The sequence below is a fragment of the Gallinula chloropus genome (assembly GCF_964237585.1).
Source record: "Gallinula chloropus genome assembly, chromosome: 3".
Lineage (NCBI taxonomy): Eukaryota > Metazoa > Chordata > Aves > Gruiformes > Rallidae > Gallinula > Gallinula chloropus.
The window spans coordinates 23,742,049-23,886,227 of record NC_140087.1 but is presented as its reverse complement, the minus strand read 5'-3'; the positions used below and the strand labels follow the sequence as shown (position 1 = coordinate 23,886,227).

General features: G+C 38.4%; 1 protein-coding gene across 1 annotated transcript; it reads left to right on the top strand.

Annotated features, from left to right (window-relative positions):
• Positions 1–47,108: 47,108 nt before the first annotated feature.
• AHI1 (Abelson helper integration site 1) lies at positions 47,109–133,033 on the top strand (the record flags this gene model as incomplete). The annotated part of the gene is made up of 25 exons (XM_084262392.1): positions 47,109–47,179; positions 51,786–51,857; positions 52,700–52,821; positions 57,986–58,593; positions 59,127–59,284; positions 60,309–60,483; positions 60,975–61,167; positions 62,717–62,812; positions 64,243–64,428; positions 65,870–66,019; positions 66,604–66,736; positions 68,018–68,141; positions 70,332–70,561; positions 71,613–71,716; positions 72,301–72,419; positions 75,439–75,569; positions 76,844–76,984; positions 78,967–79,169; positions 90,367–90,484; positions 110,855–110,913; positions 115,728–115,793; positions 118,002–118,164; positions 119,549–119,637; positions 129,660–129,739; positions 132,802–133,033. Exons 2-25 carry the CDS (start codon positions 51,848–51,850, stop codon positions 133,031–133,033), a joined length of 3,690 nt encoding a protein of 1,229 aa, XP_084118518.1. The 5' UTR covers positions 47,109–47,179; positions 51,786–51,847.
• Between the last annotated feature and the right edge of the window lie 11,146 nt (positions 133,034–144,179).

Genomic DNA, 144,179 nt, shown 5'->3' with positions numbered 1-144,179 from the left:
GCAAAGGAGTTTTGATCAATGCCCCAGGCAACCTAAGGAGCGGTGTCAGATGCATTTCACCATAGAAGTGGCAAGACAGTAAGATGTGCGTGTTACATAAGGTTTGCTCAGTGATACAGCAATTGCAAAAGGATTAAAAGTGTATCTCTACCGTGTGATAGGGCCCTGTCAGTGCTGGTGCTAACCTGATGTAAATCAGCCACATGACAGAACCAGGTGGAGCTGAGGTCCTGAAACAATCTGCTAGTGGTAAATTACTTACCAGAAATAGTACATTCATGAGGCAGTAGAGGCATCTCAGTGCTATGTTCCACCGTGCTACGTAGATGCACTCCTAAACCTGACAAGCCCTCAGAATTAAATTGTCTTACTTAATAATCGGTGCGGATGAAATTCAACTACTGCAGAGGTCAAAGTTCCATTCATCTTTAAAACGACCTATTCTGAGGCCTCTGTCCCCAAAGTTATTTACCTTGGTAATTTACAAACCAAAATGTTCTTTATTAACTAAAGAATCTCTGCATCCCACACAGCAAGTTCAGAAGAATGTTTTGCGTCTAGCCCTAGAATTGAATAGATCAAAGCTCACTTAGATAAACCTGAAGATGACAGTGATAAGTAAATTGCTGATGTGAAGACAGGGAATTTAGAAAGCCCTTCTGTTAAATCAGAGTATATTTAAATACTTCAGTTTATTATAATTACTACCTTGTACTCCAGGGGAAAGGATGGTCTCTGAAGTTGACAGAAGCTAAGCCACTTAAACTTTATTTGGGCAAAAGTGTTTGAAATATAAACATATCAAAAATGTTAGAAGTTAATGTTAATAGGGGCACAGATTTAAGACAATAATTAGATGAGTAAAGAAAAATGTTTCCATCAATGTGAAAGCATAATTATTAAGTGAACCTATTCTTAAATTACGGTAATCTCTTATTTACTACGGAATGGGTGAAGTCATATGCTGCGGTTGTATGCAGCTGCTATTGATAAAACAAACCACATTTATTGTATGACTTAGCAAGCCAACCATCACACTGCATCAGTAAAATTTCTGCTTCGTCTTCAGATATAATACAACCCTTGACGTTGCAGGGAGGATCACGGTAAACTGGGAAAAAGCCTGTGTCTAAAATGACGGACTGCAACATCTAGCCTATGAACAGACTACAAAAGAAAACAATAAAAGCTATCAAATAAATATCATTATTAATCACTACTTGCAGATGGCTACTTGAAAGCAGGAGGAAGTCCAAGGTGACCTCTTAATTGCAAACAATGTAATGGATGTAAATTGTAACCTCCATTATATCTCTGGATACTTCCCACAGGTTGTAAACATTGTTGCTTTCCTCCCAGGGAGAGAACTGAAGAGCAATTTTCTTATACCCCAGGAAATACAGGCATGTAAACAAATCTAAAAACATAAGCATAAAGTTGATTTACAAGAAAAAGAGACTCCTCCTTATTCTGGGGCAGACTATGGTCACTTGGGCTTTGAGTCATCCTTCTGTGCTGATCCTCAAGCACAAAGCGTTGCCAGGGGTTAGACAACAATACAGTGGTTCATTAGGTGTTGTTCCTGTCTGGCATGACAGTGTTCCTGCAGACTGATGTCTTGTGGAAACACAGGTGTCCTTAGAAGAAAACATAGTTGTGGCAATCACAAGACTTCACACCCTTGTGACATTAGACACCCGGAGCACTTGTGCGTGAACAGACTTTCCCTGACTCACACAGTGCTCGTGGGACACTGAATTTTATTATATTAATGGAAATTAATATAATGTAGGGAAGAGTAAGTTCTAGCTTCAATAAATGATACATCTGATCTTTCTTCCATCACACTGTCACAGTTAGAGATGCTGCTGTCGATTCCAGCTAATGCAAATACTTAAATAATGAGGCACTGCTCTTTTTTTTTCCACTCTAGACCTGAAAAGCCCTATGTTCTCTTCACATATCACAGACAATTGTGGTGGAGATCCTAAGAATTAAATTATTCTGGGTTAAAGTCTTGTCTGTAGCAATGAATTTAATATATGCTAAGCTCAGACGTAGCATTAGTTCCTAACAAAGAGTATTCCTTACAAAAAGCTGAGGTTACGAAATGCAATCAAAGCATTTATTTGTGAAACCATTTAAGGAAAAAAACAAACTAAAAAAGCAAGGCCAAAATTATTTACACATTTCCACAGAGACTACTCATTAACATGATGTTTTGGTGCTTAAATGTTACTCTGATGAGTGTTTAGAAGAAACCCCACATCTAAAAACCCCTGTGCTTGTTAATTTTTTCCACATAAAAGCTATTTTACGTTGTATGACTTGAAGTACTTTTAGGAAAGATAGCACGTTTTGCTTGGTTTTATATTAGCATGGGCAGAGTTGCTAAAAGCAATTAGCAAGAAGGTACTAAGACTTCCTGGGTAACACAAAGGTTTATTGCTTCAGAGATTAAGATTCTGTTTTTCTCTTTCACTGACTTCTTTTGAGATGCTGAAACTCAATTATTAACCTTTCAAACTTTTCACACAGTTTCATTTCCTGAACAATTGCATACTCATTATATATAAAGAAAATACATAAAATTAAATAGAGCTTTTGTCCTCGGGACTTCACCTTTAAGTTCAAATTCAGATTCTGCTAATTTTAATGCACTTTTCTTTTGGTATTAACCTTAACAGGACTTCAGCTGTGGGATTTTTTCACAGTTCTCATTATCTGCTGACTTCAGCCTCCAGAAGATGTCCTTTTGAAACTGACAGTTTACCAAAGCATGACATTTACATGGAGTGGTAGAAACCCATGTTTTGGATGCAAGATCAAGGACTAATCCTTGCCCTACTATTTGTATGACATCATTACAGACACATTGCTTTTCTCTACAACCATTCCTACTCCATACTAATTACACTTTAAATCCTATTATAAGAGTGAATAAACTAAATCCTATTGTAAAGATGAGTTTAATCTCACCTTAAGACATCAATTTACCTACTCAATACTCAGAACACTAAAAAAATTTCAGAAGGACTTATGGAGAAAATGATTTTCAAGGACAAGTACAGCAGGAGTTTTAAGAATTTAAAAGCATCTGAGAACAGTTCAAGACTCAACTTTCCATCAATTAGGGAATGGAAGGTTTAAAAAAAGGGATCATTGCTTGTTTCTTTACCTCCTTTCTGTGTTGATAGATCTCTTGAATCAATGAATATATTTTTCCTAGTATGGTATTATTGAATCTAAGGCCTGTACATGCTGGAAGAATTTGAACCTGAAACTCAAACCAATGAATTTTTGCAGAAATGCCATCTTTAACGTTGCAGGAAGTCCTGACAGTTAAAGACAAATAAGCTCTGACTATAATTACAGGATCCGTAATTTCAGTTTCAAAATTAGTTTAAAAATCAGATTTAATTGAAAGAAAAAAATAGTCTGATTCAGAAAAACATGCGTAATGGTTTTTATTAACTTACCTGTGAAAAATAAGCAAACGGTAGCCAAAACTACAACTTTAAGATCTGACGTCTCTGTTTCAAAGTAGGTGTGCTTTATACAAAGGAAGACAGATATTTCCATGGATTTGTATCATTTATTTTACTAATTTAGATCTCAATTTATTATTCAGGTATTTGATATTGTAACTGTGTTATATGTAACTTCTGATCGTTAACAGAAAGGAAATGACGTAGTGTATTTTAACAACCAGGTTGTTAGCGACTAGGTTTAACATAGGTTTTAACAAACAGGTTTGAAGATGATCAAGTGTTTATGACTTTGTATGGGACTACACCGAGACAGATAAAAGCAATTAGAAATACACTCTGCTTTATACAGTATAGAATGTGGATTAAAAAATGGAAAGCAAAATGGGTTAAAACAAGACAGCAAAAGAAAAACAAAACAAAACAAAAATAATCCTGTGCAGTGAAACAGAAGAGAGTTCAATTTCATGGTATCTCCCAAGATTTATTGATTAGAATTTTTTTTGTTTTACTTTTACAAAGAATCTGCCGAACATTCAAAGTGATCTATTTTCTAGTAGTGCAGCCTACAGCTAGACATCCAAGACTTAAGCTGATGAAACACAAAGGAATCATAACGCATTGTTAGTTTTGCTGGTCACGGGAAATACTTTTCAGCGGGAGGAGAGAACTGATACTCTCCAAGCCTCCCTCTCCAAGCTCAATTATTCATCTTCTAAAGATTTCCCACTCACATCTTCCCTCTCTTGTCCTGAGGTGCTTTTCTGCAAGAGGATTGAGGAACATATTTGGGATCCCAGCTCAAATTCCCCAATGGACCCAACCTCAGATTCTCCATAGCAAATAAGCCAACCTCTTGGAATCGCTTCTAAAAACGTTTTCAAAAATTCATTACGTAAGTTATCATCTATCTCACATTACTCTAACCCCGTGATACAAATGTCAGCATGCTGATGAATAGGTCACGTCCAACCCTTTCCTTCATCATATGGCTGTACAAGAAGGGCCTTACACAATCATGCACTGTAAAGGTTTCTGCTACAGCTGAAGAAACCAGAAGACTAACTTGTGTACTCTATTTATAGCATTTCTAATTATATGTGTATTAAGTAGCAGTGGCACTTAAGATGTGCTTTAGAATAACTTCCTTTTCCACTGACAGCGTTTTTTTCCAAGCTGGCCCCAATTATCTCAAGAAGCTGGGCTTGCATACTAACATACCACTCAGACACCCACTTAGGGCAGACTTGGGGTGGTAATGCCACTCTGCCTGGAGACTAGCAACTTTAGAAGAGATGTTCGGATAGCAGTTCAGGTAACGTAGAGAAGTCATGACCATATGCAGTGTAAATTCAAAGTGGCTGTGGTCTTCTCTTTTTCCCTAGCAGTTCCACTGTAGGTTAGCTGTAGTGCTTTGCTCACTATCACTACCACTGCTAGTAGTCTGTCCTGCAAAATACAACTTTGACACTGACTTGTGTGGTTCCATTCCAACTTGTTGCCACAAAATCCTGTGAATCATTACAGTTCTTGCTTTCTCAAACATCTTCTTACAGAACAATATGAAAAGGCTTCGACATAAATATTGAAATCCAGGCTGAATTTTGGTACAGGATTAAGGGAACAAAAGCAGTTTAAAAATTATGGAGGCAGGAGATGAAAAACAAACAAAAAAAATCTTTGGTAGAGGCCTGATATATTATTTCTTATTTAAATTTAGTATCAGAAATTACGTAGCCGGAATAAGCAAGTAATTGCACAGAGTGTGCTGAATTCTTTTATGTTACGTAATGATTATATCCATTGATTGAAATGGGATTGCAAAATCCCACTTGAATAATAATTCAAGATTTAATCCTCTGAATCCACTATTCTTTCATCTGTTTTGAAATTCTTTCAGTACCAATAGCAGCACTGGTGTTGCCATGTTACTTCTTCCAGAAAGAAATCATGAGAAGCTAATTTTGCTTTGAAAAACTGGGGATGGAAAGGAAAGAAAGCAGGGAAGAAAAGTCCAACCTTGTCTTTCATAGTCAGCAACAGCAAAGATAATTTAGTTCATATTTAACTATCTGGTAACTGCACTTTTAAACATTACAGAGACCTTGTTGAACAGAGGGTTCCTTTCACAGCACTGAAGTGGAAAAATGTGTATTTAAGTTTTGAACCCTAAGGAAGAGTCTCAGTGTTTTCATAAGGAAACACTTTTTGATGGCATCATTCTTCATGTGGCTTCATTATTTCAGACAGACTTGCTCCCACTGTACAAAAGATTCATCAGCATCTGGTAAAGTTATTTTGCTATTTTTGTGGAAACAGGCCAAGATGTGCAATAACAGCTAGTAACTCTGTAGTAATGAAGTAACTGTTTCCTGGAAATTTACAAGTTTAAAAATATTTTAAAATAAATATCTAAAATGCAATGTTACAAAGTGGAAAACAAAGTTCACCCCGTTAATCCTTTAAAATAAAATATTAGAAATGTGCATACTGAAGGAAATGCTTTTATGCAGCATATTATTATTATTATTATTTAGTAGATACAGAGCCAGGCTGCCTCCTTGCCCTTGCTTTGCTAGCCCATATGGCAACATATAAGCTGCACTGCACATAAAGATCTGTGTCCATGGTCATTCACAGGCCTGTCTTGGACAATTTCTAGAATGAACTGCTGAGAAAACTTGGTGCACCCCAAAGTAGGGAAATCAGGCTTATGCCACCCATTCATGCGGACACTGGCACACAATTGGAGGCCTGGATTGGGAGGATGTGACATGGCACACCCATGTCCTGCTGCCTCTCTGGATTTCATCTGTGCTGCAGAGATGCCATGTTGTTGGGGAGCCTCTCCTCAAAGGGACACAAGGTCATCTGCTTCAGGTGGTGAATGGAACCATCGGGGAACCTGACACAAGGCTGCTTCTGGGGTCACATGTGTACCTGCAGCTGAGCCGTGTCAGGGCAAGCTCACATACTTGCTGATCACTGTAACAGGAGGGTGGATATAGTTTTTATTAGTTTGAACTGGGCACAAGATAAAATAACTAGACATGGCAAAAACATAAGCAAGGAAACTGGGAAAATGTTTTTATTTCTTACTTATTATTGTCAACAAAAAGCTAATGAGAGAGATGGGAACAAAAACCAGATCTCTCTCTGCCCCATGTCAGATTCCAGCCCCTCCTCCTCTTTCCTTTTTTTTTTTTTTGTCTTCTTGTGGATGGACTTGTTGATTCTGAAACATCTTCAGTGCTGCTGCAGAGCAAGCTGAGGCGAACAGACTACGCTGAAGTATTTTGCTTGAACTCTAGCCCTTACTCTGGCACACCTTCCTCTTATTGTATTAACGTCTCCTTGCTTACCAAAAAAAGGAAAATGTATACTCACCTTTTGAATTGGCTTATGGGGCTCATGATGACTTCGACAACTGATGCATATTTGATAACTACATGGCAGTCATTTATTAATGTTTTAGTCAACGTTTCTCCACATTTCATTCCAGGAAATCCTTCTATTCATTCCCAGTCTCCAGAGGTGGATGAGCTGGGTGTGGGTACAGCTTGCTGATTTTACCAAGGTTTGCCTTATGCTGCAAACTGATGATCTGGGATAAAACTCATAGGAGAATACTAAAAATATCACTCATCCTGTGCTTTCTAGTTTCACCAGTGACTTGATACTCTTGCTTCTGTCTGTACATTGGTCTTTTTCTCTCTTACCCCCTCTCTACTTATACACATAAACACACAAACACCACTTCCCACACTTGGAGCATTCCCTCATCTCATCCTTCCTTACTCCTGCCTTCAGAACTCCTGTATGTACCTCCAGAAATCATGCTTGACTTCACTCTGTCCATGAAGGCCAGCCTCTGTCTCTGGATGTCTACACAGTGTATTGGTGAAAAGCTGATGACATAAAATGCAAAGCCTTCCACTTTCAGGTAGTTGATGCAGTCCTGACAGACATTGTAGTCTTTCCCATCATAGGCATCCCCACATTCAGATGGAAGGACACCAGGGGATCCTTTCAGGGGACCATTGTGAGATTTCTTCTTGTAAAACTGGTAGTAAGGAGTACTACAAGGGAAGGGTTAATCTATCTGTACATATATTCCAGTGTATATAACGCTGAATCACTCACTCCCTTTAGGAGAGAATTCTTGATCAGGAGTGAAAAAACTTTCAGACAAAACAAGATCTTGTAAAAGTCTTCACCTTGAATTTAATATTGATACTGTTTTACAAATTTCAAGCCAAAAAATGAAACTATACTGTTTGATTTGCTTCTTTCTTTTCACCCTCCTGCACTTACAGTTCTAGCCGGGAGCAGAAAATAAGGCATTATATAGGATCAGAAAGAATAAAATAAAATAGAAAGTTTTCATTTTCCCACAGCTTATGGTATATTTTCTGATCACAGAAGATCCTTATTTCTCTTCAATTTATGGAAATCACTGATTTACAAACATGCACCATGGGATTGGTGGGAACACGGACTGCAGGAAGTTATATTTCCATTTAAAAAGCAGACACCTTTTTGGACTCTGTACTTAGTAAGTAGTTTTCTGCCTACACAGCAAAACAAATGAACTACCTAACCTCCTGCCACGCTCTACACTGGCTAAAATTCTTCCAAGGTTCATGTCTGTGTAATTCTTAGAGCTGTTTAAAAACTGTTGATGTTTTCTTTGATTAAAAAGTCCCAAGCACAGCTACAAGCTGGGGGGAGAATAGATTAAGAGCTGACCTGAGGAGAAGGACTTGGGGATGTTGGTTGATAAGACATTCAACATGAGCCAGCAATGTGCACCTGCAGCCCAGAAAACCAACCGTATCCTGGGGCTGCAGCAAAAGAAGTGTGACCAGCAGGTCAAGAGAGGGGATTTTGCCCCTCTGCTCTCATGAGACTCCACCTGGAGTACTGTGTCCAGCTCTGGGACCCTATCATAAGAAGGACATGGAGCTGTTGGAGTGAGTCCAGAGGAGGCACTCAGAAATGATCTCTTCTGTGAGGACAGGCTGAGAGAGTTGGGCTTGTTCAGCCTGGAGAAGAGAAGGTTCTGAGGAGACCTTACTGCAGCCTTCCAGTACATGAAGGGGGGATACCGGAAAGATGGAGAGGGACTGTTTGTAAGGATATGGAGTGATAACACAAGGGGTAATGGCCTGAAGATGAAGAGGGTAGATTTAAGTTAGATATTAGGAAGTAATTCTCCCCTGTGAGAGTGGTGAGGCCCTGGCACAGGCTGCCCAGAGAAGCTGTGGCTGGCCCCTCCCTGGCAGTGTTCAAGGCCAGGTTGGATGGGGCTTTGGGCAAGCTGGTCTAGTGGAGGGTGTCCCTGCCCATGGCAGGGGGATTTGAGCTAGGTGATCTTTAAGGTCCCTTCCAACCTGGACTATTCTATGATTCTATATTATGCAGAATAAAGAAGCCACCAAATACAGGGTTACTGAGGTTAGACCTAAGAGTCTGCAAAGGATTAGCAGGTAACCAGCAAAGTATTATCTGCTTTACAGCAGCTGGATTCACATGAGAAAGCTTACAGAAAAGTAAATTTTAGTTTGATTAGATACCTTATGGTTTCATATGGCTCAAACCTTTTGAGAATTCCTTCTTTATAAGTGTCACATTCTTGTATTGCAACAAATGAAACCATCCTAAAATCACTAAGAATCAAAGTGCTGTTCATTGGTGCACTCAAGATATGTTGAATTTAACCTATAGCACAATTATTCTAACTAATAAATTTAAAGTGATGAAGTAAAATTAACACAATGTTGAGACCTAGTTCTGCAGGGCCAGAGAGACATCTTTGGTTTCAAAGAGTTACTTAACATGTGTGCACAGATCTAAGGATTTTCCTAAATGGAAAGAGCAGAGGTGGAACAAAACACAATGAAGAAAAAAAGCAAAGCAACCAGTCAAAGTGGCTTTGTGGGCCAGATGCAACAGACAACGTAGGCCCTTAGTATGCACCTAAGATTTAGATGGTGGTTATATATTTAAATCTGATTCTCAAACCCAGACACACTCCACTCTTCATGCTTTCCATTAGAGTCCTCTGTGGTCTTCTGAGGATGATGGCAATTTTCCAAGTTTCAATGAACTGGACAATTCAATGCCTGGATCAATTCCAGGATTCAGAAGACATATGTTTCTGCTAAAAGATGTGAGATGACCAGTCTGATAGGTATTCTTAAACCATTCATAAAACACACTTGGATCCTTACAAATGTGCTAGCATAGCTGAATTCTATTCAAAGAGGGGACCTGGAGATGAGCTCCAGCCCATGATCCCTACATTATACTCTATTAGATAGGACACTCCCCATATTGCCTTCTGCTCAGGAATGCTTTAACTACCAGCTAGGACTGCTTTGGTATTTTATTAAATAATTCTTCCATGTGAAACACAAGAGTGATGCTCAGAAGAGGCCTTAGAGACCACGTTTTTGTTCCTAGAGAAGTGCAATAAGTAGTAAGCTACAACAGATTCCTGATTCCTCAAAGATTTTCTTCCTGATTGAGTGATTTTTGATTTTTTTCCTGCCTGCTTTCAATAAATGCAATGAAAAATATTCTTCTTTACTGTTCTTTACTCTCTGATTAGGATTTTATTACTGGTGGTGAAAGTTGTTGGTGTGAAAGCATTTAAGCAGAGAAAAATCACTGACCCAAACCTTGTACTTCCTGTGTAAGTGCTCTAAATAGTAACCTATAGCTATAACCTAAAGATGAGCACCAACAGCTGTGCCTCTGGCCATGTCATAAAAGAATTATCCCTGCCCAGGTGATTTTTAAAGCAAGAGTTTAGAGCTGCGCTCTGAGCTCTCCAGCTCTACAGAATAAAGGTATCCTCTGTAAAGCCCAGGGCAGATCAGGGGTTCCGGGCAGGGGAAACATTCACTACGGCTGTTTACCCTCAGCAGTTTCTTTTCTAGCATTCCTAGCATTTTGTTAGTCTTAGGCAGCTGCCTGTTGATTTTAGGCAGATGCATTCTCAAAGTACTGCAAGTTTTGAACCTCATTTTGATGCACTCCATTGCCAGAAGCTCTGCAGAAGGGACCGTGACACTAATTCAGTGTTCTGAATTCACCAAGATTAATAGACTGAAAAAAGATCAGATAACTGATGAATCTAACCTGGGCCAGGGCAGATTCTATATTCAGCAGAGAAGCAGCTTAAAGTGATGCTGGTACCACCTCCAGATGGTGAAGTACCTTCAACTGCTCCAGATTCACCAGTCATTCCCCATAAACTTACTGCATTGAATTAGCTTCTTTGAGCCAAATAAATTTTACCATTGAGGCAACCAAGAGCAGCTTTGCTCATTATGGCAAATTTTTGCTGGCTGACGAGAGAACTGTGATTAGGAAGTATCTGTTTCACCCAGATCTTCCCAGTACAATTCACAGAATCACAGAACATTAGGGATTGGAAGAGACCTTGAAGGATCATCTAGTCCAACCCCCCTGCCAGAGCAGGATCACCTAGACCAAATCACACAGGAACGCATCCAGACGGGTTTTGAATGTCTCCAGAGAAGGAGACTCCACAGCCTCTCTGGGCAGTAAGAGGAAGAAAAAAAATATTCCAATCTTGTAGAACTAATGAAAAAAAAAATCAGCAATTTGAGAACATGTATGTATCACTTAGGTTTTCTTTAGGAAAAGATCTTGAGTGGAGTTTCTAAAATTTCTCAAATTAGTGGTAGCGGTGACAGTTTGCTTCTGTTACTGATTTATTCACAGGAAATGGCTTCAGAGCACACCACAGATAGGATAATTAGGTACTGTGTTTGGGGCACTCACAGTAGGTTTTCCTCTAATATACCGAAAGTGGAATATTTTAAACAAAACATTTCAGAAGCCTTCTACATCTCTTAACATCCGGAATAATAAACTGTCGTGCTACCTTTGCATAATCTGCAGCTCCGCAGTAGCTGCAGGAAATCCACAAGAAAAACCTCACTTACGCACATATTCACCACAGCAAAATCACGTGGATGCCTAGGTGAAAATAACAGCCAAAGCCTGATGCAGCTGAAATACATCTGAAATCTAAAGGACTAAACCACCTACTCCTCAGCATTATTTTATATAAATAGAGTTATATTTTATTGTATTGCTCTCAGTGCTAATAAAATGCGCACACAGATAGATACCACTAAAACACACAAGTACTAAAAAATACATAAAAAGATTACAGATATTTTGATGTGATCTTTTTTTTTTAATTGTTAAAATGTAAAATGTGGACTGGAAGGAAACAAGCAGACACTTAGGCACTCTGTGTTACTATAATCCTCTAAGTCAATAGAAATCTTCTGCGCTGGTTCTAACTTGCCTACTTTGGAACTGCACGAAGTTGAAGTTTGACCTTTTGGGTTTAAAATCTGCATATATATCAACTTATATCCACAGCTGCACATTTTATAAAAGAGATGACTAGATAACTTTCAGGAAAATCAATGAGACCCTATTTTAATTCAATGCATATCTCATTAAGAGACGTATTTTTAGTCCTACAAGGAAGTGTTACATTTTGATTTGTTTGTTGAGTGACACTGTACAATGCCTCTGTCTTTACAATGTAAAATATTTATGTCAGAGCTTTACAGCAGACAGATTTACAAAAAAGCTTGTAGTTACCTTCAACAAATGGCATATTAGCCCTTAATTCTGAGCGAAAATATATCACAAGACTAGGGAGGGGTGAACCGCTGCTGTCCAAACACAAGCCCAACACGAACCTCTTCTGGGTTTGGAAAAGGTTACACTAAATTTGCTTGTTTGTTTTCTTTCAGTTTTATGCACTGTAGCACTTCCTAGATTCAGGCAGAAGCTCAAATATCACACAGTGAGGAGAGAAAGGCTCTTCCTCTGCTACTGTATTTCTGGTCTGATGAGAAACAGGAAATACCAGGAGTCTCACGAGAGCCCCTGTTCTCTGAAGAGCTCCAGTTCAAATGGGGATCATTACACAAACCCATCTGAGGCTGGAAACTTTTTGAAATTGGACTGTTTCTATGTGGAACATAAGAAATCTTAGCAGAATTCAGTAGCTTCATCACTTGAAGACCAAGTGAAACAATGCTGCTACAATGGCAACTACAATCATTAACTACTGATAAACAATTAATGGAAACCTTCACAAGTCTATAGAGATGTGTACATATAAAACATGCTTTAAAAAGCAAATAAAAGCAAGCTTTCAAACAGGGGGCCACATCTTTACTTTGCGGTAGCTTAAAAGGACTGGATTTCTGAGAAGCCTTCAAGTTTTATCATTAAGTACACAAAACCTCAGCCACTCTGATCTGTAGTTTTTAAATCCTTGATTAAAAGTTTTAAAACTCAAAAGGTGTTTAATTTTGATTAATAGCAAGAGAATATATAAGCAGAGTGGCTACACTGGTGCTAAAAGTATTGCTCCCAACAGCAGATGCACAGAGTACAAGTCAGAGCGATCCCTTCTCTAGGAAGGATTTTGCCATCAAGGTAAGGGACCTTCTGCAACAGAAGGTATATTTTGGCCATTATGTTTTCTGGCAACATGAGTCTATCCTATGTATGTTTTTAAATTTAATTTTGAAAACAATTATATTTTTGTCCTCAAGATCTTGGGGGCAATGACTCCAACAACTTAATTATGCACTGTGTGAAATAGTTGCTTCCTTTGTTTTGCTTTAGAGTTCCTGTGCATAATCAAAGTGCATAATCATTGCTCACCGTCTCCATGATTTTACTATACTTTTTCCTCTCAGCCCACCTCTTTTTCCACACCAGAGGGGTCTCTCCTAATCTATTAACTCCCTCAGTTCCATGCTTCTCACCAGTATTTTTGTATGAGGTACCCAGAACTGCCCTTAATGTTCAAGATGTGAGCATATCCTGGATTTATTCAGTGGTGTAATGACTCCGTTTATTTTGCTCTCTGTTCCTTTCCTTGTTCTTTTCATGGTAATATGTGAACTGATGTTTTCAGAGGCCTGCCCAGGAAGTCCAAGATGTCCTTCCCTAGAAATAACAGCTCATTTAAAGTCCATTGCTTTGCCGATATAATTCAGGCTGTTGCGTCCCTCCCATGTCCATTATTGATATTAAGACTCAAGCACCATATTTTTACCCACTTACTAAGTATTACAAAGTCCTTTGGCAACTAGCCCTAGTTTGGCCATCCTGGAAGATTTTTGATTATTGGAAAATTTCTTCATATCCGTGTTCCACCACTTTTTCAGTCTCTTTATGAATAGCTGAACGTATTTCCCAGCACATACCCTCGTGAGACTCCAATGGAAACTTCCTAGCATCATGAAAACTCACTCATTTTTAATCAGTAATTTATCCTTGAAAGGATTTTCTTTTTTTTTCTTCTGCAGAAGTCTGGCCTCTTCACAAACCATTGTGAACGACTTTGTGAAAAGGTTTTGGAAATCAAAGTATGCTTGACTTACTAGACCACCGTTATCCACATGCTGTTGCCTCTTTCTGAGAACCACAACGCATGAGTGAGAGTGGCTTCCCTCTTCACAAAAGCCATGTTAACTTTTAATCTATGTTTTTGGCTATTAGTTCTATTAATTGTTATTACCTATAAAGATTTGGCTGGTAATGAACTCGCTGTAGGTCTGTAGGTTGGCAGAGCACCCACAGACTTCTAAAGTTTGATGTCACATTTATCTCCTTCACCTCGTCAGATACTGTGAGTGCTTTACAGGACACATGCTACACACATTTCTTAGTTCACTATTTTCATAGCTGAGCTCTTGTAAAACTCCAGGGTGGCTCTGGTAATCTGATTATTTGTATTTGTCATACTACAAAACATTTTAATTCATTTTAAAATAAAGTGACAGCTTGGTATAAGAAAAAATGAAGGGATATATCCTTCAGCTTTGCTCTGTAAGCCTACAGATACATGTACTATTCTCTCTCAGCACTGCATCTTCCCGTGGCTTCTTGATGGCAGCTGTGCTATGGACTGGACTTGGTAGGGGTATTTTAGTAAAGTTGTTTCCTAGGACTGTAAAATGTGAACATGAAATCTCTCAGAAAAGCATCTGGGCTAGGTCTTAAGAGAACTATGAAGCTTTAAAAAAAGAAAGACTAAGCTGAGCTTGAATCACAAGCAAAGCAAAGACAGGCTGTGGAAAACTGCTGAGCACCACCAGAATGATAAGTTCTAAAGGCAGTTCTTCAAAATTCTCCAGAGCTTTGATATTGTGGCTAATGTTCAAACAATTTGATACAATTTTTTTTCAGCAATAAAGAGGTTTTGGAGGAGGAGTGTAGAACACAGGAACTGACATAGCAGTCAGAGAAGTCAGTCTAGGACCTGTGATTACTATCCTATTAGCAATAGTGCTCAGTAGATCTGCTACAGATTCAGAGTTAAAGAGTACAGCAAAATGCAAAAATCCTATCTCTTAACTCTCTAAATCTCATATAGCTTTGGGGTTTTTATATTCTCATGTTATACTGTCTTGAATCCTTTTTATTTCTGGACTCTTTTGCCCTGTGAAAATCTATTCCACATGTTAAGTATCAATCTGTGATTGTTTGTAATCTATTTTCAATGAACTACCTTAAAATTCCATTAGCATATCCTGGGGTTTGCATTGGGAGAGAAGAAATACAAATACATAGTTATCTCACTTTTAATCTAAAATGTTTTAAATCTAATGAGTTTGTACCCTAAATTCCACTCTACATATGTTTCATATGATTCTAGTTTACCTCCACTCATATTTTTTTTTTTTTAGTTCAGGTCAGAACAAGACATGTCAATACAGCAGAAATGTTCTACAGCAACCTGTATTCTCCAGAAATACTAATGAGTGTGGATTAGTACAGACTACTAGAAAACCTCTGAACACTTTCCCCTCAAGGTTTTAGGGTCCACAGTTTCAGATATTTTTGACCAGATTTAGAAAAATATGAGATCTGGATGGTGATATTCTGGTGAGATTTCTCAGCTCTTCACATATTTCCATGTAATGCCTTTCCCCTTCTCTCTACTCTCACCCGGCCCATTTCCTTCATTTCCCTCTTGTTCCCTCCACAAGCAGAAATCCAGATTTTCACAATGTACATTTTTTTTCTGTTGCTTTATAAAAGTCTTAGACAAAAATACAATTGTTAAGGCTTTTTCTTAAATGACCAAACCTACTGTCTTGAGGGAAATTGGCAAAAGGCAGTGCAGATAAAACCTTTGAGCCTCCCCTCCACCCATCTACTGGAGCTTGCCAGTGGAGAAGTTTTTAAGACTCAGCATTACACTGTTATTTCTTTGTCTTCCTTTCTGGGGGATTTCCACATTCAAACCACCATCCCCAGCAGAGCTGTTGGAGAAGACAGACTTCATGAAGGATGTGGCTATCTCATTGTTATAAGTGAGGACAACTCAAGCTTTTTCATCGCTGTAGGCAAAACCGAACATCGAGGAGGCAGCACAACCACCCTTAGGCTCCATACCCCACCCCATCACCACTCTGCTAGCCCGCTAGCAGCACAACCCCTCCTTTCAGCTGCAAGGAGTGGAGATGGAGACCGTGCAGAATGGAGCTGAGCATGCATGCAGCAGGGGTACCAGCACCCATTAATGTGGATTTTGCTTGAGCTGCTCTTGTCTAGGAAAACTGCTCTGCTGCTACTACCACTTACAAGTAACACTTCTTCAGAGTGGAACAGCAACTGCTGCCCCAGAAGATAAGAATTCCTCTTGCCCTTTTATTTCAGGACATGATTTGGCCAATCCTCTTAGTTTATCTCTGCAGACACCAACTTTAGTTTGACCATGCTTATACCCAGCCAGAATTTCAACATCCTCCTGTTTGCACCTGAGGGATTGGAGCCCGATGGTCTTGCACTGTCTGTGCCTGGCACAGGAGCCTGACAGCATCTGGCTGACTCCACACACATGGAAACGTTCCCTTGCACAGTGATTCACAAACTGTACTTCCTCAAATTGCAACAGCATTTCTTACAACAGATAAATTGTAAGATGCAGAGCTAAAAGCAACAAGGCAGTGAGGATGATGTTGTTTATTATTTTATACAGTACATATACGGTACTTTATTGTGCCTTATTAACACTGCAATGCACTGTAGGCACAGTATGTGCTTAGGGAGAAAAAAAATGTTGGCCTTGGAAATTAAATACATGATCTTTAAATATGAATTTAAATCCCAGGAACCTTTTCCTAAACCTGAACAGAGCTAAAGCACAGTAGTGCCAGGTTTTAGGGTTTTGTGTTTGGTTTTTTAAGTTAATAATAATAAACCAGTAAAAGTTGGGTGGCAAAGAAAAAAATATCGAGTCTCACTCTTCAAACCCTCTCAAGCTCCACATGTTTCCTCTAAAAATACCTATATTATCATCTTCTAAATTACATTGAGAACAAGGGATGATAATGACAAAAGACTAGGAAAATGTAGGCAATATTATCTGTAATTTGTTTGGTGGATAAAAGATTATCAGAAAAAAGACATATGAACTGCAGGTTCCTTATCTTTGGTGTATCAAGCGACTTTCTGTCAGAAGTCTAAATTTTGTGGAAAGTGCATTAAAACCAAATTTACAAAAGGTCATAATTGCAACAAGAGCTAGAATTTCCTAACTAACCTTGGGGACTCTTCAGTAAATTATAATACCCAGTAGATGAAATTTCTCTATTAATAGATACAAAAAATGTCCTGTTCTTCATAACACATGTGTATGTCACATATGGAAGTAATTTCCTGTTACAGTATTATCTGGACTATGAAAAATAAGACATTCACTTCCAGGAGGCCTGATTGACAGCTTTTCTTGTATTTTCCAGCAGGCCTGAATACATGATATGAAAGCTCTGAGAAGCAGAATGTTTACATCCTATTTACTATCCCTTTACTAGGAACAGTTTTGTAGCATGATGATTTGTATTAGCCTGGTCATATATGCATATCCCTGGCAGGAGACAGACATTATTTTCCACTTCATATTTAACAGCCAACATTTTTATTCTTCAAAAGAATTTTTGTTAATAAATGTTAGCTACTTGATAGATCTACAGTCTTTAATGTTTGTAAATACAATGATTCTAGCTTGAGAAACAAAGGTTGATCAATTAAACTTGAGATCATTTAAGGCAGACTGTCAGTCAGAAATAGATTGGTGAGTCTCGATATATCAAGGCTTGCTGTAACTTTAAATACTGCAGCATCAAGAAGCGTCTGGACGATGCACTCAGTCACATGCTCTGACTTGGCTGACCCTCTGTGGAGCCAGGAGTTGAACTCGATGGTCCTTGTGGGTCCTCTCCAACTGAGGATAATCTGGTTCTATGATTCTGAGATTTAGGATCAGGTTGTACCTGCTGTTTTCCATGTGCCCTACTCCCTCCAAAACCTGGTGATGAATAAAATTAAGTTAGTTCAGAATATTGAGCTTTCAGACATAAATATGTGGAAGAAAAACCACAGTCTTGCAGGAGGGAACTGAGCACAAGTGGTAAGCTAGTTGGAAACAGTGTTATAAGCACATTTAATAAGGATTTATTTATACAGAACAACACACTTGAACGACTTTCTAGAAACATGCAACAGAATAAACAGTAACTATTCAGAGAAAAGAGAGGAGGTGAATAGTTCTGACCAGTCCCTGATGCACTCCTGCCTGCCCAGCTGTATCTGTCAAGCCGGTGCTTTGCACCGCTACAGCCGCACCAGGCAACAGCCTCCCTGAAGAGGCTGATACACCCACAAACCTGGGCCTGGACTGGAAGGCCTCACCTACCTGGGAGGAGGAGGAAAGCACAACAGGGGGCCACGTGAAATGAAGTGTTTCTGCCACTCTGAGCTGCCTTCACACTTAGCACTACTCACAGAATATGTAGCTGAAGCAAATACTGGTGTAAATCCAGAGGAGGCAATGCCTGGGTTTAGGAGGCTGAACAGCACCAATAAAGTACTGCATATGCTCTTAAAAGGACACAGTTGGGAAAGATCAAAACTGACTTTCTTTTCTAATCATAAAGAAAATCGTTATATGCATTTAATCACATGGAAAAAGAGAGATGAAGAAAAAAAATTAGAGGACTTCAATAAAGCACTGTGGTCTCTTCTGGGAGTATTCTTATGGATTATTAAATGGCCCATAAATAGAAAAAGAGGTCATCAGGGTACTTTTGAAAATCAATAGACACGTCAAGTCTAGGACACACAGTCTGTCTATAAAACTAATTACAAGCAGTCTGTATCACATTTTCTCTCATAAACTTGCACGTTACAGAGCCAAATTTGGGTTAGTTGTGAAGTTGGAGGCAAATGCAAAAGCATTTCAGTTGCTGAGAAATGTTTCCCTTTATAAAAAAAAAATAGAAAAAAGAAGAAGAAGAGAAAAAAAAAAAAAGAAAAGCAGCAGCATCTCCGGAGGTTCAGTGCTAGCTTAGTTTCTGGTTTGTGTCAACTTGTTTATATCAGCTGCTGATTTGCGTCACTGGCTTGGCTTTGTGGTTGTATCTGGGGCCTGATGGACACCCTGGTGCATTAAGAAATTCACCACAACAGTACGGCATGTTAAGATCAGATAGCACAACCTAATGTTGTTTTCTTAAGCGCACACACACACCACACAGCCCTACTGAAAAATTACTGGAGGCAGCTAAGAGAGGCAGACTATCAGTTTGATGCAAACCAGGTTTAAATTCAGACAGTAAGGAAAACATCCATGCAGCACCAAAAAAGTGCACATCAAATATTTTTAAGGGTACAAAAAAGTTGTGCATACATTTTTAAAAGTTATTTTATTTCTAGGAATCAAGATACATTATATCTCTTCTGGTTCCTCTAAGTTTTGAATATAAGCATCTTGAACCACTGAATATTCACTTTGTCGAGCAGGGAAAATTTTCACTTTGAGATGTAAAACATTAACTATGGCTTTAATTAGCTTCTTGGAAATTTAAAAAATATAACAAAAAAAAAGCTCAAACATCTGATCTGATCATCTAGAATACGGAGCACAACATGACTTAGATGCTCCACTGAAAACACATGTATTTCATAACACATTTGCAGTAGATAGGGTGCCCATACAGAAACCAACACTGCTTTTTAAGCTTTGTGCCCACAATTAGGCGACATACGCTCCCACAACCAGAACTGCCCAATGAAAGTGCCTATCTAGCTGAGCACATCTAGCTGAAAAGTCCAAGCAGGGACAAGAGACATCAATAAAACTAACAACCTATTACTTCAGCTGACATCCTTCTTCATTTTTTTCTGTCCGAGCCTTCCACAACCACAGCTTACGATTCTTTCTAGTTTTGTAATAGCTCATAGGAGGTCTAGTCAATAAACACAGAGATTGCACGTCTGTAATCTTAGCAGAAATATTTCATAGGAGAAGATAAAATGCTTTCAAAACTGTGCTTGCTTTATGCAAACTTCCTTTAGGAAACCCTGAAAGTAATTCTAAAGCCTCAAAATATTCCATGAAAAAGTTCCTGAAATAAAACATGGATTTTTCTGCTTAAAAAGTACAAAATTGAGGAAATCTTTAGTTATTAAATCTTTCAAGATAACCATTACAGTTGAAATGTTTTGATCAATCTGTTTTACTTCTCTTTTTCTGAGAATTTCAAAATATTTGGCTGTTGCCCAATTTGAAATGAAGTAAGATTCGGAAATCTCAAATTTTTCAGTAAAGTAGAATAATTATCCCCTAGGTTGTTCTGATAATATACTACATTTTAGATGGAGGAGCTGAAGTTCTAGAGGTTAAACAGAGTCCAGGAAGGCCCATCAGAGCAAAAAATCTTACAAAGAACAATAACCCAATTTTTAAGCAATGGGTCCAGAAATAATTCAGGAAAAATTAGGTCCCAGGCTGTATAGTCTAGAGCTTGTTTTCAGAAATATGTGGTTTCATCCAGCAGAACATGGACCTGAAAGCTTACTTTCATCTTCTTTTGCATGTCTTGGTCCTCACTAGGAGAAACAGTAAGGTGCTGTTGCCTGCAGAGGAAATGTAAATGAAGGTCACAAGAGCTGCTATAGCAGCTTTACACTTCCCAAAAGATTCTAGAGTACAGGAGCAACTCCTTTAGTAGTGAATAAAATTTCATGGGGGTGAGTGCAGTGTTGCTCTCTGAAGTAGAAAAGCTGACTTCTCTATCCATCCAAACAGGCAATGATCATTCTCATCCTAAGGATCTTCCATCTTTTTCCCCTCTCCTGTGTGTTAATATTAAAACAAAGCATCACTGCAACATTCTGATTGGAAGGTATTCACCTACAGTCATCACTCTTGATGGATACCAAGAGCTTCAATAGGAGCTGGAACATGTGGTGCCAAAGAGAAACTTACCACCTGGCAGCTTGGTTTGCTGTGTGTCACCTGCATTTTCAAGTAAACAGCAGATTCTGAGCAGGGTTGTTATAATTCGCTCTCTCAGGAGTATAATAAAAAAAGGAAATATTAGAGACAATTTTATTTCTTTTTTCTCTCTTTTTTTTTAATTTTTTAATTAGTAATCCCTGCTAAAGCACAGTTGAGAGAGGCAAAGGATTTCTGATTTCACTCAGCACCCTTTATAAACATTTCCACATCTCTGTCTATACCAGGACTCAGGTCTTGAACTGGGAGCTTCCAAAAACATTGTGAAGTGCTAACACAGCTGGTGGAGTCTGCCACACCAGCTGGAAGAGGCACCCTGAGGATCTGGTGAGTACCAGTGAGCCAGAACACTGGGCTGGAGTAGCTCTGTGGTTTCAGGGTTGTGGCACAAACCTTGGGCTTTAAGGTATTCTGGCCCTGAAGGCTCCACGAAGGCGGCACGGACCCAGCTACAAAGGAACCATGGGGGACAGTTTGCCCATAGCTCCCAGCATGAAGACACTACTGAGGAGACAATCACTCCCTGGATGCCTGACTCCAGCACAGGGAGGCTGGGAAGAAGAGCACAGAACGACTTAGTACTCTCCAGTGCCAGTCTCACTAGAGGTACTGAAGAGCACCATCACCTCCTAGTTCACAGGGGAGCTGCTTCCCTTGGGGGCTCCTCTGCTCTCCACCACAACAGTGAGTCAGGAGTCTTGCCTTCCCCATGTTCTCAGGTCTCTTGCTCCTCATTCAGCCATCTCAAAGAGTTTTTCCCTGGTTCTCACTTCTATCCTTCCAGGCCTCCTTAAAAATTGTGGAAGGGCCCTGAAGTATGCTATTATGACAGTCAGAGAACTTGGAAAGGAGAGTTTGCAAAAATATTTACTATGTGAACTCCCTTCTGCCTGTCTTCATAGGAACTGAACTAAGTGACCAAGGGGGAAATTTGAAACCAAAGCTTCTAACTGAACCCACAATTAAATAGAAAATCAACATGCCCTGAAATGACAACTGAAAAGCTCTGTCAAAAGCACAAGTCTTCACTGCCTTTATAGCTTTACAATAGCTTTTTTCCAATTTGTTTAAGTATGTACTAATTGGATAAGAAACACAGGAAGATGACTTGCTGGTGCTTTGCTGACAGCTTGAACTACTTCTGTTTAGTTCAGAGGTTTGACTAACTGCTTATTGTCAATTCTGACTGTTAGTCACTTACTTTGATGTAGCAAAGTGAGAAAATAAGAAGTTAAGTCAGTCCTTTAGTCCAACAATCCTCTCTAGCTGAGATCATAATGTGCAATTTTGGCTGCAATACTTATATTTTATTTCTTCAGCCATTTCAGTATTGAGAGATAATTGTTTTGTTGGTAGGAAGAAGGTGTATATGATTTTAAAAACAAAAAAGACAAGCCACCTCTTCTGAAATAAACAACCGTGAATTGAAAAGTGTACATAATGCTGCTCAAGTATTTTCACTTAGTTTTTCACACTCCTACTTCCTTTTATGTAACTGACATGATAATGATACCATGGGTGAGGCAGAGTTAGTACAGTTAGATAATGTGATAGACGTGGTATCAAATTGAAACTATTCCTCTTAAAAATCCTTAGTTACAGTTTTATACACCAATACATGAACACATTTGTTCCCAAGGTCTTTTTTTTCTCTCAACACTGCTCATAAGGTGTGCAGACAGCCTGACCTTCCCAGCATGCTGCACCAGCTGGTCTAAGAAGAAGAGATGCATCCCACGCCTGCTGTGCTTCTCAGCCTCAGAACTACAAAACTTCCAAATAATCTGAGGGAAAGGGCTAGAAGGGGGGTTGCGAGTGTATGTATAGACAAAGTACCTTAAGGAAGAGCCATAGCTGTCCATCTTTCTACCACAAATACTTGTTTTTAAATATTTTCACATCATGTGACTCTATGAAAGACACCCAAACAAATTATTGACCTCAAGAATGATCCTGGACTTTGAAGCCGTTAGAATGTCTTCTGAAGGCAAACCTCAGGGATTGAGATACTTTGCAGAGTGGTCAGTGATAGTCACTTCAAGTCTAGCAGGAAAGGCCTTGACAGGTACAGGCATACTAACCCACAATTAACTTCTTTATGTTGACATACCTACACCATTTTTCTGCCACTACTGTGGAGAGATACTTTTTCAACATCTTTTCCTATCAACATAAAAAGTTGAAAGCTTGCCCATCAACAGAGTTATATAGAGGAAGCTTGGTGATGACAGGCTGTAGCTTAAAAAATAACCACAAATTAATCTGTCATTAATCTTCGGACTCAATTGAAATTGGAGACGATCTCAGGGAGAAATTAAGAATGGGCCTGAATTGTGCCTTTGTCCTGTAAAGTACATCAATAGAGATCTGTGTGAAGGACATTTCTTATTGAGGCCTTGGGAAGCTGTCTTCATCAATAGATGAAAGAAGGATTAAGTAATTTCCTTCAAAGTGAGGTCTCTCCCCTGTTATTGAAGCCTCATGATACCTCACTGAGCTTGTCCAAGGGTTGAAGCCAAGAGACACTTCCAAACACCACTTCAAATAGCAGGACATGTACTGCAGTGTTTGATGATGAAGTCTGAAGTGTTTAGGAGGACAGCCTCTGCCAACAGTAAAATAACATCTTAATGAAATTTGTGCAACTGCATCCCAATAAACAATGCCAGATGATAAAACACTTTATGCCAGATCTGGCAAAAAGGGCCAAGTCTTTCAATATGTGTAACTACACCAATGCCAACAAGAAGAATCAAGAATATTAGACTGATGCCAATGTGAGCGCTGCCAATCCTGACTCCTTTGGAGATGTTTCTGTATTGTAAATCATGCTCAAGAGTAATTCAGGCTCAGCAAGTACGGCCTCGGTGGAGCTTTGCCCTACCATGATACAGACAGTCACAGCAACACAGGAGAAAGTAATTCTTGGTGCAAGAGTCACTGCTTGGCAGCAGTGAAAGTTGCTCTGATGATAACTCAAAGGCCACTTCAGTGGTTAGAGGCATGTGGATGAGAGGGATCATTCAGAACAGAGTCCTGAAGCCAAGCACTAGAAGGAGGATCAGGTAACTTTCAAGAGGACTGAAAAATCTTTCACCCCAAACGATGAATGATACAGAATTAAAAGGTCAGATTTAAAAAATTGAGGAGAGTACAAAATATGGAGTATTTACCTTATCAAACAAAAAGTTCTCCCTTGGCAAGTATCTGGCCATATGTACAAGGGTAGTGCGAATGTAAATGACAGATGGAGAGTATGCAGGAAAATATGGTTTTGCTAAATGGCCTGCCAAAGGCCTGGCTTTCTCCAGGGGTATTTGTCCAAAATTTCATGGTTTTTAAGATGTTGCAAATCAGAGAGAACAGAGTTGTGTGAGAAGTATGTAAACAGATCAGTAAGACACTCATCATATGAATGGATAACTGATTTTAAGACAGAGTCAAAAGTTGTAATAGAGTTATTGCTCAACTTGGGTGTTTAACTGGTGCCAGTATCACAAAAAGGAAAACAGTTTAATATGTTACAATATCCGACTACTGGCTTGGTGACCACTTAAGCTTTCTCCCTGTAGTTTAACAGAACACACATTTTTGTTTGGGTTTTTTTTTTTTCCTCAGCCTGCCAAGTGACCTACAACAAATCATATCAGTGAGCCACAATTTCCTTACAAATTAAATAAAGCCCAATACTTGTGACTCTAAGCAAAGTTCTTTCAAAGTAACTGATCAAAGTTCTATAAATTGTTCAAGTGCCATTACTTAACACATGTTAATTTGAATGTACTGCTTGGAATGTTAGTATTATTAAGCCCATTATTTTTGCGTAAACACATATATGCTTTCACCCAATTTCTTAATTTAATGAATACATTCATGTAAGTTACCATGGTAACTTTCTGACAGCTTTTTAAAAACTCCTGCATGACGTGGAATGGGACTGCCACTGTCACTGGTTTTCAAGCAATCTGTCATTCTCGTTGCAATCTTAATTTAAACTAGTTTTCTTACACAGAGAGAGGCGTCTAACAGAGAAATACTGGCACGTGTAGAACAGGCCATTTAAGACGCTAACCCTTTCACCCACCCCTCTTGTATCCCTGCTGGCAGCCTAACAGGCTTGGTAAACTACAACACACATGCACTTTTCAACTATTGCTGTGAACAATTCACCAACAGGGACCAAATTCCCCCTCCCAGTTGTTAATGCCAAGGCTCCAGAATGAATCTAAGCAGCTTATACCTTCATGTCTTCTTCTGCTAACTCTGCAACAAGAAATTCAGATAAAACTACGGTACAACATATAAATACTGTGGTGTTCATCATGGAGTTTAGTGGCTCATTATTTTTTTAATTTATTGGATCTTAAGACATTCGTAATATAATTCAGGTTGGAATGGACCTCAGGAGGCACCTACTCCAACCTCCTTCTCAAAGCAGGATCAGCTGTGAGGTCAGACAAAGCTTTTCAGGGCTTTGTCTATTTAGGCTACAGTGAACACACAGTCCCATGGGGGCAAGTTGTTCCAGTGTCTGATTTTCCTCATAGTAAATTTTTTTCCTTACACTCAGTCTGAATGGATCCAGCTTGCTTTAGCTTATACCTGCTGTCTTTTGTCCTCCATCATGCAGCACTGTGAAAGACCCTGGCTCCATTTTTTTATAACCTCTGAGTGGCTAGGACAAGCCTCTTGTCAGGTCTCCCCAAGACATTCTCTCTTGCAGGCTGAACAAGATCAGTTCCTTCATCCTCCCTTTGCAAGGCAAGTGCTCCAGGCTCCTGATCATCTTGGTTGTCCTCTGCTGAACTCATTCCAGTTTATCAGTGTCTTTCCTAAAATGGAGGGCCTTGAAACTGGACACAGCCTTCCATATGTCATCTCATGAGTATGTATTTCATGACTAATGAGCAAAGGGGGATAGTTCCTTCTTTTGATCCTGTTAGTATAGCCCAGGAAGCTGCTGGTGCTCTTTACTGCCAGAGCATGCTGCTGGCTCATGTTAAGCTTGCTATCTGCCAAGACTCCCATGCCCTTCTTTTTCAGAACCTTTTCAACATATCTGTCTAGCTGTTCCTAAAGTCCCAATGGGACTTACACTCAGAAAAGCCAAATTCTTGTCAATTACATCAGCTGTGCAACCATACATTGGCCCATAGAATCTGACTGCTATTCCCCAAGTCTTTCCTCTGCAGTGGCAGGACTTGAGAGAACACCACTGGCATCTTTTGTACTTTACCATGGTCTCCCACTAAAAAGTCTCCCCTCCCGAGACAATAAGACTGCCCAAATGCTTCCTGAGCAGGGCTCACTTAGCTCATGACTGTGGCTGCTGCCACACACTCCTGCTACTGGCATTGCCCTTGTAACATCTGAAAGTAAATGGAATTCCCGGAGAAGTTATCACTTGATTTTTAAAACAGATTAATAATTTCTATTTTCCAACTGCAGTTGGTTTTAAAGAAACTACATGGTTTAGCTGATACCTCAGACCCCTTGGAGAATACAAGGGTCTAGATATTGCTTATCCTTAATAATTATTTTATACCAGCACTTAATTTTGGATGCTTCATTCACTCACAAATACTTTATCTTAAATGAAATGTGAACATAAAGTCCCTTAAAATGTCATATTTCCTTGCTGTAGACTTAAAAAAAAAAAAAAAAATCTCAGCCACCCAAACAAGAAAGAATGTTATAAAAGCAGGTCAGTTACACATAGAAGGTCACACCGGGTCCTTAAATACACACATACTGGTCCCCCTGAAATGAAAAGGTTGCATGCACACAGAAGGGTAGGCTTTATGTTAAAGACTGATACCCTTAGACCAAGACAGATATTGTCAGAACTGATACGGTAAAAATGTGACCAAATATTTTTCTTGTATCTTTTTACAGTGTCCATGGAATTCTCTGGGCAGAAGGGTCAAAACAAAACAAAATTCAACATTTCAAAGTTCTACATAGGCTAATAAAACAAAATAAATGTCAAAACTCTTAAATTGCAACAAACTACTATGAGATGGAGAAAAAATATTTCTAATCCAGAATGCCAAATACATTTTTACAGATGACAATAAGGTAAAAAGACTTCAAGTACAAGAAGAACATGCTTTAAAATAAAGTAGAATACTAAACCCAAATGTAATAATATAGGGAGTAAGGACTAAGATTAACTAAACTATACCATGGAAAAGGTTATGAAAAGGCTGTGAAGGAGGAACAGCCTTTGACAGGGGCATGTGCAATTCTCACTGCTGTTTGTACATACCTATCAGAGACAACGTGGTTCATTGTATCTATCAGGATTCATGAATAATGAGAAAAGCTCCAGAAAAATGAGGAGGAAAGATTTACCATCACCATCCCTTCAGCCCTCTGACTTCACCAGCTGGCATTCCCCTACCCAGTTTACATGGGACCGAAGACCTGTGTGATGAGACTCTACTTGTATTCTTTGCAGGCTACCAGGAGGCAGGTCTGGAGTCACGAATCGCCCACCACAGATAACACTGTTGCCACCACCTCCTCTCAGGTTTCAGAATTAATCAAAAGATTTGCATAAAAAGTGATTTCTTATAATGGGAGGGTTTGCCCAGACAACAGAAGCGGTGAGCATGCACCATCTAATTCTTGCCATTAAAGGATTAAAAATTTGAATTTAAACAGCCAACAGTTTTGAATACACCATCCTGACGTGTTCTGTCCAAAGGAAAGTATTTGGGGATTTTGGTGGGGCTTTAATTATTCACAAATGGGTGCCTTCCTGATATTTTGTCCCAATGTAGGACAAAATTTCATAGAACTGAAATTAGGTTTGCAGGCTCACACTAGTGAGCAGAAAAGCCATTTGAAAGGAAATTGCAACTATTTGATGGAAGTACGAGAACATGTATTTTAGAACAAGAAGAGCTAAAGTAAACTTAAGCTGTTATTTTTAATAACAAACAAATATTTCTGTAGTTGCAGGGAGCAAGCCCAAGAGGCCTGGACACTGTGTGCATGTACTGAGCTCAGAAGTGCACCAGGATGCACTGCTTGGAATTGGTCCTGGGAGGGAAGGGAAAGAAGGAGGGAAAGAGGGAGGGAAAGAGGGAAGGGAAGGGAAGGGAAGGGAAGGGAAGGGAAGGGAAGGGAAGGGAAGGGAAGGGAAGGGAAGGGAAGGGAAGGGAAGGGAAGGGAAGGGAAGGGAAGGGAAGGGAAGGGAAGGGAAGGGAAGGGAAGGGAAGGGAAGGGAAGGGAAGGGAAGGGAAGGGAAGGGAAGGGAAGGGAAGGGAAGGGAAGGGAAGGGAAGGGAAGGGAAGGGAAGGGAAGGGAAGGGAAGGGAAGGGAAGGGAAGGGAAGGGAAGGGAAGGGAAGGGAAGGGAAGGGAAGGGAAGGGAAGGGAAGGGAGTTAGTTCTGCAATGGCCTCCTGATGTTTTCAGTATTATGCAAAGCGAAAACGTTTACCCCAGAGCCTACAAGAGGTTTCTCAAAACCTGAGTGGGTAAAAAAATCCTGGCTTTCCATCGAAGTTGAGCTATTTGTTTAATTTAGGGAGCTATAGTTGTTTATTAAATCAGCCTGAAATAACTCACTGTGAAACTAGAAAATGGAACCTTGTAATGCATCATACGCTATCAGGCTTTTAGGATGATTTTGTCAAGAAGCAAGTTACGTGTGTAATTGTACATTTGTGATGATAAAGTCAGTATGGTAACAGAGGCATAGTAACATAGCACCATGGGATGCCAGTGCAATCCACCAGGTTTTCCTAGTTTGTAACCTGTAAAGTTTCTTAGTAGGTCAGCATATTAGCATTAGTACTCTAAGAGGTCATTTAATAAATAAATAAGTAAATAAATACATAAATAACCTGTCTGGTTATTTAAGGCACTTTACAGAATATTAATGACCAGCTTTTTCATTCACCTAATGAAACTGCTTCTATATATAACACTCTTCAGAAGATGACAATAAATCATTATTATAAAAAAACCCCTCAAAGCCAAAACCAACCTTGGTAACTGGTTTCAAAGGGATTTGATCTATTTGGGATCTTCAAAGTGTAGCACAACAGCCTATCTGCAGGAGTCAAAATATGAGGCAAAATATTTTACAATCTCCATTTCCTTCCCCAAATAACTGGAAATAAGAAATACCAGTAATTAAAAATCAAAATCCAAGTATCAGCTCACCTGATTCTTTTTCAGTTCCTCAGTTACAGTTGTATCATCACTATGGACTGAAACTCATGACTGATCTTGTGGTTCTCGCAAACATCAGTCAACACAAAAGATGACCTTCAGTTGTTCTTCTGCACTAGTATTTTTGCCATTAGCAACTCAGAGTAAGCTATATAGCTTCAAGCAAGAAAATTTAGTCCTGTGTGTACACAGATGAAATTGAACACCTGCTTGTCAAACTTGAGAATGAAGTTTTGCAGACAAGCAACTTAGTAACCTATCACAACAATAAAATATGGAGTAAGTATTGACAGCACACATCCTCTTCTGCTTCTGTTTACAAAGAATTACATTTACAAAAATGTACTCCAGCTAACCTATGCTGGCATGAAATAATCTTGCTTTATTGGCAGTATTTTAAATTAGATTTCTATTGTATTTTGGAAATGGAGTTTGTCTAACTGTTCACAGTTCCTTGAGAACAAGAAATCCCAAACACTACATGAAATTTCCTCTTAAAGTCAGATTTAGGACATAGTCAAAGACATTCTTCCCAGTAAAAGGCAGGGCTGAAAAGCTAGGCTTACTGCTAGACCCTGTAAGGCTTGCAAGGCTGGGCAGGAGGCTGGAGCTGGCAAGTGGGCTTTGGGTCACAGTTCAAATGGCAGGGTGTATGGGTTGCTGCTCTGTGGTTAAGGCAGGTCAGCCTTAAGGACAGTTCTAATGATTGTGTCAAGTTTTGAATTAAGGACAGTAGGAACTGAAGTCCTATGTTTAGCCTGGAAATTGCAAGGACTGGGGTGCTGATGCGAGCAGCAGCAATGAAAGGGTCACGGCAGACTACTGAGTATCTGGCAGTCACAGGGCTGTAGCTGGCCAAGATGAGTTTTAACACGTAGGATTTAAGGCAGCAGAGCTGTAAGAGCTTGCTTTGCTGCTCCTCTCCATCAGGTTAAGAGAAATAGTGTAAGAGCCAGCAGTGGCAAAGGTGAGCGGGGCCAGACTGGCAACATATCAGAGTTGATTGGCAATGATTATAGCTGGGATGAATTGGGTTTAAGGTTTGGTGGAATACAGGTTGGAAATTGGTTAATGATGGATCCTTTCCAGCCTAGGGTGAGACCTGGTGCTGGGAATGTTGGAAACACTGAGTTGTTTATGGAAGATCCTATGGAAGCGTGGATCCTGTAGTTATGGTCAGTTCTCATACTGAGAGGGACCTCATCCCTGTCTTGCCTGGAGACGTCATTTGGCTGTATTTGGGTTGGGAAGTTTTTGGTGGGTCTTGCCTTATCCTTAATTCTGCAAGACCTGCAGAGGTAGAAAATGGATAATGCTGGGAGAATCATGCTTATGATAGGGCAATTATGAACTGCTTGGATATTACTAAATCTAAGAAAAAAGTCTGGAATGATTCGCACAGGAGTCAAGATTGACACAAATACTTGGGCTGGCAGTTCCAATGATTTACAAATCTTTTAACCTAAATTTGTTACAAAACTTTCAATACCTTTGCCATCATTGTCATAATCATCTTCCCACCTTTATCCTAGAAAAAGCTATTTGCCTCATGAAATCAGTATTTAACATCTGTACGAGAATAAGGAAGACGCAAGTTTTCTATGCTAGGGAACTTTCAGTGTCAAAATAGCTCAGAATTAATTTTTCCTAAATAAAAATAAAATAAATGGCAAAAAAAGGAATGATTTCCCCTCTCTCTGTTTAAAAGGCCTCAAATGTTAAATGCAATTTTATCTTTAGTGATCCACCACACATTCAATTTGAATTTCTAGTTATATAGTAAGACCATTAATAATGAATTTATTGAAGTGTGCCAAGAGTCGCAATGCAAAGCGAGAATTTCAACATGAAATTACAACTTTCTTGAATAAAACTACACAATGTACCCAGTAGGGATTGCAGACTGCAAATATTGGCCGCATTATAGTCAACTACTTTAGCGTGAAACAATTAAGTCTACAGAAAGTTAAAAATCCCCAGCATTTTCTCACAAGTTATAACCTTGCAAGTAACCTCTTAAAAAAATATGTGAGGTGATAAAACTGATATAAATTTAATCAGTAATTGCAGCAGGCAGGACAGTATTGGATTGATTCATCACCGCTTATTAGTCTTCAGTATCAGAGTTAAGACACAGTTCCACTTCATATTCAGTGTGCAGAAACTAAGTTATTATGACTATTTTTAAGCTGAAAATATTTGATCTGGGTGTTAAATGTGCAATGCTTTCCCCAAGTTGCTAGGTTTCCTTAGATTGCCCCAGAAAAAGAGGAGGAAATAAACCCCAAAACCCTGAAAACCCCAAACCCAGAAAAAACTCTCAGAAAATCATCCAGTTTTCATCACCTTGTATAATCTTTGCTAGCTTCTCCCTACAGTATTTTCTCTATTTTCTCTTTTTCTCTGTAGTAAAGTGTAGAATTCTATTATAAGGCACTTCAGAAGTAAGAACAAACTTTCACTTAAGCTTCTATTCAACTTTTCTATTTAGTGCATTTAGAACTCAGAAAGTGGAAATTAATATGATAATCATGAGAATACAGGAAACAAATTTATTCAGGAACATACTGAACTGATTGATACACTGTTGTTCAGAAAAGAATAATGCAGCCCTCTACGAGAAGGGCTGGCATTAAAACAAAACCTGGATGCATATGAAGTAATGTATTAAATTTATTAAAAGGTGCTAATCCGTTTAGTTTGATTGCCACATGTTGAAGTTGGAAATTTTTTTTACAAAAAGGCACTGTATTTTTAATTATTGCTCATACACAACTCTAGGTGTACAAGAGAAGCAATGCTGGTTTTTTAACTTAAACTATTGCCTACTCCTTTGAAAAGGAACATTACTTTTAAGAGTTTTAGCTTCCATTCAGAGTATATTATTCAGACAGAATCTGGTTTTTAGGGCTTGGGGTTTCTTTAACCAGTGCATCATGTATTTCAGTACTGGATAGAACTGTTGTCATAAAGTCAAAATAAAACTTTTGGCCTCATTCCCTTGAGAAAAGGAACATACAAAATCCAAAAGTATATCACAGGTATAGATGAGAACAAAGGTCTGAAAACAGTAAATCTGAGAATATCTTACTCAGTTTCTGTTCAGAAGTGTAGCAGTTTTAAACAAAAAACACATAAGAAATATTGTCTTTGCATTCTCCTCACCCAAAAGGAAACTTGGTATCTTTATGATTTAGTATTTTTGTGAACATGCACCTCAGTTTACATTACCTGCCAAATCTGAAAGCTGAGGCTCCTGCAAAGCAACCAAAAAAGCTCGAGTTAAAAGCCTTTGTAGGATACTCATTTGCAGAGGGACAATGAACTACCAGCAAACACTCCCGCACCAGGTGGAAATTGAAACTAGGACCAAAGGAAAATAATTCTTCCTCACGTCACATTAGTCCATTCTTGTATCCTTCCATTCCTCAGGGAGGTCTTGAGGTTCTCACAATTTTCATCCAGTAACAACACCCACACAGCTCATCTCTAGACCATTCCTAACCTCAGAGAAACCTACATGAACACCCTGACCTTTTCCTTTCAGAGAGCAACCACTTCTTCCCCATTTTCCAAAGAAAAGACACCCATCCCAAGGAAAAGTGAGCAGATTATTTCTATCAAGTAAGCCACCTTAAGCTTTTTTGTGTATCTTATCCAGATCCATAAATGGTCCTTAACTTGATGATTTCACCATAATCACTCTGTGTTCTAATCTGTGGGAATCTGCCTTTTGATGAGGGCTTTGTTGTTGTTTTGTTTTTCTCCTCCATTCCCTTGTCCCTGAAGAATGTGTATCATAGCTAATTTACTTGCTAGATTTGCTTAGAGTATGAACAGGACACTCTAAGGCAGTCCTTAATATCATCAGATCCCCTCTCCCTAGAGATAGACTTCTACTCATACTCATTAACAGAGGCTTCTTTCCCCAAATATAGCACTCAAGTCGCCAGCCAGAGATCAAGCCATTTCAGGTCACTTGAGATGTTCCCACTGGATTCTTTAGGACTTCCTAATCTCTATAATGCCATGATGCTTCAAGTGGAGTCAGACCATGCTAATGATGTGTCCTAGTCATTGGGGAAATGGACCATCTACTATTTGCCACAATGAAATCAGATTAAGACCAGAAAATCTTTAGAAGAAAAGTAAAAATAAGGTTATTTAAATACAGAGAGTATCCTTTGGATGCTCTATTTGGAATGTCTCTGCTCTGCCTATTTGGCAAGTCCAGTGGTTAAGAGTGTGACCCTGTTCTTGGAAGAACTGCACCCCCGGGGATAGCATTCCTAAGATAAGTAACCATTCTGTTAATAAAGAAATAAGCAGTGTTTATTAAAAAAGTCTAACTTTTTTGTTTTTTAAATCAGAGAGAGAAACGTACATCTGAAGCAAGCAAGTGCTGCCAGCTACAAACCACTTGAGAGATGATTACATTCCACAGCACGTCTGGGCCATCAGAACAATACCACATACTAGGAGACAGTTAAGTCCTCTATGGCTGAGAAACATGATGATAGTTTGAGTATGCAGTGATCATCTTCCTTAAAGCGTGAAGAGGACTGTAAAACTGAAGCATCTTTAGTTATTTACAGTTGATGGCTAATTAATGCAGAGCATATAACATTCAATACATATTTTTCTCTTTTTTATGTAAGTGATCTGACAAATTTTCCTTTTCAGAATGCCTCTAAAAGAGATAAGGCCAACTCTCAGTCCACAAACAGGGCTCTGTGTAGTCACAGTGCAATGGTTACAAGCAGGTGAAGTGTGTCTTTGGAGTTGTTTTTCCAGCAATTCTTATCAGACTGTCTATCAAATAGTACAAATGAGAATAAGATTCATCTACCTTGATAAGCATTCAGACTTTTTGTGTGTGAAATGCATATATTCTGAGCTTAATACTACAATCAGCTTAAGTCTATAATTGTGATTCAGCTATATGTAAAAATTATGTTTTTTCAAAAGTGAACATATAAAAGACTTAATTCGTAAAAGAAACAAGAAAGTATCTCTGTTGACTTGATCCAGGAGAAATCAATCTAAATTATATTTGTCTCTAACAGGGATCTTGTGTTGTTGAAGTGCATGAAAATATTTCCAAATCAACAAGACACAATTATCACTTGCCAATATGTGACTTCATATCAGAGGCTGCGATGAAGTATTTGGTTTTATTCTGTGAAGCGTGGACTTCTCTCACCAAACACAGAATTACACATTAATACAAATGTGGAGTAAAATAATCAAAAGGGCCATAGCTGTTTGTGCCAGAAAATGAAAAAAATACAAATTACAAAGAATTTATCTTTCATAGATCACTTTCCAATTTCATAGTATTTAAGAGCTGAAAGGACCATTAAATCACCTAATCAACCTACAAGGTAAGGGGTTATTAGATTTTATCCAGGTACCTGTACCTAAAGAAAAGACTTCAGTAAAATGTTTCCATTCTCATGGAATGTGTCCATACCAAGCTGTGTATCCCAAGCAAAGATGAAGGTTTGTCTCTCAATAGTGAGAGATTCTGGATAACTCAAGATGAAAGGTATCAGCAGGAAAACCACACCAGTATCTGCTGAAGCAACCAGAAGGTCTTGTCAGAGAGAAAGCTAAGGTCCAAGCCAGATTAAAAAAACCTCCTTTCCAGTTCCAAAGGTAGGGATTAGCACGAGCCTACTACCTCAGCCTTACATCACCTCAACTTTCTTCCTAAGAAATTGAATTAGTCCTACATCATAAGTCTTCTGCAGTTCTGGTTTTGTGATCCTTCTCTGTACCACCTCTAGGAAATTCCAAAGCTGGGCAAGGAAAAAATATATAAAAGAGTAGGGAAAGATTAAAGGAATTTCTTGGAAATTTCCTATCAGCTTAGTAGCCATTCCTATTATAAATCAAACCACTACATCACTCATCATAGTTCTACGGAAAATAAATTGTGTCAGATAATAGTTTCTTTCTGTGAGAGGATAAAAAGCTCTGTGCATAAGGAAGCTATGACAGATGCAGTGTATACATCTCTTGCAGAGTTTCTAGCACAGTCTCACATATCTCTAGTTTGCTTATGCAAATGTTACATACTCTAGAGGAAACAATGTGACATTTGTAGGAGTCTGCCCTGGGTCTGATACTATTTGATGCACCAGTTCCTGAACTGGGTTGTATAATAAAGAGGATGGCTTTTAAACTGTGAGTTACATCAGTCTGTGAGGCACTGCAAGTGTTTCGGACAGGGGAGCTATAATTCAAAGTGATCTTGACAAACGGGAAATAAATCTGAAAAAGGAGACTGCAATTCAGTAAGGACATGTGCAAGGCTTCTTAGACACGCGGCAGTAAGTATGCGTAGCGGTTGGGAATGCTTAGCTGGCAGCTCTACTGAAAAGGATCTGAAACTACAGGGTTCACAAGCTGTGTGTGAGTCAACCAATGTTCCTGGGGAAAAAGCATGCAGGACTACCATCCAGAAGACTGGTAAAGCTGCTGTTTTACCTTTTTCAACACTGATGCCTTCCCTGCAATACTGGGTTTAATTCAAGCACACTTTAAAAGAGATCTGGACCAGTTCCAGAGTCTAAGATCGACCAGTAGCCATAGCTGAAGCTCTCAAATACAGCACCTGTGAGGAAAGACTAACTGCACTGAGATTGTTCAGGCTGGAGAAAAGGCTGAGGGAAAAAAGTGACTGTTCAACTTAAGAAGGATGTTTGACTGATGCAAATAGGAAGGCAGCAAGCTACTCTCTTTGCAGGGGATGGGAGTAATAGGCCTAATGGCACCAAAAGGGGCATTTTTAGCAGAGAGAGAGATGGGATTGCCCTGCTCTCCTCAGTGCTTACCAGGCTGCACCTGCAGTACTGTGTACAGTTGTGGTGCTCCTGATCTCAAGAAAGATGTGAACACCCTGGAGATTGTCCAAAGAAGGGTCACAAAGATGATCTAAGAGCACAACCTGCCCCATGAGGAAAGACTGCAAGAGTCAGGTCATTTCTCCATGGAGAAAAGAAGGCTCGGGGGGAACTCATCACAGTATTCCAACACTTAAAGGGTGGGTACAAAGAGGACAGAGGCTCTCTATTCACAGGAGCCACATGGAACAGACATAGGGTGGTTGGTACAGGTTGCACTGGGAGAGGTTTCATCTCAACATAAGAAAGAGATTGTGAAAACTATCAACCACTGGAACAACTTCCCCAGGGTTGTCCCTATCACTAGAAATTTTCAAGATGATGGGACAGGATGCTAGACAAGCTTATCTAGGCTCACTTTCAGATAAAAAGCTGGAGCAGATAATCTTTTGAGGTCTTTTCTGACATTGATTGTTCTATGGTTCTATGAACTTTCTAAGAATAAGGGTAACACCACAACAGGGCACAGTGGGTGAAGAGGCTGTGTAAACTCTATCCCTGGAAGATTTTTTAAAAGTCTGCCAGGAAAAGATACAGTTTACCTTGCCTTAAAAAGGACAAATACACTGCAGGTCACTCGAAAGTCCTGTATTCTATGATTCTAAGGCAAGTATGTCAAATAGACTTCTCTCCAGAGCACATTTGATTAGTACCAGTTGTAACTACTAAAAGAGGTAAGTAGAATTAACTCAGTGAGCTAGCCTGAGATGGGCAGGCTCTGTTGAGTGACAGAAAAATTTAAGTATGGGCAGTGCAAACAAAAAGTGAGAGCTACAAAACATCAAAATTACATAGTAATGCAAAGTACACTAAGAAGCATAGTGAGAAATTAATTTCATATCCATTAATTAGTAAATGGACTTATATATATTGCATGGGAGTGAAGATTCAAGTGTTCTCCAGCTTTATCAAATAACAAGAGAGAAGTGGGCTGTGGCATAGAAATGGAAAAAAAAATCATTTAGACAAGAGAAGACGATTCAATAAGCAGTTAAGAAAACTTCAGAGATTTGGGGTAATACAATTTCTTTTAATCCTGCAAGGATCTGCAGGCCTGTGTCAGAGAAACGATCCAGAGACATGTAAAAGTAGACTAATTGAACCAAGAGGTATAACGCTGAAATGGAGAATGATGGAAAATTACTGTATCTGATACATAGAACCTGATTACATATAATCTTAAGAAAAAGACTACTAATAATATAATGACCATAGGTAAGAAACAGTTTGCAAAATCATTAAAAAAACACCTAGAAAGAAACCTTGCCCATGAAAATAACAGAGACATGAGAGTAATAGAAATATCTAGTAAGTATTTCAGGAGTAAATTAATTAACTTTTACACTGTTATTTTCAAATACATTGGTATTATGCAAACTAGGTTTTCCATTTGACTAATATATGTACATGCATCTGATATTCTTGCCCCTGATATGGTCAGATTGCTATGTCCTTGTTTTACAAGACTTTTTTGCAGTGACAGGAAACCAGTGGTAAAACACATGGGTATTGAGTTTCATGTCCTGAAGCAAAAATCTTAGCTCTGCAGCTACAAGAAAGAGTAGTTGCTTTTAGATTACCTAGTTTAATAGAAAGATGATATGGAAAGACCCTAAGAAGCAGTTGTATCAGGCAAGAAGAAGAAAAAAGGTACATAGAAAAAGAAGGCAATACCATGTTATGTACAAATTCTGACTGCATTCCAAGAGTAGAAAGAGAAAAACTGAGAAAAAACAGTGTGGTGGGGAAAGAAGGAGGAACAAGGTCAATTCCTAGATTCCTAGTCTCAGAATGAAAATTTAAGAACTGAGTTAACAACTGCATACGAAACCAGAAACTGGAAAAAACTGTTTGCCAGTAACTTCTTTCTAAATGAAGGCAAGCCTGTGCTCAGGAGGTAAGAGAATCAAGACAGGCACCTGAGTAGGAGTTAGAAAAAGTAGAATTGATAAAATGTACATAGAAACAATGGTTAAAATAGATACTCATTATACACTGTGACAGGGTAAAAATCTATTACAAAACCTGCCAAGAAGAGATCCTTAAAGATCTCTAGAGATGGGGAGAGAAGTTTGTAGAGCTAGCCAACACTGAAAATTGTACAGGTAGAAAAGCATCTTCAATCGATTCCTGGCTTCTTGCTCAACAGAACAGGCAGAAATGAGAGAAGAGACACTTAGATTTTCTCTCTGTTGAGTATCTGAACTTCAGCATTTTATTTATTAAACTACAGGCATTTTATAAGTACTTTGTGTTCTTTGCACATTACTTGAGGAAGGTTTTATGAAAAGTAACGTTTTCTGTTCATTTTGCTCTCAATCATCAAACCGTTTGGATGTTTAATTAGTCATTTTCTTCACTAAGTTTCATTCTGAGCTTATTTTACTCAGTAATGAATCAGAAATGTCAATTTACACTGATCTCTAAAGCATCTTTATAAATCTCCTATGTAACTGAGAGAAAGGTGCGTTTAAGTAAGACAAATTAAAGCTGAAGTTTTTATTTTTACTGGGCAGATAAAATATTTCCCAAGTTAAAAAATGGCAACTCTTTTGCTGATAAGAACAGTGATTCTTACTCAAGAATGGCAGGATGGAAAAAGATGAACATTGACAAAATACCGAAGGATAAAATATCCCAATAAGATAAACAATGATTAAAAAAAAAAAAAAGCTTGAGGTCTTTGAAAATAAGAATTGTGAGAACCTACCAAAGGACTATGAACTAAAATTTCTGAGATGACCTGCTAAAAAAGTGTAATCCTTTGAAAGAGAAAAGATACTTAAAGCGTATTGTATAGCTAATGAACAGCACAAAAGGAAACAATGTAATGAAAATGAATCCGAAGATGCCCTAACCATACAGGGTAAACAAGAGTATTTTGAAAAGTTTAAAAAGCAATAATGCTGCCCTTAGTTGCAGGCAAATTCTAGCTTCAATGCCCAATGTTTCCAGAATGCTTCAGAAAAAATTAAACATAACACGTGCTGTCACACTGCCATCCCGTGGCAAGGTACCTGCAGCTGTCTGTGAACACAGTTTTCCTGACGATAACTTGCTTTCAGGAATGAGAACATTTCTGTTCTAAAGACACGAAAGCATCAGCAGGGATTCAGCTATACCTCAGGAGATCTTGCTGAAAAAACACTAACTCTACTGGAACCGCAATAAAAGTTTTGTTTCAGAAGGCTCATGACCTCATTGTCTGGAAAGACAATTTGAACCTATGTCTTCTGAAACCTATTTTTCTGGCAGTTAAGCAAAATGAGTTTCTTTTATTCTTTTCTTCATGTTATAAACATATATCACACTGTTATAAATAATCTGTCCATACAATATGTTGAATCACAGAATGAGGATGTTACGGGAGACTGTGTCAAAAGCCTTGAACATACTGCTACATAATCTGAGTCGTGTAAGTGTTGATATGATCCTCCTAATAATGTCAGACTATGTAAAATGAAAAATACTCACTAAAATTTAGGAGTCTAAAATTTCCAATTAATGCTGGACCCTTGGATTGTGCTACTTCATAGATCTAGCCTTGCTTCAAGTCTCTGCATTAACATTGCAACTAAGGCTTGAATTTTTTAAAACTTTTCAGTCCTACACTAAAAACATCTATGTATAGAAAACTCCATCATATTCCTTTAGATGTTTTGCTGAAATTCAATACAAGAATGCTTTGCTCGTAGACTAAAAGCAAAAACTGTAGTAAACTGTAAAAGAAGTCTCCTCTGTTACAGAATTTTAGCTTCCAGAAAACTGCACCCACAATTAGGTAAACAGAAGAAAAAAATTCCATAGCAATAATTGTTTCCCTACTCAACACTTCAGGACAACAACTATGGCCCAACAAAGTTGATGAGGATTCAGGACATTCTTGAGCATGTGCAAAAGCTCTCTTCTGAACTAAAAAGCACTAACTTTAGGAATAGGGAGTGAGTCAAGGACTGAACTAACATGGAAATCTTTTAATCTCAAAGAGCTGAAGCTTTTTGAGAAAAGGCCGCAGATATACCCTGCCAAATAAGCATTTACAGACATTTATGCTGCCAATATCTGCATATTTAGGGAACACCAGCTTTCCAAAATAGTTAGACCTTATGACTCGCTTTCAAAGTACTAGAAATTTGGCATGAGATATGTAATAACCTCAGGATGCAGAGCATCTTGCACAATTTGTCTCTGAGTTTATTGAAAAAGTTGCTGATTGACTTTAAAGTCACTTTTGTGATGTCTTTTTTCCTTATCAGTATAACTCTTCTATGACCTGCCCCATATATTATTCAAGCTTTAACTTACATCAAACAATCAGATCATTTGTGCAGAATACCCAGTAACAGAAACTGAACCATACTTGAGTATTAAGAGAAAATAACCCACCAATCAGTTAAGCAATTAACTTCTACCTACAGTATCAGGGCATCCACAAGAAGGGCCAGAAGGAGGACCCAAGGAACTACAGGCCTGTCAGTCTGACCTCAGTGCCTGGGAAGATTATGGAGCAAATCATCCTGAGTGTCATTATGAGGCATGTGCAGAAAAAACAAGTCAGGCCCAGTCAGCATGTGGCACTTAAAGGCAGGTCCTGCTTCACCAACTCGATCTCCTTCTATGATAAGGTTAGACCTACTTAGTGGATGATGGCAAAGCTGCAGATGTTGTCAATCTGGATTTTAGCAAAGCTTTTGACACCTTTCCTACAGCATTCTCCTAGAGAAACTGACTGCTTTTGGCTTGGGTGGGTCTACTCTTCTCTGGGTAAAAAACTATCTGGATGGCTGGTCCCAGAGAGTGGTGGTGAATGGAGTTAAATCCAGTTGGCGGCCAGTCACCAGTGGTGTTCCTCAGGGGTCTGTGCTGGGAACAGTGCTCTTTAATATCTTTATTAATGACCTGGATGAGGGGATTCAGTGCACCCTCAGTAAGTTTGCAAATAACACTAAGTTAGGTGGGAGCGTTGATCTGCTGGAGGGTAGGAAGGCCCTACAGAAGGATCTGGACAGGCTGGATTGGTAGGCCAATGCCAGCAGCATAAGGTTCAACAAAGCCAAGTTCCAGGTCTTGCATTTGGGTCATAACAACCCCAAGTACTACAGGCTTGCGGAAAAATGGCTGGAAAGATCCCTGGCAGAGAAGGACCTGGGAATACTGGCTGACAATCGTCTGAATATGAGCCAGCAGTGTGCCCAGGTGGCCAAGAAGGCCAATGGCATCCTGGCTTGTATCAGGAATAGTGTGGTGAGTAGGACTAGGGAAGTGATTGTGCCCCTGTACTCAGCTCTGGTGAGGCTGCACCTCGAGTACTGTATTCAGTTTTGGACCCCTCACTACAAAAAAGACATTGAGGTCCTGGAGCATGTTCAGAGAAGGACAATGAAGCTGGTGAGAGGACTGGAGAATAAATGTTTTGAGGAGAGGCTGAGGCAACTGGGGTTGTTTAGTCTGGAGGAGGCTGAGGGGACACCTAATTGCTCTCTACAACTACCTGAAAGGAGGTTATGGAGAGGCAGAGGCTGACCTTTTTTCCCTAGTGATGGGTGACAGGGCAAGAGGAAATGGCATCAAGTTACACCAGGGGAGGTTTAGATTGGATATTAGGAAAAACATCTTCACAGAGAGTGCTGCTAGGCATTGTAACAGGGAGGTGGTGGAGTCTCCATCCCTGGAGGTATTTAAAAGATGGTTAGATGTGGTGCTGAGGGACATGGTTTAGTAGTGAATGGCAGGTTAGGATGATGGCTGGACTTGATGATCTAAAGGGTCCCTTCCAACCAAGGCAATTCTATCCCTACAGCCGAGCTGTTAAACTCCAAATCCTGTTTCTATTTTGTACACTCAAGTGACACCTGCAGGTTGTTCCCAGTATATGACAGAATTTACTCTTAATGAATATTAGGCTCTGGACAAGAACCTTGATGCTTTCTCCATCATCCTGGAATTTCTGCGAGATTTTCAGAACAGATCTGAGATCTACAAACTTTCTACCTATACACTACAATATGTCATCATTGTGCATGTCCCTTTCTACTTCCCACACACAGTAAGATAAGTAATGGGAAGCCTTCCACATACAAGCCCCTGCAATTGAAAATCTAGGTGGTTTTCTGCACACACTTTTCAATCCATTAATAAAACCCATGCATTCCTATAACTGCTGTGTTTTTCCAAATTCTTGTTTTTCTCCTCCCAGCAGAATAGGATTTTCCCACTTGTGTATGATTTCGTCAGGATGTGTCGTGTTTAGAGTCACAGAATCATGGAATGGTTAGAGTTGGAAGGGATTTGAAAGATCATCTATTTCCACCCCCCTGCCACGGGCAGGGACACACTCCACAAGACCAGGTTGCCCAAAGCTTCATCCAACCTGGCCATGAACACTGCCAAGGGATGGGGCTTCCACCACCTCTCCGGCCAACCTGGGCCAGTGTCTCACCACCTGCACAGTAAAGAATTTCTTCCTAACATCTATCCTACCCTCTTTCAGCTTAAAGCCATTGCCCCTTGTCCTATCACTACACTCCCTGAAGAACAGTCCCTCTCTCACTTTCCTGAAGGACCCCTTGAAGTATTGGTAGGCTGCAATTAGGTCTCCCCTTATCCTTCTTGTCTCCAGGCAGAACAAGCCCAGAACTCTCCAGCCTGTCTTCATAGGAGAGGTGCTCCAGCCTCTTTTCTTAGGTCTGTCCCACAGGCCACCAAAGTGCAGACAAAAAAAATCCTGTTATTTTGGGGGCTGCCAAAGTTCCCAGACTGGATTTCTCAGATGCTGCTCTTTGTATGAATGAGCAGAGTCTAAATCTTTTTTTAAAAAAAGAAAAAGAGTTCCACTTCCAGGAAATGGAACAAAGGATCTTTGTGATGCCAATGTTGAAATACATATTGCAACATTTTTAGCTGTAGTTAAAGTGTGATTAGTAACCTCCAGAACGGCTTCATATCAGCAGATCATGTTATATGGGAAGAATTGTAAGCCACAGGACATCATAGGAAGAAATGGGGGGGGGGGGGGGGGGCGAAATCTTTAGATCAGGATATCAGATCTTGTCTTACAGTAACCTTGTATCTGGAATATTCTTCACTTCAGAATAGTGATTTTTAATTATTCTGCACTGAAGGTACCAAATTTAACACAGATTTGTGGTTTTATCACAGAATTTATTCTATTTGACTGAGACTTGTGGTGTTTTCCTTCTACCTATTCCCCCAAAAACCCCAACTAAACAAGGCTGTTGAAGAGGTGGGATGGAATTCTCCAACAGGAAAATGGGCCCAAACACTACTTGCTTATAGGACTCATGCTGAAAAACTACCTTGGGTGTAATGGCCACAGAACTCTCTAAGATGTTCTCATGAAACAAGAATTCCTGGAAACCTGACACAGGTTTGTACTAGGAATAGGAAGACTTGTTGATGTCTACTGACGGGTTTATTTAGGTGGCCCTGGAGTGCATTACTGCTGCTGACAGCTCAAATCTTAGACAATATCAAATCTGCTTTCTGTGTCAATGATTAAAAAGGATTGGTTTTGAATTAAGCATGACTGAGCCTCCCAGCTGCCATATGCCACTCACTCTGCCAGGCTCAGCTTTCATGCAGTCCCTGGGGGACTTGCATGATCTTACCTTCTAACAGATTTGAAAAGTAAGACCGTTCTTCAGTATTGCTGTCTGAAAAGCTATCTGACAACAGCCCCAACACGTACCCTTCTAAGAATTGCAGTCCTGCATTACCCTGGGCTTTTGCATGGTGGGCACCAACCCCCAATCTTAGTCCCATGATCCAGAGAAGATTCTCATGTAGCCCCAAACCCAATCCTCACAGGAAGCATAATTTCAAGACTGGCAACACTCTTCAGAATTTACCATAAAAGATTAATCACTTTCCATTTCAGTCTGCCTCCCTTTCCACAAGCCCCCATCGGTTTGCCACATCCAGCAATAAATTCTACAGTTTCTGTTGTAAGAACTATTGTGAGAACTTTAATCAGAACCTAAAAGCTTCACTACAGAGAAGGGGACTCCATCTCCCAGTTAAGTAGCTGTGAGTCTTCCCCAGAAAGCCTTCTTCCTGAATTACTGGCATACAGGATCCAGCAATACCATTAGCTTTACAGTCCCTTCCATCTCAGTGTACACTAACAACATGAACAAAACCAAGTGACTGTCAGCTTCCAAAAACTCCATCTCAAACTCCCCTGGCTTCAGCTGTCATTTGCACCAACCTCTGAGGATACAGGACCACCTTGTCAGCCCTTAAGTTTTGAAAATCCCAGGTCTAGTAATTGAAGGCTTCTCCCTCATCTGCAAGCGATTCTACTGTGTGGTAGTTACAGCTCCACACACCCTCAAACCCTGTCCCTAGAGCCCTCTCCCTAGCAGCGTGGCCACAGAGGGTCCAGCAGCACAATTCTTTTTTTCTTCCTAATATGTCAGTCACTCCATGACAGGACTAAACATGCTGATCCTCAGAAATGTCTCAGCCCTATCTAAGAGCCAGGATGAAGACTTCATGGTGGTTACCCTGCAGACTGTGCTAGAATATCCCTGTGCGTGCACAATGTGTAGGCTTATCGGTAACGGGGGAGGACAGTGCTTATGCAACAGTATAGCAGGTAACCGTGACACTGTGCTACGGGGCTCTCGGATTACCCTGAGAGAGGCTTCCAGGAAAGCTTTTTGGAGTCTGTCTCCACTCATCACCATCCTGACAAGCTAGGTATGGAACTATTAGTTTCTTGACCATACTGGAGCTGTGAGCACTGGTCTTGACATTTATAAAGGAAGGTATTGAAGAAGAGGTAGCTTTTCCACTGCACGCTCAACGACTTGTGGAGGGAACATAAGGCTTGTGAGAGATAACCTGTCACAACAATCATCACCCAGTATTCTCTTGGGGAACCATTTTGTCATTTTCTCTACAAAGTTTGGGCTAGAATCTGGATTAGTAACAGTGTACAAAAGAAGTTTGGTTTTTCTGCCTCCTTCTGGTCTAGAGACAAAGTATGTGCCACGATCAAGAACGGTGCTCCTGTTAACAATTAAGTCAGGATCTATTATATCTGTCCTACCTATACTGAAAATTTGGACAAAGCTTCAATCCTTTGCTGTAACTTGCTAGTACTACAACACTAAAGTAAAGGTGGTCTTTGGCTAGGATGTTTATCTCATGACTAGCCCTGAGGCCATTTTAAGCATCTTGGCTACTGCAAAAGCTAGCGCTACAACTGTCAGATAATGATATGTTAATTGTAAACATAAGAAATAGTATCATAGTCATACAACTTAGTTAAGGACATCTGGATTTTTGCTAATCTGGTCCAAACACCTCCTCAATCCAAGGCCAACTTCAAAGCAAGAACAGGCTGTTCAAGGCCATTATGTGAGTTTTGGGTACTACCAAGGCCAGAGATATGCAATAACAGAGATACACTAGGGGTGGAAAGCAGCAAAAGAAATGCTGGAAAGCTATGTTTTGTTTTTTAATTGTGACATGCCAAGGCAATCCAGGCTATCTGCCTCACGAAAAAAGAAACACTCCCATCAGTGAAGTGCATGTAAGCATTTGAGAACACAAAGGAGAGGCAAGTAGCAGAAAGAGGTAATAGCATCTGCCATTAGTAATACTTTAGAAACAAGTTTTCAGATCATGTATTTTTCTGGTAGCCAGCATAACTCCTGACACAAATTGAACATTATGCTTGGGAACGTGAGTATCACGAGCACAAATTATCACAAGCATTAGCTCTCCACTAGGTTGTGTAACTAGCACATGGTCAGTTGAAGACTAATTTTACCCAACTTTGCTTCTGAAAAGCTATGTCCATGTTCATCCAAAACCTGCATCAATCTCCCAAACCTTAAAGGTCTTTTAAATTACTTTGACATCTACTTTTTTTATTTATTTTTACAACCAAAGTCACAACTAATAGGTCTTCCATGGAAGCAGTAATAGGTTATTCCTAGAGGAAAAAAACTCAAACAACCCAACAAAAAACCCAAACCACTGCTTAAATTAGCTATGGAATCAGACAAGGTTCTGCAGTATCTGCATAGCTTCAGGACATCAATTTGTGCTGCCACTGGTGAAAAGCTCATGTCTGTTCCAAACAATTGACACTCTCCCGACTCCAACTGAGGGAATTTACCTGGAAACTTTACTCTTCTGCAAGCAAGTCTGTTAGCCTGAACTCAAGACCTATTCCATTGCACACTTATTTGAATGGATGATAAAGTATTCCAGAAGGGCTCACACTTTCCAGTGGTTTTTTTACTAAATGGAGAGGAGAGCAACACTACAGGCCTGGAACATGGGAGCAGTTATTGCTGAGCTACTCAGGTTTCTCTGGTTTTGTGGAACATGTTGCCCTGGTCTAACACCACCTCTGCAACGGGCACCGCCATCGGCAGGCCTCTCCCGTTTCCCTCGCCGGGGAGAAAGCGGGTGCAATCCGTCACTGAACCCCCTCTGGAGGGATGGCTACTCCAGGGTCTATTTCCTTGGCTCCGCCCCCCCTCCCCCAGCTCCGACAGAGAAGCCCGAGCTCCAGCCTGTGGCAGGCCTAGCGCGGCGAGCAGCATTGCTGCGCCTCCGGCCACCCTCGCATACCGCCCTCCCCGCCCCGAGGGAAGGGCGGCACGGCCGGGAAGCGGCGCCACCAGGCCGGCAGACGCGCGGCAAGAGAGGCGCGCAAGAGGCGCGGGACGCCCGCAGCCAGCTTCCCTCCCTTCACCGCCCAGCCCCGCTCCCGCCGCCGCAGGGCGCCAAGACCGCCCGCAGCCGCCGCCCAGCCCCGAGGCGATCCAGGGCGGGGCATGCGCACAGGGACAGCCTACGGCCGCGGCTCCACACGCCTCCCTTCTGCAGTGGCGCGCTCCCCTATGCCGTGAGGCCCTATCACGCATGCGCACCTACAGCCGCCGCGACTTTCCGGCGGGAAAGTACACGCGGGTGCTGTGTCTAAACCGTCCCGGCGTGGAACGAAGGCCGTCGCGTTCCTCGTTCCCGCCTCTCTTCACCCCGCTCTCCTGCGCGCATGCGCTGCGTGCGCTGTTTCCCTGGCAGCCGTGATTGTTTTCGGCAAAACCACCTGCGTGGAGCCGCGGAGGGGGAGTGCGGGAGGAGGGAGAGACCACAGGCGGGAGGGGGCAGGGCTGCTGCTGCAGCAGTCGGTTGACCGCGGCGCTGCCACGGAAGCGGACGGGGTTGACGTGAGTGATGCCGTCGCTCTGCGGAGGCGCGGCGGGTGGTGGGGTAGTGGGGCTGCCGGATGGTAGCGGAAGGGCCCGCGCTCCCGACGCGAAGCCGCGTGCGGCCGCAGTCCCGCCGGGTGCTGCCGCCGTCTGCCCTAACGCGCGGTTCCACAGGCGGGGAGGCTGGGGCACGCCTCCCCGCCGCTGTTCCCTCCCTCGGCTCCCCTTCCCGCGTGCCGGCCCTCCCCTCTCCCGCCCCTTCCCCCTCTTGAGGCGGGGGGCTCAGCCGCGGGCTCGGCGGCCGTTGCCGCGCGCGCGGGCAGGCGGGTAGCGTTCGCTCGGGGGCCGGCCGGAGGCCTTGCCCTGCCGAGCCCCGCCTGCCCTGCCCAGCACAGGGCCCGGGGAGCGCGGGCAGCCTCGCTGCTTTCAGGGCAGCGTCGGGAGTCGAGCCCCGCACCTCGCGTGGGTGCTCCGAGCCCGGGCGGGGGGTGGCTGTAGGGTTAAGCGGAACAGGCAGCCGCGGGGCGCCGGCGCGTCTGTCGTCGCCTGGGCTCGGTGCTGCGTGGCGTGAAGCCGTAATCCCCGTACCGGCGTTAGTCGTGCTCTGGGTGCGGGCTGGGTGGGTGAGATGGAACAGTCAGACCCAGCCCCGCAGCACGTGGCGACAGGGAGCTTCGCCGTGCTCGGCGCGTTGAGCCCCGAAGCGGTGCTGCCTCCCTCGCGCATCTGTACGAGGGGAGCCGTTAACCCCGTCTTCTGGGCGGGGAGTGTGTGCTGGGAGTGTTACTTGGCATCTCTTGTTTGCCGTCATCCCCCTCTGCAAAGCAGAATTTCCCCTTTGGAAAATTAAAATCCTTAGTGTGGGCTCTTGATGAGAGCCTGTGTTCGTGACTGCGATGGAAGACAAGGCAGAGGCTTAAACTGGACTATATAATGGGAGTCATCTGTATTTCCTTAGGCAGAACCGAAGTTCTGCCGTCAGGGCAGATGGAGGCCTCAACCCTCAGAGCAACTTAAGGTGCCAGATCCACTGAGAAAAAGCTCAGCTGCCACTCTAAAGCTTTCTGATGTGTTAATAGTAGAAAGCTCAGATGGGTAGCACCAGCTTTTTTCAACGTCCTTTTAAGTGAACGTGAACATGAGTTTGTAACAGGCACATCTAAACTGCTAGAAAGCAACTGCACTTCTAGTGCCATTTATCTGGCATGAAAGTACATAAATATTTACATAGCAATATTAAAGCTGTCAGTTTTCTGGGTTTAAATACTGAATCAGGCTGATTTTTGATGTCATGTCTATTGTTAGTGATGAGGAACAGATTCAGCTCAATGTTGTTTTGCTGTAAACTTGTGAGTTAAGGCTTTTTCAGATCTTAAAGTCGTGATACCTATAGATAGCTGAATTAGAAACTTAGTAGTAAAACCCAAGATTTCCCACTACAATGGTTTATCTCATCTGAGAGATAAAAAAGGCTTGCTACTCTGCTTGTTTTCAGCCACTGAAGATTGTGTTCACTTTACGTGACAGAGGAAAAATGAGGGATTTAGTTAATGGAAATCCTTAAGTAGTCTGTTATTTTCTGTTAGCTCAGTTTCCGAGATGGTCCTTATCTGGTAGAAAATTTGCCACTTCCCATTAAGTAGCATAGATCCTGTGTGTTCTGCTCTGTTACTGTATAGGTTTAATTTTTTTGACTTTTTTTTTTTTGAGTGATCAATAAAAGTTTTTTGTGAACAATGGTCTTTGTGGTATGTTTTGCATGGAGAATTCCTGTGTTACGAATGCAGAATATATCAACTCAGTAACTATTGTAAACTGTGAAAAGAGCTGGAATTTAATGTAGGTTCACACTTATAAATATAGATGGACTCTTTGAGAAGTGCAAATTAGATGATTTTGGGGAAAACATAGTAATTCCTGGAACTTTGGGCTTTGAGACTTTTTCATGGTCCTTCTTGATGGCTGGAATATACCACTGTTCCAAATATGTATTTTTGTCATTCCTGGATTGCCTTATATTGACTAACATGGAAGAGCTCTCAAATCTGATCAGGCAAAAAGGCATTTAACAAGATTAATCTTAATGATAACTGTGTTTATTCATATTGGGACACTGAGGTTGATGAACTTTTATATAAGATTAACTCTCTCCTATTTTAAGGTGAGATTACACTGAGTAAACAGCCTTGCTCTTACCCTTGTTGATTAATGATCTATATTTGCACAAGTCTTAACAGTTGCTCTAATGCACTGTGTTGAAGGTCTTCTAAATTTGAAGTGTGCATAAAGTAATAGCATTATCTTTAGCAGACTTCCCTCTTGTGGCAATAAAATTAAGAGATACAGACTTTTATTGAATAAATAGAAATAAATAGAAAATGGTGCGTTCAATGATGAATCTGGCAAGACATTTTACAGAGAGTGCTGGTAGGTATGAGGTAAGCTTAGCTGTTGGAAAGGTGTTGGTTCCATTATAAGCAACAATATCTGCAAAAATAATTTACCTGTACTTTTTGTGATTTATTGTATGTTGTGAGACTTACTTAACTTTTAACCCATAAAATGGTTTCCATACTCGGAGCACTTTGTTTTGCTGTTGTGTTCTACACTGTGTCTCACAAGTTTTGTTTTAATTTTTAGAGTATGTTAGTTCAGTTAGTTCAGAGTATGTTAGTTCCGTTAGTTTGTTGTTTATAATAAGTTTTTCTGAGGAATGGTTGGAATTGCTCGATCATAAGGGACTTGTCTGTGTTCCCACAATCCTTAGTGAGCTATTAAAGGGATGGAATCTGATGTATTTTATAAACATTTTCTAGCCAACTGTGAATCAACTACTTGAAAAACAGCACTTAGTAACTGTAGCACTTTTAGAACAGCCTTTTGGTATAAGTAAGTATAAACTGCAAAGGCAGATTCACTTGTATATGTTTATTTTATAATCTTAGACCTGTTTTCATTACCTGTAAAACCTATTGTTTTTAACTGTTACTATTTTAGTTGTGACAGTAAAGCTTTGCTTTAGGAGTCAAAACATTTTAGCTAGTGAAAGTGTTTGTTGCCTTGTCAGTGACATGATGAAACGTATTACAGAGCAAAGCAATTTTTTTTTTTTTCCTTCCTATGAACTCCCTTCTGGTCATCGTTGCTCTTTTCAAACATCCTGAAATTGTCGGATACTCAGTATAAATGCTTTACTTGATACATGAAAGAAACTATTGACACCTGGCAGCTGACTAATCAGCACTTTTATAATCCCAAACCAACAATCACACTTTGCTTGTTCTGGTTTTGGGTTTTTTTTTTCTTTAAAAAAAATGTGAGGGTGACAGAGAAGAAGCAAATAACATGGTGAAAGGGAGATGGGAGGGATCTGAGGGTATGGGAGTACTGGTGCTTGGAGACCGATGTAAATGCAGCCTCAGCTTTTGTCCATGCTGGTAAGATGTGTGTGCTGAGCAGTGCTTTTTAGTGTTGAGGCCAAGTGGTATGCTTGACCCACTTTAATGCTGTGAAACTCTCTTAAACCCAAATCAACATGGCTGCTTGCCTGTTAGTTGTAATCCATACTAACTCCTGAATTGTACCCAGGAATTGCTTCTGTGAGCATTAGGTGGCTTGGTCCAAAGTGGTGCTGAGAATAAGGTGACCATACAGCCTGGCAGTATGTAATATTACCTCTTAATTTATTAGGACAGATGTTGTCTGGATGTCCAATGAGTGTGAGTTAGGGGTGTCTAACAGGAGGTGTTACCTGGGGAGAACTTGGAGCTATTATCCGATGGGCTTATCAGGGAGATAGGTATGATAGTTCTTGCACAGGAGGCAATGAAACCCATACTAACTCCTGAACTGTACCCAGGCTGAGTAAGGAAACGTAACACGTTCACAGAGAGCTAGATTTCATTAGTTCCACTGTTTACAAAACAGCTTTCTGTATTCACGGTTTTTGTAGAACATTCTGATTTTTTGTTGATAAAAAGATAAAGATGTGTAATATTTTTATTTGCCTTCAAGCTTTGGATTGAATTTGTAGGCTTTCATCCACAACCAGGCAGGCCTAACATTTGTTCTTTAGGGAAATGAGTTTCATGTAATTGCTTGTCTGCCTTATGGAAAATACGAATGCTCTCTGTAAACATAAATATTTAGAGATTTGTAATAAAGTTAGATTTGCTGGCAGATACTGCTCTTTGCAGCCAGCTGATAGCTTTCAATGCAATGTGGCTTCCTTGATGATGCCATCAGGATAGGAACCATATCAGAAAGACTTCTATATAAATGGCTTCATGAGTCATTATTTAAATAAACAGTAGGGTTTTTTACAAGACTGAGGGACTACACTACTGAACTATTTGGCTACTACCCAGAAATGCATAGCTTATTAAGCTGCTTCAGTATTGTTTTTTATTTACTCTCAAATAACAAGTATCAGATAGATGCTGAGAATCCTGAGCTGCGAACTTCCTGGCACAGAACTTGTAATGATTTAGACAAATGATCTAGAAATAAATTTTTGCTTAAAACACCTGTGCTCATCCTTGATATTTACTAGCATGCATTCAATTGTTAGCTTCAGCTCTCTGGACTAGTTATGTTAATGAAAGTTGTTAATTATTTTAAATAGAATGGTGAATTCTAAGAAAGAAGCAGCTGGTGTATTGAGCCACTTCTAACTGAGGATTGAAAATGCCAGCAGGTAAGACTACTTTGCGTTTGATTTCCAATACATAGTTTATAGTAAAATGATAAGTTACTTCCATCTATAGATTTTCAGTGCTACATTGGCTCTGTTTTGAGCCCATGTTTATAGCTGGTTTTGAAAGTGTCGCTGGGTTTTTTTAAGTATTATTTTTAAATTTGGGGGCTCTTATAAAAATTGTAATGACAGTGGTAAGTATGCTGTAGCGGAGGATTCATCAGCCTTTCTCAGTAGTGTGCCAGATTGCATTTTTAATCATTTAGCTGCAAATTAAGCACCACCTCAGGGGGTCTAAAACACTACTTCTTCAAGGGTTGAAATTCTGGTGATAGCAGTAGCCACAGATTCACAGAAAGGCAGGGACACTCAGCTCCAGCTGATTTTGGACCTGTGCGTTGTCCTGCCTCTTACGGATCTGTCTCAGGGTGGTCCTTTGGGATCCAGACTCTAGAAGAACCCAGAGCTGCTGCTTCTCATGGGGACAGTGTGTCACCTCCATTACATGTGTGCTGCTGCTCTTAAACAGCAAGGGCAATGATCTGTCCTCTGCTCTGTCTAGCTCAAGTTTTGTGCTTGTCCTGATGCTCTTCAGAATGTGCTTTCTTCAGGAAACAGAATAGATGGTGCCAAATTCAGTAGCAAGCAATAGCCTGGTGTGATTGTACAGGGTTGCTGGGTTATCCTTGTGTGGTTTACAGTGTCAGTGGAAATAATCTTGGTAAACTTTCCCTGATAAAATTATTCTTGTCCTTTGCAATTTTTAAAGTATGATTGATTATGCTCTTTTAGCAATGGTGCTTATTGATCTAGTCAATCATACTCTAGGTTTCTTTTTGCAGTTGAAAGCGAGGCAAAGGCAAAAACCAAAGTCCGCTTTGAGGAAATCTTCAGACGTCATGCTGGCCTAACAGACACAAAAAAATCAAAGAAAAAGAAATTTCCCTCTCAAGAGAATATTATGGTGAGTTTGAACATATGCAAGCTTTATTTGGTTGCTTTTCTTAATGGAAAAATAGTAGGAAAATGTGTTGTAGAAAGGAGACTTAAGCATGTTAAAAATAAAGTATATTCTGCAAGTGTCCTTTGTTTTTTATGTGAATTTGTTGTTTGTGTACCAGCAATGCATCCTTGTAATTTGGAGGTATGCCAAAATGATATGGAATATAATATTAGTAAAAGGGAAGTGGTGTATGCAGACATGCGCTCATTGAAAGCTTGTCAGTGCTCTTTTTCCATTCATATTTTCCAGAAAAGTTTTAAGATTTTCAAGTTCAGTGTATTGACTTCAGTGGGACTTTGAGTGATGGGCTTGAAGAAATATGGTTGTAAGAGTATTCCACTTTGAGAGTACTAAATATGTGTAATAAAAGTAAATCTGTATTAAACATCTGTGAATTAAGAATTGATTAGAATTGATAACATTAGTGATAATAATTAGCTTTATTCCATTCCCTAAGAAATATTAGTATATGAATTTACAAACAATACTAAGCAATGTTTGGAACTTTTTTTTGGTTTGATGGTAATCAGCATATTTCTGCACGTGCTCAGCTTTGTGTCTGAGTGGTCACAGACTCACAGAATGCCAGGGGTTGGAAGGGGCCTCTGGAGATGATCTAGTCCAACCCCCCTGCCAGAGCAGGATCATCACCTGGAGCAGACCGCACAGGGCAGCGTTCAGACGAGTTTTGAATATCTCCAGAGTAGGTGACTCCATAGCCTCTGGACAGGCTGTGCCAGTGCTCTGCCACCCTCACAGTAAAGATCTTACTCATGTTTGGGTGGAACTTCCTATATTCAAGTTTATGCCTATTGCCTCTTGTCCCATCACTGGGCATCCTGTGTTTATATGTCTACTTAGGCAGTACACATGTATAAAGATTTGTTTTAAAGATTTTGGCCTTAGCTTGTGACTTGCAGATTAGGAATGATTCTAACACCCTTACCTGAAGTGCTTATAAGACATTTTTGTTTGTGGCATATCTCATTAAAGGAGCCTCAGAGATTCCTCTAAGTTATGGTTCTACATTGTAGGTTTTTTTCCTGCACAAGATAATAAATGTTTAATATGAGTCCTGTATATACTGATTATTGACTTTGTGATTTACTTTTTAGATGAAATGTGAGTTTTTAAATCTGCACTTTAGAAGTGTTTTTTGAGCACATACTTTTATGTTCATATGCAGATACATATTACTCATATTTTAAACTTAATTTGGTTTTAAAATTTGTTTCCATTCCAGAAATCTCTGATGTAAGACACTAGTCTCTTGGAATTGCCTAGAAACACTTAACATCACAATGAGCTGAGTCAAAAGTTAGTGGTGTGCACATAAATTAAAAAGCTTTTTGGGATCAATGTGGAAGCCTAACTTAAAGATTTTGTTAAGCCATAGATTTTTATCAGTCAAAGCACTAAAAACTTGAGAACTTAGGAAAACATATATTCAAATACTGATAATTTTGAATATTTCCTTAAAGTGTAGCAAAGTTCCAAGAGCTCAGGCTAGCATTTTCTATGCTGGTTGCATTCAAGTAGAAATTTCTGTTAAGAGCTTCAGCAAATAACCAGTCATTTCTTTGTAAGTAATAAATGTGTGTGGGAGGGGAAGAGGAGGTAGATGGAGGAGGTTGTCTGGTTTTGTTCCAGTTTTCTTCACTTTATGTAATTTAACTGTATAGAGTTTCACATACCTTGAAGTAATGTTAAATTTATCAGTGATGGGTCTTTCTCTCACGCACTTGCTATAGTTTAATTGGAAACCAATCATGATTGAAAGCATATTTCTACTGGATATGTTCCAGTCTGCTGCTTTTTGCCCTTTTTTATTTGGTTTTTTGGGGAGTTTTGGGTTATTTTTTTCTTAAAGATACCACCCAACTCACCAGCATCACAAGTACGTTCATTGCCAACTCAGTTCTAAGGTGTTTTTTTACAACCAGTACATGTCAGTGGGCTGGCAATGTCCATTTCTAATTTTCCAAGGTGTTCCAGGACTATGTGAAGAAGTTTTTTCTGTAAATCTGGTTATCTGAGTTTCCAGATACCTTGTCAAAATCACTTGATGTGCTTCTGGGTTCCACTCAGACATATTTGAGAAGCCTTTTTAAAAAGGAGAAGGATTATCAGGTGTTGTCCCTACTGTCAGCTCTGGAACAGAAAGTGATGTGACCTGGTGTTGGCTTGTTGAGGTACAAGCTTTGTGTGTTAGCCCCTTGGCTGGCACCAATCTCTTGCTTCTATCAAGTCAGTACTGCAAGTTAGTTCTGTTCTCAGGGAAGGGTGCCCTGGTGTCCTAATGATGGTGTCACTCTGTTTTGGGGGAAAAAAAACCTTCTCAATTGTTCCATGCTTTAAGCTGAGGACGTCAGGTTCAGGTCAGCAACCCTCTGGAGTTATTCCAGAGACTGGCCTATCCTTTGAGCTGCTTTTCAGCCTAACTGCTTTTTCCTAACTCAGTTCAAGTGTGTTTATATATAGACAGTTGCTCTCAGTTGATCTCTTTTAGACCTGCATTTCAAACAGAGGATCTATGCTAGTGTCCCTGCCCCTGCCTGAGACTCAATCTGATGGTTTTTGCAAACCTCTTGGTTTTTAATTTATTGTTTTGTGACTCCCTCACATCTCTGTTTCCTCTCTGATTTCCCACGTGTAAGCACATGATGTAAAGTGGCCTGAGTTAAGATCATACACTCTGTACATCTGAGGAATTGGTGTTTGGACTGCAGAAGCAGCTTTGAGCTGCCTGCAGTATCTATTGATAGTCCTGAAATTGGCTGTAGCTTGAGATTGTGTTTTATTTTGTTATGAGGATATTCTGGATTTTTTTTTTCCCCTATGAGTAAATTTGCTATAATTGACTGTGTGCTGCCGCTATTTATGACACATGTATGGATGTATGTTTCTTGTTTGTAGGTATAATAAAACATAAATTTTAGTAAGTATTTCAAGCAAGTTTTTTCAGCAGTTAGGTTTCTTTGAGAAAATGATTCTTGAATTAGAGAGTTGTTATAGAAACGCTTGAGGAGGTCAAAGATATGAAGGCTTTTTTCCTAGGATTTCTCAAAGAAATCTACACCTTGGGCTTAAGGAATTAATGTTCTATCAGAGGCAAAACTCAGCATGGCTTAAACAATTGGTTTCTGGTTGTAAATGCCAGTGTGTTTTAACCTTCATTCCTTATACTCTGCAGTTAAAGCTGATTGTAGAAAGGCAGATGAGGAAGTAGAAAACCTATTAGAAAGCAGCATTTTGAGGTGGGTTTTTTGTTGTTGTTGTTTGGTTTTTTAGTTTATACAAAGCTTGTTGCTTTATTTTTTTCTAAATTTCACTTACTCTGTTCTGCATTTCAAATTAGTTATATGAAATCTTCCACATCCTCTTAAATCATTTATTTATGAGTAAAGAGGATGTTACTGGTCTGTTTGAGCAAGTAAAAGATGAAGGTACAAAGACAGGTTTTTTTCATGATTTGATATTAAGATAATTTAAGCTATTTTTAGACATAGCATGCTAAAAATAAATATGCCTACTCAAAAAATACATGAATAGCTTTAGGTTTTACTGATGTATTGGATAAGCTTACTTGCCTGAAATTCTAAACACTTTTTTTGACTCCTACTTTATTTGAACAGTGTTGTTCAATATGTAGCATTACCAAGTCTGGTTATTGCATTTTTAAACTTCATTTAGTTTCAGATACAAGTTTTTATTTCTGTGTTAAATGTGTCTTAGTGTATTTTTCTTGCCATGCTGTTTTTATTTCATAATTTTCCTGTGCAAATAATAAACTTCCTTGATTTTTTTCTCTTCTCTGTTTTTAATCATGTACTTCATACTTTCTTTTTCCTGCCTCCTTCAATACTTTCCTTGCTCTCCATGTTCTCTCCTCAAATGTCAGATGTGAATAAAACAAGATGAAGGTTTGCAGGTTTCAATTGTGGATGGCATACAATATGGTGGCAGAGGATTGAATATTGAGTTTTCTCTCTAATTATGCAGTAGTATTCTAGCAAGTGGGCATTTTTAAGTCAGGATCCACCCTCCAAAGTATGATTGCTGTTGAAACTTCATTCTCTGTTCTTTCTTCTTATAAGCTTGTACGTTTTGGTGGTGACATTACACATATTGTCCGTTTTTAAAATGATTTGAGGCAAATGTGGTTCTGTAACTAGGAGAAATATCCCAGTTAGAAGGGGAAGATGTCTGTTTATTGAGGAAGGAAGGTTGCATGCAGATACTTGTGTTTTCTCCAACTTTTTTTTTTTTTTTAATTTGCTTTCTTTGTGCTTTGGAGTCCTTTCTAATGTTTCATGTGGAGACTCCAAAAGAGTTTTATGTAAGACAACAGTGTAAATGAACCTCAGAGACTTTACAGAAGTTCCACAAAGGAACAGAGGTCTGTATATGGAGCTCCTTACAGAATTATGCCTTAGTTACTTGTGTTGTTTGCAGTTATGATAGAATAGTTTGGGTCAGAAGAGACTTTTAACAGGGGTCTGGTCCAATCTCCCTGCAATGAACAGGGACATCTTCCACTAGATCAAGTTGCTCAGAGAGTGTTTCCAGGGTGCAACAATGTAACCTGAAGGAGGGAGGAAAGTTTACAATGTGTTTTCTAAAAACCACCAAAAACTGGCAGGAGTGGACAGGCAAATGCATTAGCTGAAATTTATCTCAGCTATTTTTACTAGACTGGTCATAGATCAGGGTTTTCTTTTTACTAAGAATAGCATGGATTATTTTGGGTTTTTTCAATGTCATACCTTTTTTTTAATTATTATTCTTAGTGGAAATCTGGTTTTCAGTTTTAGCACACTTTCCAATATAATTTCATTGTCAGTCTTTGGCAAACAACTTTCAGTTAAAGAGACTAAAATCAACCAAGCCTTACGTAGTGAAACAAAATTGAAGATGAAGTGCCCAAACACACAATGTTTTTTTCTATGTGAATTTTCTGCTGTCTTTCCACCTGTCAGTTGTTAATTTTAAACAGGAAAATAACTAGATCTTTGATTTCATATTACTTTGTGTAATGTTGCTAAAGGAATAACATACAGTACTATGTTTATCCTTAGAACATATTTTTTAGTACAAGTGTGTTTTATGTTCTTTTCATTTATAGCTTGACACCTTTAGAAGTAATATTGATCTAGCTAAGGAAAGTGTGAATGATGAAGCAATTATAAATAACACATATAATCCTGAAGAGGAGAGTCCCCGATTTACAAAAAATAAACTGAGAGAGAAAGCCTCCATTGCAGAGAAAATAAACAATGATATTGTTAGTGGAGAGAACAAGCAACCAAAGTCTAACAAGAAGAAAAAGAAATCACTGTTACAAGAACAATTTAATGAGGAGGAAAATTTATATGAAGCTAAATTGGAGAGTTTTGAGAAAGAGAGTAATGATTTTCCAAAGAAGAAAACGAAAAGTAAATCACAAACAGATGTACCTCATCAAGAAGGTGATAGAAAGATTAAAAATTCCTTGACTGAAGCGAGAAATCTAACTGAATTAGAAGAGGAAGAAGAGCTAATTCGAGCCTATCAACTACACGTAGCTGAGGATGAGGCAACTGCAATTAAAAAGAAAATAAAAATGAAACTTAAAGAACAGATGTCTGAATTTCCCTCCACTCTTCAAAGCCATGAAGTTGTGTTGAACAATGAAGTGGGCAAAAAGAAGAAAAACAAGAAAGAAAAAGCAGTTTTAAGTGAAGCTGAAACAAGGTACCATAATAAACTGTACACTGTGACTCTTATGCAACATGTTTCATTTTGTTTTAAGATAGGCAGAATCTTTTTGATAAGCTGTACTTATTTTCTAACTAATGAACTGGATGATTCAGTTATGAAAAAATATTACTAAATACTTTTTCAAAATACTGTCAGCATCAATTTTTAACTCGAGATTATTTGTAACTTTTTAAAAAAATATTCCCCCATTACTATCTGATGTCTGTTTTCTGTGGCACTCATTTTTAACTAATTTAAGATAATTTTGGTCGTGTTTTTTATAATGGCCTTAATCCAGCAGAAGAGCATTAGGTTAGCTCTATTCACGTGAATGGTTCTGCAATTATGTGGAAATTAGGGGGTAATGAAGGAGGGAAGAAAGGCTAATGTTGTGGGGTGCCAAGGTATTCAGATGATGGGCTGCAGAACTAAAGAGGAAATTTCAAGTTGATTATTAAAGGTAATGAACAGTTGTATCCCTATATGCAGTAGAATGCAGTTGCTGACATTAACCCATTACATTGCAGCGCAATGTCCCTTTCGGAGCTGCAGCATCATCCAGCAGAGGATGGCAATGAAAATGAGGCATCAGAAAGGATATTTACATCAGAAGGACAAAAACTGGAGGGAAGCATGGAAAAACAGAAACCTAAAGCAAAGAAGGTCAAAAAGAAAACCAAAAAAGGTTTGCCAACAAAATATTAGAATGTTTTGCTGCTTTGCTGCTTTATCCAAGGTTTTTTTTCTTTTTTCTTTTTCTTTCTTTTTTTTTCTTTCCTTTGCACTGCTACAGAAATATACATCCGTAGCAGTAATGTAGAAGTGATTAAGCTGTTGAAGTTACTTATGTTTCTTTAGTTACTTCATTTTATGTTTATTCTTCTAATTCTGAGGCTAAGTTGTAAATCTTTTGATGTGTCAATCTAAATTCATTTAGTGCAAGTAGTTTTGAAATTGACAGAGTTAAAAAGGGGGTTTTAAGCATAATATAATATTATAAATTATACATCACTTTTACAGTATTTACTTAGATGCGTTGCATGTTCTAAGTTCCTATTAATTATTTTATCATTTTTTATTTCCTTTATGCTCTATATGGTGTATCACCACTGTTTTAACCTGATGTTCAATTGAAATATAAGAAATACTTTTTCATGCAATGCATATTCAAATTGTAGGGTTCATTTTCTCAAACACAGTGGAGTCCAGAATAAGAAATTAGTTTTAAAAATGGTGATTGCATTTGTTGATAAAGTATGGTGGTGTCACTGTAACTTGTAAATGAGGGAGTTCTGAAAACAATGTTTGGGTAAATTCAGGAAAAGTGTTCATGAAGAAAACATCAATTTTTGTGTACCTTGTTTTTTATGTTTTCCTTAAAACAAATAAACCTACTGTGGGCTGTATTCTAGAGCAGGATGTTTAAATATATGAATTTTAAGTCATTGTGGCACAGAAGAATCAATCAAGAGGAAGACCTCTGATTTTAAGTAAAAATGTTTATTAGTAGGAACAAAGTATATGCATTCATATATATTCATGTGTGTGTTTAAAGTGCTGCAAATGTTATGATTTCAACCTATTAGATAAAGAACCTGTAAAAAGTTATTACTTAACTATTGATTGCTAAGACAATACAGAGCATTTTTACTCTTTTAAATTGTAACTAGTGGAACTTGGCAACCTGTTTACTTTGTACCTCTTTCTAGAAGAGAACACAGAAGTTGCTGCAGAAAATGTGGATGGTTTTGATGATAATCTTGTGTTGGGAGTTTATATCCATCGATCTGATCGACTTAAAACTGATATTCTGGTATCTCATCCCATGGTTAAAATCCATGTTGTAGATCAGAGAAGTGGCTTATACGTCAAGAAGGATCATAGGTGACTTGTTTCTCTTAATGTTTACTAGAAGTAGATAGATTCTTTCCTGGAATTTAAATATGAAAATTAATATAATGCTGAATTTTAAGCTTGCAAGATCATTTATTGGCTTCTACACCTATGGTAATGCATATGTACACACACCTACAATAAGTGAGGTGGTATTTTCCTTTGCTGGTTTTTTTTAGCACTTTTAAATGCTCTACACTGCTGTATTGCCCTCAAGGTTGTCATATGTACAGCATGTTTCATTTTGTATTCTTTACAGAGAGAAAATTTTCTAAGTCTCAAAAATATGTAGATTTCAAATATGCATTTCAGTATGTATTGCAAATTGTCTTCTATTTTGTGTGGTTTGGAAATTATTTTTCTAAAATCAAACAAATGGTGTCTTGCATTCTTCTTTGCTTTTAGCAATTGAAAGTACTGTTTTGTTTGAGTTGTTTTTAAGATGCTATAACAATTGTAACTATTTGGAAATTTTCAAGCAGCGAGAGGAAAGTTTCATCTTATTATGAACAAGAACAAATAGAGCACATTCTTCCTATTATGACACAACCATATGACTTCAGACAGTCTAAATCAACAATTCCAGAGTGGGAGGAACAAGTCATATTTAATGAGCGTTTTAGTTATTTTATTCAAAACACTGAAGAAAGCCCTCTGGTAATCCTGTTTTTTGAGGTAAGGTTAAATATTTTTACATCCATTTTTTGCACTTTATGATTTTCTGTTTTTCTTTAGAAGTATATACTTGATTCAGGTGTTCTATTTTAGTTATACTGGGCTAATAGCATAGCCTTAGGTAGAGGATTAAGTGGAGATATGAAAAGTGATATCGGTATTGCTAATACTCATAAATTTTTTTTTAATATCACACCCCTCCCTTTCCTAACCCTCTCATTTTGATAACAAGGAGGACTAAGCTTTCTTATTAAATCAACTGTCAGACTGCTGGAGAAGGCTGACAAGATCGTTCCAGATAGGAGGGAAGACACTATTTACGAAGTAGCTCACTTTTTCCTTTTTCACATTCTTGAAGTCTGGAAAGCAGCTGCAGTACCAGAAACTCAAAGATGGTGTTTGCCTGCTTTTAGCAACACCTGTTTTTCCATTGTACCAATGAGCAAGCTATTGCTATCCAGTAACATTTTAGTCATCTACTTCTCCTCTCCTATTCTTTACAAAGTAATTGTTAATTTTTTCACCAATACAACTATGTTTATAGGAAAAATAGTGTATATTCAGCATCATTTTGATCTTAAGTATTTCTGTATTTGTAAAGAGAGTTTCTGTAGTAGTAACTTGAAAGTTGGAACCCAATACAAGAAATATTCTTGCATTCCTTCAGTTTTTATATTTCAGATTATATTTACAGTATCACCATATGTTTTCTTATGTTCTGTGACTCTTACAAGTGAACACATTTATGGAAACGAAAGTCCTTAGTTGCTTAACACAGAAGTAATTACATTTGTATATGAAGGTTCTTCACGGTAACTGGGTTAATGTATGACCCAAAGTATGACTACTTTGAAAGCATGCAGATTTCAGCATAGTTTATGAAATAACAATTTGAAGAAAGCATAATTCCAGGAGTTTTTTTCTATATCAGATAAACCTGTAGGCATGGATAAATATGACAAGAGTGTGGTCACTGACCAGTAAAATGAAGAATCTCATGGACATCATTTGATGGGTTACAAGTCAGGTTGGACAGGACTTTGAACAGCCTGGTCTAGTGGAGGGTGTTCCTGCCCATGGCAGAGTGGTTGGACTAGGTGTTCTTTGAAGGTCCCTTCCAACCCAAAACAGTAAGTGATTGATTCTATGACCTAAGTGATAAAGTTAGTAAAGAAAATGTAACCCTTTGACTGCAGTTGTGCAGCTAGATTAACATACAGATGGTTTTGGCTGTCAGACTTGTGATCTGTATAGTTTGTGAACTATGTAAGTATATTACACATGAACGTTTCATTCTTCTATTGAGATGGCAGGGAAGCACAATTATCTTTAAGACCAGACTTAGATTTTTATATAAGAGCAGGTTAAAAATAGCCATCAGGTAAAGACCTATGGATCTGTTATTTCTGGTTGCATACCATTTTTGTAATTGTTTATAATTGAAATTCACTTAATTTAGTGAAACACACCTAGCATATTTTCAGCAGTTTCTTTAATTGCCAGTATATTAGACATATAAATATAAATATATTCCTACCAATGCTTTCAGATCCTTGATTTTCTAAGTATGGATGAAGTGAGAGCCAACTCTGATGTACAAATTCAGAAAAGTGGTTTCCGAAAAATTTGTTGGGCATTTCTAAAGGTATTGTAAATATTTAAATGAAGAAACAAGATTTATAAAACATTTAACTCAATTATCTAAAATATATTAACTGTACTAATTGTAAAATACTTTTAATATTTCCAGGCAACAGAGCTGGAAAAACAAATCTTTCCTTGCCAGGCTGTTCTCTGCTTTCCCTCTTCCTTTGGCCCATAAAATTCACAATAACAAGCTTCACAGTAAAGAATATGTATTTTTCCTGAAAGCATAGGATGTGTAAGAATTTTTTTTGTTCATAAATACAGAATCCTTGGGTATTTTCTGTGTACATGAGATTTGTCTCTGCAAAGAAATTGGCAAATCCAGTAATTTTTGTACCTCAACTATTTTGTATTCTAGTAGCATTTTCAGTCAGCCACTCTTTGAAAATACTCTCTGGTGTAATTATAAAATGTATGTCAGTCTTAGCTGCAGAGTTTGCAATGCTGCAGCAATAAGATACAGGTCATTTATCCAGCGTGTCATGTACTTTTTTTTTTTTTTCTTTCTCTTTAAGAGAGACTTGAATGTGCCAATTTGGCCTTTGAGAGCTGACAAGTGTTAATTTGCCTGAGGATTGTTCATTTATACTTACCCTTGTGGTTGGTAGATCTTGACAGCAATTGAGTAGTCCACAACATGAGAAATACACAAGAAGATAATGTTTAGGGAAGGGGAGAGGGACCTTCATAACATTCCATACAAAGTCTCTTCTCACCTCTGCCCTAGATGAATCTGTTGGAATCAGAGGCATGTGTAGCTAGCTGGTGGGAACTCTGCATCCAGTACAGCTTACTGCTGAACAAAGGAAAGGATGAATGCCACCTCATAAATAGAAATAAAATTGTGGCCTGTTCTTCATTCTTACTGCCTCTGTCTGCATTATCCTTTCATCTGTATCAGTCAAAGTAGAAATGTCCTGATAAACAATGGTCGGTGTTAATGGCAGTAGTTACACTTGTTCTTTAGTTCAATAGAGTGAACACTATTACCTCTGAAGTTGGAAAGGTTACTGCTTTGCTGTGTCCTCTGCTCTGAGTCAAAGCCTTGTCAATGCCCTGTGATGCAGATTTGGCAGATGCTCTTTGTGAATTGGCAGTCCTTTGAGATTTGGGTGATAGCAGCGAATAGTACTTAAACAACAAAAGAGTGTTACTGCAGAGGTCTGCCCACATACAAGGTATTGCTGTTGTGCATGTTGCCTAGTTTCAAAACTTGTCTACCAGCTAAGCTTTAATATTAGTGATATGATCTTGGGGGTGTTTAATCTTTCATAACCATTTTTAGGGATAGTGTGTTTCATTTCCCGAATGGGAAGTGTATTTCAAAGTTTATACTGTAGTTGCATAAGATACTTGAAATAATCATTGTCTTTTATGATGACTTTGTTGACGTAACAATTTTTTTTCTCTTTTTAATCACCTTTCCAGCTTGTAGGTGCAAATGGAGTTCAAAACATTGATGGAAAACTCCGTCTGCAATTATATTACCCACCTCCAAGGACCAAGTCATATTCGAATGTTGTTGAGGTTTATGACTGGTGGGCAAAATGTCCTAGAAATCGTTACCCATCAACTTTATATGTAACTGTAAGGGGCGTAAAACTGCCAGATCATGTAAGCTAAATACATAGAATATAAATACATTTACAAATATACAAGCTCTTCTAAATATACAGACTCTTCTGTAGGAGTTAGTAACTAGCTTGTGTATGTATGTGTAGTCGTTTATATAAAGCTGTACTTACATGCAGTACATAAAATAGCTAGTATATAACTAGCCATAGTAAGAACTTTGCATCTTAAGATATGTGTTCCAAGCTCAGCCCTTCATAGCTGTCTGAAAAATAGGTGTACTTTCCCAACTACAACTTTGCATGTTTTGCCATTGGCAGTCAGAAAACTGGGTACCTTCCTGAAGACAGATACTCCTTTCTTATTAGGAGAAATGCCATTTTACACTCATGCAGGTGTGTAAATTCTGTAAGTGAGAGAAAGTGTAAGGCATTTAATTCTGATTCCCTACACATATTTTTTTTTCTCAAATGAAAACTCCTTTAGACAGGCTTACATTGGTATGTGTTGAGATGTGCATTCAAGCTAATCTCTGGGATTAGCTCATACAGTTTTGGGACATTTTTCTGATCTGTATACTGGAATGACATGTGCAGTTCTCTGTCATCTGCTGAGGTTGTTAGGAATTCTGTGCACTTTATTTGAGCAGCTATTCTTCATCTTTCTGGAAGTGTTCTGACCCTGACTTTTCCATAGTCTTGAATGTTTTCCTGGTATGTTTAGGTGCTATCACTGGCTTACAGCTGTCCCTACTATGCGATTCTCTGGAAGCTCAAGCAGTGTGATGAATTTGCATAGGCTTTCTGAGCTGGGCTTGTCTTGGATCCATTGCATACTGATACTGTCTCATTCTTTTTCTGGTAAATGTCAGATTTGCTAAGTTTGGGATTGCAACAACATGAGAGCCATGGCGTGTTTCTGTAGAGATGTCTCTTAGTGAAATCTAAGTTTGGTTTAGCTTGTAGGTAAGGTTCACTAGGTGAATTCAGAGAAGTTTGGAAACTGTATGTGCTTTGCCTACTAATTGAAATCATAAATCCGGTCAGTCCTCCTTTTTCTTTTGAAACGTGATGCTGGTGATATCTTTTAGCATTTGTTGCAGAAGCAATATTTTTATTTGAAAATAGTAGGTTAATTCACTGGAACTATTCACGTGCTGAAACATTTGCGGGTTTTTCTACACAACCTTCACTATGTAGTAGACTATTATTTATTTTTACTGACCTGTATAGTTAATAATAATGCAGAAGTATTTATTATGTTTTAAAAAATTGATACCATTTGATTGACACAAACTTTGGAAGCTCAGATTTTAAAATGGAATTTTTGCTGTGCTATTTTTCATGTATGTAGCTATTTCCAATCTCTAATTTCCAGTTGTAAAAATACAATGTATTTGAAAAATACCTTTTAATATTTTCAGATATTATGTTGTTCACTTTTTAAATGTTTTTTCCTGACGCTTACTTCTGTTTGCCTTTAGGTTGCTCCCTCTTCCCGCTCTATGATAGCTGTTCAGCAAGAACAAAGTAGTACAACATTGTGTGAGCTTCAGAGAGAGGGATCTAAAAAATCATGTGAAAGTCTTCCAGAGGAGAAGGAGTTGTGTAAATGGACTAGGTTGCCTGGACAGGTGAAGTGGGTTTCTTAACTTTATTGAAGAAAAAATATTTTAAACATTTACTGTCTTCTTATAACCTAATTTTTATGATGTAAGTATTCTGAAGAAAGTCAGTCATTAAAGGAAATTTTTTTTAAAAAAAGCTAAACTTAAGGAACTCTCAGAAAAAATAGAGGATGCTTAGCTTCTTACCAAATATGGCTGCCATAACCATTTTTTCCCAGAATAGTCAGGGATTTTTATCTCCCAGAATTCTCTAGAAATTTGAAAGAGTAGGGTAGGGCAATTCAGGTAGCGGTAGTAAGACAAGAAAACAGTTCTCAGATTTCAGCTTGATTGGAAATATATTTTCTTGTTTGCATGTTTTTTTTAAACCTCCTAGTTCTCTGGAATAAAGGGTCAGAAATGAATATACAATCTAGATGTGGTTATGCCGCAGAACTGTCTCTTTTTATAAGATGGCGTTTTTCTTTTAAATTCCCTTGGGATCTTACTAGCTTTTTAAAACTTATGCATGACAGGAACTAAGAATGTGTCTTAAGCATTGGATAGTTAATATTCATAACTGTAATCCCAATTCTTACTTGAAAAGCTAGGCTTGCCGCATACCGAACAAGCATCTGTTTTCCCTGCGAGCTGGAGATACTGGCTGTTTCTGTATTCGTTTTTCTCATGATGGAAGAACTCTGGCAGCAGCATGTGCAGGAAGGAATGGCTACCCCATTGTTTGTAAGTTCAAAATATGGGTTTATTTGAGCTTTTTTCTTATAACTTATGTAGTTTGAAACTAAAATGGAAAAGATGTGGCTTTAAATATTTTTAGGCTTTGTGTTGCAGAACATTGAGGGAAATGCTTTTTGTGTATTACTAGGGCTGGAACTGGCGTTTTTGTATGTGGTAAATTTTAATAGTACGAAATCACACTATTTCTGCTCCACTAATTTGCATTGGGAGCATGTTTTCTGATAACAGGACTTTAAGTGGTGGGGTCTGGAGAAGCTATTTCACTTGCTTTGTTTGTAAGTTTTTCTCCTAACTTGTCATGAAAGCTAGATACCTGCAATACTGTCATCTCCAGACAGATCACTGGAAGCTGCTGTCTTCTGTGGTCCATGCAGTACAGTTGGAACTACAGACATTACTTACTACTCAGACCTGGGGCTGCTTCTTCACAGTAGCCTCAGCTGTGTAGTTCTTAAACCCGTCATAGTAATTTGAGATATAGAAAGAAGAGTATTTTAAGTGTACCCAAAGTAAATATTTAAATGTAAGGAACAATAGGTCTGGATTCCTTTATTAAACACCTCAGAAAAATGATCTTCACATTAATCTATTCGAAAGTTTGGTCAGGTAGCTGTCAAAATTGAAAAAAAAAATCCTAATCTGGAGTACTGTGTCCAGTTCTGGGCTCCCTGGTATAAAAAAGACAGGGACCTCCTGGAGAGAGTCCAGAGAAGGGCTATGAAGATGATTAGGGGCCTGGAACATCTCCCATATGAGGACAGGCTGAGTGCACTGGGACAAGGGGCAATGGCTGTAAACTGGAGCATAGGAAATTCCGCACCGACATGCGGAAGAACTTTGCACAGTGGGGGTGACAGAGCCCTGGGACAGGCTGCCCAGGGAGGTGGTGGAGTCTCCATCTCTGGAGATATTCAAGTCTTGTCTGGATGCCTATGTAATATGAGCTAGGGAGTTGCTTTGGCAGGGGGGTTGGACCCGATGATCTCTCGAGGTCCCTTCCAACCCCTACGATTCTGTGATTCTAATAAATTAAACCAAGACTTAAACCAAGTGTTAAAACATTCGTGACACCTATGAGCCACTAGGTGGAAGTATATGCTTGCTGTCTATGCACATCTAGCAACTATTTGATCTTGTTCTCTGAAAATGAGAAGATAGAGAATTTGATTTATACTAGTAGAAACTGCACCCAAGATTAGATTAATAATTGCATGTAATTGATTGTAAATACTTTAAAAAAATCTTTTTCTATTTGAACTTAATTAGTGTATGAAATTCCTTCTGGACAGTTCCTGAGAGAATTTTATGGTCACCTTAACATAGTTTATGATCTTTGTTGGTCAAAGGACAACCAGTACCTTCTTACTGCATCCTCTGATGGCACTGTCAGGTCAGTATGATGAAGATGTTGTGGCAAATAACATCAGAAGCACTAAAGAAAGCGGTCCAGTTCCATTTCTTACTATAAAGAATTATTTTTTTTTATTAAAGATGTGATTGCAGTGTGATTTGCCTAAAATATTACAAAAATTATGGTGGAGTTAATCACACTGTATTTACTATGTTAATTTCTAAAGTATATCTTAGACTAAATGTTTTCCAAAAGCTGTAGTGTCCATATCTACTGTGCAGACATTTTATTTTCAGAAGTCACTGAGACAGTTAGAATTTTCTGTCTTTGGAGAAACTGCCTTATTATGAATGGCGTATTAAGTTGCATATTTGAACATGAGGCAGGACATTGAAAACTTAAGGTTCAAGTTAAATTGGTTACAGTGTACATATATATATATATGGCTTCTTTGATAGAGTTAAATAATTCAACTTAAATTGCTGTAAATGACTCTACACAGATTCCTCTGCAATTTCAAAGTATGCATCAACAATGTTAATATTAAAATACTAATTTATTCAAGATTTAAAAGCAAACTCCCTCGAAACTTTAAAAAAAACCCATGAAAGTATGGCTGTGACACTGCATAATTTTATTACGAGCAACTTCACTGGTTTTCATAGGGCTTTTTTTTTTTTAGCTCTTGAGATCCCTATCTCTTGTTTCTGTTGCACAACTCAGTAATGCTACAGGCAGTTGCGTAATTAAAATGCCAGAAGAATTGTTAAATGATATATTTTATGTGTGGAACTCTTTTGCACTTTTTTTTTCTCTTGCAACTTGTATATAGGAATAAAAACAGTCTTTTGAGAGCTTAGTCCATATTTTATTTTTTTATTTGGAAGTGGATTTAATAATTTTTTTTATATGAAAGTGTAAATATCACTTATATTACCTATAAGATGGCCCAACTGTTCCTCAATTTTTGAATTTGTGGCAGCAAGTTGAAACTGTAGTGGTCTGCCTCCTTTTCACTGTACTATGCACAGTCACTCTAAGAGTTGTTAGTTCCTGTATTTATTGTCCGTTGCCTTAAGATCCTTAAAAACTCTCTGTTGAGGCAAGAAGTTTCCTCTGTTTCCCTTTCATGGTGCGAGCATTTTGCCATTGAAATGTGGTGGAATTGAAGGATAAGGACCACAAGGCACCAATGCTTTAAAGTCATTATCAGTTTATTACCTGCATCATATGTCACTTAGTTCTAAAGCAAATTGAAGGAAAATTTGGGAATTTATCTGAGTGCTTCCTTTATGTAGTGCCTTGTATGTTATCATGTAGCCTTCCCTAGCTTTATTTGTGTGCAACAAATTAACTGTTACATTGTTAGAACTAAACCATTGTAAAAGTTAGGTAGACTTCTTGTGACCTTTGCACAGTAAGTTGCAAGTTAATCCCTGCCCTGTAAGAGACTGCTATTTTGTAATTGACTCACCTCAGAATAAGCTTAGAATTCTTCAGTAGCCACCAGAGGTAGTCACCCCACCTGTAAGGGTGGCACTCATACAAGTTGGTACTGTAGCGAAATGCTGCTCTCTGAAACGTGCTGTATTCCGTGATCCAGACATCATTCCATTCTGTATGGACTCATCTTTGAGGAAGGCTCAATAATTAAATATATAACATCAGAAAAAGAAAGCCACTTCCAAATAAAAATCTGATCTTACTATGCGTGTTGAAGGATAGGAAATAGATGAATAGTAAGAACTGAATTTATGTGAGGAAAATATCTTTGTATCACAATCAGTGTGGTATGTAACTGTTCTGTTAAAGCATTCTGGGATTTTATTTATATTTAGTGGTCTTAGATGTTCCTTGGTGGGTTTTTTGTTCTAGCGTGTTTTTTTTTTTTAAAAAAAAAAGAGCAGTACCCCGGAAGGTCTTAATTTGTAACACCTGAAAGAAAGAAACTTATCTCATTCTTTACCTATATTTTAAAATGTGTATTTTGCACATTAAATAAGTAGTGATAAGTTTGCTTTGAAGACAGGCTATGTAAAATAGTAAATATTCTCTTCATTCTTATTAGAAAGTACCGTATTAAAGGATTAAATATAGGAGGAACAAATTGGTAGGATTAACTGTTGCTGTTAAGTGCTTGCAGGCATTTGCCTCTAGAACCCCTAGCATGAAGTATGGCATCAGTCAGATGTGATTGCTTTTTACAGCAGATATCCAAATTTCTTTTAGAATGTGGAAAATCGAAATGCAGGCAACATCTGCAGTGAGAGTTTTCCCTCATCCTTCATTTGTTTACACTGCGAAGTACCACCCAGTTGTGGACTCGGTGGTGGTGACAGGATGTTACGACTCTGTGATTAGAATCTGGAATGCAAATGTGAAAGAAATCCATGGGCAACTGCTACAGGAGCTTGATGGTCACAAAAGTTTCATCAACACACTTTGTTTTGATGCAGAAGGTAAGTCCTTGTGTCTGCTTCTTTCAAAGAGTTGTCTTTTCAGTTGAAGACCGACATTAAGTGTGACTAGCTTGCTAGGCAGTGTGAAATGCTGTAACAGAATATAATAGTTTTAGTTGTGTTTGCAGTTGATAGATTAATACGATGCCTCACTTGGGCGAACACTAAGGGACACATAGTCCCTGATGTAAATTGAAAGTAATCAGAAAAGATAAAAGTAGAAAGTATGGGTCAAGAAATGCATGGTGATCAGGCAACGATTACCGTGCAAAAATTAGCAGAATGTAAACCAGAGATGCTACTGTTCAGAGAAGACAAATGCATCAGGATGCAGGGGGGAAGCCTAGCAGTTAGTGTAGAGAGGTAAGTTAGAAAAAAAGGCAGGTTTGGCTAGAATTCTTCTAGGTGGAGTAATTGTCTATTAACTTAAAAGCAGAAGCAAGAAGTCTGAAACCAGCTTCTAGAGAACTTTTGGAACAGAACTTCACAACAGGAGAGCACATGATCAGCACAGTAGCAAAGACATCTCCACCATCTTGACATCCAAAGTTAGAGCTCAATACAAAGCTAAAGAAAATGGGGTACCACTAGTTAGATTCTGAGAATTTTAATGCTAGACTGAAGTGGGAAGGTGATGAACTTTTCAACGTTGACAGACAAATGTGAAACACTTGAGAGAAAAGGAAGGAGATATAATAAATATTTTTGCTTTATTTAAGAACACCTGGTATTTGTTCTTGTTCAAGTTCTCAGGAAGTGTATAGGTAACCATTAGGCAACCATGTTCATTTTTTGCTGGTTCCAGCAAATGAGCAAAAATGAAAAAAGAATATTCAGCACCCTAGTATCCAACTTGAGCTGAACCCAAATTTATAGTATCAGTTTATGTCATGCAGTATGAGTAAGATGTATTTGCAGTGAGTGTATCCTAGCAAAAGAGAGGGAAGAACCGGTGTTCACAAAAATAATAGAAAAAAGTTTGTTGTTCATACATCCTTTTCTGTATTAGTTTTTTTCTGTGGTGGTGTTCTCACAAGACATTATTTCACAGGGCTCCACATGTTCTCAGGGGATAGTTCAGGACTGATAATAGTTTGGGATACATCTGTCAAAGGAAGTTCTCCACAACAGTTTCAACGCTGGAGGATTAATAAGGTATACAGGTTTCTTACAACGCTAGCTTAAGTTTTATGTGAAGAAGTCTAATTCTGATAATTTGATTTGAATTCTTTTTTTTATGCATTATTTTTTGATTTAACTGAAAAGGTGTATTTGGTACAAAAGAGCTGAGAGAACATGCTGTGATTCACTAACTTAAATTTTTTCAATTTTTTTGCAACTTCAATATTTTGTATATAAACCATGAAAATGCTTGAGATTTAATAGCATTCTGTTAACAGTTAAATGCTAATGCATTATGTTTGTTCCCTAGAAACAACAGTAAAATAAACCACAGGCTTTACAAATCACCTTTTTTCATACCTTAAGAGGCCTAATGTTCAGTTGGCATTTCTGTCAAGTGTGTTTCAAAAATTCAGAGTCTCACAGTAGAATCTGCCATGTGGTTGTGAAAAGTTGATTGCCTAGGATGCAGTGCCTTAATATAGAGGAACAAAGTTTTTCCTTAACCAAATAGAATAAAGGGGACAGAAAAACAATAATGCAAGAGAAGAAATAATAACATTGTGTAAAAGCATGATTTTTAAAATACAAAGTTTTATTTTTCCTTCCTTCCATAGGAAATACAAGAAAATGATATTAAAGGAACACCAATAAATCATCTGGAGGTGCATCCAAATGGAAGGCGTTTGTTAATCCATGCCAAAGACAGTACCCTGAGAATCATGGATCTCAGAATGTAAGTAGATTTTTGGTGACAGTTACATATTTTCTTTTTTGTTTTAAAAGCAGTAACATAAACTATTAAATGTGTAGTTATGGAGAAAAAGATGTCCTAATAATCAAGGATAGCAATATTAGGGTTAGGAAATGGTTTCAAAACACTGCTGTGTTACAGTTCTTTTGTGTGATGTTGGGTAAGTCCTTTAGAATAGAATATCCAAAAATTACTAGGTTACTTGAGAGCTTAAGGTGGGATGAAGGAGAAGACACTAGTCTCTTAGAGGCTGAACTCACTTTTAAAAATGCAGTCTGGGCATGAAAGGAACTTTGAAATTCTAACATTTATTTATGTGTTAGTTTCTCATTGTTAAGACTCTGGGAAGAGTGCTTTGATGTTAAAATAGAATGAAGATTGTCATTCTCAATGCTGAAAAATGCCGTACCTACATACTGTGGTATATTAAGTAGGCCCTGAGGTATTTTTTACTTAGTTTTTTATTATTTTCTTATTTTTAATAGCTGTGAATAGTTCTTTAGTAACAATTACAATAAACCGCAAAGTATCACAGAATCACTTGAGTCGAGGTTGGAGAGAATCCGATCCAATCCAAGTAATTGAAAGCATGACAGCATCTTACTTAGGACTTTGGTCAGTTCGGTTTTAATATCTCAAAGGTTGGACAGTTTATAAAACTTCTGTGAACAATATGTTGTAGTGTTCATTCACCCTTAAAACATCTATTTTTCTTTAATTTTAAAGAGAATTTCCTGTATTTCAATTTCTGTCCGTTCCCTCTCGTCCTTTCACTGGGTGAAATTGAGAAGAGTCTCACTGCTCTGTTACAAATATTGATAAAGATGCACTTCTGTTCTGGAAAGACATGTGAAAGATATCAATGATCTTTCAAAGTGATTCATCCTTAATTTTGTGAGTTCCCTTCTTCCCCATACCATGCAAAAAATTAAAGGTCCCAGGTGTTCTACATCAAATCACCTGTGGAAAATATCTTTATGCTCTCATAGCACAAGTAACTATGTTCTTTTAGAACGTACTTCTGTACACGTATGTGTGTGTGCATATACACACAGTCTCTCTCAGGAAATCTCAGTCTTGTATATTGGGTTAAATGTTTGAACTAGATAAAGACTTTCCAGTCTTATAGTGCATTCTTAATCTTTTACTGTAAATGATACATAATAATGACCATGCTAGAAGGCTAAACTATCCACTCAATCCACCAATTCCATGCTTCAATTATCAGAGTGAACCTGTACTTTTTGAAACAGATGGTGGTTTTATATCACTACCCTTCCTAAAAGTGCAGTTTAGTTTGAGAGAGAAAAAAGGACATCCCTATTAATCTGTAAGAAAGGGTTAATGTGGTGTGCAGTTTCACAATTATTGTAAGCCAGTTTATCCATAGGACATGCAATCTCCTCCTATCTCCCACACCTTTGGCCATGAATTACGAGCCTTTCCTTTTTATCAGCTCTAGAAATCTTTTGATATAGGGTAGGACAGATCAGTGAACTGATTTTAACTAAAAATCAGCCTACAAATACAAATGATTAATTTTCTTTTTAATGAACTATCTGATCTAACTCATCTGATAGCTGCCCAAACACTAGAGAAGAAATGAAGGAGAGCCTGGGAAAATAAGGGTGGAGAGGACAGCAGCAGGACTGCTGCTTTGACCACAGCCCACAGTTACATTGGCTTCAGTCTATCAATAAACCACAGGGTCAGATACCCAGTAGTGATAAGTGCACGTCAGCATTAACTGTTCATTCCCTGCATGAGAAAAGAGGGGGTGGAGGTCACAGATCAACACAATTCACTTTCATTGACAGCTAGTTTTTCTTAACTTTCCTCTTTCAACTTTGCTTTTTGATCTTGGTCCTATCACTCAGGTATGTGATCAGGGATTTTGCTTTGGTTCAGACTTCTCCTTAGGGTTCCATGTGCAGGTTGGTTTTACATCTCTTCTTCATGACATCTCAGAGATACTATCTTTGTGATTCACATAGCTAAAACTCTTATTTGAGTTATTACCTTCTTGCACTGAGATCACCAAAGCATCCTTTTTCTCTTGCTTACCAAATAGAATCGAATCTAAGGTATATTTAGTCAGAATATTATTATAAATCATTTTCCTGTCATCCTAGTTGCACTGCAGTTCTCCCAGTGTATCTCCACCATTTCTCCAGTAACACATTTTAACAGTTACTGTCTTCTGTCTTCGAGGGCTGTCGTGGCCTATTGCTGTTCTTGCGTCGAATTCAGCATTGTAGTGTTACTGCTGTAGGAGTCTCTATTCTGAACTTTTCTATCTCTTTCAAAGCTGCACCTCATGTTTAAGACAGCCTCTTCCAAGCTGGCACTTATTTCTTTAAATCCTTTTTTAGATTCTTACTTGATGCCTATAGCCTGTTCAACAGTAGTTTATTAGTAGGTTGTTATTACTCTGACCAGTAGTGTTTCACTGAAAACAGTATCAAATTAATATGAAAAATATTAATAATAATAGTAAATTGACATTGATGTCTGAAATTTTTTGATAGTACTGCTGGTTTTCTAACTATGGAGATGTTAGCCTGAGGAGCTAAAAAGAGTTGTTGGATAAATTTAAGTACTACTGGTTTGTAATCAAAGTCACAAAGCATGAAAACCTTTTTGGCAGAGCTTGGAGTAATAGTGCCAATTTCCCCCTCTTTTTTTTTTTTTTTTTTTTTCTTCAAAGCCCAGGATCAAGAAAATGCAAATTGCTACATAGATATCCATTCTCTAGATCTGAGTATTTCTGTTTTATACTGAAAAACCAGGATGTTACACTTAATCTCTGATTTCACGTGCATTATGAAAGCCAGGGAAAAGAAAGGGTAAACACTGCAGTCTGCAAAAGGTGCGTGCGTGGCTATCTATGTGGGATGCAAGGTGTATTGATTTTTCTGAGGAACAGCTGAAGGGACTGACACGGAGAAAGTTAAATTGTCTGTTCTAAAAACATCATCTTTATTTGCAAACTGTTCTTTAGCTTGGCCACAAAGAAATATATAGGAGCCACAAATTACAGAGAAAAGATTCACAGCACCTTAACACCATGTGGTACGTTCCTGTTTTCTGGAAGTGAAGATGGAAAGGCTTATGTTTGGAATCCAGAAACAGGTAAGTATGTATTTTATGGTCTTAATCCGGGTTGTCAAAGCTGATGGGGAAAGGATTTTGTCAGCTTTATTGAAACACTTTTATGGACTAAAACTTCAGTAAGATGTTCTTAAGTCCTGAAGCCTTACCTCCACCTTTTAAATAGCTATTATTAATCTCTCAGATTTAATTCTTATGGGGAAATTAATAGGCAGATGCAGCATTTGTAATATCCAGCAGGAATAGAGCACCTGAAGCTCAGCTCTTTGTGAACTGAAATTCTTTACATGTGGATGAGAGTCTTACAGTTCACAAAAAAGTTTTAAGTCAAATCAGTTTTTCTGTGGTGTTTTTTGAAATCGAGAATTAGGCTTTTGTTATGAAACACTTTATTTGTTTCCCAAGGGTGGTGACAGACTGAATGTTTTTGGCCTTTGGATTATAAAGTTATTACTAATTATTCCCCAAACCAAGTAGTCTCAAAATATCTGCCAAAGTCTTTCTGGAAAAAAACTAAGGAAACATAAAATAAAGAATTTGTCACCTTCATTGTGCAATGAGGTGAAAAAATCAATCATATGTATCAGAATACTCTTTTGGTTTTGATGACGTTATAGTCTCTCTCCAATTATGACCTAAATTTTTACAAAGGAAGAGGAAAATATAACTGGTGTCTAACCAACAGTTCTGTGTTTAATTTTTTTCTACATTTCCAAGTGTATTAGCTTACATCTGTGCCACTACGTAATTTGTCTGAAAAATTTAAAAAAGAATAAGTGCAAAAGGAGGGAGGCACTTTGTATATTTTCATCAGGCTTTGACTCTGCTTATATGCTGTACTTGCATTTATAATGCCATCAGCTGAAGAGCTAATTTTATTTATTTATTTTTAATAATTTTGTGCTCAACTTTCACTTCTCTTGTCCGTATTATATAATTGGAATCCACAACTATGATAGCTATCTCTGGCAAAATGCAAGCACAAACAAATACTGTGGAACGTCACCTTTCCAGAACTTGCTTATCAGAAGAAGAGAACTCAGCTAACCTGGTGCATCCTCTGGGGTTTCCTGCAGCTCTTGCAACAGCACTACCTTTTCTGACTTGCTGAGTAACTTAAAATCATGCAGTATTTTTTTACCTTATACCAAATATTACTTTTCAAAAAGGAAATTGACTGAAAAATATTTATGGTGGCAATTGCTGCACTGTAGTAATGCAACTTTAAACCTGCTCTTATTTTGACATATCATATATGTTTCCATGGTATTAATAAAGATATTTCACTTCTGTAGGAGATCAGGTAGCCATATATTCTGAACTTTCCTTCACGTCTCCACTTCGTGATGTTGCCTTTCATCCACATGAACACATGGTATCATTTTGTGCCTTTGGTCAAAACCAGCCAATACTTGTATACATTTATGATTATAAAGGTACAGTACAATTTTTCATGATAGACTCTTGTAAATATTTTATTTTTGAAGGGATTTGCTAGTAAATATATATATACTTCTTTTGAAGTAAAAGCAGTCATTTGATGAAAATGCCTATCTTTATCCTGGAGATACCAAAACCAAGCTGGATGTGACCTTGGGAAACTTATTCTACATCACCCTTCTTTGAGCAGAGTCTTTGGCCTAAATTATCACGAGAGGTCCTGTGCAACCTAAAGTTTAGATGTATGTCATGCTGTGTGAGTCTTACAGCGCTTTGTCACATATAGGCAGTGTGATAAAAGTATCTAAAAGCATCTTTTTGGTATCGAGGGGGTTGCTGAGCCAGGAAATACTACCATTCTGAAAATGCATGAATTGCTTAGTAGGAATCTCAGTATTTTGTGCTAGCTGTGTTACAAAATAATGTTGAGATGCTGTAGAGAAATTAATTAATATGATTATAGATTGTTACAGGTGTTACATCTGTGGTGCGATTATGTGAGACGCTTATTCCTCATGTTATTAAAGATAAGATAGTGAAAAATGATAACTTTGAATTCAGTCTGTCCTTTGCAGACTTTTCTGGCAGTTGTGTTTTTGTGGTTAGTTTTAGCAGTGTCATTGTTTCAAATAAGGGCATAGTTTCACATGTCATATTGCATCTAGAGAGTAGATTAATATTAATGTGAATTCTGTGGTAAATTTTGCATACCTTACAGATTTTTTTTTTAATTATATTTGAAGTGAGCATAGGTTTATAAAGCTAATCCTTTCTTTATACATTTGCTTTTTAAATAGCATCTAGTAATGAGATTACTCATATGAAATCTCACAGTTTAGGTTATATGTCTCTTGAACTGGCTGACTTTTACAGGAAAATAAAGTGCAACAACTTTACAATGAACATTCAGTGCTAAGCTTCAACTCAGTAAGATACCTACATTCTAGAAAGCAATGGAAAAATTTTGGGGTGAAGAATTTCTTTAAAATGTTTTGACTGTTCATCAAACAGTGAGTCTTGAAAAAGCTAATAGAATAGTTTAATATACGCATGTGTGTATATATTTAGAGATCACAGATATCACACTGGTTGTTATCTGACTGCTTAACTAAGTCACTGGTGACAGTAAGATTTTTGCATAGGTTGTGGTCTTTTCTACGTTGTCTGTTACTAACTTTTTGTTCCTTTTTTGGTTAAAAGCACACACTTTGCTTTCAGAAGATAGTCTTACAGCCTTAGTGTTGAAAGAGTTAATCATATAGTAATACTAATTTTAGTCACTGACACAGTTTTAAGATTCCAAGAGTATGTGTTTTACGCACACCAACAGTTTTATGATTGTGCCTGACAAGGCTTTACTGAAGAATTCTTCTAACGTTTGTTGGCTTGAGACCACAATGCAAAAAATTGCAAAAGTCAAACAATTTGTTTAAATGACAGTGAGTACAACTTAGATCAAAATTATCCTATTCTAGAGCAGGTTACCTCCTAAGAATGCCTCCTGCACTTGTTTTCACGCCGAGCAACTTCTGAAATTTTGCTCAAGTATAATAAGCTCACTTGAACTAGGCTGGAAAAAATGTGAAATGTGCTTAGCAAAATAGTTGAGTTTAGCACAGTGCAAACTGTAAAACTTTCTTGCCTTTGAAAATACCGTGGGTTTTTTTTTTCTTCCTCCCCAATATTTCTGCCTGGAGATCACTTTTTTTATAAGCAACAAAAAAGTATCAGATCTGTGTGAGTGGTTACTGGACACAGATAACAGAAGGGAGATATTGTGAGCAAAAAGAGGGGCAAATGGGGTAGTATGAGAAAACTTCATGTCATTTTCAGATTTTCTCTGTAGCCCTTTTAGTACAGATTCAGGTTGTCTTACTGAAGATGTGGCTGGCAAAATGACAGCGATCATTCAATTTATCTTTTTTCCCATGGCAATGTAAGGCTTCACCTGACACATTAACATTGGTTATTCCTACAGTTGCACAACAAGAGGCTGAACTTGTAAAAGATCTCAGTTCATCACTTGCCACAGTTACACCAAGAGGGCCACAGGTCTTCAGCAGTTTTTCTGAAATTCCTATACAAAAAAGTTCAGTGCTGTCTCCAGCAGATCAGTTTGTCAGTGTTGCAAGAGCATCAATGAAAATACAGAAGGTGAAACGAAAACTTGATTCTGTTACGGTAAGTCAAATTTACTTAATTTCCAGAAGTATACATCCTCCTCAGCCAGCCTGGGACTGGTATATGTTACAAAAGAAGTAGATCTAGTCTTGAGACCTGTTCTTAAGAAATTTATACATCTCTCAGTAATGCATCTGAAAGTAGCTCTTTAGAAGAGATTAATTACATAAAACTAAGTTATTTGTGTTTATCAGGTATTGATGACAAAGGGGTGTCTTCTGTCAGTGCCCATTCCCATAAAATGTTACGGCTGAGTTTTAAAAGCATGGTGGGGGTTTTTTTCCATTTCCTGTTAGAATTGTATATGACATCAATGGCCAGGTGTCTGTAGTGGGGGGTATGACCGCAGGGCTGAACTCAGTGGGAATAGTTCATGGGCTGCCTGGTGCTGGGCCCAATTGTTTCCAGCCAGCTCCACAGAGACAATATGGACCCAGTGCATAACTGAAATAGGAACCAAAGAGAAGAGTATATGGCAGCTCTGTGAAAACATATTTAGGAAAGCTTGGTAGCTACTAGGGATAGGACACACCAGAGCAGAGGAAGAAACACAAAGGAGAGATGCGAAGTGGCAGAAGAGACAGCATAGAGGGAGGCATAAATGTGATGTGCTAAAGGAGATACAGTGGGAGGTAACAGAGTAGGTGAGAAGGGAAAGACAGGACATCTGTGAGGACAACATGCAGTTAAAACACAGGAGGAGGTACACCTCTGAAGGGACTGCAACCCATGGAGGAATCCATGCTGCACAGGCCTAGAGGATATTGTGACTGGTAAAGGGCCCACACTAAAGCAGTTGACTGGATCAAAAAAGGACAGCCAAAAAGTACAAGCTACTGTGCACCAATACTGCTCCCCTGCACTGCCCATCACCTTACCAAAGGGACTGAGTATAACATGAGAACAAAATCAAGGAGGCTGGGGATGAAGAGTGAGGTGTCTGAAGCAAAGCTGAGACAAAGAGAGGGGAGAAGGGTTTTCTTTGTGTGTATGTTTGGCTATCTGTCTTGTTTCTTGATACCCAAATCAATAATTAAAGCTTTTGTAATTGGTAATCAATTTAATTAAGTGAAATTCCCCACTTCAGACAATTTTTCATGCAAAACGAATGCAGAATATTTCTGAGTAGCACTGTGCAGTTATAATTACTGTTCATAATGACGTGAACTGCATTTTAGTTTGAGCTTATTTTTCATTTTTAAGTCCTTTTGAGTACATGCAGTTATTTTTTCATGTAGCATTAGAGTTTCTCTCCATTAGTAAGTAGCAAAGCATAAAAATGGATGAGTAGGTGAAAGCAGTTGTTGCGGCAGATGCTGTTGCTACTCTCATCGTGATTTAGGGGTTTTGCTTTGGATTAGATCTAGTCTGGTTCTGTAGCCTAGACATTCCCTTTGGGCCTGTGCTTTGAAACTATCCAAAATAAAGCTATTCTGCAATCCTTTGCTTGACAGTGGACCCTTTTACGAAATACTGCACTAGCTTACATGGGTAATGGTAGCATGCTGCTGCTGCTTCTAGGATTACATGTGGCCTCACATAAGGAAGCAAGCCTTGTTTCCATTTTCTGCTTATTTTGTTCCTGCTCATCCATAACTGAGCCCTAGTGCCTTCAAGTTGTTTAGCGGTCAGATAGATGCAATGTGGAGAGATTGGAGCATGTAACCTTGTGTCTGGGAAGATGTTCCAGAGGAAATAATTTTCTTATGGATGCCTTGTCGCCTGAGGAAGAAGAGAGGGATAATGAATGTCTGGGAGTGTTTATCATTGCAATTTGTTTGTCGATGATTATCCAGGGATTCTGGGTTGTGGAAAGCAAATCTGGTTTAGCAGAATCATGTAGTTTTTGTGGAACCACATAACTTTCTCTTTACCATGTTAGAAAAAAAATACAGAATAGTGAATCTTGGCAACAATTATTATTTATGTCTGCCTCATGGAACTAATGCTAATGCATGTTTCTATTCACAGAAGTTTTTGATAGGAAAACCCATCTCTAATCATTGAAAGAAATCACAAGTGCTTTTCCTTCAGTGTTACCATTTATGTATTTAAAATCTCACTTCCATCTGGCAATCAAAATACCTGTTTAGAACTTTGCATAACAGTAGGGGATATATTTTATGCAGATCATGTGTTGGCTGCCTCATCTATTAATATGTGAATGTGTCTAACTGAATTAAAAGTATGTTTGGCTTTTCCAGTCTTACTTTGAGAATTATTTCTGAAAAATTGTTATAAAATGGTTATCAAAGTGATTATCAAAATCATGTTCAAAGTGCATTATTGGCCAAGTAGAATGTAAAAGTATTCCTTTCTATATACAGAACTACTTATATCTCTTTGCATTTTTTTTTTGTCCTTTGAATATATTTATTGCCATGCCAGAATTCATTAAGGGAGTAGAATTCATTACTGTGAGAGATTCCAGAAGCTTATACCTAAGATTGCATCAAATATACTGAACTTTCATCATTAAGCTGTATGACTCTAAAGTATGGTCATACATGAGGCTTTGATAGAGTGCACATCAAATATCGTATAGTGTAGTCACTCCAGATGGTTGACTTTCAGAGTTTAGCTGGGATGCAAAATACGTCTTTTGTGAAAACAGAACAGAATTTAAAGCCAATGCTTTTCAGAAAAAAAAAAATGCAACCTTTTTAGTAAACACATAAATACGATACTGATGCTATCTAAGCCATCAAGTGGACCAAGCTGTAAACTTGTCCTTTTGTCTGCAACTAAGACCTTGAAGCAGAGCTGGATGCCGAAGTGGTGTGTATTTTCTATGCTACCTTGGTCCGTCTTGTTAGAATCTGTCCTCCGGGTCATCTTGGTTTTGGTAGATGATGAAATACTATGCTTGGCTTCTGGGTTTTAGTGCAGATGGGGAAGAGTTCAACAGTAACTTACTGCAACTTCTACCTGAAGATGGAGAACTGAAGGGTAATTATTTACTAAGTATTGAAGGCTCATGTTAAAATGTTGCCAATTCTGTGAATGGTTTTGGCAAAGTACAAGGCAATGCCCCAGTGTTTCTGCAGGCTGAAATAGCTTTTCCACTTGATTGTGCCTGCAATCAAAATTTTTTATCTACATGCTGTCAGAGGAAGTACTGATATCCTTTGATCTCTCATAGGTGTAAGAATTTCAGGTTTTCTAAAGCCTCATAAGTTCATGGAATTGTCTTAAGTTTTGGTTTTTTTTTCCAAAAGAAAACTTCCAAATGAATAAGAAACTTTTTTTTTTTTTAATACTGTGTATACCATAGTTCAAGAAATATTTCTTAAAGAGGGGAAAAAAACCGACTTAATTTGAATGAGCAGGATGCTTATGTGTTTCTACTTAGGAAATCCAGGATGAGCCCACATAGTCAACATTGTAATTAGTTCTAGACACCCCTTCTGATAAACAATGTGCTAAAATGAGAAGTTTAAACAAGAGTAACACTAAGACATGTTGGAGACCTTGCGTGTAAGAGATCACAGAATCACAGAATCATAGGGGTTGGAAGGGACCTCGAGAGATCATCGGGTCCAACCCCCCTGCCAAAGCAGCTCCCTAGCTCATATTACGTAGATAGGCATCCAGACGAGAGTCGAATATCTCCAGTGAAGGAGACTCCACCACCTCCCTGGGCAGCCTGTCCCAGGGCTCTGTCACCCCCACTGTGAAAAAGTTCTTCCACATGTCAGTGCGGAATTTCCTATGCTCCAGTTTACAGCCATTGCCCCTAGTCCCAGTTCACTCATCCTGTCCTCATACGGGAGATGTTCCAGGCCCCTAATCATCTTCATAGCCCTTCTCTGGACTCTCTCCAGGAGATCCCTGTCCTTTTTATACCAGGGAGCCCAGAACTGGACACAGTACTCCAGGTGGGGCCTGACCAAGGCAGAGTAGAGGGAGAGGATAACCTCCTTCGACCTGCTGGACACACTCTTCCTAATGCATCCCAGGATCCCATTGGCTCTCTTAGCCACCAGTGCACACTGCTGGCTCATAGCCAACCTGTCATCAACCAGGACCCCCAGGTCCTTCTCCACAGAGCTCTTCTCCAGCAGGTCATCTCCTAGCCTGTACTGATACAGTGGGTTATTCCTCCCCAGCTGCAAGACTTTACACTTGCTCTTGTTGAATTTCATTAGGTTTCTCCTTGCCCAGCTCTCCAGCCTGTTCAGGTCTTGCTGGATGGCATTATACTGTACTGTAGGCAGTCATTTTTCTGAGGACTTGTGCAATGCATTGCAATGAAGTCAGGGCTTTTGAAATTAAGTAGGTGCTTTTGAATACTGCTGTATACTTTTTCCTATTTCTCTTCCAGTATTCTAGGAAATGCTTTTTTTACTCTAGGAAACTCTGTTGTAGTTATCACTTTAAGCATAGCTACTCCCAGCTGCACTTATAAGGGCGTGTTTTATGAGCCATGGTGGAACCACTTTTGGATTTGAAATCCTATTACCCTGTGCCTTTCATTTATTGGATTCAGAATTTTCTTATAAACTTTTTCTCCATTTGTGATTGCATAGGGTGATTCTTGATGTGAAGTGCTTGAAGCGTTACTAGAAACTTTATACAGGTAAAATACTAAATAGCATATGAAAGCTTTGCAAGAACTTTACTTTGTGTGTCCTTAAGAAATAGTTTGTTATAAAGTAAGGTTTTGGAAATTGTAATGAATTTCCCTTGTCAATTCATCAAATTTGCCAATTTTAATGATGTGTTAGATAAAACACATAGTTGCTTTTTTTCCTTTGGTTTTGTGGTGAGGAGAAAAAAAATCCCCTCTGAAAAATCTTACAAAGCAGGTCATATCCTTAAAATTTATATTATCCTACATTAGAGTAGTATTTGCTTAGGAAGAGGTTTGTTTTTTTTTTTCCCAGGCATTCCTCATTTTTAGCAAACATCCGACAAATTTTAAAACAACACAGTCACAGCAGATGTAAAAGAAAGGAAACTAGTGTCTCTGTTTTGGGGATGAACTTGGGCACAGCTGTGACATGAGTAGTGTCATAAACTCTATCCTCATACTGATCTGTATGGATTTCCTGCAATCAGTTACTCTGCAGTAATTGCTAGTCTTCCTGCACCACCAAATAAAAGAAAATAGGTAAAATGTCTTACTTTGACTATTAAGTAAAGGTCATTGGCTAGTAAGTTGCCTTAGAAGTAGGTAGAGTAACATAAATATGCCTTCCAGCTTGGCAGCAATGCAGGCTGAGCCTCTTCCAGGGTAAGGTCTGGTACTAGAACTCCGAAATTCTTCACTGGAGAAATAGCTGACATGGAGCAAAAAGAGACTGGAATGGCTTATTGTGGTAAGGCGGTACTTTCAAATATTTGCTCATGGGAATTTTTATTGAGGATTTTCTCCTCTCTCTGAGCTTTTTTGTAGTGTTAGCAATACATGTGAGGAATTTCTATTTCAAACTATTTCCTACTATTTCTTTATGCTTTTAATTAAAAAAGATAACGAAGAATTGTGTGTGTCTTTTGCTGTACACAGATTTCTACTATTGTAGGGAGTCATGAATTTTACAGGGAATATGGAATTTGAATCTGCATGCTGTCAACCTTTTACTCAAGTGAAGTAAGTGACCTGCATGAGTCTAGCTATGAGTTTCGGAGTAGTAATAATTACATTGTAATGGTCTTTCATCACTGCTGTAAGCACAGGGTATCAATCTTTAATTCTTGCTTAATATTTGCTGACATTACTGCCTGAATAGAAGTCTACAGTAGCAATTATAAGCTGCAGTAAGCGATGACAGAAGATTTTGTTCCGCTACTGACCTTTTTGAGCATTCTGTTTCTCTCAGTGGCTTATATTTGATAGAGAAGATATGTCAGATACACTAAAGAAATGGCATTTATTTCCTAGCATAAAGCTATATCAGTCATAGTAATTTTACCAGAGGGCAAAATAAGATGGTGTGAAGTGCTTACGACGTGTCTGGATTTTACTGATTGGTCCTTTAATTTTATTTCCAGTTTAAGAATCTTAGTTTTCCTTCCATAAACATTTGTACAGTGCTAAGGAAAAGTTATTCATTGTCAGTTCTTTCCCTCCTGAATAAAGTAAACAGAGATATCTTAGTAGTATTGTGTTTATTTTAGAATATATATAATATTTATATATATAATAAATATTATATGTAATATTTTAGATATACATAATATTTAAGAACAAAATCTAGATTCACTTATGCATTTAAAAGCCAGCAAATTGTACCTCCTGTCAGCTGTCTTGTTGTCACCAAGATGTGGAAAAAACAGCTTTAATTAAGAACTTTTCATGAAAGAAATACCATAAATCTACATTAGTCGATTAATTTAATAATGTTGACAATTTTTTTTATTAGTGGTTATTGGGGCTGTGATAGTTTCTTGCAGCATGTTTGGTACACAAAGAAGCGCTGATTGTGGCTCAGATGCTGAAATGCTGTAAATCGAGAGTCAAAGGAGGATATAAATGGTTAAACCTCTACGAGTTTGGTGGGTTTTTTTAACATTTTCACAGATTCCTTTTTTGTTTGAGGAAAGCAATTTTGTTTTTCATTCAAATAAAAGATACAGAAAATAACTTTATAACTTTGCATCCCAAAGTGCTTCTTGTTCTTGTGGAATCTGATCAGGTTTCTTTTAACCTTTCTCTCTGTATGGTTACATTACAGTTGTTCTCTGGAATACACAAATGAGGGCCTGTCAATATAAGAAACAAGATTACAGTTTTTGTTTATGTGCATAATTTTAAAAACAATTTAATGAAGTCTAAGTCTGGTTATACTTTTTATGGCACTTTTACATAACTATATCCTCTGTTATAATTTCTGTTAAAACCCCCCAGATATTCAAAATAGTCTGCAAAAGAAAGGATTTTAAATATAATGGGAAAAACCTGGAATCTAACAAAATACTTGGGGAGAGATGGAGGTGGGGGTGGTGTCATCTGAAGACAACAGCAGTATTTAAACAGTAGGACCAAGCACCTCCTAACCTCAATTTTCATATATATGTCCTAGCCGCTTCTAGGCTTCTGAGGAGAAAAAAAATGCATTATTCAAGTTACAAGGGAATGATATTCCATCTAGATGAGTTCTGGGTTAATACTTAATGGTATTTTCTTCTAGCATTGAGAAAATAACAGAATTTATGGTTTGGTTTTATTTCAAATTCAATTGTCAACTTCTATATTCTGCATAATCATAGTTTAACGATGGTTTTAAAGACAGTTTAAAAACAGTGTCCTAGAGGCCTAAAGTTTCAAAAGGGAAGCCTTAAACTAAAAGAATAAGAGGGAGTATAGAGCTGGCCAACCTGATTTGACTTGCAAGTATGTATGGAAATGTTGATGATATTGGTGGCACAGGTCATCAAACTGCACTCAGGAAAAAAGAGAATTGTTATTGTCAGCTTGTCAAGTCTTGCACTATTCTGGTTTTAGTCTCATGGAGTTGACTTTTAATGTGGAAACTAGTTCCACTGAAAATGCCTATTTGCATAATTTGCATAGATCTACCCTAACACAAAAAAAAAATAATGCAAATCAGCTTTGTTTAAACTTGGCAAACATTATGTAGGAATGTTTTTCACTGCAAAAACTACATGAATGTTATAACTCTCTTAGTTTTACTCAATTCAGGCTAATAGTATACTGTGTCTTTGATAAAGTTGTGGTTTGTGCATGAAGCAAGCAGAGCCTGTTGTGAAAAAATAAGTAGATTAATGGTTGGCTATCTTAGCCAACTTTACTCGTTGTAAAGGTATTTAGCAATGCCTTCCCACAGCATGCATTTCAAAAAAAACTATTGCTTCACTCTGCTCTGTAGGTAGCCTTACGTCTGTCTGCCGTAGGAGTAGTTACGCTTTGTAGGATAGTGTGCTTCGCCTGGAAACAGTTCTGCTGATTCAGTACTCCTCACGTATTAGCTGAGTGGTTCCTTCCACTCTTAGAGAGTCATGGACTGGTTTGGGTAGGAAGGGACCTCAAAGCCCGTCTAGTTACACCCCCCTGCCATGGGCAGGGACACCCTTCACTAGACCAGGTTGCCCAAAGCCCCATCCAGCCTGGCCTTGAACACTTGCATTGTTGTAGGATTTCTCCCTCTTTCAGCCGTTTAGGAATTTAAGTAATAACTAGGAGCTTGTGGCAGAAAAGTCATTAAAACATTGATTTTGTTTACTTTGGGTGGGCGGCCTTCTGTAGCTCAGCTGTGTTGAGCTTCACTGTCAGTGAGGGGAAGAACGAATCCTGTAAGATTTCTTAAAATTTGAAACTTTACTATCTCTTTTATAAAAATGTTTTTTTAGTTTGTCTTTTAAAACTTGGAAAAGAAGAGTTGTAGAATAGAATTTACTTTGTACTTTAAAAGGCTGCTTTTCTTACATCTTCAGGAGCTTACATTCAGTCTTCTAATGTACATGTCTTGCATTTGATTTTGAAGCATGCTATTTGGCATGTGTAATGGAAATACTTGTGTAATACAGCAGGAAAAGAGAAGTGAATTAAATGCTGTACAGGGATAATTTACATAGAGTGTTCCATATCTCTCATATAATTCATTCAAGCACCACAATCAAGGCATGTTTCTCCTGGGGTTTTTTTGTTGGGTTTTTTTTTTTTCCCCTCCAGGATGAACAAGGGCACTGTCTGTTATGTCCTAGTATTACATAGTTTGCTCTGCTGTGCTTAGATCGATTTCCAAAGGCTGATTTATTCAACCTGTCTTCATTCCCTAGTAGTGTCTGAAACCAACTTTTTGGAAGTAAATCTGAAAGAGAATTCCATGAGAACACTTGACTGGAAAATGTACATTTGTATCACTAATGGTGTGCTGTGCACTCAGCAAGAAATCCACGCGGAGGAGAGAGCATTTCATTTTTCTTACTGCAGAAGGGGTCTCCCCAGAGCTAACAGTGTATAAAGGGTGATGCAACACTGGGAAGCTGAGCTTGGTGCCTTTCCAGAACGCATTCTATGTATGTGTTTGAGTAAAAACATAAGCTGATGGCTCCCCACCATATTTGTGTGTATCAGAGGAAACACTATGTTAATGAAACTTAGTCACTTGCGTACGTAAGTGTAAGAAAAGCAGATTAATTTTGTTGCTATCCAGAAAAACAGGCCTCTCCATTCTGTTGACATCACAAGTGCCATTTACCAACAATCTGTTAGATTGTACACTGCAGTAAAATCTAGCTGGTTTAATCCTTCTTTATCATGTTCAATTGTTGATCTGATTTTCTGTGATACTTTTCTTTCTGGTCAGTTTTGGAGCATAGTCTGTACAATCGCATGCAGTTGCTAAGAGAGTACTTGACTAGGTTCATGATTAGAGGGCTGGAGCACCTCTCCTACGAAGAGAGGCTGAGGGACCTGGGCTTGTTCAGTCTGGAGAAGAGAAGGCTGTGGGGGGACCTCATTGCAGCCTTCCAGTACCTGAAGGGAACATACAAACAGGAGGGGAATCAACTTCTTAAAAGGATGGAGGATGGCAGGAAAAGGAATGGATTGAAGCTAAAGGAAGGAAGGTTTAGATTAGATATTAGGGGGAAGTTTTTTTACAGAGTGGTGAGGTTCTGGAACAGGCTGCCCAGAGAGGTGGTGGATGTCCCGTCCCTGGAGGTGTCCAAGGCCAGGTTGGAGGGGGCCCTGGGCAGCCTTATGTAGATCCAGCCTGGAGGTTGGTGGCCCTGCCTGTGTCGGGGTGTTGGAACCCAGTGATCCTTGAGGTCCCTTCTGACCCAGACCATTCTATGATTCTATTATAAACTACATTCAGTAGAATTAAACCCCTATTGCCACACAAAGCCTAGGTACATCAAGATGAAGGTGTAGTGTAGTAATACAGAGGGCACAGTAGCAGATATTCTGTATGGCCCAGTCAAGTTACTCAACAAACATTTTCAGTGCTGTTTTACCTGCAGCCCAGCACACCTGCCAATGCCCAAATATTCTACATTATTGAAACATGTTGACTTGTTTAAAATTTATTAAATGAGAGAAATAGTAGTTATATAAATTATATCACTTCTGGAATCAAGCCACTGATTAACTTTTAGATACCATTTTTCTTTAAACAGAATAGACAGTAGATTGAACATTTGTAAAATGTCATTGTTCTGTTTAGACCAACAAGTAAAGTTTAAGGGTCTGAATTGGAGTTTACTGTGGCCAAAGGAAGTGCTCCACTGAGTTTGGGCTGTTAAGTTGGATTAAGTGACCATATGCATTTGTTCTAGATAGTGAAATAGGCTTGTCAGTTGAAAGGGTTGAGAAATACAATGTTTTATATAAATAACACAAAAAATTTTAGCATGGCAGTCTAAATTTCTGTTTGAAGAAAATGACAAATATTTTATTTAAGGCCTGTTTTCACTCCTTGGTTGTATTATCAAGGCAGCCAGTGAAAATAACTTAAAAAGTAAAATTTTCAATTGGATCACACAGCCTAAGATTGCCATGGTATTTCTTTTACATAGGCAGTATTGGATAATATGTCATGAGTAAAGTTTGGGAAAAGTTTTTCTGATAGCTGCATATATATCAAAAAAACTCCATAGAAAACCATATTTTAACATTGTTGCTGTGGAAAACAAGACTTCAGGTATTTCTTGTGTAGCTTACATAAATGAAGTCTCTGGTGTTCTGGTGTAAGTATGCTTTATTGATTTGTGGCAAGTAGTTCTGTGTCACAACTGGTTTAAGAAATCATTTTTGTCTCGTATCCTAATGTTGAGTAATCTCTTTGAAGAAATAGCGTTGTTTCAATACTCAAATGAGAAGTTTTTACATTTAGAAGTTTATAACCATATATAAATGTAACTTTATTTTATACACAGAAATGTAACAAGATGCCAGTTCAAAGTTCCCTTCTGTTTGCACTGCTTGAGCATTTGTGTCCATATGTAAACGTGCTATTCAGTTTGTAATTGTGTCAATAATTTTTCCAAGTCTGTGTCTCCAAATATTCTAAAAAAAAACCCAAAACAACAACAAAAAACGAACCAAAAAAAGCCTCAAAAAACAAAACCACACATCATTTCAATTGGTATTTATCGAGTTGAGTCTTAAGTTTGTTTCCTGGAATTGAATGGTTATTAACAGTAAGCAAATACTTCTCTTCTAGATGTTGCATCAGTAAGTAACCCAGGAAATTACTCTTCGTTTTCAGATTTGTCTTTCCTATTACAGGCGAGCTCAAATCTCTTGCTTCCTGCGCCATCATCGCTGTCACCACACTCCAAGCTAAGGCTGCCGGACGCTCTGAGCACGCCGCTGAATCCTCTGTATTCTTTCACTACTAAAAGTGGTAAGTTTGTTTCCTTTATTTCTTCACTTGCTGTAGGGAATGGGTCATAACCTCTATGAGGATTTTTTCTGCCTTAATATATTTTGCTGTGCAGCTCTTTCAGGGAGTGGCCTGGTGGTTGTGTGTGATAGTTTTTTATAAAATGCGGTGTGATGCAGTCCAATACTGATATATGTTCTCTTGTAATGCTTTTTCTTCTTTAATCTGTACACTTATTTTTTTAATGCTCTGTTTCTAAAACAGTATGAGATTGTCTGTCTGATTTTCTTAAATTTTTTATAATATTTTAATATTTACTATATATTAGACACAGCAAAACTATCATATTTTTAAAAGCATATGTACAGATATAAGAAAACAGTAATAAGAAAAGTCGTTTACTTCAGAACAGCAGTTTCCTGTAGTCTGTTTGCAGTTGTGTTTAATCTGCTTTTAGGACTATGTGTCTAAAGATGTTTTGTAGTCCAAAGATTCTGAGAAAAAGGTAAGCAATGAAATTATGTGGTTTTGTAATACTTACTTTGCTAATTATATCTGTTGCATTGCTAATCATAATATTTAATAATAGAATTGATAACTTTATCTTTTTTGGGCACCTGTAAAATAAGACTGAAAATTGAAACCTTAGTTCCAAAGTGTGTGTTTAGTTTTGTACTGAGAAGAATAAAAAGTTCAGGGGGAGGGTGGAATATATATATATACAATGAGCTAAACAGGTAATAGAGTCACAGACTGCTTTGGATTGGACGGGGCCTTAAGGTCCATCTAGTTCCAGCCTCTTGCCATGGGCAGGGACACCCTCCACTAGTCCAGGTTGCCCAGAACCCCATCTGACCCAACCTTGAACACTGCCAGGGAGGGGGCAGCCACAGCTTCTCTGGGCAGCCTGTGACAGGGCCTCACCACCCTCATAGGGAATAATTTTTTTCTAATATCTAATGTAATTCTCTCCTTCAGGCACTGCCCCATATCCTATCGCTACTTGCCCTTATAGACAGTTCCTTTCCAGCTTTTAATTTAAAATAATTCATTGTATGATCATCAAATAGACAGATTCATCACCTTTCCCAAGCACAGAATGTTCCTTATGTGAGATGAGTAAAGACAGTATCACTGACGTGGGGAATGCACTTCCAGATACCATGTAGCCCAACCATCCTGCTCAAGGCAGGTTTATCTAGTGCAGGGTGCTCAGGACCATGTCCAGTTTGGTTTTAAAAGTCTCTAAGGATGGAGACTCCACAATGTGTCTGGATAATCTGTTACAATGTTTGATTGTTCTCATAGTAAAGAGGGGTTTTTTTCTTACATTTAAATGGCATTTTATGTATTTCAGTCTGCATTGATGCATGGGATAATTCTTCCCTGAATGCAGTACTTTACATTTCCTTTTGTTGAACTTTGTGAGGTTCTTGTTGGCTCATTTCTGCAGCCTGTCCATGTCCCTCTGAATGGCAGCATCTTCCTCTGGTGCATCAGCCAGTCCTCCCAATTTTTTATCATCTGCAAACTTGCTGTCTGCTTGCGCAGTCCATATTTCATCACTTTGTCTATGAGAATGTTATGGGAGAAAATGTTAAACGTCTAGCTAAACTGAAGGTTAACAACACCTAGTGCTTTCCCAACAAAGTTAGTCCTGTGCCAGAGATATATTTAAAGTTTTACAAAGAGTATGGTTAGAATTAATAGGAAAAAAGTATGTAATTTTGAGAAGTAGTAATTGACAAAGTAGCTACAGTGAAGCAAATACAAGTCATAGATAGCTTGTTTTTTATGTGTTATATATAAAGCATTTAATTAGAGAGATTACTTAAATTTAACAAAATCAATTTAAATTTAAGAAAACATCTCGTGTGCCTTCTGCACACAAAGATTATATTAAATTTGAGTGGAAGGCATAGAATTTAGGTTTTCTTGCTACCATCCTGTTAGCTTCTCAGGTGGAATTTTTCATCAAGAGAGTAACTCCTTTTGCCGTAGCAGGGGTTTTTTGTCTGCCTCAGTAAAGCTGCAACTGTGCTAATAGCTATTGCAATTATTTGAAAAGTTAACTAGATGTCTGTCTTCAGAGAAAGTCATCTCATTTTGAGTTCTACCTTTGTAATTTGGATTCATGAAGTCTTGTGGCTGGTCCTGTTTTTTGTTTTACTCAAATGTCTCCATTTTTTAATATATATGAGACTATTCTTACTTCATAAATTTTTAGTACACTTTAGGGAATCTGTCCCTAATAGTATGTAATGTTAAACTTGCTGAACTTTTTTTTTCGTAATAACAGAATTTGCCAAAGATGTGTCATTGATTGTCAGAATTGAGGTTTTACCTTTCTTCTGCTGTATAGCTCTGCTTAGGCTCATGGTTCAGTGCTTGTATCATACCTGTGTATGATACCATCCTATAGAACTTGTCTGTAGCCCTGTGCTGTACCATTATCCAGGACTTTGTCTTAGACATTCCTGTCTTTTCTGGGTGTGTTGTCATCTTTGTGCCATCTTCCATGATAACCAATTTCCCAGTTTGGTGGGGTTTTTTTAAAGAAATAAGGAAGTAGCTAAAGCTTCAGCTTTCAACTAATCAGACTGAGACACACTAAAAATCCCCTCTGGTTTTGTTTGCCTTCCCTCCTTAAAGATTGTGAGCATCTTTGGATGGTGAAATCACCTCCCTGTACTCTCAGACACTGTTTTGCAGATCTATGGCATGCCATGAAAGAAATGGCCTGCGTTTTCAGGCTTTATTCAACAGTGACTCTTCAGTAACTCCCACTGTGTTCAGGGTGTGTTTTCTGCAATAAGTTTTAGATTTCAAGTAATTATAATTAGCAGTGACCCTAACTGTTAAATATGTGGGAGATTGAAGCTCAACTATAAATACTGCACAGATCTTTTTACTAACATTTTTACTTCAATAAAACCAGTTAATTAAACTTGCCCTTAAAAATTAATTACGTATGTGCTAGAAACGTGATGGTTCTTGTATCTTTAAAAAATGTCAAGACAAAAAAAAACACACAATGCTTTGGCAGGGCTGGGAACAATTGGAGTTTTTCTTTCCATTAACACAACTGACAGTCAAAGGTGTTTTCCACATTGAAAGCTTCAAAGCAGTTTTTCTTTCTCTCTGAAGATATTACCAAAACTGTCTTTGCATTTAAGCCCTCTGTTATATTCGATAGACTGTTGAAACCTTTTCAGTCTCAAGCAAACACTAAAACAGGTTTCTACATCAAAGATACAAAAAATATTTATGCACCAACTATATGCTCTTAAAATACTATATCAGTTCTTGGTTTTTAGAATCAGAGAAAGGAGGTACATCAAGTTGCAAAATTCATATTTTTGCAGAGAATTTCATGTGTTTGACAAGTTATATTGTCATGTGTATGTTGGTATCGTCGGTTACTATTTTGTTCATTATTTCATCCTTTCTCCCCAACTCTACAACATCTATCTTCAGTACTACCACATTCCAGGAGGGCTGTAATGGGGTTTTTTGTTTGGTTCTGACATAATTTTGTGCCACTCAGGGAAGAATATACGTAGAAAGCTAGTTCAGTTCTTTTAAGGATAAAAAAGACTCATGCAAACTATAATTGAAAATGTATCAAATGAACAACTGAATTTCGTTTTACTGAATAGCTTAGTTTTCTAATTTGAGAATAAACAGTAATAAAATATCCTTAAGAAATTGAAGAGACACTAACAAAGATGACAGAGTATTTATTAATTGCAGGTTGTATGTATATGTGCTTTATAGTCCAAGTGCAACATGAAAACAGTATTTATTGAATACCTCTGACTATGTTTGGATACAGGCTGATGATGTTTTCAAAGAGGACTGAAAAAGCCAATTAACAGTGAAGGTGACTAAGAGAAAGCATGCGGTACAACCACCAGCTTTGCTAGTTTTCCCACGCTGCTGTGCTGGTTAGATAACACTGACCTTGGGGGGACCATTTTTGTTTAGTGGGAGTGCCAGTACGAGTGCCACTTGGAGAAATCTCTTTCTTGGGATCCAATCTGCGCAGGCAAATTGAATGGCATGCAGATCACTAGATGTGTACCTTTTTTTTGATCCTAACATATAACATGAATACTGTATTTCATAAAATATTAAAATGGGAGTGAAAAACCCTTCCTATTTCTTTAAAGAGAAATAGCTTGAGTGTGTGTAAAAGATTTCTTGTGTAGAATATAAATATAAAGGAACTCTCCCATTTTTGTCTTGAAAGAATCTGAGTATATCCATTCCCTGTTAAACTGTAATGTCTGTTGCCTCATTAGCTCACCCAACAGCTTCATTTAGATTTTCTGTGATGGGGAAAGCAATTAAGCCTGCAGGGCTGCACAGATCAGAGCTATGGAAATGGTGTAGCAATTTGCCACGTCTAGGTCACTTTGAGATATTTCTTTTTAGTCCTGCATCTTCTTAAAAGCGAGGCAGTACCACGTTTTGGAGAGTGCCAAATACACCAAAAACTAGCTCAGTACCCATGCTGTTGGTTGAAAGTGATTTGAATGCAAGCTGCTAAGAGGAATAGGTGACAATGGAAACTAATTTTCATTACTTTTAGATAAAAGAATGCTTAAGAAAGAAAAGTAGCTAATGTTTAATAATGGTGAGTTGTCTGGGATATTTTTTTTTGTGCTATTAAGAAAATAACTGAGTCACATTGAAGCCTGAACAAAAGAGGGTTGTAGGTTTTTCCCCCAATGACCTGATATGTTTCTCTCTTAATATTTATGCCTACTACTACAGATGGAGAAGTGCACGTTTCCTGTTCGCCACAGGATAGTCATAATGGCCTCAGTGTGATCAGGCAGTCCAGTGTGGCAAATATCTCTGATCAGTACTCTAATACCACTTGTCTCTGTGTAGAAGTACAGAATGCTATTAGCATGTCATGTAGAAGTGCTGCCAAAACAGAAAGTGGTCTAAGAATACATGAGGAGAACTGCTTGCAGAGTTGTTAGCTTCCTGCAAGCTACAATCTGCTTATAGTATGATTATCTCATGTATTTGAAAAGGGCAAATGTGCACTAAGATGAAAGAAATATATGCCAACTACTTGTGTCTCATTTATCACTTACATTTTTGTGTTTTCATGAAGTTTTCTGTTTTCCTCTGTTATATGTCAAGTATATTAGTTCTTCAAATATATTTTGTCAGAAATTTGGCCTTTTAAAAATGTTCAAGAGAACTATTCTCATGTTTTTATGGGACTGGAATTTTTCTTTAAATGTGGCCTTTTCATTTAATTTTCTAATTGGACAGTAGTTCTAAAAATTTGAAATCTTGCCTATCATTTTCTTTTGCATTCCTACAAATATTAATTTCTTTTTATTATTATAGCAGGTATCTAAGTGCAGCTATGGAGAATTCTCACATTTTCCTGCAATTCATAGAACTCGGTAGCTTCTAACTTTGATTGGATCAAGTATGTATGTTTTCCATCTTTCAGAAACTGGAGTATATTAAACACCCCACCACCCCCCAGTTTGAATAACAAGAACATTTGAAAACTGTTATGAGGAAGTGCAGAAAACTAGCACTTTTACATAGATTAAACTTGGGTTATTTATGTCCCCTTTTTTGGTATATTATGCTATTTTTTATGTTCTATTTACATTCATGACAAGGCTTTATTTTCAGTATAAAGCACTGCATAGTCACAGAGAAGTTATGATTACAGATTAAATTTTATAGACAATTACCAGAATTTCTCTTTAGTGGTAAAAGAACTGAGTAAAGACAAAGTACCAGCTAAGCACCACAGATCAGATCTTCAGCAAGTGTGAACTGACTTAACTACACTGAAGTTAGTTAGGTAAAAATATTTTTACCAAAAGCAGAAGAACATTAGGTTTGAAATGCTTTTTATATTTTTCTCTGTGATAATTTGAATGGGAACTCCCCTGGGGAAAATGATCATTCATTTTAAGATATTCATATCTTTCTCTTTTACTTAGGGGAAAATTGAGAGAAGGGAGAAAAAAAATTATTATTTGTTCATAGCAGAATGGAAGAACTGAAAAGCTCGAAATATTTTTCTCAAAGTTAATTTTCTTTTAAAACAATAGAAACATCCATCACAAGATGAGTTTTTTAATGCCTCACTGGTTCTTTTGTGAGCTTTTTTGCTATACCGTTTACACTGTGATGCCAATGCACTTGAATATTGTGTCTCAGTTTCTTCAGTGCAAATAGATTACAGAGACTCAGTTGAAACTTGCATCCATCCTTTGCACGTACTTCCCTGATCTCATTCCTTCTGCTCAGTCACTAGAGCCACCCCTGGGATGTTCTACCTTACAGCTGACTTCGGTAGTAAATAAAAATTAAGGGTACCAGGACACAGCTATGCCCTCACTATGGCTTACAGGCAGCTTAGGAAATTCGGAAGGGCAAAGAGGTTCCTCAGAACTCTGTGGCCCTACAGCAGTGTCACTATCAGCTACCAATGTCAGGCACAAATACAGGACCTTCTTTTAAGGTAGAAGTGCTGAGTGTTTACATTTATAAAATGAGTAGTAAAAATGAATTTTTAATTTGAAAAGAAAGGCGTACAAATAGATCCATCTAACCACAGAAATGTTCCAACAGAATAGGAGATGCATAGAGACAAAGCCATTAACATTAATGACAATCTAGTTTTTCTGTTTTAAAAGGTTGGTTATCCAGTTTCCACTATCTGATTGATAAGATGTTACAAATGTCAGAAGAGTTTGTATTTTCTAGTTAAACTTGCTAGAATTGTTTATACTGAGATCAAAGATATATATGTTCCTTTATTATATGTTCTTTTTCATGTTTCTTCTAGGCAAGTTAATTAAAATATTTCACTAAAAATTACACTAAATACAGAGCACAATAACATCAATCTTTGAAGATTCCAAAAACTTTATCAAAAGAACAGCATTTATATTTACTTGAAATTGGTGTATGTTAGGGTAATTACTGCTGTGCCTTTAGGGTAAAGGAAGTAGTATCAGCCAAATTATACAAGGGTGTGGATTAAATGAACCATTACTCTCTGTTTGGCAGCAGTGGATATAAATTGCAAAATCAGGGTGTGACGTAGCACTGTGGAAAGACTCTGCCAGAAGTGATTTGGCCTGAGTGTGCCCTTACTCAATTATGTGGATCCTAAAACAACCAAGTCTAATTAATTCCTAAGTAGAGAGGTCCTGTTAACTATTTTCAGTCTGAGGTTTTCTGTACTTTCAAATAGAATTTTTCTCTAATTTTTGAGCTATTGAGCCACAAGACAGCAAGTGTTGAGAAACTGAATGCTTAAATGCAATTCTAGCTGGTTTAAGAGGTGTTAACATCTCTTCTGCCCAAGGACTGTGCAGTAAAGTATCAGTTCTCAGTCCAGCCGAAAGTTCAAGCCAGCAAGGATGCTGTCTGTACAGCAGTAAGCAGGAGTAAGATGAGCAAATTGATCCCTCCTTGTATTGTTCCAATCCTCTTGTTCCTATCCTTTCCAGAGGAGCTGAGAGGGCTCTGCACGAGGGAGGCATCTCCTTCTCTGAACACAAGACCTAGGTCCTCTGACTTCATACCTGGTTTTGACCAAGTAAATTAAAAAAAACCAAAACCAACCAACCACCCAAACCCCCTTATTTTTAAGATACATTATTGACCCTTTTTTAGTATACATAATTTTTCAACTACTTTAAAAACGTTCTGCTAATTTTGTACCTTCTGTACAATTTTTATCTGTGTTAAACTATCATTGATTCATGTGCTGCTGCTGTTACCCTCATTGCTGAAGCACCAAACTCAGTGAGAGAAAGCTTCCTTCACATGATTAATTTTACTAATGTAATACCTTTTAAATTCAGGTATCTGTTGTCCATATTATGCTCTTATGGTACTATGGTACCATTCTAGCTTGGCAGTGATTGTGTTGGTCCTATAGAAACTAATGATATAGAATAGTGGCTTGGGAAAGCATAAGACAGCAAGGCATGTGCAGAGAAGTGAAGGCCTCTATGGGTGTGTAACTTACACATTCCTATTGTCACACAACCTAGTGACTTGCTTTTATTTACAGAGCTGGTGTCAATGTGCTGCTCTGATCCAGATGAAATGAGAGCTTCCTGCCTCCTCACTGTTAGATTGCTTTCTTGTTCATTAGAGGTTGGAAGGAACAGTGACTCATCGCTTGTTGGCTTCAGATGAGAGGGTAGAGTTTTACTTGGGTGTTTTCTGCAACCTTATGGCACAGTCCAGTGAATGAATAGATTGCACAGGTTCCTTCCTCAGACTCTTCAGCCTTTCCTTGGCCAAAGAAGATCTGAGTGACACGTAGGCAAAGACACATCTTCAGTCTTTCTGCTTGCCTGACCTCAGACTGTGCTCTCTTGTGCTGGGCAGTACTCACTACTAGAAAGACATCAAGGCCCTGGAGCATGGGAGCTCAAGTCTTACAAAGAGTGGCTGAGAGAACTGGGACTGTTTAGCCTGGAGAAGAGGAGGCTGAGGGGATGAGCTGGGGCTCATCCCCTTCTTTCAGATAAGTAGCAATAGGACAAGAGGAAATGGCTGCAATTTGTGCCAGGGGATGTTCAGGTTAGAAATTAAGAGAAATTTCTTCTCAGAGTGGTTAGGTGTTGGAATGGGTTGCCCAGGGACATGGTGGAGTCACCATCCCTCAGAGTGTTTAAAGAAAGGTTGGATGAGGTACTTAGGGACATAGTTTAATAATTAATAGAGGTGGTAGGGAAACAGTTGGACTAGATGATCTTGGAGGTCTTTTCCAACCTTAATGATTCTGCGATCTGTGGAAGGACTCTTTACTCAGACTGTGTAACAGATAGTATTTGAAACTGTGTATGTCTTCTGAAGACTGATTCCAGCATATCAGCCCCATGTGTTTCTAGATATCACACCCCCTTTTCCTACTTCATCAGTATCTCCTATTTTCAGTGGAGGACCACTGAATTTCCCTAGTTTCTGGGGTTTTTTTCCTAGCAAGGACTGTAGCTACAAAGATTGACTTTGTACAGTGTCATTTTCTACCATTTACAGGTAAAGATCATAAATAGGCTCTGTTTTCCTACTTCTAGCATCTTTGAATGCTTGTTTTTGGATAACCACATTTAAGCGGAGTTCACCTCTCTAATAAAAAAAGATGATATTGACCTTGAAGTGTTTTTTTTTTTTTAGGCTGTCTTGCTTCAGAGTAGATATCAGTGAGGCCTGTCACCTCCTGTACTTTTCAGGAGAATCTGCAGTAAGAGAGATCTTGAAAAACTCTGCATGGTGCACTTAGCTAGTCAAAGAACTTCTCTTGTGAGTCAGGTACAAGCTAAAATTGAGTTGGTATTTATCTTATTCAAGGACTCCAAGTCATACTCTTGTAGTTTTTAATTTTAGAAATATATTCAGAACTTGTGTTTTGAACTATATGTTGATAAGTTAGTGGTAACTTTTCATCTTTTGTGCCTAGCAGTTTAATCTAACAATGCATTCAGGTTCATTACATTTGCTTCAAATTTGGCTGCTGCTGTATAAAAAGCAGAAGCAATGGGAGAAGAAATATAGAAGAAAGATGCTACTGTTATTTGGAAAATCTGAAGTGCAGTGCCCACTTAATTAACATCTGTAATACACCACATCACATGTACCTTTCTAACAATACTTTATTGGAAAATGACTTGTGCTAAAGAGCATAGAAGGTGCTTCCATCTTTTTTTGCCTGTTCATATCTTTAAAGGACCTTCAGCAAATGAGAATGTGTTTTGGATTAAGAATCTTTCTGCCAATTGGCATTTCTTACCAAATCAAATTATTTTCAGGTGAAGTTCCAGGAATCCCTTGAAAAGAACAAGGTGTGTCCAGTGTTGTCTCTATCACAAGTGCTTGAGTTAATGTCACATGTGAATGTGCAAAAATTTTTGAGTCCCAAACTTCTGAAGTGCTACTAGGCCGTTTTCTGTGCTCTACACAGTTGTTTGGTTGTTCTGAAGAAACAAATATTGGTATAGCAGTTAGCAATCAAGCCAGTTTTGAAGAAACCTAGATATCTTTCACAATGCATATCGAATAGAAATGTGTTACTTTCGTAATAAGCTATTGAGAAGAGTTTCCTGTCCTTGAATATTCAGACCTCAATAATGCCCTTTTTCTTGCTGATGAGTACAAAAAGTTTGCAGTTGCTGCTGTTGTGTGGATTTTGGTTTATTGAAGATGAAGTATGAGCATAGTAACGATTTTAGCTGTTGCTGTTAGTCATACCAGGGAAGATGGGTTATGTAATGAAGCTTGTATGTTAAAATACTGCAGTCTTCATCAGTTTGGCACTACCTGTGTGATGATGTGAAAAAACTCTCATGCTGTTATATTAACTATTTAATCAAATTGTATTTCATGATACTACAGAAGATACTTAGTCAAATGGTATTTACATCTTCAGACTTTCTGTGCCAATACTCTTGTTTTTAAAATTAATTCCTATACAAACAAGATACAAATTCACTGGTTAGGAATGTTACTTCTACTTGCTGACTTGATGCTGAGATAGTATAAAGTCTTAACTTTCTTCTAGTACCAGTTGGAGTGATTTGGTTGCTTATTGAACCTTGGAGAGTGGTCTGTCCTCTCAAGGATATCTGGAGTTCTGGAAGTGTGGTCTTGACAGAAAGCTGAGCACAGTCCCTCTTTATGAACCTGCCTGTCCTGGGTTTCCATCTTTTACTTCTCCTCAGATCAGGTACCACTTTGTAAATGAATGGGAGACTGACTTGCCTTGGAATATTGTTCTTTGCAAATAGTTTCCTTCCCATTCTTATTTTTTTCATATCCTCCACCTAAGACCCAAGTTAAAAATCTGTCTAAAACAGATTGCTTTTTAGATCTTTGTCAAGTGATAATTCAAGCTTTCTACCAGGGTTTCCTCTACTAGAATGCAGCCAAGTCATCATTTTTATTTTTTCCAATGTAACATAACATGTAGTATCCTCATGTTTGTATAACCAGTGTGAGTTTTGCTGGAGTACTTGCATGATGGCTGAAGGCCGCGAGTGTGGCAATAATGGTACTTTCTAAAAAGCATTCAAAAATCCACTGCTGTAAAAGTAGTAGCAGGTTGCTATTACATTCTAGAAAACGCTGTGGACCTTATAGGTGAAGAATACTGAAAAATGAGCTTCCTTGAAATCTATGTCTAAGTGGTTTTGCAATGCATGGCTTTTAATGTTTCATTGTATTTTCCTCTATAATGGATAATACCAGTATTAGTCTCAAGTGTTTTGTCAAATATTATTATCATGGTTTAACCTCACCCGGTAACTAAGCACTCCAGAGTCCTTTACACACCCACCCTAAAGGGCATGATGTGGAGAATTGAAAAAAACCCAAAATTTGTGAGTTGAGATAAAGATAGTTTAATTGGATAACAAAGGAAGATTATAATAATATTAAAAATAATACAAGTGATGCACAAATGCAATTGCTCACCACATGCAAAAGGTGAAAAAAAGAAAGAAAACCCCAATGCCCAGCCCATTTCCAGCAGCTATCCCACCTCTTGGCTCACTTCCCCAGTTCTATCTGGAGCATGACGTTCTGTGGCAGGGAGTAATGTCCCTTTGGCCAGTCTGGGCCAGCTGCCCTGGCTGGGCTTTCCCAGGAGCTTCTGCACATGGCAGGGCCTGGGAAGCTGAAAAGTCCTTGACATCGTGTAGGTACTGCAACTACCCAACAACAGCTAAAAACGTCATTCTCATACTAACTCTAAAACTGTACTAGCTACAAAAAAGAAAATTAACCAGGACCATTACTTACAAGGGATGTGTATTCCAATTCTGTTACCAAAGTTGATACAGGCCATTATTTTATTTCCATATACAGTTGGAAACAAATTAGAAAGGAGTTACTTATTCATATGTGTTCTTAGTGGTGATGCGTAGAAAAACTGTTAGAGTAGCTTGTTCATAAATTGTCTGAAAACTCGAAAGTGTGCGTGCACAGACTCACATGTGGTAGGTTGGTTTCACCACACAAACATTCTCATGAAATATCTGACCAATCTAGTTTCTGAACTACAAAATGGAAAGCAAACTTGGGAATGTATTATAAAAACAGCCTTTTATTTCTAAAAATGCAATAATCAGTGTATTTGCTATGAACTTTTTTCTTACCTCTTTGGTTTTAGACCACATTGAGATTCTTATGTAATCATTTCCTGATTTGACATCTGCCAAATGGTCTTGCTTTTTTCAGGTTTAATAACGTATGAATTGTTTGGCAATATTGTGGAATTTTCTGGTAATATTTTCTTAAAATTACTATTCATTTTTGGCTGAAAGTGCTAATTTAATGGAGAAGGTAGCCTAGATAGGAACGCTAGTGGCTATTCTGGTCATGTTAAAGACCCAGATTATCATGTTCACTTGTTTTTTCCAGTATATTGCATATGATGTTGCTGATACTATTTCCCCTTGAACGCAAATGTTAAAAAAAAGATATGTTATGTTCTTCAAGCAGCTACAAGATTTTAAATTTTTTAATTTTTTTTTCCAGACAAGCCTTGATTTGACATTGAGAGTCTACTGGGTAATATAGAAACTCAGTAGTTCATGCATTACTGGCTGTTTAGTTGTTTTTTTTTTAAACTGAGAAGACTTTGCATTGCAAAAAAGTCAGTGGCTGATTTTGAAAAGTATTTGTGGCATTCGGAGCATATTTTCTGACTTGCAGCTTTCCATTTGTAGAGCAACAGCTTAATTTGGTTTGACTAACTGGGTAAATTAGCCATTGCTGAATTTCAGTTGTGGGAGGAACTATGCAAAATAAATTACCTTGTTTTCCTTCCTTGCATAATACCCATTTTTTGTATTTTGTCCCTAGTAAAGTATGGTTTTTAAAGACTTGTAACTACTGATCTCAGGAGGTCAGACTTCAGAAGTTACAGATAAAGTCAAATTCTGTTTAGCTGTACTACAGAGAAATTAAACTGTATTAATAAATAGAATATAACTGTACTACCTATTTTTAGGAAACAGGTAAGCATAAATCCTGCTTAAGAGCTCCTTTTCCTCTGATTCAGTGCCGGTAATTTAATACAGAGGCAAAAATATTGCCAACCCCAAAAGTGAAGGTTGCCATTTCAGTGTTGGGCACCCAGAGCTCTAAGGGGCTGCAGTTTCTATATTTGAAGTAGTGGGTTTTTTTGGTAGGGTGACACTACAAGCTTTATTTAATACAATACAGGGTAAGGGTTCTGTGAGGGTTTTTTTCGAACTTAATTTAATTTGTTTGCTTTTGAATAGTCCTGGTGAGCTTAGCAAAACTAATAATGACTTTCTCAGGATCTCTGCAGCACTAGAGGAAAAATAACTCTTATTAATACAAAGTATGCGTCATAGTCTGCACTTTCCTTACATCTTTTTTATCTGCTATCTTGAACTTGTAACTAATATTGCCTATCTGATTTCAGAATGCTGATGATATCTGTGCAGGCTTATTGATGTTTGCTGTAGAGTCACTTTGTTCTCTACCTTGTAGAAAGGAACAGCTGGATAGTATAACCCCTGCTCATTTTCAGTTGTATACTGCCATTACGATGTTACATTAGAGTTTGTCATAAATTAGCACATTCCTAATTAGCATGAATTCAATAAATGTTTTTTACTTCAAAAGAATGCTCGGGACACGTGCTGCTACTTGCATTGTTTATATATGGTACTGTAGAAACTTAACATTTGGAAGAAAAATGTAAGATGATTTGATAAGATTACTCAGAAATAATTAGGTGGGTGTGTAGGCTGCTAAATGTATTTGATTTTAATCTCTAATTAAAAAGTTGGATTTTTTAATTGTTTTGTGATGCAATAGTTTTTACTCCATTATACGTTTTGTAAATAGGGGCCAAATTGTGTCTGTTCATTCTGCCTAAGTACAGTACAAAGGTGTTTGTATGAAACAGTGCTCTCCTCAAAGCCAGTGACAGACTATCTCCATAGTTCCTTCTGCAGTACTGCTCTAAGATTCAGAGCAAATAGGTTTTTGTGCCTTTGCACACCTTGAACCAGGAATGAAAATGATGGCTAACCCCGAATGAATATCTCTGTGCATTCTTTTGGCTGATGATAGATGTAATCATGTTGTGGGATATGGCACTGCCAGAAGCGTAGTGTTTCTTTGCTTCAACGCCGTCTGAGGTCTCTTGTATGAGGATCGGTATTAGTGGATATTGCAGGGAAGGTATCTTTTCGTGGATCTGCAGGTGGGAATTCAAGCCATGCTTCATTCCACTGCTCCACTATTCATTTACTGCTGCTGGTACGGGGAATTGGAGGCAACCAGATACAGTAGCTACAAATAACTGTCCCAGTCCTTGGATAAGAAAGTTACTGGGTTTAAGCACGCTAGACCAGTTGACTTTCTCAGTTTAGGAAGAACGTGACTGAGTTATGGTTTGAGATACCAGAGTTCCTGTCATACCTGAAGCTGGGGCATCTACTGGAAAATCACATGCTGGTGTGAAAGAAGCTACAGCGGAACGTGTGGAGCTGCATGGTACTGATTTGTGTAACTCCCTAGAGTTACTTCTCTAGATAACTGGTTTTAATATCAGCATTTAGTAAACAATTAGTTTAAAAGGTAAATGCTACATAGTGTTGGTTTTTTTTATTGAAAGCTTATCTTGCTGTGCAGACATTTCTGTTTAGTATTTTGAATGGCAACCACAGCCTGATCTACTGACAGAAGTTCCCAGGTTCCTTTTATTTTGTTTGTTTACATGTTTTCATTGTATTAATAGGCATGGGGAAGAGAAAAAAAAGTTATGCTTTTCCACCTATCAGCACAGCTCTGTCTTGGCTTAATTGTTGTAGTGCTGTGGGTTTTTTGTCATTACTATCTAAATCAATCTCTGCACTAAGTGGAGTGACATCTGGCAGCCGTAGAGCTAAGGCTTCTCTCATTTCTTTAAGTGTGTATAACATGAGAACAGCTCTCATCTCAGACTGGTGTAAAATAAATTCACTGACATTTCTCTATATAAATGTCTAGAAGATAAGATAATAAACAGAGATTTTATTTGCCCTTTAAATATTTTTGTTGGGTTTTAGGAGGTTAGATTTAGGTTAATAAGTTGGATCCCTGTTTAGAAAAAACATTGAGGAGGTACTTCTGTCTTTTCCAGATGCTCTGATAGAAGAAAAACCTGGAGTAAAGACAAGGAGGGTGCTAGTAACAGCATGTGCTCTCCTGACATTGAATAGACTTCCGTGAATGCTGAATCCATTGCAGGAGTCTTATGGGTGTTTGTGGAAGTCCTTTGCATTCAGTAGTGATGCCAACACAGCACTTGTGTACCATACGCTTAAATGTAGTATGTGAGAACTGCCTGTTTTGAGAACATGCATTTTAAGTGGCTTGCAAGATATGGGGTCTCAGGAGAATTAACGTTTTCCTTTGGCATCGTATTAGCTAGAGTACTAAAAATACTCTGTTCCTTGTCTCACTTTGAATTGCTTTTGAATGTAGTTTTCTTGCTCTACGGCTTCAGCCAAATGTATTCAAAAGAAATTTTAGCAGTTGTGATAGTGATAAAACCTCAGCGAAACTGTTTTCGATACGCTGTGATCCTGTACGTTCTCCTTTTCAATCCGGAGTGTGTTCAAAACCAAAGGCTTGAGACAAAGTTGTGTAGAGCGGAATTGTAAACAGTTTTCACCTACAGTGTAGGATGTCAGTAAAACAATCTGGTTTGCTAGTAAAGCAAAAGGGTACGTGTGTTAGTAAAGCAAAAGGGTATGTGCGTGTTAATGGTGTGCATCTATTCCAAATTTGTGAACTGCACCTGAAAACGTATGTGGTGGTTTTCAAAAGTATCTGTGATCCTGTGTTTTTAAGTAAAGGAAAACAGGTTCTTATCCGATACGTAAACAATCCTTTTGTTTAATGAGTTATGTTTGATCTATTAAAGCAAAACGATGAGGATAAAGCCTTTGAGGGAAGATTAATATATATTTAGATCATTACAAAATTGTCTTTTTTCTCTTGTATTATACCTAGCTTGAAAAATAAAACTACAGAAGGAACTGACTTGTACTGCTCTGAAAGCATTTACTTTTTTAAAAAGTCAAAGCTTCTTTTGAAGCCTGAAGTAGAGATTATGCTGCATGCTAAAAGATCTTTAGTCACAAAGATCATACTTTTGAATAGGTGACTGTGATAAAAATGTAATTCTGCTTACTGGGAACAGTTTCAAAGCTACAGAAGTCGAGTAGGAAAAGGACTTGGCTGATACATTCACATTCATCTTGTATCTGAGCTAACATTTTTCTAGTGTTTGTTGTTTATTTGGGTATACCTTAACCGTGTCGTGTTGTAGGACACCACAATATAAATTATAAGAAGAATGTCTGTAATAAGAAATAACCATTTCCTAGAGGCATAGTTTAATTTTCATGTATTTCAGGATTTGTTTGTGGGTTTTTAGACAATAATAATTAGTGTAAACTTAAAGTAAAACTCAAAAAATAATAGTGTAGAACTGGAATAGGTGAGTTTGGGGATGGGGTTTTTTCCCCTCTCTGCATGCTTTAGATGTTTCTGTGATGAACTGTTCTGAATACCCACTTTTCCCAGTTTTCTTATTCATTTGCTCATTAGTGTTCTGTGATTTTCCTGAGGATTTCCAGGATAAATGTCTGAATTATTTTATTAATTGTAGATTCCATGAGACTGGAATCTTTGGAGATTTATAATGCCCAAATAGCTTTATTAATTTACTGAATTATTTTATCAAGAGCATTTCATGAAGAGAGAAAATGCCTTCTTTTGAAAAATTAATGAAATTTTAAATTGTGTACTTATTTTTCTCTCAGCCATTATTAATAGAGGAATTTTTTTCATATAAACATTTAACATAAGGTGATTGTAGACACTCCAGTAAGATAACAGTGGAATGATATGACTCCCTCGAAGGATTTTTTTTTTTTTTTTCTCTGTTCTGGCTGTTTTCCTGTTAATGAGCTTACCTAGAGCACAGGATGTTTTTTCAGTGAAAGTATGCAATAGAACTGGGAACTTGGTAGTACAGATATGCGTTTTGGACAGGAGGACAACTACTTGGTTTCTGAGCTCTTCTTTTCTCGTTGGTGGCAGAGAATATTTTGCGAGAAGTGACTTGGGGAAGCTTATGAATAGACTTTCAAATTGTACAGGAAACTGCCATCCTTTCTCCCTCTCAAGGCAGACAGCTACATTGTTTTTCAAAAGATACTAACTCTTGGGCAGGAACTTAGTTCATGTGTGAACTCATAAAATAATCATAGTGAGAGGATTACGTGGACCATAAAGAGCTGTCCTGCTATTAAATTGTGACTGTGAAAACTCTGGTTGTTCTAGAGAAAGCAAGAGCAGCTATCGTTTTGAGACATCCAATATTGTGTTTAGACATTAGCAGTAGGTTCTTCTAGAAATAACGTGTTCTTCTCATGTAAAATTCCATAGAAAAGACCACTGAAGAATTAGCGCAGAGTAATAGGGAATTCAGTAGTTCGGATATTGATACTTTCATAGGGAAGATTAACTTTTCAAGATGTATGGGGTTTCGAAAGTGAAGACGGCGAATACTGTTAAGAAAGGAGACAAAGAGTTCAAGTAAGCCACCTGAATCAAAGAAAAATGCTTCTCTATTACCAATTCTGAAATATCCTTAAGATAAAACAGTCTAGATTAAATTAGGTCGGGGGGGAGGGTGTTCAGATTTGACCTTATAAAGGATTTAATGATCTTAGTATAAACTCAGGTTAAGTGAGAGTCCTTAACAGGTCATGGTATCCTGTAAACTTCATTTTTTGGATGAAGTGGAAATCTCTTTCTGCAGTCCTGGCCTCAATAGCAATACCTCACAATATTAGTTGAAAAGTGTGCACAGCCTTTATCAGAGATAACCAAGGCAAGTGCTGTTGAAGCTGTCAGTCACACCTGCTCAGAGTCATTGACATGCTTCATCAAGCATGGAACCGCGTCACTCCAATAGCTGCGTAAAATAGCTTTAAAAATCTACTGCATCATGTGAGAAGGAAGGGGTTGGATATACCCTTGTCAGCTGAATGGACCTCATTTTGTGAATGAGGAAGATTTGAACAGGCCTTTTGGGGGGTTTTGGGTTTGTTTTATTCAGTTTGACTGTTCTGAATGTAGGAGCTTGATAGGAATGCCTGATAACTGAAAACAACTTACAGATAATACTGAAGACTAGTTCGGGGTAACCAATGGGCACGATCAATATGAGCAGTGTTGGGTCCTATTTAGTGTTTGCATCTCAAGCAAAGCAATAAAAATTTCCTGCTTCTTTTGGAAGAAGGCTCTAGTCACCAAAAACACTTAAGTCAAAACCAGTGCCAGTGGCTAGAATTCGGTGCAGCACTGTATACCTTGAGTTACATGTCTGTCTTTTTCCTATGCTTGCAGTAGAACTGGCCTCACTGCCCTTTATTCAGTGGTAAATTGAGGGTATCTCTGTAATCATAAATTTTTCACCTGACAAGCAGATAAAAATATAGAGGCTACACAGGAATACTCACGTGTATAAACATACAGTCCAGAGGTACTTGGAGGTAATAAATCTTTTCCTTACGAGAACAAGAGAGTCAGTGGTATTATTGATAAAATACAGATTTTTTTTTAATTTTATTTTTAAGTTTGAAGATTTTTCCAAATAAGCAAGTGCTTTCATCATGTATTTTATATAGCTTCTATCTTAGAATGACTTTGTGTGAACAGACACAACACTACAGTGCTCAAATTGAAAATCCTATGGTAGAATATTCAGCCATCTAAAAAAATTATTTTATCATGCAGACCTTGATCTTGAGTTTGAATTGGTATCACACTTGTAATGTTTGTTATGTGTATGCAATGTGTATGTAGTATATCTGTAGCAGTTTGTTTTGTAACTGTATGAGTATGTAAATAACAATATTAGTAAGACAGATATCCCCACTGAGTGTTGGTGTTAGTGCTGAAGAAATGTTTTAGCATTATTTTTTTAAATTGTGAGCTTCAGGTCTACCGTCGTTTAGAATGGCCTGAATTCAGAAAATGGTTTCTATTCTCATTTCTTTCCTCTTCGGAAAACAGATGGAAAAATGTAACAGAAATCAAAATAAGCCTTTCAAAATGAACTATTTCCAAATTTATACAAGAATTTTTTTAAATTAAAATCACAAAAATTATAATGCATACACAAAACTGATACATCAATTATTGCATTTATTTAGGAATTCTCAGAAGTACAAAATTATTAATATGCAGAAGATGATCTGCAGGAGCATGGTTTAACTATGATTGTTCCAGACTGCAGCTTTTCTTGTAGTTAGAAATATCTATGTATCTTCATGATTAGACATTTCTGAGTAAATCTCCTGTGAAAGTTTAAAGCACTAGGCTTTAGAAAGCGTACTGTAGGTGGAGTTGTGCAAGCTTCCTTGTGGAGCTGTGCCAGCACACAGGAATCTGAATCTGAAAAGTCCTCTTTATCCAGATACTGGACTCCTAAAGAGTAGGCTTTTAGAGTGGCAAATGAAAATGAGTTTTCAGAACTTATTCTTCTTTGAAAACAAAAGTTGTTTCAAACGTAGCGTCTCACAGAGAAAATCCAGTGAGCTTAACTCTGTGTTGTCTGGCATCTCTACGTTTGAGAAACCGTTCTCCAGCGAAGGAGCAGCATTTTTCACTGTCCAGATTTTTGTACCGTTTCTTTTTAAGATGTTTTCTTAAGTATACAGCTGAGGAGACCAATAACAAAAAGATAAATCCATAGATGATGAAAGGATTTTCCTAAGCTTAGTAGTTAACATAATAGTTTGAAAAGAAACGAATTTACAAGTACTTGTTCAAATGCACTATATAGAGAGTGAATAAAATAAACAGCAAGATGTGTTGTGATAGGAACTCAGATGATCAAAGGGAGCTACTCAATAGCCATAGTTATTCTTTCAGATAAAATAAGGAAGTAATTCCTTTGAGAGTTTTTGTGATCATTTCTGTTGGAAAACTTTGTATGCATTACTTAGAAATTGAATGAAGAGAAAAGCAATACAGCCTAGATAATAGTGTCAGCTTTGAGCACGAGGTGGCATGTGGACATAGCTTGAGCTATTTCTCCAAATCATTTGAATGGAAATATTGGATTAGTTAACCTTGTGTCAGGTCTGTTAGTTAAATAAACCCTCCAACTGTTCCTGACTGAAGGATGCATAGTTGTGACTGAAAGATGCTGCTGCTTTTCATTAGAATTTTGTCAAACATATCCTGCTAACATAATGATTTTAAAATAAAATGGTTTATTCGATGGAAAAGGATAACAAGCAGAAAATTCACAGCCTTTTCTTTTCACAGGGTGTTTCAGCCCAGTAGGAAATCCTCTCAGCCGAACACTATTGGGTAGACTACAGACGGTAAGGAATTCTATCTTTGCATTTTTTTTAAATGATGTTTAACTATAAAATGTCATTATTCACAAGTTCTCATTGTAGAGAGGGTTTTTTTTTTTACCCTTCCTTTATTCACAGAAGAGGTATCTTCAAGCAAATTGTCTACATCGGCAAATAAGCCAGCTGGTAGCAAGATCAGATATGTGCAAATTAAAAGCTTTCTATTTTTTCATTATTTACATTCTGTTGTTTAGAAATAAATAAGCTAAAGTCACAGCCCTGTGTTTTTGCTGATGACTAAGAATACAGGCTTTGATATAAGTTGGGAGAGAAAGCTGGGGCAATAACTTGAAACTGAATCCTATTTGCAGCACCATGTTTTCATTGTTTACCCACACTTCACCTTTGTAACGAGTGAAATCACAGCTATCCTCTGTTTATTTAATTGCTTATCTGCTAACTATTGATTAGAAATTTCTAGTAATTATATTTGTTCCTTCCTTTATTTCTGCTTCCTGATTCTTGTAGTAAAAATCTGACGGAATCTATAAATGCCATTAATTCCAGCAATACACTTAATAAACCTGGATTAAACACAAAACATACAGAGAGACTAGTGACAGAAGAATGAGCAGTGCTTCTGAACACTGAATGTGTGTGTGGCTTTAGAAAGCTGGGCCTGTTGTACTGGAGATGTTAATCCTCCTGCACACGTGGACAGAATGTCATGATTTCATGTTCTGTCCTAATTGCATGCTGATTGAAGTTTTTGGAGAAGTGTTAGAAATAGAGGGGAATTAACTGGGATCATTTCCAGTTGTTTTACAGATTGGATGTAGGGATTTGGTTTGAGTTGGCTTCGAATTTCGTTGCAGTGGTTTGGTTTTTTTGGACCTCCCGTATTTCATAGAATCTGTAAATAGGGTTGTAGAAAGCTTGTAAGATACACAGGATTCACCAAGAAATTTTGAAATTCAAGTTTCAACATTGCTATGTTTTTATTTGCTAAATGGTTCTCTTTTTCAAATTTTGGGGGTTTTTTAGCCATCAATATGTAATTTTTAGCAAAAAGTACAAACTGTTCAATCAGTGTTTTAGTGTCCTCCATCACAGGAAGCTCAATAAACATTTGCAGGATCAACTGTGGTGGAAAATACTAAATAGCAGCTATTTTTTTTTATTTTTTTTTAAAGGTTAAGTTAAGGTTTTGATATATTTTGGTACTTTTTTGTTATAAATGCAGTAATATATGTAAGTGCAGGTAAACTGAGTATTTTATATCAAGAAAGAAGCATATTTATAAATGATGAAATAGTTTAAGAGCTTTTGAACAATTTCAGGAGCTGGAATATTTCACATACTTCTGAATTGATCTTTTTTTCCCTTTTTTTTTCCTTTTTTCTTTTTTTAAATCCCTGTAGGCTTTACAGCAGCAGCTGTGTTTGCATTTCTGTTTTCTGTTTGTACGTTGCAGGTTTCAATAAAGTGAAGCCTGGCACAGTTTTGCTTTTTCACCTCTAGGCAGATTATAGATTCCCATGCTCATTAAATATTGAAGGGCTGTAATCAAATAAGGATTGTAGTCATCTGAAGCCGAAGGAAGTAACTTTACGCTGTCTACAGATAGATTCATTAAGACCAAAGAAAAGCACATATTATTGACAATTAATTACTTCTGGAACTGTTTTAATTTAGCTATTAATTCTGTCCTTGTATTTTTGTTTCCTGTAGACTAAATTTGTACAGTTAGTTGTCCTGAGCAAGGAGCGCAGTGGCAATTAATTGGACCAGAGAACAAGAACAGAAATATGACAATGCTAACAATATTTGATTATTTTATCCTAAGTCTCACCTTATTCAGTGTTTCATTTAAAACATCAGTTACTGGGGTAAAGAGATGCAGGACATTCTTAGGGAAGGAGACAATTAAGTAAACTTCAAACTCCTGGGTTTATAATTAAGACAATGAGGCAAGTGTAAAAGCTGAGATTTGATTCTGTAAAAATGTCAAATGTTTTAAATATTATCTGACTTTTAAGCAAGTTAAAAAAGCAAAATTAAAAAAACAAACCCAAACAAACACCATCATCCCACCACCCCTCTATCGCCCTCCCACCCCTCGCCGCCCCCCCCCCCCCCCCAAAAAAAACCCACCCCCGAACAACCCACATAGCAACGAAAAGCCCCAAAAGGTAAGTCTCAGAACCTAAGCTATTACTCAGGCACAGATTTACAAGAGAAGCTTTAACCCTCACTCCCTGTGTCTTCACTGGAGTGTTTGCACAAGGAACACTTCCCCTTTCTCTTCCATCCTGGCAGATAGCGGGTGTAGGGAGGTGGAGTGGAGAGAAGCAGTGGCACTGGGCAGCATCCAAGAAACAGACGCATTTTTTTTTTCCTTTAAAACTTTGATATTGTGGTATTGAAGATATATTTGCTTAGTTGTATAAATGAAATGTGGAAACTTTTATGGGAAAGGCAACAATAACATATTGCTTGTTCTTACTCCGTGCTGCTTTTCCTAAGGGAATGAATGCTCTCAGAACCCCAAATCCTCCTTGACTTTGTTCAATCACCATCAGTGTGGCATAGCAGGCTTTTCCAGTGAGCGTTTTCTTCCTGTTTCTCACAGATGGTCTGTCTCCTAAAAAGACCAAATCCTCAGAATATAACTGTAGCCCCATGCCTGTTCTGATGCAAGGAAAGTATTAACTAGTTTTGATCTTGCGTTAAAAAAAAGGAGATGTTAGCAGTATATTAAGGATTATATGTTCATATGCTTCTGTATATCTATTTCTTTGGAAGCCTGAAAGTATGGCTTAATCTAGTGAAACAACACATCAAAAAAAGCTATGTTTCTAAACCAAGTGGCTGGTAGTCATTGCTGGGAGTGTAACTGGTGTTTTGCACTCCTTGAGCAAGCACATGGCAAGCCAGAGGCAGCTCTGCTACCTTGCAGGAGACACGTTTGTGGTAGGCAGATGTGGTGATTCCCGAAGCAGGGTGTGTGTGCAGCCTGTGACATGCTTGGTGTATCTCTTTAAGAGAAAACTCTTTGGATGGTTCCTGCCTTAAAAGTTTAACAGGGTGTCTGAGACACTGAACATAGTCTCAGGATGACTCATGGATTTTTAGCTTGTTATTTCCAAACAGCTCGGTCTCTTCAAGCAGCTCTTACAGCGAGTGTTTGAGAGCACACGAATACTTCATTAAAAAGAGAGAGAGACTGATTAAGACACAATAATGGGGCAATATGAGTACCTGAACTAGATACCCAAATAATACTGCTAATAATTCTGATGAATCATTTTTGAGCAACAGGAGGCACTCCCATCCCACAGGCTAAGTGCATTGCCTGCACAGTTCTCTTAACCTTGAGAATGGAAAATGAGAATTAAATGAAACCTGTAAGGCAGTGCTAACTACCAGTAGACCACTGAACAAGCCACATACTCAGAACTGCAGCTCCATCGGTCTTTGTTCAAAATTTGTTTATCAAATCAGGCAGTTAGACATGGGGGTTTCCCCCCCCCCCCCTTTGTGTATGTACATAATTATTCGGTACTCTTTAGGTGGTAGGCTTAGATGCTTTGATAGATGATGAGAGCTGAGTACAACTGTTTGCTTTTATACTGTGTTCATATGCGTGTGTCCAACTACTGTGACAATACTGAAACAATCTGGAGACTCAATGGAACCTTTCTATTCAGGATCATCAGTGATTTCTTTTCCCATATGGGAGAAGCCTAGCTAAGTTAGGAAAACAACATTGAGGGGAACAATCTCTGTTGTGGAGAACACCATTTATTCTGTTGAGGATTGCGGTGATGATGTTCCTTGGATCACCCTAATAAAAAAAGAAAAAGAAAAAAAAGCAACAAAAAAACTCCCACAACCCACAAAGAGAAAACCAGTATGTTTCAGATATATGTTTTAAATAAGCAAGAGAAAGAACGTCATGCAAAAGCCAGTTACAGAGGCTGTAAAACACACACAAAAGAGAAGAAAGTTGGATAGAAATTCTCAAGTTTCAGTGTTGTTTACAATGTGGTACAATTTGCTATGGGTGGAAATGTTTACTTCACAAAGCTCACATTTGATTCTTCTCTTCTAAAATATTTTAAGTGCTGTGTAATATTTCCATTGTGTATTGTAGTTTGTAGCTTTGACACACGCAAAATCTAGCGGAAACTTGTTTCCCCTCTGTGAAAATAAGCCATTGGAAAAAAACCTAAGTAGCACTAATGAAGGACTTCCATCTCTTCCTTGGTTCTAATTGGTTGTTCCTTGGCAAATTATCAGAATTTCTCTGTTTTAAACCTTCTTTCAACTGAAGAATTCTATTGCTTGACAGAAATCAAACTTTGTAGGTACAAGCACATCGTAATTATTGCATTATATACCTGCTGTTCCTTTGACTTTATTGGAAGTCTGAAGAATAAGTGGTAAAGATAAAACAATTGGAATTAAATGGAAAGTGTTGGTTATTAAACTAACCTGAAAAATCATCATATATGAAAGGGACATCTTTTGCATTCTCGTTCAGAGGTAAAGTTCACTGCAACAACTTCTTCAACATCCACTGTAGTGTTTCCAATGCAAAGAAGCTGAGACTGCATAGTCTTCGATCCCGTCTTCCCCCATGTTGTCTGTAGTGTAATGTGAAAAGCTTACTATCTTGTTCTAATCTACATGGCCAATACTACTCAGTGTTGCTTAACAACACTTCTGCTTTTTCTTTTTTTTTGAAAATGTATTCATTACAGATAGTTCTTACTCAAACTTGTAGCTTATTAAAATACTTCATATTAAAGTTTTAAAATAATTACTGCTTCTAGAATGATGGCCACCTGGCTGCACCGGGGCTGAGAGGAGGAAGCAGTTGTCCACTTGAGCAAGAGACAGTAAGTATTATGTAATTTTATGTATTATCTTGTATACCTGTTACACTGTATCTGTGCTTTTGAAAGCACATGCTTCTTTTTAGCATGATCCCAAGGATTCCTTTCTACCCTAGACTTTGTCATTCTGACAAACGTGTTCATAACCTCTGTAACTGCGTTACTGCTGATTATTTTTATGTCACTCTTAACAAATAATTTGGTAACATTTTGATGAATACAGCTGAGGTTTTTTCCTTTGAACTTGGACCCAGACAGAATTTCACTCAGGTTTGAATGTCACAACCAGAAGAAATTCCATTGCTTTGAGCATAATTGTGAGTGATTTACATTCTTTGGTCCTGGGATGTGTTTCCTGTATCCCCTTATGCTCATTTTCTGATCAGATATCTGCAGGGAATATAATGGCAGTTTCCACATTTTTTTAAGTTGTCAGGCTTGCTCAATACATATTTACTTTTATTTTTTCCCAAACCCAAAACATTTACACTTTAACTCTCTTACAAAAGACACTGCAAAAAGTTCTGCCTTTCATTGTTTTTCATGCTGCCAAGTAATTAGTGTTAGATTCCTTTTCCTTTTTTTTTTTTCTCTTGCCTTAAGTGATCTCATAATTTTCATAGTGCTGTCACTAAGGAAACTTGCCACTTAAGTGTGGACTGGTAGAGCACCATATACTTGATGTGATCATGCAGACTTAGAGTTCTTTGCTGTTTATCTATGGTGCTCTTAAGTGTGCTTTAGTTTGGTTCCATTCCATATTTTTATTTTGTCACCATCACCTACAATTACTGTACTAGCTTTCCTGTTGCAGGGAGAAGAGCTATGATAAAGGGTGATATCTTACTGTTTAGCATCTCTATGTAAGTTCAGGATTATTGAATGGATATTTAGATAAATTTCCCATCTACTGAGAACTGTGCTGATGCTAATTCTTTGATGCTGACCAGCTCATAAATCATCACATAGAATTTACAATGGTAGAACCATTTCCATCATTTCCTATTCATAACTGATTTAATCCGTTGAATTGGTGACGTGGAAGTATGAAAATACAGGTGGCATTGCCTGTATTTTTACACACATAACTCGTAGGTGATCTTACTCAGAAATAGAAATATAAAAAGCATGGCACAGTTTGTCAGTCTTTGGATGTAAATGCACACAAGAGTAATAAACAAAGGAAAGGGTGTTTTTTTTTCCAAATCCCTATCTTCATAATAACTTTGCTGTCTCCTTCAGTCCCTTATAACCTCCTATCACTCTTAAATATCCCCGTTTCTGACCTCTTACAATTTCATAGAAGAATCTGCTGTGAAGATTATATGTAAGGAAGCAGTGTTCTTTGTGTAAAATAGGTCATAATTTTGCTCTTCACTTACGATGAGGGAAGTGAGCAATTCCCTTATTCTTTCAGTTCACTTGTTTTCTTTTCAGCTTTTTCTGCTCGCAATTCTTCAGGTCAGATTTTTGTTCATAGGGCACAGGAAATAAATAAGAAATTATACTTGATATTTTCATATTGAGGGTAGAAAGTGGCCTTCTGGTAATGTGTTCTATGTAGTTTGCACGATGCTGACCACTATTAGTACTTTCCTTCAGGAAAGTATAGACATGATGCATTTCCTTGGCAAATGGATTTAGTATGTGAAATGGAATATAAATGTATCTTTGACAGATAATTGTAAAATTGTGCATGCAAATCCTTTTTTTGCTAAACAAAAAAAAGAAAAGCAGAGTGATCAAAGCAAAACTTTGCCGTGACATTTTTGTACTAAATTTTTCTTTGGGTAAAACTGTCACACTGTTGAAATATTTATTCGAACACATATGCTGCTTCATGAGCACACACAGACTGGGATCTGAAGGTGGTGTAACAATTCTGAGAAAGTAAATGTATGAAGTGGGGTTTTTTTTTTTCCTTTTGCTTCACAAGTAAATTGCTTATAAAACTAACAGCTGCTGTTTTGAAGCTAATCTTAGTGAATTGAATGTTCTTAACCATTTCTACAATCCCACAGTCCTTTATCTTGCCTCTCCTGCTGCTTTCCCACCACCCCTGATCCCATTAGCAAAACTTGAGACAGCCTCAGCTTTTACCAAAGTGCAGCTTTGGTTTCAGCTGCTTTTCTGCAAGAGGAAGTGAATGTTGCGCTTTTTTCTCTGTGGCATGGTTGTGATAAAGCTGTGGTGCTCTTATCTCTCTTTTAGGTAGTGGCTCTTTATGACTACACAGCGCATCGATCAGATGAGCTAACCATCCATCGCAGCGACATTATCCAAGTGTTATACAAAGATAATGATAACTGGTGGTTTGGCAGCTTAGCAAATGGACAGCAAGGCTATTTTCCAGCTAATTATGTGGCTGGTGAAAGTAAGTTTACTGCTGTCTTCCTGGTATACCGGTGTGGGTTTAACTGATGGTCCAAGATTTTACCATGCTGTACTGCTTGTTCTTCTGAAGATGTGAATTTATGTTAACATACAGATGGCATAATGATGACTTATTGTGATGCAGAAATTGTATAAAGTTAGCTAACCACTTAGCAAGTTGGCATGCCCAACTTAAGAAGGTATTGGCACTGAGTTAAACATTGCAGCTTATATAGTATTGGTTTAATTATCAGTCAACTGGATCAATTCTTCGTCTCTTCTTACATATAGCCGCCTGGTTCATGCCTTACCTTGGCAAAGTTTTAGGACACATCAAAGCATTTCATGGACACCTTTGGCAACCTGTGTTAGATCTAGCCAGCTACTTTTGTAAAAACTTGATTTTCCTCCTACCCTAATGCAGAATGCTCAGTTTGTAAGTAAGTGGATTTTGGTATGAAGTTTAAAAAGTAATGGTAATAATAATAAATGGTAGTGGTTAAATCTCATGTCTGAGCATTGAACTTGCTACTAGGTCCTTGTCAATAAAACAGTTTTGATTAAACTAGTACAGTCAAACCTAAATAAATACAGGAAGCATCCTACAGAGGCAACTGTTGTATAGCTCTTCAGTGCCCTGACAGTTGTTAGTATTCATTTTATGGACATAGTGTGTGGTTGCATTCTACAAGAAATTCATTTGCCTGCCTAAACTATCAAACTATCAGTTATACTGGTGTTTAGAAATCTTTTAACCCAGCGTTTCTCAAGATGTGTTCTCCCATTTTCTAGTTCCTCCCTGTCTTTCAAGTGGTCTAGTATTTATGCCGCTGCCCCTGCCCCCCCCCCCAAAAAAACCCAACAAACCAGACTTGGACATAACACTGTGCAAACTTGATAATTAAAGTTAGCTTAACTACCATCCTTTGCCTGTGTCCTGCCCTTGCATTCCTTTATTCCTTGCAAAGTAAGTCAGAGAGCAGTTTGTAGGAAGAAGTTGCAGTGATAGCTTTTTTAGGCAGTTGTCCACCTGTGCAAAAAAACCCCGGTATATACTTTGCTACCTCAATCCTACTGAATCACAAGATAGCAATGCAGTTGACACTTAACAAATATGTCAGTATGAACTTTGTTCTTAGTCATGTGAATGATTGTGTTAATATAACTGCCTATACATTTAAATCTAAGGTCACTATTATAAATAAAAGTTAATGGGACAATTTTGATAAAATCTTGCGTAAAGGTTGGCATCAAACATTTTTACCTGTTTCCATTCACATCCAGTTCTTGGCTATATCATAATGTCATGACTGTTCACATAAAGTAAATGCTTTCATTATTATTTCATGGCTTTCACAATAGTGAATTATTGATCCTGTTTTCAGAAGAACCTCCAGGACTAGTACCACATTCTGCTCCTCTCCTACCTGAAGGACTAACAGAAGCAGAGGAAGGTTCACCAACACTACATAAGGTAATAATTTGAGAAGGAAGGATTCTCATAAGTAGTTGTAGTATGTCCTGGTTATGCCAGGCTGACTGTATTAAATTTCCATCCTGTTTGGAAAATGTATTGTGTGTGGACTTAATTCCAAGCAGACTTTCAGCTGATGCCTAACATTTGTCTCATCTGCAACCAGCTGTTCCATCATCTGGCAATTAAATATTCTGCCTACTCTTGCACCGTTGTAATACGTGACAGATCTGCTGGCGGCTCCAAGGTTGGCAGAAGTGTCTCTCTCAGCTACCTATTGGAAATAACAGTTGAGGAAACAACAGAGATTTCTCAAAACCTGACATAATTTTGGGCACTTGACTGCCATTCTTGGAATATTCCACTGCCCAAAGGTTCTTCAGATTTTCTGCCATGAAATTTCCGTATCTATCAGGTTGCTTAGGAAAAAGCTGTGATGTTTTTTCTCTCAGGAGTTTTTCAGTCTGGGTGATAATATCCTAATTAAAGTTACACAGTGTGATCATAAACTCTTCTTACCAGACCATGACATACTGTTCATCTAAATGTGTTTATGTGCCAGCATGTGTTCCTGTTTGAAAGCTGCTTGTGGTTCTGTGATATGAATGAGTGCACCCATCCTGTAGGTTCCTCAGGGGACGTGAACTGTAGAGACTTTCATAGTTTGGAGGAACGAAGGAAAGAGCTTTTGTCTTGACTATGTATCTCTCCACTCCTACTGTATGCTTAGATTGTGTTGCAGTTGCTTATGCCATTATGTTGTTTACATATCACAGACTATCTTATATGCAGAACCATACAGTATAGTTCTGTGACTTTAGTTAGCAGTCAGAACACAGTATGTACAGAAGAACAAAGAAATGGCATCAGGTTTTTAGTCAAGGCAAAAAAATAGGGGCTTGATTATTATTATTTTTTTATTTATTTTTTTCAGACTTTCAGACATACTGCTATGTGCAGAGCAGGCCAAATGACTCTCACTTCTCCAGTCTCACAGAGATTAGAAACTTTGCATAGCTTATGTTCCCCTTCTGTGAAGTAAGACTGATGATTGTCTTTAAAACTTGGGATACTTGGTAAGAAGAAAAAGAAAAAAAAGAAAAAAAAAGTAATATAAATTATTTCAATAACTGTTAGAATTTCAGAATTTTTTTATTCCACAGTGCTTGTATCCTCCTTAATTGTGCTGTCTGCAGCTATTCATTTAGCCAAATGCCACTAGCATAACTAATTTTAAAATTACTTTTGTTTAGATTTCTTTCAAATTACTTAACTATTCCATGTACTTTTCTAAAATTGAATCTAATATTTTGTGTCTGATTTGCAAGACTCGGAATTATGCTGGGTTCCTTAGTTACGTTTTTCTTTTTTCAGATGATTTATCTAATCTTTGCTGCATTAATATATATTGCAATGTTCAAGGTTAAAACATTCAAAGCTACTTCTGCGAACCTCTTTTTGTGTAGCTTTTGTTTTTAGTGGGTGAGTAGAGAGAGGTAGAATTTCATAAATTATTGAGTACAGATTACTCATTTGGCAGTCTTGTTGAAGACAACTGTCTTGTTGAAGCCAACTGCTATAAATCGAATTACTAAGTGTTCTGTTTCTAACTACACTTTAAAAATGGAATTAATCACTACACCGAGTAGTAATAATTCATTGGAAGTAGCTTTTACCTCTTTTGTAGCTGAGAAACTCAGAGCCAAACGGTTGTCCAAGACAGACAAGGGTGTGTTACTTCCAGATCCTCCTGTAAAGGCAGAGTGAAACAAATACAGGAAAAATTACAACATTACTAGAAAGCAGGAAGATTTCTTTCCTCTGTCTACCTTGCTGGAGGCAAGGAAGATATCCAGGAGTGTGCTGCTATACTCACCCAGTTTCACTCGTACCCAGATTAGAAAAGGGAGAAGTGCCAAGTGTCATTTTTATCCACGTATTTTTTTCTGGTTTAATCTAGTAGAAATGTACACAGTTTATTGGATCAAAATAGTTTTATATGTTCTAACTAATGTTTCTAACATTTACAGTCAGTATTTGTTATTCAACTCAATGAGGAGTAACATTGGATTAGTTTTGATCACTTCTATTTTCTTAAGGGTCTATGGCAAACATTTTGGTAGCAATAGTTTTTGTTACATTCTATAACATTTAACATGTCATCCAAATGTTCTTTAGTTAGATTCTACTGGCACACTGAATTAAATTGATTGTATTAGTAATAATGAGTTGTAAAATCTGTCTAGTACATACAGGTATTTGAGAGGCATAATGAATGAAGCAAAGCGTCCAGTAACAGCCCAAAACCAAGCAGCTATGCTCCCTTTTATCTCACACAGTATCCAAGGGCACTACACGGTCATGAAGGGTCCAGAGAAAAGTAATGGAACACCTGCAAGTCTTGCAAAGAATTATATAAGAGGAAATACTTAGAATATTAAACTAGTAGAGGATGAGGACTGAAGAAACTGTATGCGCAGTGTTGACAGGTGGATGGGATGCACTCTTCTTTCTTTCTTTTTTTTTTTTTCTTTTTACCCTCCCACTGTTAAACAAGATCAGCAAACATTAAGCTGGAATGGAACACATATACTGTTGGTAGAAAGAAATTTTTGCTTATGGCACGCTTAGTTAACCTGGAGAACCTAACAACTACAAGGCACTATTAAATTTACTTGCTCAGGGATTGTTTTTTTTTTTTTAAATAATGCATTTTTGGCTGAGGTAATGGCTCAGATTCCAAAAGCATCTGAATGGCTGGGAAACAGAAATTAGCTGGGGTTTGGGGTTTTTTTCAAGTTACATAAGGATCATATAAATCACCAAGACTGTGAGCTGAATCAAATGATGAATCAAATTTTGGTGTTAGGCTTCTGATGCCTTCAGGTGTAATGGCTATACAAAAGCTGCAGAATGCTGCACCGTAAAAACAAGTTTTCATTCAGCTGTTTTTCATAATGAAGGAAAGTTCTACAGTGCTTTGGCTTTAGGCAATACCAGATACTTCTGAGACAGAACTGCTAAGACGACCACTGAGGGGGCTGATCGGTTATGGCAGTTCCTGTGTTGCAGCAGTGACACAGCAGCTTTTCTTCCTATTCCTATCATTTTTTTTCAGTATTAGAGCTGATGAAAGAAAATGCCAATTTCTTTTACATAGGAAGTAAGAGAAATCATTACTTTGTGATACCCTATGATTATTTTTTTTTTTGCTTTGACACAAAATGGCACTTTTTTTAGTCCAGAAATATTTATTGAATAATTAAGTTGTTGCTTAAGTTGTTACCACAAGCAGGAAAACTTAACTGAATTTTTGGTTGTGTTTAGTTTCTGGTTACAAACACATTTTCTCAAATACTTAATTACATCCAGGTCTGCTATGTCTATTGGTTTTTCTGTTGTTTTGAGGATTACTTAAATAGTCACCTCTGCAAAACCAGTTACTGTGAAAAATCATAGCAGTTACTATTTTGCTATCATACATAAAATGTAGAATACTGTGGTTTTAATTACTGATGATACCAGGTAGTCTAATTAAAAATAGTTTTCCAGCTGCTGATATTATAAATGCATATTTAGCTAAACTTCAGAACTTTGATGAGTGAATAAAAGAGAATCATTAACATTAAAAGAGGGTGTAATGCTCAAGATCCAATATTAATCTTTGCAAATAATAACAAACTTGTAGCTCAAAGAGCCTGCCATCAAAATGCTTTCTACCATCAGCTTTGCATTCACAACATAATACTTTATGCAAACTTTGTTTTCCTGCCTAAGGAGTTACTTAACTCCTGAGCCACAAAATTAGGTCACAATCATCTTTAATTACAACACACATCTAAACTGCCAATAGAAATTTCATGGAGTGAAGGTCTCACTACGCTGATGAAGAATCCCAAGAAATAGAGACTGACTTGTCCTGTGACCTCTCTGGTCAATGAATGTGCTGCTTTCAGGTTCCTGTAAGATGAAGGCTGAAAAGACGAATTCAGATGCGGTTCTATTAGAAGCCAGAATTTGGGTTTTACAAATCAGAAATGTTTCCAAGTGAATAGTGTGTCTTTTGGGGGGTTTTTTGGTTGGTTGGGGCGGGGGGGGGGGGGGGGTTGGCCAGAAATGTTCTGGTGTCTGCAAAAACCTTCCAAATATGTTTTGTAATTTCAGATGACCTACCACTCAATATCAAATATATGGACTCTTAAGGTCAAGTACTCATTTCTAGGTTATGTAAGAATAGTGGGAAGTAGCAATGAAAAAAACCCAAAACAGTAATTTAAAATTCCTTTACAAGTGTAAGACAATATTCTTTCTAGTGTATTTATCTCTCAAAAATTGATGTTAAAGTGTAAAATAATAGTCGTAAGCATGAAAAGTAAAGGGTTACCTTCAAGATCTATGTTGTTAATACACAATTTGGATAGCATACCCAGAGATCATCAAAACATCATTCCATGTATATTTAAACAAAGTTTGGGATTATCACTGTTCACATAAATAATTCATGTTCTCACTCTTTCCCCAGAGTAGGTTGTTGTCAGACAACCTGCGAAGCAATTGATGCTTTTCCCCTGGGCTTGAGCTCTTGAAACGTGGGTGTGTTTGTGGACTCAAAATTTACTTAATAGATCTAAAAACTTAAAAAGCATAAGAACTTGCTCAAAAATATTTCAAAAATATTAGCTAGACATTTTTGTAGTAGTTTTATCAAAACCTTTTGGTTTATAGGTTGTGGTGTTTATATTTTTTACTTTAATAATGCATTTCTTCAGGTTACTAGAAACACTTCAGTGACCGATCATCTTTGAGAAGTGGGGACTAGGAAGATGTGATAATGCTCATGAAGGAAACATGAAAGTGTGAATATGATGGAACTCTTGCAGTGAATAGACCTGAAGACTTTCATCATGTCAAGAAATGTGTCCATTTTGAATATTCAGAGAGGTTCCAGACACACAAAAATGTAGTATTCAATTGAATTAGAATGTGTTGTAGTAAAGTTTATCATTCTGAGCTTCATTCATCCCTAGGACAAATATAGATCTCCTTTTGTAAAGGCATTGACATCTGGACTGAAAGAAACTGCTTTTCTAGAATCAGTCTGCAAAACTGCTTTGTGGGCTTCCACATAAGCTATTGAGAAGGGGTGGTAAAATAGATACATCTTTGCAAACCATACTTTTGAAATACTAATTACTTTGATTCTTGGAGAAATCCTTCTGAAGAAAATGTTACTACGGTACCATCTAGGAGGAACAGACTATTTTTCTTAAATGTTACCTGACCTTAATATATTTCAGCTTTTTAGTTCTGTAGCCTCCTATTTTTAGGTATTCTGTTTTTCCTTTAAAATGCAATTTGTACTGTTCAAATTGAATTGCTCTTTCTTAAGCCTGTGTGGTGCTACTTTATTTGTAAACTGGTAGCACTTTTTTTCAATTCCAAAAGCACCTCTGTAGTTCCTAATGCATTCTGTTTCAAAAAGTGTTTATGCCTGTGTCCATAGTATTATTTGAGCTATTGAAGGAAAAGGTATCTGTTTTATAAGCAAATTAATATCTGGGGGAAAAAAAGAGAATAGATTAAACTACAGCCATAATAATTTGCTGTAAATGACTGGGTCTGTTTAAAGATAGGAAGAATCAGGGTTAGCCACCTAACTGGTCAAGCAGAACCAAAAATATCATTGAGGGACATTTGTATTAAGATAGCTGTCAGGAGCAAGCTAACTTCTCTCTTCCCCCCTGTGTTCTCCTTGAGTCCTCATAGCCTCTTTCTGAACAGGATTGAACTATTTTTATGCAAATCTTAATGCAAAGCTGTAACCACAGATATATTCCCAGAGGCCAGGCCTTCAAGACTGAAAACATCTGTTCTAAACCATAGTGCTTCAGTCTGAAATATCTTGTCTCCAGTCTTCCTTCTCTTTCTTTTATTGTTCCTCAAATAGTCGTGTAGCTGATTTGATTTCTGAGGTGCAGTATTCATCATTGTTGAGCCATGACTACACTTTTCACCCACCAGATTTCCTGCTGACCTCTCCTATCCCTGAACAACCCCAGGATTTTGCAGTTTCAAAGACTAGACAAGGCAAAGTCCTCTCTCTCTGTGGCTCTAGCATTCATGGATGGAGAAACTAGTGGGTGTTGTCTTAGTCCTGAACACTTCAGTGGTGATTTAGGTAAAGCTTGTTCTTTAAAAACACTAGAGGGGGGAAATAAAGCACTTACTGCATTTTAAATAGGAAGGTCTTGGCAAAAGAAATCTATGCAATTGCAGTAGCAAAACTCCCTGCTGGCTGTTCATTTAATGGGGAAATGTGTGGAGGGGTATGGAATAGCAGGAAAGAAAATGAGTGTGGTGTCACAGCTTTTCTCTCAAACTTGACTTGTTAGGACAGTTTTGAAAGCAGGCATCAAGATGGTTCTGGGGAGGTAAGTGCATTGCTGTAAACTTTTTATCCATGGACTCTGTAATAGAAAACTAAATAGAAACTTAATACTGAGTTTGACATCCTAAAGGCTAATTTGAAATGATAGACACGTTCATTCTTGTTGTCTGCGATCCCATGATTCTTTAATTAGATCAAGTTCTCTAGAAACATCTTCTATGGGACAGCTCCCCTGTGCAGAGTTACCTAGAGAGCAAGCACTTGCATGGCTTGAATCTTCTAATGATTCACAATCATCTTCTTGATGATTGTGTATTACACTACTATACTCTCTCCATCTACCTCCTAGTCTCTTGGTGTACCTGTGCAGACCATCGCTCTCTGAGATAGCCCAGAGGGAAGCACTACTAAAGATGTAGACTTTGGACAGGGCTTTGTCCCTGGTATTTCCTTGAGATGTCTTCTGCTTCAGATTTTGCTATGAAGTGTCTTCTGATACGTATCATTGTTTCCACAGGATGCACAGGGATGGTTTAGTGCTTGAGTTACTGCTGAGGATTCTACAGCAGGGATCTGGAACTGAAATGCTTTTGTATATTTAGCCTTTAAGTGTTTTGCCTTGGTTGCTTGCTGTGTGGTAACATGAGGCAACATTAAGTATAACAAAGCTAAGGCCAAAGGATAAAGCAAGCAAGTCATCTAGAAAAGGAAAGTATATGTTTTGTCATAACTTTCAGTTTTATGATAGTAAGCAAAGCAAAAGAAGCTTCCAAAAATCTAAACTGCTGCAGTTGATACCAACTTTCAAAGTGTGGAGAATGAGAATATAAACCCAAAATTGAACGCTATTAGTGGCACTATTCAAAGGTTTTAAAACAGATCATAAGAACTTTCAGTTAAGCAGCTTAATTTAGTGGATACTTTAATGTTCTATCTGTAAATCAAGGATAATTTTCTGTGTTTTGGTATTCTGTTTTTTAAAAAGAGAAGTCAGTCTTCTGTAGTGGTACTTAGAGGAATTCTACCAGACTAGGCTTTGGAAAGATCTATAATTGGTTATAGTATTAATACAATGTAGAGATCCTGTTATGTATACTCAAAAAGGAGGGTAAAAACCCTAGATCAACATTGTTCACATAAAATCTTTTTCTGCAAATCCTGTTTTGACTGCAAGCGAACAGAGTTGATGATTGTGTATTACAAGGAATTGCAAGGTTATGAATGCTGAAGGAAGTATTAATTACTTAGAATGATTCCCCTTACAGCACTCCCTTGTATTTTCATATCAGTGTTTACTTTTACCATTTACTTAGTCTTAAAGTTTGTTACTGTGTTAACAAGGACTTGGTGTGTGAAGTAGAAGACTATTCTTCCTAGCCCTGCCAATGTTACATTATTATATTCTAATAGGCTGACTTTTGTCTAAACTGATCCAACAATCTGTGGTATTTCAGGAGATTAATGACTAATGTTTGGCTGTGCTTGTTGTGGGCGTTGTGCTTATATGAATTCAGTAAGTCAATGGGAGCTTGATCCTATTTCTTCTAAGTCAGCAGAAAAATAATATTAAACTAATAAAATAATAGTAGGGAGTGGGACCAAGACAAAGAAGTTCAAATTTCTTTCAACTACTAACAGGGAGTTAAATTGTATTTACACTTGCTTGTGTTAACATTGTGGTTTTTAAATCGTTCTGTTTAGAGTTTAAGAAAGCAAAGAAACTGTTCAAGGCCTGAAACTGAGGTTTGGGAGGTGCAGGTTCTGGTTCCAACCCAGTCTTCGTTTGTGTGTGCCAGGACAATTTTCATCTGTGTCTCACTTGACCCAAAATTAAAACTGGGCAATAGTAGTTGACAGGGCAATGTTAAGTTTTACTCATTAGTGCTTTGAAATCTGTGATGGATGAGCTCAGTATTTTTGTTCCATTTTCAAATACAGAAGCTAATTCTGAAGTGATAAAAAGAACTGTGAAGCAACCCTCTATTTTCTGTTTAGGTTAAATATGGAAGGGACCATGACACACTGTGCCTGTGAGGTCAGAAAATGAAATGAATAATTGGCAAACTTAATGGTGAAGAACTGTAATGTTTTTCTTTTCTCTTGCTTCCAAAAAGCTGCTGTTAACTTTGTGGTTACTTTTTTAGGTGCTGTGGTGGTGGTAGGAGCTTAAGTGCTGCTGAATGATACTCCCTTCCAAATACTGCTCATTTTTAACAGGGGTTTTGGGACAGTAATGTCAGTAGCTTGCTGTTTCCTAAGGCAATTCAGGCTGATAGAAAAACATTAAACGTTTTATTTACAAGCAGATGAGTACCTCTGTGCTTGGCAGAACTGGATGGGCTGATTGACATTCAGAAACAACGTTGTAGGTTCTGCTTTAGGCTAGCTGTGAGACTGAAATTCAACTAACAGTCTTAAAAATCATAAAGTTTTGAGGGTTGAATTAGTTTCAGGCCCAGTCTTCCCCTTTACTTCCTGAAAAAAAATCTTGGTTTTTGGAAAGTACCAAATCTAATCACCCTCCCTTCTCTGGTATAGGGCTCCAGTATCCTGAGAGAGACTTTTTCTCCAGCTTCCAAGGTGTTCATAGGCACCAGTGCCACTCTCACGGTGCCTGTCGGGGTAGAACTTCTTTTTTTCTTTCCTGCATGCAGTACCAGACGGACACTTACAGAACACAGCTGTCCTGTCAACCTGGAGTAGAGGTGCTCAGCGATTCTTTTCGCTGACAGTGCTGTGGATACCAGGTCTGAACCCACACTGTGCTGTGCACTGCCTGCCACAGCTTTTCTTCTTGGTTGTGGTGCTCTGGAGGCCTGAAGTTCCTGAGTGTGTAGTGTATGCCTGGCTCCAGAAGAGCAAATTTTGGGTGAGACATAAGGCCTATTGTGTTGGCTTCTGCCCTCCATGAAAATGAAACTGTGTGGGTAGTTACCAGATGCTTGTGAACAGCCTGCAAGAAAGGTGAAAAAAGATAACCTGTCCCTGAAGACAGAAAACTTGGGAATGGCACTCTCAGTTCTTTACAGGAATTCTTCTTGTTAGAAAAGGGTTTCTTTTTTATACAGGGAGCGAGTTGCAGAGAGACACACTAATTACATGGGAAATTAGAGAATTTACTTAAACTCTTCCAGGTTTTGCTGGTTGGTTGATTTTAGCACTGCCTTAAAAAGGAACCTGGAGTGATGGGAACTGCTTTTGACTGGAACTTGCAGGGTTAAAAGAGAGATGTGCTTCTCTTGTGAAAACTGTGCCCTAAGATAGCTTTATATCATTCTTTCTTCATTAATGCTGTAGTAGAAATAACACCATTCTTCACAGATCATGTGTATTTTAAACATACTCAAGCAGATTCATAACCTTTTGTTTCTACCCATACCAGAACACTGTCTTTCATTTGCAAGTAGTTTTCTTTGTTGTTTTTTGGGGTTTTTTTTAAAGCAGGGTACTGTTTCCTTGTTTGTAACCACATAGGAGTTAACATTTTATGGCTGATAGACATTCTTTTTCAAACGAGGTATATTCTCTCCTTATTCAGGAAGCTGGTGGGTTTTCTATGTACATTGCCTGTCTTTTTACCTTCCTGGTTTTTGCTTATCTTTATTTTTATGTGTGTTTTTCTTTTCTTTGGCAGATGTCACCAGTCATCAGTAAGTCTGGGGACCTAAAAGTTAGCTCAGAGTGTGACACGGACAGAGACTCACCTGTAACACAGTAAGCAAGAAATACTTAAAACAATGTGCAGTTTTACTTCTACAGCTGCTGTTAGAAAATTGTGAGAAACATTGAAAGGGTTATTTTGTTTTAGCAAGCAAACCAAAAAGCTAGCTTTAGGATAATCGTTCAAAAAGTGCTTCACACCTGAAGTGTGAAGGAAGTAGCAGTTTGTGTATATGTACACACACACTTACTCACATATGTACACACACTCCCCACCCAAAGAAAAAGGAGCAAGGACTATAATATATATATGACAATCAAAACTCAGGGATATGAGATTGCTCTGTGGCATCCCTTAGCTGTGTATTCGGTTTTATTGCTACATCATGGAGATGCCGGTCTGAAGTCATGCTTCATGTCATTGCTGTCCCACCTGGGCAAAGAGCAGCGCTGCACGGCCTCACTCAGAAACTTTCAGGGTACTGAGCCATTTGTACCTGATTGTCTGTGAAAGATGCCATGAGGCAGTGCTGGATGCTGTACATTGTCAGGGGAGACCTAATTGGAAAGAGAGGAAGGTAGCCGTGCCCGTACTACACGGTGCTGTATTTCCTTCCCTGTGCAGGCTGTTGTAGGCTTTACCACAGTAAAGAGAGGGCAGTTTTCACCACGTCTTTTGAGATGAGATTGCAAACCTGAGTAGTGTCTACAGCTGATCTAAAGCTTGCATCTGCATGAGCTCTTCCATGAACTAGAACGTAATGGGATCTGCTTGTCTTTGTAATCATAGCAGTGGCTGCATGTACCAAGTTGGGGTTGTTTTAAACCCTGAAAGGAGAGAAGGATCCCTGGCATTTGATACCATTAGTTTGAAAGACTGTTTCATACTTCTGTTTGGAGGCTATCTATGTAGCACAGATTAGGTAATAAAACATCTCAGTATTTTTCATGAAAACTCACCTCTTTGTACCTTAAATCATGACCTGCAGGGGTGGTGACAGGACTGTAGTTTTCTTGGTCACCACAGTTGATGTGTCTTGAAATATCCATAAACAAACTACACCGTGCAGGTGTTGTGATCTTAACTGGAAAAGTTTTTATATTTTTAGCATCTTAGAGCAGTATCAACGTGATCCAGTCCAATCTGTACTTAAATAGTTGCTCCACCTACACTGTTCTATTACCTTTGTGTTTTCTGTGAAAATACACTTGATGTCCATGTCACATGCTAGCACACAATGGCAAGTGTGCAGTAAATAAAGTTCCTAAGAACCAAGTGAGACCTGACTGCCAAGTACACACTTTCACTATGGAGAAGTGAAACTGTCAGCACCTGCACAGCTCACTGTACCTTTCTTTGAGCCTCCAAGTGAATGTTTGCCCTTTTGCCTATTCGAGCAGTATTCACTGCAGCCACAGTACCTGCTGTAAAAGAAAGTGAATGGGAAGCCTTTGTCAGCTGTCTATCTTTCAGAATTTCTGGGTGGAAAATGCAGTTTTGCAGGAGGAAAAAAAACCATGTATGGTAGATTTTTATCTTCACTAAGCAGTTAACCTGTCTGCTGCAGATTGTAGAACACATAGAGGAAGGTCCACAAAACAGATGCAAAGTGGACTAAAGCTTTTATTTAAGTACCTAGAAGATCTAATACGTCATCCCATCTGATGTTCAAATGATAGAAGGATGAAAACTACTTCTCAAAATTTGAGTACCTTTATAGTGAAAATCTGCATAGCAGCCTCAGTCTTTGAATATTAATGATTAGATGCTACTTGTCAGCATAGACATTATCTCCTTAGATAGACTCCCATTGTACAGTTTTGTTGAGCTACACTAGGTAGTGCTCTCTGCATAAATTTACAAATTACTCATCAGACCCAGCTGAACACTCAGTTTGGTAGATTGGTACTTATGTTACTGATTAATTATGACTTTGTACCCCGGGTTTCTCATGCAGCAGTACCTCTCATTTTGTTCCAGGAATCCTGACGCAGAGGGTCTTAAACTCCAGAACTTTTTCCTCCAGGATGTTCCAGTGTAAGAGCTGCAGCAGTTTGTGTACTCATGAATATACAATTTAGCTTAAAAATGCAAATGATAGGCAGGTAGTCTTCAGTCCATTAGAAAGGCTGATGTGTAAACATTTTCATCTATAAAATATGGAGACATTAGGAGAGTATCACTAGCAGTAATGCTCTTGCAGCACCTTTACTGGGGGGAAACTACCACATCTCATTACATTTTTCAGTCTCAATTCACTCACGTATTTCAGCATCATTCAGCGTAACAGATCTGGGCACAGACCAAGGCGTCTTTGTGCTACACACAATACAAATTTTGAAAGAGGACAGTACCTGCTCTTGAAAGGTTACAAAGTATTGCTACATATTTATAGGTAAATAAAGTTTTACAGCTTCTGCCAAGAGTGGGAATTCATGATGGAAGTGGTGTAACATCTGCATAATCCCTGGCATCATCTGCAAGACCAGTCTAATTCCCTTGTTAAAGGCACTACGCGGGAAAGAGGCGGGAGCTTGACTGATGCTTTTGGCCTTGTATGAAGCCTGATAGGCACAAACAGACATTAAAGGGATTGTTGGTTTTTTTAATTCTGTAAATCTGTCATAGTTCCGGTAAGTTAAAATGGAAAAACTCATCTTAGGCACTCTGCCTGCCTGTCTTGTTCCTGTGGAATAAATAAACCAGGAATCTCTCTTTAATTGCACAGGGTTTTCTTGGTCTTTGAGCTTAGGAAAGGAAACCACAAAAAGTGCAGTGGCGTTTACAAGAGGAGGAGGCTGGTAACTTGTATTTTTAAATTGCTTGTGTTGTCTGTTGATCAAGACTAGCTGATTTTGAAGATCACGTGAGGTTCTTTTCAAAGCCAGCACTATGATATGTTAAAAAGTAGACTAGTGGAGTGGTCTCATATATTGTCTTCATGTTTTTTCTCTCTGTTCTGCTGCAGAATGGTAGTTTTTGTAACTGTTTCAGCATTGTATTCAAGGGGGGCAGGCAAACAATTGCTCTTAACACATAGGCTGTGGGTGGAAAAAGCTCTAAATTTGGCTAACTTTGTGTTTCTTTTACTCTTTTTATGCCCACCTTCCTCTAGAGGGGCAAAGAAAAAGAAGAAAAGGATACAGAGGAGTGAGAGAGAAAATCAGCACAACTTAATGGGTCTTGATACTGCTGTATCGTCAGTTACACCTGATGATGTTGAAAACGAACCTACAGCCCATGGGGTGGAATTGAAGAAGAAGAAGAAAAAGGCAGCAAGAGGCTCAAACTTAAACACAAATGGGAAGACAAATATTGCCTTTGAGCCTGAATGCTCTGATGTGTAGTCATCATTTAATTCCACATACTGGTACGATATTCAGTATACACAGTGAAGGCTGCAAGTACAATCGCATTTCTAGGCTTAACGAGAAACAAAGAAATTCAGATACTCAAATATGCAAAATGGCACCAGTTGTGATTTCCCACACAGTGCTGTAAACATGTTTTGGAAGACTTTTGCCCTGGGTTCCTTGAAATCAACAGAACTTGAATGTTCGGCTCCTCGCTGGACTGGTAGAATCTGCAACTGACTGTGGTATTTCATGAGAACCCCTCTGCTAAATACACTGTTACCCAATTTGATACTTGATTACACCTGAATTTAGGCATTTCTGCAGGCTGTAGATCAGTTCACTGGGAGCAGAGAATGAAGTGAAGAAGTGATGGAGAGCAAAACAAGCCCAACCACTACATAAATTACTACATTAACACGTCTTGTAAGATAGAGGAGTGTTCAGAATGATCAGGTTCCAAAGGAACACTGCCACTACAGTGTCCCTGAAAACACAAGAATTAAAAATGTTTTCCTGACATGAAATATGTGCTTGGACTGCCTTTTGCAGCTCTAAAGCAAGTTATTGAGTAACTACCTATGCAACTACACTGTCTTCAGTGGGACTACTCATGCTTACCAGTGTAAATAAGCAGTGTATGTTCCAGGCAGTTACTTTTTTCAGGGGAGGTTTTCTGCACATGATGAAGGCTCGTTGCAGTTTTGTCAGAGTTCCCGGCTGCTTTGGCAGCTGTCTGGCCAAATACACTTTCTTTTGTCTGAATGAAATATTTCCTATTCAGCTCTGCTGTTTGTTTTACTTGTAGTCCTTATTCACTTGTGAGTGTCATTAATCCACTTTTTTACTTGGGTATCATGTTGTGAATTTTTACTAATGACTTCACTAATTATCTACAGTGCTGAATGATTTATGATTTATATTAAACGAAGCACTTTCTATCAGTTAGTGTTGGTATTCTTTTCTGGCTGATGATGTCCAGTTTATTTTTACTCTGCTAGGAAATTCTTCCTCCTCCCCCTCTGAAGCAATAAATAACATAAAATTAGAAAGCCCTTATTTAGTAGACAGGGCACTTGATTCCATTAAAAAAAGAAGTGAGAATAACAGTGTTGGGCACTGATGTGTGAAATGCAGCCAGATGTGGGGGGACTAGTTGTTGTATATTGTAATATCTTCCCTGCACATGTTTTAAAGCCAGAAGAATCTGCAAACTTGTTTCCTTTGGGTGAAGCACCACAGCAAATGCTCTTCTTTGGTCCTGCTGGTAATTGTTCTGAGCTAACAGTCCTGGCTTTGCTTTGCCTAGAGCGTATTTATGGAGTTCTCCCCTAAATGGGACTTGCCTATGTGTCCTGGAAACTTACTAATGCCTCTTTCTCCAGTCAGAGGTGGTGTAAAGTTATTCTAGTCCTAGGACTGCCTAATTCTCTCGAGGCTCCTAGCCTGTTATCTCTCTGCTTTGCAGTGTACTCCCCCTCATCGTGCTGCGTGACATGCGGGATTGAAAGGTTTCATAAAAGGGAAAAATCTCAACATACTACATTTCTTACAATATCCAGGATAACGTTTAAAATAAGGGCAGCGCATGACATCAGCCTCCACGTCAGGGAGAGCTGAGCAGTAGCCAAGTTCTGGGAGCTCATTGGAAAGCATTGTAAAATGTTAATTTGGCATTGTGGACACGGAAGGCAGAAATAACACTTCAGATAAACACCACAGAGAGATGGTAGTTCTAATCAAAGGCACAGCACCTCCTTTCATGCTTGCGAACTAGGGCTCCAATTATGTTCACTGCTCTGAAGCTGAATAGAGCTGCTTTGCCACACTTTCCAAATTGAGAGGAGAGGCAGTGGTAGTGTCTTCCAAGGCACGGTTCCAAATCACAATTAAGCAGAAGGAATCAGATAAGAGCCAAACATGAAAATGCAGGGAGTTGAAAATAAACTCTTCATAATGTTTTCTTGTAATTGCAATAGCTTCTGGGTTGGTTTTAGGATCTATTTTTTTTTTCCTTCCTACCACATTGCTGGTTAGAGACTTGTACTGCTTTATGCCATGCCACTGTGGTACAAGAGATTTCTGCACTCATTTAACACAAAATGAACAAGCAGATCTGAAATTAGCCTTTTTTTGTTGTTGTTTAGGTGACCCTTTGGTATTGAAATTGGAACCCTCACCCTAAAATGTCACAGACATTATTAACACTATTAATGTGGCATAATGGCAAAGGCTGGTTTTAGCTTTAGTTCAGAAATATGGTTGATAAATGTTTTTTCTTAAAATGAATGTTTTCAGTGTTTGCAGTTTCTTTGGTCTTCAGATATTACCATTGGGATTTTAAACCTAGAAGAAAGAATAAAACTTTTATAAGCAGTTTGGGGTGGGGTGCTGGTTTAAAAATACAGTTTGGAAATAAATTTTATATAGTGCTGCTTGCTTCTGTGTTAATGCTGATTTTTAATGCATGTCATACAATGCATCTTGAAAAATATTTTGAAACTGAGAAATCATGTACATTTGCTGAAACATTGAGTTTTTAAATATTTAAAGGACTTAAATTTCAGCAGAAGAGAAGAATTCCAAGAGGATTCTGATTGCCTACTGAAAATTTTCCTCCTTTTTTTTTTCTTTTTTAATTGAAGAACTACATGAAGTATCTCAAAACATAAGCGCCCTCCAAAATACGCATGAATTAAAATATGAGAGTTATAAAAGTCTATCTGAAGATATTTTTTTTAGAGGGTGATACAAGTTCATTGCTGGAAGAAGGCAGGTAAACCCCTATTTAAAAAGGTTCAGTATTAGATATTTATTAACTGCCTGGTGATAACAGCACAGTAGGTCTTTCATTGTCCTGGTGCTTTTGTTTTGGGGTGGGTGGTGTTACAAGGTCTGGTTGCTATTACATTTTTATGATACAGCAGAGACAGTGAGAACAATGCATAAATTACCAAAGCAGAAGGCATGGCACATTTTTCTCCTGCTTCCCAATAGCCAGGAGATTGCATTCATTTATTTATTTTTTTTTTTCCTTAAAATAACTTGAGGAACAGACAGCATAAAACACAATAAGTGTATTTGTAGCATCACTTAATTCAGAAGGCGGTAGGGGACGGATCACACTCAAACAAGGGCTAATGAGAACACAGAGGAACATGACAACTGAAAGTCTCTGTTGACTAGTGAACTAAATCTGCCGGCTGGACCCGATTGTCTGTCGGAGAATTGAATGTCAGGATCATTTAGGGTTAACAATGGCCCGTTACAAGGAAAAGCAGACAGCTATGAAAAATAGCCGGCATGGTAGCCATTCTGCAGGGACCGTGGCTACAAACTTGATAATGAGGCACTTCATTCACTGCATCCTTCTGCTCTAATTACTGAGGTGAATAGGAAATACTTCATTTAAGGCGGGAACAGACTAAAGCGAAAACACTTGTTTGGTAAACACAAAGAGCGGTGGGGGTTTTTAATGATCCTTTTCTAGCACGTATGAAATTAGTATGTATGCAGTGCAGCCTATTTTATGGGTATGGAAATTGGGAGGGGATGGAAGTATTTTCTGAATCGTGAAGGGAGACTAGAGGGATTCGTGTGCATGTTCGTGCGGTGGGGTTTTTCCCTTAGCATTCTGTCCAATGACTGTCCAGAATGTTTTGGATAAATTAATTTATGGATGTACACCTGCACTTGTAAAAACATACTGTGTTAGTTCAAGGAGGTTTATTGCTCTGAGTATAAAATATGTGCATTAGGAACAAAACTGCTGCTCGTAAGGAATAGAAACGAGAGGAGGTCTGAGAGAGGGAAATAAGCAACTTGAGAAGAAGTCTGCTTCTCTGGGGGACACTTGAAAGAATGTGGCAATTAGAAATTGGAACTTGAGAAGAAGGAACAAAGGATAGTGAGAAGTCATGTTATAGCAAAGCTTTGGTGGCTTCAGTCAAGGCTTTTAGACTTCAGAAATAAAGATACTTAAGCATTGTTTAACACACTTAAATTCTGTGCCATTTACAGGAGTTTTACGGATGAACTCTTAACCCGTGAGGAATCTTCGGTGTCTCTCCAGTAACTCATAACTCAGCACTGTCCTAAGGCCGAGGTGCACCCCAGAAAGGTCTGTATTGTCTGTGGCTTGCACTGCCATTGGGATAGCTGAAGCCTTGGCTCCCTCATTTCTGGAGCAGGTCTTTAGAGGGCACCTCCGTAGGTGTCAGCTGTTGCAATGCACACTTCTGCCTTGATTCAGTCCGCTCCAGCACCTTCATCCTGCTCAAAACAGAGCAGAGATTGGGATTTCAGGACAAGCACGTAGCTGCTGTTGTGAACATCAGATACCATATGATCCTTGTCTTATGCATAGATCTGCTCTACTACCAGGGGGCTTGGCCACAGTTTTGTCCTTTGCTCAGCCTGCTGCGTGCAGGTTGCTTGCTGCCTTCCTCTTAGGAAGGGTCTCTTGTCCAGCAGCAACATGTATATTGGAAGGGTCTCTTCTCCAGCAGCAACATGCACACATAGAGCCCTGGTCCTCCCAGCTGCTCAGGGTAAACAGGCTCCTACACTCAAAGCTCCAGCAAAGTCAGTGGGGACTAGGCTCTCAGCAGCAGCGTCACAGCTGTAGTTTATACACTGATGTACCCTAACCTTAAAGATGGGAAAAAATATTTTCTAGCTTGCACCTATAAATGAAAATGACAGCTCTGTGTTTCATCTAAAACTCTAGCCCCCTGTTTCTTTGGTGTGTGAGGACTGTGACAGACCAAACGAATTTGCACTATGTGTTTGGCTCTGGCAAGCAAGTTTTGAAGTCCTGTCTGATGCTCAAATACTCAGAAGAAACTGCAGATGCCCCTTTTAGCGGAAAAATGTTTCCACACCGGTAAAGCAATATCAGTAAAATCTTTGCACTGAGCAGACATCAAATTCTTGTTGCACTTAAGTCGCCTGCGCAGGCAGGGAGTATAATAAACTAGTGTGTAGCAGCAGCTGTAAATTTTCTGAGGATTTATCTAACCACAAATACATCGAAATGGGGAAATAGGGCTATATTAAACTGTGCAAGATGCTGCTGGAACTCAGCCATTTCTGCAACATCCTGTAATTAATTTATTATGACAGGTCTGGCAAACTGAAACACCCAATACACTTGCGACAGACTGTTATGATATAGCTGTTTGAAAACTCTGTAGTTGCATAGGACGCAGGTATAGATGGAACAAAGAAGAAGAGAAAAGAAAAGAAATAAGAAATAGTTTCTCTGAACTTAGAAAGAGAAAAGAAAAGAAATAAGAATAGTTTCTCTGAAATTAGAAATTTTTCTCAAACTCATATTCACCAACATCATGGAGCTTTTGTAGCAAAGACAGTGCAGGCAGAGGTGCTAGCTGGAAAGGAAATTGTTGCAGAGTATTTCGGCTTAGATCCTACACTTTTAGGAGTCAGAAGGCGAGTTAATGAAGTTTTGTGGACACATTCAACTGCGGAACCTCTTTTCACACTTCTTGTGAGTCAGTCCAGGACCTCGCCATGTGTTTTGGTTATGAAATCAGTTAAGTGAAGCTGAGGCACTCAGTGTGGGTTTAACTTCTTGATCAGTCCACTTTTTGTTTCTCTGCCCAGGCTAAAGACACTTGGCTGAGAATGTGAGCTGAGTACTAATTCCTCACAAATCAAGTTTTTAGTGTCTCTTGCTGTTCAGTTCTTATAAAGGTGATAAGAATAGGTCCTCCCTGCGCTCTTCCACTTATCATAAATTTTGTTGCCTCAGCTCCCAGTAAGAAAGGAAGAAATACTGAACTTCGTCTCTTTTCTGGGGATATGAATAAGTCTTGAATACCCTGCTGTTAATCCACACTGAAATATAACCAGTTCAGTGCTGCACAACTGTGTAATTTGAAGACCATTCCTCTTTCTCCCCTCCCAGATTTTGACAAGCAGAAGGGGTGGTTTTGCTTCCTTGCTTGTGCTGCTTTTTTTGAACGTAGAGCCTTTGCCTATGCATTGCTGCAGGTGAGCAGTGCAAAGTAAATGCAATTACTCACTTGGCAGTGGTTTTTTATTATGAACTGTAATTGTTCCCTCAGTTCCACTTCGACATTTTTATTTTGCCATTGCATCATCAGCCATGTTTTTTCTGTGCATGTCATTGGGATTTTGACACTTTTGTATAGACATGGTATAAAGCAACTTAATTTTATGGTCAGCATTAATTTTAGCGCTTAATGGGGATATACACTCATGAGTGTAGTAGTGACATCAGCCAGGGGCTCATTAAAAGAAATGCCATCTAAAGCCAAGCTCTAGCAGTCTGAATAAGCCTGTAACAAGCTTATACGGGGGTGGTTAATCCCCATTGTGATTTGGTATAATGTTATAATGAGAAAGTGACATCAGGGAAGGGGCGGGAGGGGCAGAAAATGTGCTCTGCAGTGCGTCCGAAGGCTGCTGCCATCCCTCCTGCTTAGCCAGCAGCCTGAGTGGAGCTGATCAGGTCCGAGGTACAGCTGAGGACGTGTGTGGGCAGACAGAAGGTGTGGAGCAACACGTGGCACTCCGCTGCCTTGCTCCCCAGCAAAGGGTACAGCCTTGCAGGTCCTACGCACTGAAGGAAGCATCCCAGAATCAGGGTTCCTGATTCAGCCCCCAAAGCTCCTAATTTGTTCTCTGCATCCAAAGGTTTGAATGAGAACGCAGCGGGCTGCCCTGGGAACAGGTCAGTAGGCAGCAAGGCATGCTCCCCCGAGCAGGGAGGGGCACACTCTTCAGAGCGGGGCTGGCACCGAGCAGGGCCAGGGCTTGGGCTTCCTGCTTCCAGGGACAGGCTCCAAGCACCGTCCTGGCACAGGGAAGGGGGGGGGGTGGAAGCTCTAGACAGTGCTTTTTACCACATGCTTGGGGAAGCGGTAGCTGCAGCTGCTCTTTTCTTGCCAGTCTTTTAGTCAAGGTTAGGTTTTTCTCTCTGAAAGCAGTCACAGCCCTCAGTGGCAGCTCTTGGAGTTCAGCAGCTCTGGCGTTTTGCCCTTTCTATTCTTTGGCAACAAAACAGTGTAGGTTTTCCGGTCACGTTTGGAAACCTGGGCACCTGACTCTTACTGACAGCCACTCGAGGCAGTGGTTTTGACATCAGGTTTGTAGGCAATGGGGAACAGATGTGCCTGCCTCCAGTTAGGTCCCTGGGTAGCCCGAATTCCTATTGAGAAATGATGTCTGGTAACTCCCAAGTTCTGGTTGTGGGTCAGGTTGTGTGTTGAAGGACTGAGACCCACACAGACATGATCTAAGGTACAATTTCTTGCTTGATTTGTGCTATCATCTAGCAAGGGCTTGATTCAGTTTGGTTCCTCAGGAGAGCTAATATTTCTGACAACACTTAGCATTCTCTAGTATTTTTCATGTCGGTGGAACAGGAGGCAATACAGGACTACTACTGATGATGGTCAGGTCATCCCACTACCAACAAAAACTTCTGGGCCATGAAAAACTTGGAGGTTTGGAGGAGAAAGCTGTAAGGCTCAAATCCCCCCCCCCCAGCCCACTTAGACTGGGCCTGCCACCAAAGGCAATAAACCTGATGTTTAGCCCAGGTTGCTTATTCTAGGAGTAAGTTTTATATGGGGAGGAAAGAGTGACTAGTTCAGCACGCTGGCATTGACGCGCTGGCCAAACGTTGTCAAGGTTGGGTCTTTTTGTAGGCTGAGGTTGCTTCACTCAGTCATTTGAACTCCACCAGGTTCCCACGCTAACAGCAGCGCTGTAACATCTGTGAATGTTTTGGGGTATCTTTTTTTTTTTCCTTCTGGTTTTGTTCCTTTTTTGAATGTGTGGTAATACATATTGGAAACTTATCTCTGTATCATTGAAGAAACCTGTTCCTAATTCGTTTGAACTGTTGGTATCTTTTTCTGGAACGGGGACATCTTTTTCCTAGAGCTAGAATCAGCTAAGTTTAGATACCTGTTTTCTTAGGACGTGGCAATGGACCAGCATGGCTTCCAAATTTGAAAATGCCTGTATTTGCATCTGAAGCTGAATGGTTGTTAACCTCACTTCCAGAGTTCCCTTGTGACTTGGAGCTTCTTGGTGTGAGTACATCTTGCAGGACCAGGTTGAGTCCTGCAAAGTGAGTAAGAGTTTAAGTGAACAAGAGACAAAGGGAATCTATTTGTCATTTGTACCTGTGCAACACCAGCGGAGAAGTGCTTGAGCGGCAGCACTGGCAGGCTCCTCGCTGCATGGTGCAGCACTGTGGAAAACAGGCCCTGCTGTACACGCATTTGTAAGCAGTGGCAAATGTCACACAAGATTAAGGGCTCCTGGGCGAACATGCAATTTGTGGTGCTGCTCCCATTCTCCCTCCCAGCCGCCCTCACTTCACTTCCCCGCTGGCCTCCCGCCTCCTCTGTAAAAGTCCAGCTGAAATGGAGAAATGGGTTGAGTGGAAGCGTGCCAGATGCCCTGGCATCAAACAGCGCCTGTCTCCCGGACAGACACCCTGCCATCCTTCCCCAGGGTGACTCACTTCTTTATGCACTTACACCTCACGTAACTCAAAGAACTTAATTCACTCCTGCTCAAATTTGTGCAAATATTGATATAGCTGCCTTGCGCACCGGCCTTTTTGATGGTTGGCTTTGTTGGGGTTTTTTTAGGTTGGTCGGCCGGTTATTCACCACTATCATTCTAACTTTCTTTGGCTAGAAAGGTGTGAGCAGAGCTGGTTTTTGCTGCTTCTGTCCTAGGATGCCAAAGTATCTGTTCTCGGGTGGAAAGCATTTGGCCACGTTAAGTTTAAAGCTGTGACAGGGAATCTTATTGCTGTCTGAAAACCAAGAAAATTATTTGTCAAAAGATGTCGAGGTGATGACGTGTTTTCATTTTGTTGGTTTTCATTTGCATCTGCTTTTGGACTTTTAACTGACATCAGATTCATTAACTTTAATCTGAAACTTTGTTTAAATACTCCATGACTTAATTCATTATCCTAAGTTAAGGTTTATCAGTATTTAATAAAAAAATACCAGCAGTGATTTTTACAATTTTTTTTTTTTAAAAAGTAATTACATTCTCACAGGAAATGTTGACAATGTTGGCAGTTTTTCACAGAGAACTTCTGTGGGTTTGTTTTTTTTTTTAAGGAAAAAATCTTTGTTTCCAAAACACTGATGTCAAATACTTGAATGAATTTGCTCCTTTGGCAGCGTAACTGGTCTAAGTGAATAACGCTGCATATTAAATGTGACAAATTTTGATTTAGGTGAGGTTTTTGATACTGTTTCATACGGTATTTTTTTTATAAACAAAGGAGAGAAATATTGTCTAGATGAAGCTATCGCAGGATTTGATGCATAACTAATTGAAAAAGAAAAGCTGCATTCAAAAAAGAGTGGTTACCGTACCAGGGAGATATTGCAAGTGAGGTCACTGAGGTCAGTTCTCTGTCACTCCTATTCACTATTTCCATAATGAGTTGGACGATGCAGTGGTATTTATAAAACTTGTGCCTGATACTGAGAGTTGTGGGCTGTTTGCAGGACACCATCAGAATTTAAAAATTACTTTGGACAATCGAAGTAAAGGGTGCACATCAGTAAAAGGGCAGCAAGTGAGATTTCTGCAAAGTAAAGGGAGAAGGAACCAAAGGCAAAAAAATATCATAGGCCTTTTCAGTTTTATTGCAGAAAAATACTCAAGGCAATGGCTTTATCTGACAGCAGTGTGACAGCAGAGCAAAAAGAAGTGTATTTCTGGGGCCATTTAAATTAGTCATATGTAGTTTTAGTGGTTTTTTTTCTCTGTGTTATGCATACTATTGTTAGTTGCCTTTTTCCTCCTCTAAAATAGCACCCCTAAGACCCGCTAGATCAGTGTTGTTAGTCTGTAACAACTGCTCTTTAAGGGAAAAATGACACTGGAAGCATTCTATTCATTATCTCCTCAGCCATAAATCTCTACCTGGAGCAAAAGTCCCGACCCTGAATCTTTCTCCAGAACTCATGAGCCAATGGCTATTCAGTTTTAATCGTGCTGTTCTGATGATTTATGGCACGGCCTTGGGTAAAATTGAACCTCTGCCTCAATTTCCCTGTCGTTAGCTGAAGATACCATTTCTCCTGTGGACAGCCCAAGAGATAATCTGTGTAGGGCTGCCTTGACAAGGTACAGTCCTCAGGCCCTTGTCTAGCAGAATCTTAAAAGTTTAGCTGTCAGGTACCTATATGACTCAGTATGTGGTTGGCAAATAGTCCATATTTATGGTGGGACTACATTTTAAGGGGTTTTTTTCAACTGCTTTTGCCACCTCAAGTTTTTCAGCCTTATGGCTTGGAGAGGTAATTTTGATTATCCTATTTTGGGGGGGGCTGGCAATATCAGATATGAGGTGAAGTAGCTCTGAAAAAGGACTTTGTTTGTAAAGGTGGGTTATTCAGCTCTACTTGGAGACTATGACTTATTGCAATACACTCTCCCCTGGCAGCTGCAGAGCAAGCCCCACTGGAGTTCCAAAAATCTGGGATGGGAGTCTGGCCAGAAAAACTCCAAGCCTTGAAGTATGTTCCATGGCAAGGAAAGAGAGGTTACTTTTCCCCTCAGGTTTCTTGCATTCATAAGTGATAATTACCATCAAAACAGAGAGAGCAGATAAGTGCCCGATAAGCTGGCAAGGAAGGGACCCGAGTTTCTGTCCCTTGCAAACAGGAATGCCTGCCTCACACAGATGATGGTGTGCTGCCTCCATAACAAACCAGAAACACATGAAGAAGAAAGCGAGGAGGCCGTGCTGACTTTACAGTCCGTGAAATAACATCTCTGCCTCAGAAGATCGGAGCGTCATGCTGCAATTCAGGGTTTGTCTCAAGCTTAAGCAAGCCCTCATTACGGGCTGGGAGTATCTTTAGACAGCAGCAGGACTAATAAAGGCTGTAACCACTTTAGCTTCTGAAAAATACGCAGCCTAAGTCTGTGAGAGGAGAGGAGGGTACTCCTGGTGGGTCCTGACCTGTGTGCCTTCAGTTCATTTATTCACTGCCATGTTTTAACTAAGATAAACACCGTGGCCCAGTCGGGAATGTCTCGTTGTTGGAGAACTTGGTCTTTTCCGCATCCGTTTTTCTTCTGTTGGGATCTCAGTCAGTGA